Genomic DNA, 138,913 nt, shown 5'->3' on the forward strand with positions numbered 1-138,913 from the left:
TATAACCAAGGAAGATTTATTTTATCAATTTTTTACCTTTTCGATTAATTTTTTTCCTATAAATTAACTCTGCTGTTAAATTCCCAAAAATCGCACAATTGGCACAAATTGTTTGGGGCCCCCAACACGACGAGGCCCTAGGCGACCGCCTACTCCGCCTACCGTTTGATCCGCCGCTGAGTCTGAAGAGTGCTTGTATTAGTTTGAAATAAAAAAAACTTGCATTGGAAGTTGGGAAACACTCCAACGAATCAAATAATGTCTTTAAAAATATATTCTGTAAAGGATATAATAATTTAGTACTTTAAAAACCCTGGTACCGCTATACAAAGAATTCAGAGTGTTCTGATGTTACCATCACTCATGAATGGTACTCATCCTTTGTAACGAGATTGAAAATCGCAATAACAGAACTAAGCTACTCCTGTCACCTGCAGCACTACGTAAATATGTCCCGAAAGACGTAAAATAATGAACAAACTAATCATATACGCTATTGTCTTTTATATTTATTTGTTTATTATTCATAAAGCATACTGTCTGTTTGTAGAATGGTCACCACCCACCGCACAATCTCCACAAGACGCTGCAACAAGAAATGCTTTGGCCAGGTTTCCGGGTGGAGGTTAGATTGTTTTTCCCATCCTGCACACATAAATATAGGTTTATTTCTTTAACGTTTGCTGATGACGAAAACCGTCAAGGTGTTTTCTCGTGGTGCAGCTGGTTTTGGCTGTGCAAACAGTGCACCGCACAAAAGACACGTCCCCCCCCCCCCCCCCCCCCCGGGTTTTGTTGGTGCTTCGTTTTTTGGCATTAGGCAACACACAAACATCACACATAACGAGTCCCGAGTCCGGGGTTTGGCCAGGCCAGCTGCCACCGCTCTCCGGGCAGCCGAAATCGCCAAACTAGCGCAAAAGGGCAGCAATGAAAACGTGTACGAAAGCAATAAATTACTCCACACCACGGCCGAGCCATGGTGCATTATTCAGCACCCAAAAACCCCGGGCAGGCTACCAGCAAACCGGCTGCTTCGAGAACTGAAGAAGAATCCAAATCCCCAACAGATATTTAGGCGACCTCCGTAGACGATGATCGAACCGTCCCGGAAAACGGAAACGGATGGCACAGTGGAAGGAAGGAAGGCAGGAGCCGAGTAGCGCATTCTAGCGAAACATAAACAACACTCATTCAGTGCAGAATGCCGGCACCGGTGGCCTTGAAAGCTTGGAGCAAAACTAATTCTCAAGCAATAAATAGACATTGTTATGATGCATCATGGCATCAAGTAGTTGGCTATTGTTTGCCCGCTCGGCGATCCTGTTGCCTGCATTGCCCCACTACTTCCTTCGCCGGTAGCGTCATATGGTGTCTTTGCTCCGATTATTGCAACCATAACTCCCGCTTTCCCATTTCACTTTGGCGCACACAGCTAAGCGCTGCAAGTGCACCAGGATGCTGGTGCTTTCCGCTTGATCGTCGGTGTCATGTGTCTTTCGGTAAACTTTCTTCGCTCAAGCAGTTCAACTTCCTCCAAAGTTTGTCTTGATGCAGTTGGAACAATCAACTTATTGTGCTACAGTTTGTTTGTAGTTATCGATCGACAATGAAGCAAAAATGTCGAACCAAACTATCGGTTGGTTGACGAGTGTGAAAAAGCCGAGACAGTAACGTAGTAAACTCAGGTACTTCATAACTATAACACAATAACCAAGCTTACGGTTCGATTACTTACAAGCACGGTTGGCAAGAAAGCACGCCTCTATTACTGCCCAACTTGTGGCAGTTTTACATCCCAAGATTCACAACCAAACCGATAAACAAAACATTATTTACACCAAGGGTTTGGGCTCGTTACAGGTGAGCCCGCAGCGGGATGTAACCAGAAGCCCGAAAAAACCGCCATCGGGCAGCCTGATGTTGACATGAACGGATTGCCCGATGGCAGCCTAAATGAGCTGTCCGACGGTGACCTGAACGAGCTGCCCGGTTCCGACGCATAGGACCCGTTAATCCGATGATAGTCCGATGGTTATCCGATGATAATCCGATGGTTATCCGATGGTTATCCGATAGTAGTCCGATGGTTATCCGATAAAAGTCCGATTGTTATCCGTAGATAGTCCGATAGTTATTCGAAGGTTGTCCGATGGTTATCCGATGATAATCCGATAGTTATTCGAAGGTTTTCTGATGGTAATCCAATAATAGTTTCGATAATAATAATAGGTCCGATAGTTTTCCGATTGTTATCCAATGGTAATCCGATGATAGTCCGATAGTTATTAGATGGCATTTCGATAGTAATCCGATGATAGTCCGTTGATAGTCCGATGGTAATCCGATGATAACTCTTGCCTATATACTTTTGCATGTCTATATACTCTTGCATCGCATATACCCTTACTACTTCCCTGTTCTAGGTGTTTGGTTTCTTCAATTTGTTTTGGCCGGTCCCGTTTTTAGAATACATACATTATCTTATCATGAGTGCTAATGTCAAATTTCTAGCTATATTTTAGCTATTTTCAAAATGTCTTGCTATATTTTAGCAAATAAATTGAAGGAACAGCTTCATATATGGGTTTATAAAAACTATAATTATAAGAGACACTGAAGCTGTCAAGAACGTTCTGCGATGGACAAAGCAAACAATTTTAGCTGCATAAAATATTTCATCTGTACCAGTGTTTTAATTGTCTAACGCTACGGACGGTTCGAAGTTTAATTTTGTTTCGTTTGCCATTACCGGCACCCGGTCCCGGCAGCGGCGGCTCATTACTAAGCAGTTGAAAAGTAGTTCGAAGCTAACTATTTACGTGACGGGCATGTACAAATAGTTCCATCCCTTCATCTGCATTCCACTCATACATGCGCCCGCACAGTCGATGTGACAGGACGGCGGACGCATGGGACGGATCGTAAGCAGTAAGCTACCCTTTTAAGTCGAAATGGTCTGCTTTACATTTCCGGTGTAGCATTTTTTGTATATGTTAAGGGAATAAGTATGTAATGAGAGAGGGTGAACAAAAAAAAACCGTACAGATGAATAATGATAGGGACACTTTGGAATGGGTGTTTTTATTAGTTTTGGTTTAAAAACTTTGTCGTGTACAGCATACTGGACATAATTATTCCACTTTTAATGGAAGTGGTGGAATTAATCTTAAAAGTTGGGGTATTATTTACGAACTACGAAGGGCTTTTTATTTCAGTAAATAGTAAATTGATGAAATACTTATTCGTGCGTTGCCTTATTTATTCAATATTCTAGAATAATATCCAACAAAAGCCCATAATGTTACAGCTTCTTTTTGTAAACTAGCAAAAGCGCCCTAGTCTTCCCTGCTTTTATTATTCGCCTTCCGCATTTCGTTGCGTGTCTTGAGCAGGTCTCTTTCGCTGCTCGATCAAGACCGATAACAGGCAACGTAGCATGACGGAAAACAACAAACCCAACCCACCGGTAATCCTACACTCCGCACACGACTCTTGCTCGTAATTAGTGCAACTAAGTTTTTCACTTACGTGAGAATGTTTCATAAATAAAATAATCAACACTGCGACTATCTTCGGGGCCGGTTTCCAGAGTTTTACCGACGAGACCATGTGCACAGACGTTGCACCCGGTTGATACGGTGGATAAAGCTTAGTCGGGCTTAGTTTTTCCCTACTCTCCACAGGTAACCTTTTATTTGTTTGTGTACACTGCCGTCCCTTCGGGTTGCCACCGCCACTTGTCTCCCATGGTTTCGGATGATTTCTCGCCCGTAGAACAATTTCCAACCAAGCCCGGAGGAAAATAAAGCAAACCCCCTTTTGCCCTGTCATTGTTTCCCTTTTGTCAGTTGCCGGACCGTGGTAGCAGTTTTACTCACTGCAGCAAACGGAAGTGTTGTCGTCAGCAGCAACGACACTAGCCACAACGGTGGCAAGATCGTGTGGGACTGTGAAGTAAAAATTGCCGGGAAAAGTAGTCCTTTTTGAATCTCTTCTTCCTTCCCTGCTCACTGCGCGCCACGGCAGGCACAGTAGTGCCCGTAGAATTCCGTTTTCGTTCAGCCTCGAAACATTGCATATTGCATTCGACGACCGTCCAGGAAGATTCACTCACTCTCAGTTCGTTGGTTGCTCCGTCCATCTGTTTACACATATTTCGCTACCATTGCAGTGGCATTCCTTCCGGGTGCATGTCATCACGGTTGGGTGAGTTTCTGGGTTTTTCGAAAAAAAAACCCCCGTTTAACACTACCCAAATGGTCCGGTAATGAGTTGCGCAAAATTTCACCATTTTGCAAATGTGAAGCAGATCCGTTTGTGCACCGCTAGGTCACTTTTTTTTTCGTTTTGTTTACATGCGATATTACAATGCACCCCGTACCGACCTGAAATGCGCAATGGTGCTGTAGGCAGGAGAACTGGGCCGGAAAATATGCTTTGCTATTTTACGTAAGTGCTACTCTATATGCATTCGCAATTAGTGCAGCGTGGCACACATGTCTGGCACTATGACCGAGGCAAGGCGCCTGCATTTATGTAATGAGTGCACGAGCCATTGAAAACGAAACAGATAAGCGGTTAAGGATCTAACTCTCTTTGCTGCATATTAATGATGGTTCATATAAACACATACAATACCAGTTTGAGCTTAAATCAGCCTCTTTCAATGTAATTGCACTGGATGGACTAGAAAATCATAAAATTGAAAATTGCATACATTTAGGCGTATAAAGCCGTTTTAGTAATAATACTGCGGAGTTCACCCGGGAGAAAGGACAGCCTCAGAATAGTTAGAAGTTGATTAGTTTAAAAACTTTCAAGATAAGAAAAGTTTGTAAGATATACGACCTGTCCATTTTCACTTCATTGAAAAAAAATAATAGTTCACTATTATCTTCAAATTTTAATGACTCGATTTATTTATTGTTGTCTTTTGTATTACTCTCTTACTAACCACCCGAATTAAATTAAACGAATCTAAAATGTAACTTGCGTGAATACTTATTTGAGGCTTGCAGTTCGAAACCCCATTAGTTTCCCGTCGACACAACATTACAACATTACAACATTAGTTTCCCGTCGAATGACACCTCATTGTGGAAGGCCTTTTCAGGTTGCGATTCGATTAAATTTATCCCTCGCAGAAATGATGGAGCCAAAAATTGCACTCCAGAGCCACCGGCGCAATTACGACGTGTAGCCACGGTGCTAGGCTTGTGGTCGATATGCGCTGTACGGTGGGTAGTAACTACCTATCGTTTGAAGAGTGCCACTGCTGTAAACTACGGACCGATATAGCGTTATGCAAGATTTATTATAACCAGCAGCAAATGGCTATTATGCATAAACCATTTTGCCTCGTAAAGCAACCCCCGGAAGCGATTGCGTTCGATGAGCTTTATGGTGTGTTCCACTTACCGATGGCAAGTAATTATGGAAGATACCCACTTGAAACTAACTAATTGTTCGCTTTGTCTACACTAATTAAAGACAACCAGGTGGATGAAGTTTTGTACGCCTTAACGTGATCTCAGAGTTACTTATTATCCCCTTTTGAAAGATCGCATACTGATGCACTTATAATTTCGTTACTTGGAGCTTTTATGCATGAATGTATGAATATAAGTTCGCTTCGCATGTTCCTATGTGCTCACATATGGTCTTATCTTCCCCAAAAAGAAAAAAACTCCACATCTAGCACACAGTTCCTAGCTCTTTCGCCCTGTACCCGTTACAACATTAGCATCATCATGCGCCGGATGAAATCCCTCAAGAATACGCAACAACAGCACGCGAGAAACTTTTTAATAATGCAAACAAACTAAGTCGAACGCTAAACAGCAGCTATCCTATTTCGCATCTCGTGGCTGTTTCGCTGCAATTGGCAGGCTGCAACACAGGCATACATGCATCCTTTATCCACGCGCGTGTGTGCGTTTGTGTGTTTCAGCGTGCACTGTGCACGGTATTCTGTTTCCGCACTGGTTTGGTGAAACTTAATCCATAATCATCTAGTATTAACATGGCCCAGGCATCTTGTCATGCAAGATGTATCAAAACGGTTCCACCTTAATTCCTTCACGTAACTTGCTCCACGTCGTACGCAACCGGAAAACATTAAGCAGCAACACAAAATAACCATCGGTCCCATTGATGCATGAACCTTTCCGGTAAATTGTCATAAATCTTTAAACACGATGCTGTTTTCCCGTTTTGCCTTCCAGCATGCGACCTGTTCCAACCCATTAAATGGGCGTTTTTTTCCTGCCTCCTTTTGGGATGGTTAACCCTATCCGGTTTTAACCGCCCATTTAAAGTGTAATGAAGTAAACCGGCACACTTTTGGGACAGGTGCCAGAAATGCGGGGAGATAGAAATAAGCCTGGAAGGAATGTGACATCTTTGTGTGCAACAGATCCCTCCCCCGAAAACTGTGGCCCAGTTACCTGCCTCACCGTTAGTTACAGTAAACGGGACGCCGAAAACTTTCCAAACTTTACCCCCATAATATCGCGCCAAAACGCGCGGGGCAGGTGTGAGGTATGGTAGAGGGCAGTGTAAACGTGAGTAGAAATTGTTCCTGCCAGTTCCCGTAAGAAAGTTTCTCAAAAACAAAACAAAAAAAACATTCTAGCGTGCTAGCTATCCCTGCAGAAACGTTGCGGCCCTATTTCACCAAGAACTCCAACATAACTCCCCCGTTTTCCGGATGATCTGATGTGAACGGTTACCGTAGCACATAAACAAACCATCGCATTCTTTTGCCTACCACTGTGTAGGTAGGTCTTGCCTCTTTTTGTAACTCTTTCGGGACTAACAAATTCAGCAACACGAAGCAACTTCCGGTGGGAACTCCGGCGGCATCCGAAGAAAAGGATACCGTCCCAACACTGGAATGCTTTCCAACTGCCCATGCGCACTGGAAAATATCCCCTTTTCACCGGTGAAGGGGTGGGAGAAATATCCTTTTCCTTTGGTATTTTCCGATTCGTGCACCGGGGTACTCACGGCGCGGCATCACAGCAGAGTTGGTAGTTTTTTATCGAACCGGCTCTTTTCGAAGCGTAGAGTGCCATTCGTGCGCTATGGATTGTGAATCACTTGATATAGAATTTCAAGTGTTAAGAAGATGCTTGAACCGAAAAACGCTTCAACTTGAAGAATGGTGAAAAACAAACACTTGTGCTAAACCTTTTTTTTTTTGTTTGTTGATTTCCTCAGTCCAATTTAGCCTTTAATCGTTAAAGTCTCTGCGGTACTATAAAGCTGCTGATCGATTTTCAGCACCTCATAAATTGCCTATACCCTGGCAAACGTAAACAAATCCATTTGCCTTACCGGGCACACGTTCGTCTCGTGCAAGTAAACAGAAAGAGACAGAGAAATGTCACACTTGTCAGTTTAGTAGGGCGCGTGGTGGAGACGCCCGGTGGTTGGTGAGATGGAGAGCCACCAGGCGTCTCCATCAAGAGTACAGCTTGGTTGTCCGAGCCGCGCCGGATACGAATGACATGCGGCGTTTTCCTATCGTACCGCACACGGACCGTCAAATACGATCCGTAAGAAGTCGCGCAGCTGATGATGCCTGGAAATCGTACTATTCCGTGCTATAAAAGGATTATGTTTCATCGTAAAAAAAACCTCACCTTCCTCCTCACACACACTTCTTTTTAGCTACCATCTACTAACACGTGGCAAACAAACACACAAGTATTGGGGAAACACATCCCGTGAGGTTTACTTTGTTGGGTTTTTCGACTGCGACTACCGGTGGACGCTCGATATCCTTTTCTTCTCCCCTCCCGTTTCCGACCATGGGGCAATTAAATGGTTTATTGTGTGTTCCCCCAGAGGAAGCTTAGATGGGGTAAAGTTGCTTTTAATGGCACACTGCTGATGTACAGGGCGGTACCTATTTAAGACGGCATTGATTAACAGCGAAATGATGATTTAAAATGTCTTAAGTATGCACAATGTGCCTCGGTTGCAATGAAGAATGTACAGAAATAACTGATATATAAATACGTATCTAAAAAAATATGAAAACGACTATATTATATAACAAGCCAGAATAAAAAATATTGTGAAATTTTGCAACAAAAAATCAAAATACTTTGCACAACAACCTCAAGCGGTCAAGAGATTATTTTTTGGCTTTGTTTGACTTTATGTTAGCTAAATAGCCGTAGCTAGATAGTCAGCCTTGCGAATGGGGAATTGGTCTAGATGGGATTTTGGACAGGTTCTGTCTTGTGAAGCCCGGTGCCGCTACCAACACAACACCGGAATCATCACCTCGAGTTTGCAATAGAACATATAGAGGTAAAAAGTGAAGTCTTCACACTTTTCGCGAGCCTTTGTCAGCTCTATGCGATTCTGTCCAAAGCTTTCTCAATTGAAACACTTGCAAAGCTTTTCGAATTAATGGATATGTCAGTTGAGAATGCATTGTTCCGTTTCAATATCATTTAAATGAGATAAATCAGGAAAATAGCATAAAAATAACTCGCAATTTATCTCCTGCACTAAGAACTCTATAACTCTGGATAAAGTCTCGAAATCTTCGCTGAAACATGGCGTCCTCTTTCGCGTATCTCGAGATCTCATTGCCCAAGTCATCAGTTACAGATTTCATGAACATAAATATCGCAAAGGTTCTTACCCGATTTTATTAGTCGGTGACGAATACATAATGCTTGACCTTCGATGCATGTGCAGACGGGTTCGATTTGAAACGTTGACGACCAGCACTAAGAATTTTATTTCTTACTCTTTAAGCACTCATAAAAAAAAAAACATCATACTGTAAAACTTAATAAAGAAGCATTGAAACAGCGAAATAAATATTTCAAAGCCAAATGGGAAGGTTTTGCTATAAAATAAAAACACACTTCAGCCTTGATTGAATCCATCCCCGCCAAAAACTTTTCTCATCGATTTTTGGCACATTAATAGTAATGCATTTTCGCGTACCAGAACTTATGCAACCGTGAACAAAAGTTTGTGCAAATGGTTAACCAAAAAATAAAAAAAAAACATCCCCCATCCCCCGGTGACTTTCTTCCAAGAAGCTGTACAAAAACTTTCCCAAATCCACAGCATTCCCTGGAGCGCGTTACGGGTTCGAACCGTACCGGTCATCATAATTGATGCAAATGATCTTTCGAAAAGTCACTTCACTCCAGAGCAGGTTTAGAGAGGAAGGGGGGGTAAGAAAGAAGTTGAGAATGAAAATCCTTTTTTCTTCCTCCTTCGGCGAGTGTGGAAAATATCAAATGACAGCAAGAAACATTCGCTAGCGAAACATTGTTGTTGGGGTTTTGCAACAATGCCCTCGGGCGTACGTACCTTCACTGACTCTTACCTTCAAACATTCGCCATTTCTTACGATTTTGAAAACAATTGACGTAACCAACGGTAAGGAACTGTGAGAAGATGGAACTTTTTGCCCAATATCCACGCCCGTGGACATGGCGCTTTTGGGGGGTGGGGGAGGAATGGAGACAAATTTCATTATTCGGTTCGACCTGCCAAGGTACGAATCTGCGAATGCAAAGTAGTGACCCTTTTTGTTTCGCATCGCATCCACCTCCAACAGCAAAAACAGGCAGAGATAGAGAGAGAGAGAGAGAGAGAGTGCGGGTGGCCTACAAACTTCTCCAGCACTCTCAATTCCCATGTGCTCCGGCACACTCACAGCCAGCCGGCGAAAGCAAACAAAAGATGTCCACCGGTGCAAAAATCGGGAAAACAAAGTGACGCCATAACAAAAACGAGGTTTCGAGTGGTGAAACAGACTGGAAGACGCTGGGTGTTGTACGAACGAAATGTACGAATAAATGATTCTCCCTCGCACAGTGTGCATAGTTCCTGGTGTTGGCGTGGTTTTCCTGGCGTGGAAACGGGGTGTGGAAAATTTAAATTTATATTGTGAAACTTTTATGAAGTAGTAATAAAGATAAGAAAACAAACTAAGGCACTTGCGCGGTACGTGGACGAAAGAGTTCCTGCCCGGATGGCCGACGGTTCTTCAATCCCTGTTGTGTTGTTGTGTGGGTGGGTTTTGCGAACCAGAAGATACGACAGGAAAAAAGGGGAAGGAAGGGAAGGAAACACAATCCACCCTCTCACCCACTGCACGACCAGAAACTGCACATCGTTTCGAACTACTGGATGTTCTGCCATCGTGCAAGGGAAGGAAAGCATTATTTCGTAGTGTCTTTCATGGCGCACTCGTGCCATCAGGCAAGAAGTAAGGTCAAAGCTAATAAGAATCTCGATTCCGCTAGGGAATGACACTATTACGCACTTCCAGAACTGGAATATAAAAGTTGACGGAGCTGTAACAAACGGGGTAGTACAAGCTAGAGTTATTGGTCGTTTATTTTAACAGTCCACTTCGGGACTCCTGGACGCAATCCCTGATTGTTTCTGCAGCGTATTGCAAAATAGGCTACTAATAATATTTCCCTTACACACCGACAGAGCTTAACTACGTTTTCTGGTACTACGCACTTAAACCTTCATCTCTAGCCAGCGTGCCGGATTGCTGATGGTCATCGTGTCGACCGCCTTAATGTCGATGCCTCGCAGCGAGAACCTCATCAGTACATTGTTCAGGATGTGACTGTAGCCATGTCCACCGAATGAGGTCTGCAAAGAATATCACACCAGGTTACCAGCAAGATCATCATTCCGTCGATCCAACTACTCACCAGCCGATGTTTGGTGTGAATGTCGTGTGCCATCAGAATACGCTCCGTATATCCCTCGCGGATTAGACGCACAATTTTCTGGATGCGCTGCTCATCCGACTGCATGTACGATTCCGGATTCAACTGATAGTACGAACACTCCGTACCGAACAGATCGAACTGCAGGTACGTGCCCAGCTTGGCAAACTCCAGCAAATCTTCATCCTCAAACAACGTCCTATCCAGGTGCGACATAACGCACTTGGACGCGTTGCCACCCGCTTCCAGATAGAGACGCACAATCTCGTACGGTGCGTCCCGTTCCCGTCCCGGGTGGAACGAAACACCACACCCAATAGCGGTCTGCACTTCCGCCGTTGCTTGTATCGCGTTGCGCTCGAAATGGGTAATCGGCCAACCGCTACCAACCTCACCGATGAAGCCACACTTTACCGGTTCGTCCAGCCCGGACACTTCGACCCCAAACAGAAGCTCCTTCGTGTACAGGTCCGTCATCTGCTCCACGCTCATACCGTGCGTTGCTTCGTCCTGCATCGCGTGAATGTAATGACCCGTGCCGGCGATCACGTGCACATTCGCTTCGGTCGATACTTGGTGCATCAGCTTCAGATTGCGCCCAAGCCCGTGCGACGTATTCTCAACGATTGCACCACCACCAAACTTTTTGTACGCGGTCACATCTTTCGCCACCGCCTGATGCGTATCGAAATCTTCAAAGTTTATGTTGTACCGGCTACCGTACGGGTACTGCTTCACGTAGCCGACATTCTCCAGCGTAATTCGCTTGCTGACGTACTCCTCCACCGCATCTGGTGGGGCCGAGTACATCTTATCGAAGTTGAGCGAAAAATGCTCATGCGTTAGGGTGTACCCCAGCTGCGCCGGATCCACCGGGCCTCGCACTACGTAAACAGAAACAGAAACAGAAAAGATAAACAATCATAATGAATTCGTGCTGCAATCATTTGCATTCGGTATTAATTTCCTTCCTCCTTCCATCGCTTACCTGTTTGTACCTTCAGCATGATGTTGAGTTAGTGTTCGATGGCCCTAAACCTGTTGCTAATGCACCCTTACTTTTCGTTTTACTGCTGGAAGACTATTTTAATACTGCTCGAGACGTGATCGCAGACGAACTGTTTTATATTCATCCCACCTCACGCGACACGATAATTGACCCCACTGCTGCGCTGGAACGAACACTTGTGAACCAAGCTGTGATGCGTTCGTTATCTGTCGCGCGCGCCTTATCTACGCGACTTTAGAGTCGGCTTTGGCCGTGTGTCTGTTTGGGGGGAGATTGAAAGATGAAAACAAACTCAAATGATTGTTGTTTTATTTGTTTATCTTTTAAATTTTTGTATAAAATCTTTTTTTTCTCTGATTTTAAGCAAGAAATTCATAATGATGTCTTGTTGGAGTTGTTTGCCGTGATCGACGATCGTTCATAACTGACCCAGATTTTGGGAACGCTAGACATACGCTTTACTCGTGCGGCGAGTTCTATTTTGGATGGATAATCCGATTCACATGTTCCTTTTTTAATAAGTATCCGATAAACAGCTAAAAAAATTGTTTATCAACGGAAGTCAAGCTTCTGCGCTTTGTCACGCAAGGAAAAGAACCAAGGTCTTCTCTTTTTCGACGAGAATGCCCAGGTTCGTTATCTCGTTTTGAAGCCGGCAAGAAGTAAACAACAATATCGTTGAGAAATATAGAACAAGGAAGATATCAACACATTTGAGGACCAATTTTCAACGTTAATCTCTTGTTCTTCAAAGGTGATCACACAATTTCGTCAAAATGATCATTTCAGAACTGAATTTTGATTTAGAATGATTAGTGTTTGAAGGAGTTAGAGTTAAGTACCTCAACATCGTTTATAAAGTATTACTAATAGTGACACGATAGAGACGGAACTTTGATTAGAAATGTGCATCCAAAACTATGCACACAATTCAAAAATTATTGTAATCATCACTCCATAACTAGAGATTGAAGTGAGCACATTCCTACCCCTAACAAAATGGTAAACAACCCGTTTGTCAAAGTCAGCTGTTTCGGCAGTTTCACACAACCACAACGCAATCCACCAACAAAACTTCTCCACAATGCCGAAAAATTACGATGCTGAGAAAAACAATCCATGTTTGAAAGTAAGTTCTAGCAACAGTACAAAATCTTTCCAATAGAATAGCTTTTCTTTTTCTCTACTTTTAGGAGCAGGAACTGTCGTACAAATGCCTCAGCAAGAACAACTTTGATCACGGCAAATGCGAGCTGTATTATGCAAACTACAACAATTGCAAAGAGTTTTGGGTATGTAGCAACGGGGAGTAGCGGATATTGGCATCACCGTAACTTACCACACCTTGTAAATTTTAGAATAAAGTCCGTGCCGATCGGCGAGCGAACGGAATCTTTCCGTACCTTCCAGATGTGCCTGACCGGGAAAGCATTAAAGCCGAGTATATGAAAACTAAACCTATATGAAAAACTATCACACTGGATGGATTGAGATGTTAGAATTTGTTTTCTTTTGCTGTTAGGATGTAGAGAATAAAAATTAAAACTATTATCCCACAAAATACACGCTGTTTTTACGCACACACACTGTTGTGGTGGAAATGAAACACGTTGTGACGTTTCGTTCTACATTTGTTTGGCTTCAGCTCAGAACTACTGCAACTCTGCTCATGATTGTTTTGCAACATATGTGAAACTTATTTTAAGGAATTCAAGCACAAATTGTTAATTTAACAAAGCAGAGAACATTTTAAAAATAACAGACGGTGCATGCTTTAACTTTATTTAAAATGCCACCTAGGAAAATGATCATATGCCGGGAGATGTAAACAAACAACTGTCACTGAACGTCCGACCAGTGCAATTGCAGTTCGATGCGTACACACAATTTCAGTTCAAAACCATGGCCAAGAACAGCAAGAGCGGTTCACCGAGGATCTGCGTACTGTGCCAAAATCGATCCTCAATAACGGACACACAAACGGACGATGCGTTCGAGCGCATTACGTATCATAAATTTCCGGCCAATCCGCAACGGTTCGATCGGTGGCTAGAGCTCTGTGGCCTTTCCAAAGAAAGCATGCCCACGATAGCGTACAAATTCATTTGCAGCAATCACTTCGCACCGGAATGCTTCGAGCGTGATCTACGTGCGGAACTTCTGTACGGCACGAGACGTATGGCACTGAAGAAGGACGCGTTGCCAACGATTCGAACCCCAACACAGCAGTTAAAGCGAAAGCTAAACACACAGTCTAGCGAAGAGGAAGATCGTCAGAAGCGCAAAGAGCAGGTGGATCAACTATTGAACGGTCAAATACCGGTGACGGAAGCGATTGTGAATCCGATTCGAAAGCGTGCCGGTGAGGAATCGTCATACTTTGCACGGGAACCTGTAGAACAAAATCTGTCCAAGAACACTCTGTCACACATGAGTCAATCAGAAATGGTGCAACTGATCGAAAATCTGCAACAAGAAACCACGAATCAACAAATACACATAGCAAAGCTGCAACGTACGATCGATAGTAAGACTGAAAAGATCAACTTTGCCAAAGCGGAAATTGTAAACACAGCGATTTCGTTGCAAGAGCTCAAAGATCACGAAAATCGTCATGTGAATGAACGAATCACAGAGATATTGTCTGGCCGGTTTGGTGAAGGCCAGCTGGCCACGATTATGGCCGGTCCGCTTGATCAAACGGAGCCTTCACTGCTTCAAGTGCTGTGGACTGAAAATGAGCTAGTTCAAGCGCTCAGGTTAAGGTGCGTCAGTAAGGAGGCGTACGAATTGATGCGCAAAGAGCTACGCTATCCGCTTCCGGGTGCTTCACAAATCGAGCGATGGATACACAGCGTTTATCTGGAAACGGGACACAATGCAACAGCTATGCGCATCTTGCAGCTTCACGGATTTGCGTTAAAAGACATCGAACGTATCTGCACACTTTACCTGACTCGTATCAACATCCCCGTTCGGTACCATTACGATTGCAAGCGTGATCAAATTTATGGACCAAAAGCTCAATTACACTGCCTTACCGTGCAAGGAATATTTGCCTCGTGGCAACAGATCGTTCACACTGAATTCGATCTCGACGTTAGCAAAGTGTTGGTGGAAAAAATTATCAGCGATCTGCATGAAATCAGTTACACGGTGGTGGCATTAACGACCGACTGTGATCGTGAAACGGCAGACATGTGGCGCTCATGGAACGTTAGCAATGAACAGCACTACATACAACACCCGATAACGGGTCATTCGATTTATGTGTACGCTTGTCCGGATCGAACGCTGGTCGCCATTCATCGGTCACTGATTGAAGATGGATTCCTAATGCAGGAAAACAATCTTCCGATTACCCGAGCTGCTTTGATGCCATTTCTCAATATGAGACAGTTTTGTGAGAATGGAGAGCCCAGTAGCACCCTCTACGACAGATATCTTAGTAAAAGGGTACGATCACACAGAGGCTTAGTAGATGTCACTGTTTAATAATTCATCTTTCGATTTTAGGTACTGCCAGCTATATCGTACGATGCAACTCTTTCGCGGAAATTTATTTCTTCCACAACGACAAACACTTTGAGAATGCTTGCGAATGACGAAGAAGATGACGACGGAGTGCTCTCTACTTTGATTACATTGATCGATCTATTCGTCGACTGGTACGAACTATGCACCGCGCCTAGCTATTCGATGGAAGATCCTGCAGTTAAGCAGGAACCACTTATCACCAACCTACCTTACGGAGTGTGTGAAGATGAGCAGAACATTGTGCTGGATGGAATGTACGATGTGATGGAAACAATACGCTGTTTAAATGCGGACAATGATTTCCTTCCTCCAGCCGTGCTCATGTCCATCAACTCGATGCGCAAGTTGTTAGCCGATTTAAAGACCCACTATCCTGAGCAAATTAAAGACTTACCAATGATACGCCTTAGTGCAATACCGTTGAACGAAACGTTTCGGAACTTGCAACTGGTACTACAACAAGATTCACACACATCAAAAGTACGGTCAGTAAATGATGTTCTTTTCCATCTCTGTGAGACGGTTGTCTCCATGGGATCAAACTCATATGCCACAAACATACTGCTACAACAGGGAGGTTTTTCGGACGGATTGTCCCTTAAAAATCTACGTCGACAAGATGATCCCATCGATTCAGATATTCGCGATGTAACCGAGTCTAATGCTTGTAACTTTCTTGCACAGTTCATCGTAGCTCGATTGGGTCATAGGTACGAATATCTCGGCGATCAGCCGGTCACCATTGAGCACAATAACGACCAGTACGTCATCAAACCTTTCGATAGGGAAAATTTTTCCAGCATTACACCTTCGACGGTGTGGGCGGAACAAGCAAAGACGTTTGAATCGTACCTGCGTAATACGATACAGGATAAAAAACCAGAATTGGCTAAATCATTGGTTGATTTCATTGCTTTTCGCTATCCCCACCTAGGGCGAGATTTGGTGGAGCTGTACGTACGGAAACGTATAGCGATTAAGCTAAAAAACCTTAACTCCATGCTGGATGCTGCAAAAGCGCAAAAGAGCAGCTAATAAACCGTAACACAGTGATCTATTTTGAACTAATTATTTACTTACTTATCTGACGTTCTATATGTCGTCGTCTGCTGATCAAATACCCCGGCGACGACTTCAAAGATGCGATTACCAATCTGTACAGAATCAGATCATAAACTGGAAACTTTATTGCTTTAGAAAACCAAAACCTTTGGAATGGGAACGATATTCATTATGCCGTTCTGTTCAGTAGTATTTGAAAGTTTTCCGTCACCAGATAATCGTCACCAAAGATTATTACGAGATTCACCTCAAATTCTGAAAAGGAGAGAAAGAGTGTTGCAAATTAGTATACTTCATCTTGCAACCACTCCATTGCTTTGCATCTTACCAACTTTAAAATTCTTTGTAATCAACGTGGGACAGGTGAATAGCCTTGGCAGTGTCATATAGATCGGTATCGCTACCTTCGGGCACACATTGCCGTCCGCAATCTGAATATTCTGGATCTCGGTTGCGTCACGCGAATAACCCTCGGCACAGCCGCACGTTTCCACCCGCACCAGCTGTATTTCGATCGACTTGATGGCAACCTCCGTATGATGCACCGTAACGCTTCCGGTGAATGGTTTCGTCACGCAACAGTCGGTCGAATCGAGCGTACCGGAAATCAAAAACCGTGGAATGGAGATCCGTTCCTTTGCCGTTTTCTGCAGCGTATCGGGGCTGATCGAGAATTGTACCTCCTTCGCTGGATGTTCCACTACCGGCCGGTACTGTATGATGAACTGTTGCGTTTTCTGAACACTTTTCGCCAGAAAACTTCGCTTAATGTCGCAACGCAGCATGTACGTTATGTTTACGAACACACCGTGATACGTTTCGTACAGCGTTTTCGGCTCTTTCGGACAGATGAGAGGAAATTCGAAAGGAAATTCGCTCGGCCCGATGGGCAGCTTGCCGGACGGAGCCAGATCGCAGTGCTGATTCAGCAGAGAGATCGGTTTGACACTGTTGTACAATGCCTCAAAGATGCCCACATTCTTATTGCTGATCTGAAGGTTCACCGAACCTTCCAGTGCGAGCGAAATACCGTCATGCTTCGTTTCCGATCCACACACGATCTGAATCACTCCCGAAACCGTTTCCTGCGATTAGAGATAAGGCAAACACACGTTATTGGGTCTTGGCCCATGACCATGGTGTCCTACGTACCCCTTCATAGTAAACTTTGTTCGCTCGGCGAAGCTTTATTTCTACTGTAATTGACATCTCGTTTACCTGCGCAGCAATTGGGAAGATTGTAACCTGTTCAACGCCCAAAATCCATGTCCTAAAAAGAAACACGCACAATCCTTTGCACTGATAAAAGATCCAGCAATTTTTTGCCAAACGAACAAAAACAAAACATTCGTTGACAGACCGGCGGATCGCGTTTCATACAGATCAAGGTGTGCCTTTGTTTACATGGAAACTCCAAGGTGCATACAGGATTTTGGTTTGCTACGCTCTTTTTATTTTAAAAAACCCAATTCGCTTCATTCACTCGAGATAATACGCAAGTTAGGATTCCACTCCTCAAGCGTAGCTACCATTAGCTTCCACAAAATGTCCTTTTCAGGATCATCTATGAGTAGCACCTTCAAGCTGGGCAAACGATATAAGCAATTGAGCCCACGATGAGTGATGGCTGTTCCGCGTAAATTGAGCTTCTCCAGCGAAGGTAACGTATTGCCGGAGATCCGATCAAGATACCAATCGTTGAAGAGTGTTACATTCTCAAACGATAGGTGCTTCAAGCGCAGCAGCTTCTGAATGTTTTCCATGCCCTCGTAAAATAAGGTCATTCCATCGCAGCGTACCTCCTCCAACACCATACCGGGCACATGATGCCGGGGAAGATCGTACTCGTCATCTTCGTCTTTTTTAACCCATTTGGTGCTCCCACGAAACCTAGCAAGAAACAAAACATCCGGATCAGATACCCCTTGTGTTCCCTCCAATGTTACACAACAGTGTCACCACATAAGCGTTACCTCACGGATCCTCCTCGATGTACGATGAAGTGAGCGGTCGCTATATCATCTCCCAGTGTGGCATGGCGTTCGGGCAGGAACTTTTGCATTTGTGCCTCAACGGCTGTGCGCCTCTTTTGCCACCATTCCAGAATCGCACTCGGCGAAAGGTCGACAGGTTGCTGCATCTTTTCCACCAGCTCGGAATTGCGGTTCTCTGAAGCAAACAGCTTGAATACACTGTAAAAGGTATCCGGCCGCTCCGAGTACGGTGTACGCCACTGGAGACGTCGTTTATCATCCTGCATACGTTGTTCAATATCCGGATCAAGATCGATTTTCGGTCCGACCGGTGTGATATCTGTTGATGAGCCTTTGTGGACATTCGCACGGTTTAACGCTACCGGAAGCTTACTCGTATGCCTGACTAGCTTGTACATTGCTTTGTGCAATAATTCGCTTGAATAAATAACTTATTTTACCGACTCAAAAGCGCGTTCCACTGTGGCTCACAGGATCGATTGTTTACCTTTCCGTTTCACAAATCAGCCCAAGTGGTATAGCAGCGCTTGCGGCCTTTTGACAGTACTTTTCTGAAATTTGACAGTTTGGCAGTGTCCATGCGTCATCGGATGCATCGCTGGGAAAGTAGCAGCGCTTTGTGTTGTGAAACTAATTTTGTTTTATTTCAAGAAAATCATGAGTGATGCCGAACAAAGTGAAGATGGACAAGTGATGAGTGGCGTAGAGCTGAGCCCTTCTGACGACGAGGAAACGACGGATTCGCTAGACATCAAGCCACCGCAGGCGAGCAGCGCCTACTATGGTATGAGCAAGCGCAAGGACAAGAAAGCAAAGGACCGGCGTCACGCCAAGGAACAGCAGCACCTGCGACATCACATGATGACGGAACGGGAAAGTGACCGCGATCGGGAGCGTGGTGACCGGCGGGCTGACAGAGGCAGCAACCGCATGGAACGCGAGCAATACTACCGCGAACGGGAGCGAGAACATCCGGCAAGTGGCCGTGAACAGCATCGACACTCGGGTCAGGGGTCTTCATCACGCACCGGCGGTAGCAGTGGAAGAGATCGAAGTGGCGGCAGCAGAGACACCAGCAATCGAGAGAAACATCATTCGTCCCGGTACGAAATGAATCCATTCTACGGTGAGTTGCGTGAAACGTATCACAGCAAGCGGGAACGCGATCGTGACCGAGAACGGGAACACCGCGTCGAACGGTCCGAACGCGACAGAGAACGGGAACGTGAGTACAGCGAAAAGCAACGACGGACGGCAGAAGAGAAAGCAACCGATCCGGAGAAAATTATGGAAGATTTACGGACCCGGCTGTTGCACAAAAAGAATCGACGCGATTCAAAGCGCGGCGATGGTCGGGAACGGGAGCATCGCGAGGTGCACCAGGAGCCTGAAATGCACCCGGAAGAAGCGGAATATTACGCAGAGAAGCGAGAACATCGTCGGCGGGAACAGCATCCGCATCGAAGACACCGTGAGGAGGAGGATGGAAATGATGTGCGCGAGCGAGAGCGTGACCGGGCACGACACCATGGGGAACGTAGGCGTGCTGCGGAGGTGGTGGAAATTCTCGAGAGCCCGGAACATCATCATTATCAGCATCATCACCACAATCCGGCACAGCAACCACAGCAACCATCAAACGTACCCCGAACGGCGGAAGAAAAAGAACAGGACGAACGTCGTGCGAAGCTGTTGGAAGCGGACCGTGAGATGCTCCGTAGAAAGGAACTAGCGAGGGAAGAGCTGGAGGCGCGACGATTGCGCAAGGAAGAGGAACGCGGTAGGGGAAGTGAATCCGAATCACACTCGGAAGAAGAGTCTGACGAGGATGAGGATGAGGATGGTGATGTGGAAGAGGAAGAACATCCGTACGAAGACGATGATGTCGAGATGGTGGCGGGTGATGAGCGTGCCGAAGATAGACGTACTACCGGCAAGAGGAGTGCAAAGCGAAGAGGCGATCGAGGACGCGAGCGAACGCGGCACAGACATCGACGTGGTTCTTCGCAATCGCCCACGAGCTCATCACACGATTCGGCGGATTCTGATGCCCGTGAGGAGGATGAAGAACATCCCCCAGAGAGTCCTCTGTCAGTGGGCGATCTTGCGAAATCGGATCGTCGAAATTCAGATTCCTATCGTGACAGCCAGTCGCGCTCTATAACTAACTCTCGTGGTGGTTCGGAATCGGGATCCAGAAGTCGCTCGCGAAGTCCTCGCAGGCATCGCCGCCACGAAGCACGCGATAGCCGCAGCTCAAGGAGCAGTCGTAGCCACTCGAGAGAACCAGAGGCGAAGAAGCACCCCGGGGAAGGTGATGATAATGGGAATGATGAGAGAAAACCGTCCGGGGATGGAGAAAAGGCATCGGCCGATGTTACGCAGGAAGTTGAGGTCAAAGATACGCTACCACCATACTTTCCCGGTATACAGGGTTGCCGATCGGTGGAAGAATTCCTTTGTCTCAACCGCATCGAGGAAGGCACCTATGGCGTGGTGTATCGAGCAAGGGACAAGCGCACGGAGGAGATAGTGGCCCTGAAGCGACTGAAGATGGAAAAAGAAAAGGAAGGCTTTCCAATTACGTCGCTCAGAGAAATAAACACGCTACTGAAGGGACAGCACCCGAACATTGTGACCGTGCGCGAAATCGTGGTCGGCAGCAACATGGACAAAATCTTCATCGTGATGGATTACGTCGAGCACGATCTGAAATCGCTGATGGAAACGATGAAACACAAAAAGCAGGTGTTCCTACCGGGCGAGGTCAAGTGTCTCACCCAGCAATTGCTACGAGCTGTGGCCCATCTGCACGATAACTGGATCCTGCATCGAGATCTTAAAACGTCCAACTTGCTGCTGTCGCACAAAGGAATTCTAAAGGTGGGCGATTTTGGCCTCGCGCGTGAGTACGGCTCACCGCTCAAACCATACACCTCGATCGTCGTAACGCTCTGGTACCGGGCACCGGAGCTTCTGCTTTGCTGCAAAGAGTATTCCACACCCATCGACATCTGGTCGGTGGGTTGCATCTTTGCCGAGTTTCTCTCGATGGCGGCACTGTTCCCGGGCAAAACGGAGATCGATCAGTTGAACCGCATCTTTAAGGATCTCGGTACACCGAACGAAAAAATATGGCCCGGTTACAATGAGCTGCCGGCGGTGCAGAAAATGACATTCACCGAGTATCCGGTGTCGAATTTGCGCAAAAAATTCTCCCACCTTACCAGCGAGCTGGGGATTTCGCTTCTCCAAGGTTTGCTTACGTTCGATCCGAAGCAACGGCTAACGGCCGAGGTAGCACTGCAGCACAATTACTTCAAGGAGCTACCGCTACCGATCGATCCGGCCATGTTTCCGACCTGGCCGGCAAAGAGCGAACTCGGGCTGAAGAAGGCGCTCGCTTCCAGCCCGAAACCACCGAGCGGTGGAGGGGAGTTCAAGAAGCTGGTAAGTCGTTGGTACAGCGTTTGTGCCACTTCTACCTACCTCATGTTAATGCAATGTTGTTTCCCCATTTTAGGGCGATGATGCAGTGCCAGATAATGCAGGCTTCCATCTCGGAGGTACAACGTACGCCGAAGCCCGGCAACTTGCCATGGGTCCCGGGTTTAGCTTAAAGTTCTGAGGGCACGAGTTGTCATCCGGGTTTGGGTTGAAGTAGCGTGACGCTACTCGTACCGACCCCGGTTGACTGTTTTACGTTGCTTCTATTCCATTCTTAAGCGTATGTAGTACATGCATTGATTTGGAAGGACAATTAGGATGTAGACGTTATTCTAAGCGTTTAAACGATATGAAATAAAAGTTATATATGTCGTGTATAGAAAAACAGGACTAACAGTGTGATCCACAGTTTGAGGAAGCTTCCATAGCGGCGACCTGTAGCGACGGTTGATACAAAATTCTAGGATGGACATGGACATGACACATGGAAGTAATCTATAGCTGGCGAACCTTAGCTACGGATGCGCAATATTGAACAAGTATGTGTGGAAGAATAATGGAGGCGAAAAGGATCTATTAAATCGAAAATCGCGAGAAATCACCGAGAAATCATGAAAGACTGCATTGAGAGGATGTAATGGCGTCAGAAAGGCCGGGAATACGAGATTGGTTGAATTCGTCATTGTGACCAAAAGACTAGAAGCAACACTCCAGTTAAAGAAATTCTATTGAAACTAAAACTACCTAGAATGATCAATCTAACTGATCTGATCCTTAGAGCTTTAGCTAGTTCAGCCAGTAACCAATAAATTCCTGAAACATAGTTCTAATGTGCATGAAGTCCTTATTCGCCAAACGATCATTGAACTCCTAACAAAAAATGATTAACACAAATGAGAACTCGTAACAGAAGTAGGCTATAAAACGAGTTCTTTATGTTTCCGTTTCGTTCTTTATTCGAGAAGATAAAAAAAAGAACTCATCCCAGACAACAACAATAAATACAGAACGTTTTAAGTGGTCAAATTTTAATTACCGTCCATTCGCACGTAGTATGGATATTTTCTCACGCAAATTACGCATTCTTAGCTGATAATAAAAACACCGATATGGCAACAAACCATGTCCATGACATTGAATGAAAAAAGGTACATAAAAAAAGCGACTCCGCTATTTTTTATCAGGGCGCAAAGCAAGGCCATCACGGGTCCAAAACGGTGCACAACCAACCACGAAGGAAGTAAACCGGTTTGTACGCATTTTACGATTACGTTACCCCCCACCACACACCGCACAACGGGGATGATGCATCCGCCTGCTAGGAGGTTCATTCATGCCAACGATGACCGTATTTTATCAGTCATAAGCTTATCTCGTCCGCGGGCACATTGGAACAGGTGGTCGCTTCTTTTGATGGAAAGGTTATCAAAAAGAAAGACCTCAACACATTCAAATGGCTAATCATGGGGCGCTAATTACCAGCCATTGGTCTCCCTTGCTCATCGCGAGTCTAATTGTTCTTTTGATTCGAATTGTAGAAAGTATCATGGGACAATTTAATTACTTGCGATAAGTTGCCTATGGGCGGAGCACGCTACCTTTGCTCGTCTCGTTTGCGAACTGGGAAAAACGAACGGGCAGTACTTACTAATTGAGCTGTTTGGTCATTTAGAACTCAAGTGCTTGCGGGTCGCGAACAGTTACAGGCCGTGTGCTAATGACAAAATTGACCCAGTACACATAATGAAGTGGCACTGGTGTTGTGTTTGCATATTCCAATAGAATGCAAATAAGCGCGCGTGCCGTACGACCGCACACGACAAAACGGAAGCAGCACGCAGCGAACACTAACTGATACTCGTCGAGGCGGCAATCTAATATGATAATAAAATAAGACTAATCGAAAACGAACACGGCATCGATTCGGGCAGAAAGAATCTACTACCTACGAGAGAGATGGTGTGCTTCTTGAACTTAACCCGAACTTTCTGCAACTAAAAATTGATAACGCTTATCGGCGGGTGGGAATGTGGTTATCAACGAGAAAACGTGACCCACAACACATTACGCTGGTTTCTTATCGCGGCTGAGAAAATGAACAAATTTCACCCATGGACGTGTTGTTGAAGGCAGTGGCGCTAAGAATGCAATAAATTCGACAAGACAAGCAGGACATAATAATCAAATTTCGGGCGGCATAATTAACAATTAACACTGAATGTTCTACAAAAAAAATCAATACTTTATTATTCCATTTTATTGCTCTCAGCTCATCATCATCATAGGGGGGGATTATTTAATTCGTATGATATTTTTACCTTCTAAACAATTTCTGTTCGTTTTCACAGCTTTTTTATGTATTATTCTCGCCCCCTACGGGAGGAGGGGCTTCTGTTTTAATTTAGCCTGGAAAATGGTTTTCTACGTGGCTTAATATGATATAAACGAGCAGTTTTGTTCCACATTAAATTAAATTGTTTTTACTGAGCTCCATTCTTTTTAAAAGATGTGTATGGGTGTGTGTGTGTACGTTGCTATCACGCGGGAAAATTGTCAACCGTCTCTCAAAAAAGATTCTTTAGTGTAAACTGATGGGGCCCGGCCCCACTGAGCAGTGTGTGACACGATACAATTATTGGGAAGAGACTCTTCTGGCTAGCCCAATGGCGCCCCCCTCCGGTTCCCGGTTTAGTTGACCGCATTGAAATATTCCTTCGATTTGGTCGGATCGGCAACCATCGTTTTGCTGCCGGGTTTCCAGTTGGCCGGGCACACCTCACCGTGGGTGTCGGTGAACTGGAACGCTTCCACCAGGCGTAGCGTCTCGTCAACACTACGACCGACCGGCAGATCGTTGACCGTCACCTGGCGCAGATTGCCCTTACCGTCGATGATGAACAGACCGCGGAATGGGACGCCCGACTCTTCCTGCAGCACACCATAATCACGGGCGATCTTCATCGATTTGTCCGCCAGCAGTGGAATGCCCAGCTCGCCCAATCCACCCTGTTTGCGCGGCGTATTGATCCAGGCCAGATGCGCAAAGTGGCTGTCGGTCGAGCAGGCGATCACCTCGCACTGTTTCGCACGGAATTCTTCCACGCGATCCGAAAAGGCGATGATCTCCGTCGGGCAGACGAACGTAAAGTCGAGCGGATAGAAGAACAGCACCACATATTTGCCCTTGTAGTCGGACAGGCTGATCTCTTTGAACTGTCCGTTCACGACAGCGGTTCCCTGGAAGGCGGGCGCAGGTTTCTGTAGCTCCGGAACTGGCATGATGATTTCAGTACTAAAGGACGGCGAAAAATAAAAGAATAATCTTAACGTATTGTCTCAATTTACATCAAAGCTTTGTGTATTCTTATGTGAACAAGCAGTAAAACAATGACGCATACAGCGGGCAAAATTCCCATCTCTAAATTTCTACGCTCTCTTCGTGTAGAACCGGTTATGAGTAATGCTTGCTTTTGCCGGTAGTTGCGTAATGCCAAAGCCTCCTATTGTGTGCCGTTTCCAGAGTGACGGAATGGAAAAGTAGGCACAGCGAGATCTAAAGCTAAAATCCCCAAACTTGCGCTCTATGCAGACCCTGCACGAAGCAACCAGCGATGGTGGTCGCTTGTATGTTGGCCCTTGGGCTTGAATTCTCTTTTTCTCGCCCCAATCTTCTTGTACCATCAATCAACGAAAGCACGAAGATAATTGCCGGTCGAAATTGAAGCACACTCTACGCAATCGAACGATACTTTCACTTTTGTACGAGAACCTTCCACACGACGCCTCTGGCCCCGGCTGTTTCAAGTGTCCGTCCACCATCTACAAAAGCAGTCAATCATTACCGCGCTGCCACGGGTAGGAATGAAATGAACGGAAAAAACATGGCGTTGCGCGACACGATCAGAGATCATGATGGGTGCCCCTTCGCCTATGGCGAAAAGCGCGCTGGAAGGGTTGGTTACAATACCTTCTCTACCTCATCTAATCTTCCGCGAGACAACCCGCAACGATTACAACAACTTCCTTCCATCCAACATCCATAGTTTCTAGCAACGCATGGGACGCGGATGTCGATTACGAGGGTTTAACCCCGTAAGAGCTGTGAGTGGAGGTCTCAAGTGGAGTGGAAAGCGAATGATTCAAACTAATGCGGATTGCCGTCACACTGCCGCGTTATCGAGCGTATAGAAAATGCTAGAAACGGGGCAGGCTAGAGCTGGTTGCTAGAGCGTCGCAAAAAGGCACAATTGTCATAGAAACCGAATGCCAAACCCAAGGGAAAAAATCTCCATTCGCTCACATTCCCAGAAACAATAGCGAAGGTATTTCGATGGAAAATCGATTGAATTCCGGTGCTGCCGGGTTGAAGACTGAATGTAAAAAAAAGCCCAGTACAACATCATTTTTCTTCGGCCTGAAATTTGGCGTCGGTCCAAAGGAAACGGGTGAATTCAACGCAATGGCGTACGGAGCGTAAGATAAAATACGGATATTGTAATTAAAATACCAATTACAGTCCAATTTGCTGTACCTAAACTTGATAAGCTTGGGTAAAATCCAATTACACAACTATTTCATCATCTCTCGCAAATCGTTAACTAGTCAGGCATGTTCCTGCATTTCCAGCAGTTCCCGTTTCATTTAACCCGTGCGCATAATTACCTGTAGACACAAATCGTGGAAACTCTGGGAAAGCGGTACACACAAATTGCTTGGTAAGGTTTTCCTGCACCAAAATGCCGGCAACACAACACACACACGCACAGTGAAATTCACGGAAACACGGAGCGTAGCAACAATGCTTGCGTTCAGTTCGACCGGGGTTTTCCTTCTGAGTAAAAAATCTTACCGGAACTATTTTTTCGCGTGCGTGATAGTGTTGGGAAGATTGGGATTCGGAAGATTCGAAGATCCGATCTCTTGAAGGATTTGATCGAATCGAGTCCCAAATGACGGATTCTAAAAGGAATTGATCAGATTGGGATTTTGCTGGAGAATTTCTAGGAGTTTTGTATGCAGAATTCTATTTTTAAATTGAAAAATAAAAACATCGTTACATGTAAGGATTATAAATATTTATTTTCTTAGAATTTTACTGTGATTCTCGAAATAAACGCATAAAAATAAATTTAAAATGGGCTTCGTATCGCGGAGATTTGAATTCGATCTCCTAATAACCGATTTTTTAGAGAAAACTCGAGATACGCGGATATCCAATATACGCGGATTTCTCTGGAACGCATTATCCGCGTATCTGGGGTATAGACTGTAATCCTCCCGTATACCAGGAGTGTACATTATTTTGTTAAAAGAATTTTGCTTAAAAAAATTATATTCGACCCTTCCCCCTCCTCGTCGTATTCCGCGCAATATTTCAACGAATAGAGATTCGGGATTCGAATCCCTAGTAGGATTCGAATCCCTACAAAGGTTCTATCATCACACCACTAGTGCGTGAGCTGTCAAACCTTGCCAAGGTATATATAGGCATCAAATTGTACGTTATGATTTGTTTTGTTGTCTTTATTTAAAAATTTACTTGAACGCAAATAATAAAGTGAAATTACACATTTTCGTGATTGAAATCTGCGCCAGCGATTCTTTAAAATTATACAAATATTTGTTATTAACTGCAGCAAATCGCTAGTAGGCATTGCACCATGAAAAGCCAATCCAAACATCGAATAGAGAAAAACTACGATAAACAAATCTATACGGCTTCCCATCTTTGGGGAGGATAATTTATGCATTTACCACCCACGCCTACAGGTGCAATTCCTCACAAATGATCAGCAAACAACGCATGTCGTAGCGACAAAAAAATACTACGTTGTTATTCCATTTGCATTCCACCGTCCGCTGGAATACGCTGGTCACCGAAAGCTGGTCAGTTCTACACGATTCACCGATCGCAACGGACGCAAAGTTTCGCTCATCGTCACTGATTTCGCATTCATCTACAATGGCACCGAAGGTTCCATCTGTCCGGCTCAACAATGGCCTTGAGATGCCCGTTCTGGGGCTTGGCACTTACATGGTAAGAGGCAGCTAAATAGATAACGGCTGTAATCAATAGTGGAAGCTGAGTTGTATTGCAAATCATGTAATAAAATTTCTTATCTTCCTCCAGGCGACGGAAGAGGAGGGAATCGAAGCGGTAAAGATGGCAATAGACGAGGGTTATCGCCATATCGACACGGCATACTTCTATCAAAACGAAAACCAAGTCGGCCAAGCGGTACGGTCAATAATCGCCGAAGGAATCATCAAGCGCGAAGATGTGTTCATCGTAACGAAGGTTCGTGCGGGATGAATTGGTGCTGAGGAAATATAATGAAATAACCGCGCTATTAATTTTGCTTGGCTAGGTATGGAACACCTTCCATGCACCGGAACATGTGGAAGAGGCGTGTCAAAAATCGCTTGAAAATCTCGGTCTGGATTACATCGATCTGTACCTTGTCCATTGGCCAACGGGATGGAAGTTTTCGGGCTGGACGGCGGACGATATGCTGCCGATGAATGCGAACGGCAAAACGATCGATTCCGATGTGGATTATCTCGATACGTGGAAAGCGATGGAAAAGTTGGCCAGGTCGGGCAAGGTGAAGAGCATCGGTGTATCGAATTTCAACAGCGAGCAGCTGACGCGTCTGCTGGCCAACTGTGAGATCAAACCGGTAACTAATCAGGTGGAATGTAATCCGGGCATTAATCAGCGCAAGTTGATTGAATTCTGTCGCCAGCATGATATCGTCATTACGGCGTACAGTCCGCTGGGAAGACCGAACATGACCGACCCGGTGGTGGGCACCGGGAACATACCGAAGCACGCGCTGGACGACCCACGGGTGGTGGCAATCGCGAAGAAACATGGTAAAAGCCCCGGTCAGGTTGTGCTTCGCTATTTGGTCGAGCTTGGCACGCTGCCGATTCCGAAATCGTCCAAGCTGGAACGCATCAGGCAAAACATCGACATCTTTGACTTTAAGTTGTCCGCGGATGAGATAAAGCTGATGGATGGGTTCAACACCGGTGGCCGTACGGTACCGTTTAATTTCAGCAGCGAGCACAAGTACTTCCCGTTCAAGCTGGAGTTCTAAGCGAAAGCCGGAACTGATTTGTGTTTCCCCCTTTTAGCAGTGATCTACCTTTTGTTTGTCCGTTTTACTCACTTTTCCTTCCCACATTTCCTCCATATCGTATGCTCTACCCACGAAACCGGATCCGGAGGTCACCGCAAATCGTTTGCAAATAAATGTTACTGCACCGATAACTGTGTGTGCGTGTGCCATGCGATGCAGCGTAAAGATAGTGTGGTGTTTTGTTTAACTGATGGCGGCATAAACCGACAATCATCATCAAATGTGCATCCGATGCGATGTAATGCTGGGGACAATCATTAAGGGAGGTTAGAAGGGCTTGAAGGGTACACATATCAGTGTTTGTTTTGCTTTTAAATGGCACCACTTTTTTACTAGCGATAATTAAAAACTCAATTATCAATCAAAGCAACCCGTAAAGCTTCCGCGATGCTATTTCAGCACGTTCTGCTTGTTGAGGAAAGCTCTCTTTAAGTAGCGGTTCAAAAGCAGATCATTTTACGCCGCGTATTTTCTTCATGGTCATTTATGGCTTTAGAAAACATGTACAGCGAAGTGAAACGAATAGATGTAACGGTTGGGTTGTGGCGGAAACAATTTTCTTTGTCCCGATTATGCGAGAATGTTAACTAATGTATATTTTTATCAGTGTTACGTTGGGTGCAACAAAACTCCCAATTTTATTTTCCCATCAATTTTGTTTATATTTATTTAAAAAAAAAACTATACTGAAAGCCATTTATCTCCACCAATTTAGACTTAATTTATCCAACAATTCTACAATTACCAATTCTATATTGAATGGGTCATGTTCCAAGCCACCTATTTAACCGACTTTTTTTCCAACAGTTACTAAAATTCTATATTGAACGGATAGTACTGGTGGGATTTGAGCGGTAAGAATGGAATTGTGCGAGCCGAATGAAAAGATGCAAGATACTCAACTTCTTCAGCACTCAGCTTAAAATCGCACACATCAATATTCTGCCGCATGCGTTCATCGTTGGTTGAGTAAGGAATTGGAATGGTTCCAATGTCGAGCTGAAAGTGAAGAAATTAACCATTAATTTAACTGCAGTTTATTGTGGAACCTGTTGCTTCCCTTACCAAATATCGTAGAATAACCTGTCCGCCCGATTTACCATACTTCCGGCCTATTTCCACCACCTTTGGATCGTCCAGAGCGTTACGGTTGCCGTAAGTCGTACGGTGAGGTCTTCCCATCGGTCCGTACGCAGTGACAATTATATCACGCTCCTTACAAAAAGCAATCAATTTCCGCTGATCGTAGCCCGGATTCACTTCCACCTGATTGATAACCGGCTTCACGGTGGCAACCTCAAGGATGCGTTTGATTTGCTCGCTGTTGAAATTCGATAGTCCAATGCTGCGCACCTTCCCGGAAGTGACCAGCCGTTCCATTGCCTGCCACGTTTCCACATAGTCAATGTCGGAGAAGCGCATGTTCCCATCGGCATCTTGCGGTTGCATATCACCATACTCGTACCCGGCAAACTGTAAACCCATCGGTGAGTGCATCAGGAACAGATCGATATACCCCAGGTCAAGCATTTCGTACGAACGCCGGAAAGCTTCCTCGACGTGTTGCGGATCGTGGAATGTGTTCCACAGTTTGGTCGTCACGAAGATGTCTTCCCGCCGGACGACTCCTTCTGCTATCTTCTCCCGTACCGCTTGTCCGATTTCGACCTCATTCTCGTACAGAAACGCAGTGTCGATGTGCCGGTAACCGATGTCGATCGCTTTCTTTACCAACTCCACACACTGTCCCTTTTGGGCCTGTAAAATAATAGGTGGATAAGTCCTCCAGCTACACACGGGGGTATACTTACGTCCGCAGCCTTATTACCAAGTATGTCCCATAACCGAGGACCGGTATTCCGTATCCATTGCTGAGGCGAACCGTCGGCACTTGTTTTGACATTGTGATTGAGCGTACAAAATCAGCTGATTTCTTTCTTTCCTAGTGCAATACACAACCGGCATATCGAATCCCCCTAGAGGTTGAAGTAGTTTTTATTCTGTAATTATATTTGATGATTTTATTTTACGAAGTCTAGTTAATAATTTTGAAGATTCATTTACTAGTCAAGATTGGACTGAATAAAATGTTTGAAAAATTATTAATGTGTTAAAACTGTTATACAAACGTAATCAATTGCAATCTTATCGGACTAGTCAAACGTCATCGAGAAATATTGAAAGCCCATCATAAACATTTATTGTTTGAGTGAGTAAATGTTTGCCTTTGAAGAGTATCTAGAATTGCTGATAAAGGTTTATTTCCGCCCCATTTTCACAATCCCAACAAGTGTTGCGTGTGTGTGTTTTATTCCTTTCCAAAGCTGGAACACTTTGGAATTAAAATTCCGCATCAAATGGATAGAATGGATGTGCTGCTGCGGATTCGACTTTCACCAGCCGCTGTCCAGTGTGAAGACCGTCCAGCGTGAGCACCTCTTCCGGTGTGAGTGCAAAATCGAAAATGTCCAAATTCTGCCGTATACGTTCCGGGTTACCCGACTTTGGGATTGGCACCGTGCCGATATCCACCAGGTAGCGCAGCAGCACCTGGGCCGGTGTCTTGTTGTACCGTTCCGCGATCGTAACCACACGCTCATCGTCGAACGCATGTTTGTGATCTTCCTGACCGAGTGTGGCACCCGGTCTGACGAGCGGACTGTACGCAGTGACAACGACCTCACGATCTTTGCAGAATTTGATCAACTTTTTCTGGTTGAGCCGCACGTGACACTCGACCTGATTGGTCACCGGTTTGACCGTCCCATTCTCGATTACCCGGCGCAACTGTTCACTGTTGAAGTTGGACACACCCAGGCTACGGACGCGCCCGGTATCGAGCAGCTTTTCCATGGCGTTCCAGGTCGTCATGTAGTCAACTGCGGTAAGTACGGTTTCACCGTTCGAGTCGACCATGGCACCGAGCGGAGTATGCATAAGGTAAAGATCCACATAGTCCAGATTGAGTTTGGTCATGGAGGTGTCGAACGCTTCACGGACCTGTGCCGGTTCGTGCGAGGTGTTCCAGAGCTAAAATTGAAATGGGCTTCAGTAATCTGCTCCAAATTGTTCACTTACCACTCACCTTAGTAGTAATGAAGATGTCCTCACGCTTAATCGTCCCATCCTCGATCTTTTCCCGCACGGCTTGGCCAACTTCGGTTTCATTTTGATACAACGAGGCAGTATCGATGTGCCGATAGCCTGCGTCAATTGCCGACTTCACCGCATCGATACAGCTCTGTCCTCTCAGCTAGAGAAAAGAGGAGTAACACATGACTTACAACTCTAGAAGCTTTTTTAATTTGTCTACACGTCACTTACATTGTAGGTCCCCAGCCCAAGCACTGGCATTTTTTGCCCATTATTAAGGGTCACAAGGGTAGCGGTCACAACCATCGTTCTATTCTAATGTTTCACTATGTCGCCCGACAAACTAAAGGCGGGCCATGTGAAGCAGATTAATTTATACTGGGAGGTTCACGTTGAAGTTGTGGGACCCGAAACTTAACCACAATACATCCGCAGCGCTCGAACAGTCCGAATGATACGTACTGCGGTTTGGCTGCAGGGGATGTATTATCAGCATGAATAGGCATAATCACACGGGAACGCAATCTGAAGATTTTTCTGGAGGTTTGCCAAGTGCATGCATGTGGATTCGCTGCTTCTTGTTTGCATCGGTCTGTTTGTTAGTGCGGACATACTAATTAAGGCTGGCTTTGCCCGTGGATTACTTATCGTTCAGCTACACTGTGTTATATTTAACACAATTCAAGGGCTTGTTCGCAAAAATGCAATACTAAACGATCGTTGTTCATATACGTAGCGTATTTTATTGATATATTTTTGATTGAGAACAATCGCAACCTGTTTGTAGTTATTGGCGGAATGCTACACCCTCTATTCTTCCTTCTCGAACGGATGATGCGGATGTCCGAATGCGCTCGTTTCCGGACAGATGCGCCCGTTGCGTTCCAATCCGGCCAACAGCTTCATATCGCCCTCGTCCAGCTGAAAGCCAAACACATCGAAGTTCGACGCAATTCGTTCCTTCGTGACCGACTTCGGAATAACGACGTGGCCTAGCTGGATCTGGTAGCGGATCAAAATTTGTGCCGTAGTTTTGCCATACTTTTTGGCCAGCTGACCGACCGTTGCGTCATCCATCAGTACCGGATCGTCCACCTTAACCCAGGGTCGTGCTGGAGAACCGAGTGGACTGTACGCCGTTACGATGATACCGTGTGCGGCACAGTAGGCAGTAATTTTCGATTGATGCAGATAGGGATGGCACTCGATTTGGTTCGTTGCCGGTGCGATCCGTGCAATGTCGAGGACACGCTGCATCTGTTTGGTATTGAAATTGGAAAGCCCAATGTTTCGCACCAAACCGCCATCGACGAGCTTCTCCATCTCGGGCCAGGTATCGACGTAATCGGCATCGGAAAAAATGAACGTCTTACCATCCGGTCCCATTGGGAATAGTTCTAGTCCTTCCTTGTAGCCCACCGGCCAGTGAATCAGATACATATCGAGATAGTCTAGCTTAAGGTTTTTCAGCGTGGTCCTACAGGCACCCTCGACCAGATCCGGTCGATGGAAAGTATTCCACAGTTTGCTGGTGATGAAGAGGTCTTCCCTGTTGGACAGAAAGGATTACAATAATTGTCTAAGCAAGAAGAAACCATATACAAACCTTTTCACGACTCCTTCAGCAATTTTGGCCGCGATTCCCTCACCGACCTCATGCTCGTTTTGGTAGACATGAGCACAATCGATGTGGCGGTAGCCGATGTCGATGGCATCCTTTACGGCCTGCGCAACCTGTCCGGGAGGGGACTGTAAGCACACAAAAGCACACACACAAATATAACTCGTTTTCAATGTCTCTGGCCGTACACCTGCAGCGCAATATGCTTACGTTCCAGGTGCCCAGTCCGAACATGGGGATGCTGTTGCCATTCTTGAAGATGGCATTCGGAACAACGGTGCAAGCCATTTTACTTATCAGCAATCGGCAAACAAAAAGTCAATTCTATTAAGATGTGTCTCTGTTAAAAAAAAAAACAAGAGACTACTTGATAATCACGGAAAGTATGGCTGAGGTGCGCGCTGGTTGAACACAAACTGAACCGCTACGCAAAGAAGAGCATGCGTGTATGTTCGTTTTATATAAATAGTCATTCGACGGAGAGGATAAGATTAGGAGAGAATAGGAAATTTGCACCACCATTTACCGGTATATTGATTAGAGAAGATTGCTCTCGCGTAGAACGTAAAATGCTCTTTGGTAAATAACGTTTTCTATGTGTCGATTGATGCTTCCTTTATTTATATTATTTATATAGTTATATATTGTTCCTCTTGTATTTTCCGAATTTAATGTGCATGCTTTTATTTCCATTGCAGTACAATTTCCATTAATTCTGGTTCCTTCAATTTATGCTGATGAAATGAAATTCTTGCAAATCTTGTGTCATCCACGCGATTGACGCAGTCACACTGAGTGATGGAAACAATGTTTCCACGTGGTGTTCGACCGCGGTTTAAATTATTTACGTTAAAACGGTTATAACACGATTGTCTGCTTTCGTGCATTGATCGTTCTTGCTTCAACTTTAATGTGACAAGCGCTCCAGAATGTCGGGCTTATCATTAAGCGAAATTGAGGAGCAGTTTAATCGAATCAGTTTTATAGGAATTCTCACAGGGTAACCCAAAGGGTTTTTGTAAAATTGAAAGTATTCATAGATTTGTAGTTACTTTCCCTGGGGAATTTGGTGAAGCAGATCGCCTCAAAGATAACCCATCATCGAATCAACAGGTGGACATGATTTCTATAGGCCTACCTGATCGTTACAAACAAGTTATCCAGTTGTTTGATATTGGGCATTACTTTTGTTAAATGTTGATGCCACATAGACGCCTCCAGGTCTTTATTCTTTAGGTCTTCTCTTAATGTTGGTATTTTTGCCTTTCCTTTCATTCATGTACTTCTTCTCAAACAAATACATGTCATCGAAACATGTGCGTCGAAACTTACTGCACCTGAATGACGGTAGATAAGATTTAAAAATTAGAAAATTAGAAACAATTAGATATTCTTATTTCACAACGATTGAAACATAACACGTTGTGCATCGTCGCATGATATAATGATGATCGTCGTTGACTTATCTCTAGCAACGAGCGTTGATCACTGTTGTCTTATCGGAAATGGTAAAAGCAACGATAATAACTCCATTCCCACACCCTTCGATAACGTTCAACATCTATTTTTTATGATACTTCTTCAAACCTTCAGAGCTGAAAATCGTTGGACCTTCATTTGAACGTCCCACGAATATGAATAATCTAAGTAGGAATTTATGATTGAACAAAGGAAAAGATACAGCAAAGTTGTATTTTTAATTTTATTGCATGACGTCTCGACTTCTGAAACGATGACGTCTCTCTCCTGTATTTCCTTTCTAGTTTGCTTCTAGACGCAGCTACGCACAATTTACGCAAAACATGTGTACGTTTGAGCGTTGTTTTATGCGTGCGCGCGCGCTTGTATGTGTTTGTGTCTATCGTAGCGGAACCGAAATTATTGATTCCACAGTTGACAGTCCGCAAGCTAACCGGTTGAACGCAGCGCAACATACACAAAATCATTTAATCGCACTCACGCAAACCAAACCAGCGAGCTGCGAACGGATAGATGACCCTGTGTGTGTCTTGTTGGCGAACGCGCTAAGGGCCTCATTATCTCTTGCCCGTGAGATAAGCATTGTACTGTATAAAACTCGCGTCCAACTTTGCCGGGTGTTTCAATTGTCGTTCGGTGCTGACGCGTGTAGCAGCTTCGTTATTTGTGCGAGTTGGAAAATTGTTTCCGCTGTTCATCAGTTTTATATAGAGTGAAGCGGAAAGCAGCAACATGGCATCGAAGGTTCCATTTGTGACGCTCAACAACGGGCAGAAGATGCCCATGCTCGGTCTGGGAACTTGGGGCGTAAGTATTGTAATTCGATTGTGTGTCCTCCCACACGACTGCGGTTGCCTCGATGTACATAATTACATAACTCAAACAGTTCCAACCGGTGCTCACAATCAATGAAACTCTGTTCAAGACCTTTGTTGACATGCAATGCAATCGATTCGATTGTTCAATTATTTAATGAAATGCAACTCATTCCATGTTGCTTACCTTTCTGGTGCTCTGTTCATCCCCACCGTCCGCATCTCCGTGAAGGGTTTGAATAGCGAGGTTTTCAAAGGGTAGGTCATGTAGTGGAACATTCCGTGACTTTGCAAATGTCGAGTGTGCAAACCGGAGATACCAAGCCATAGATTATTATTTCTCAGTTCACTTTGATTGCTCGCTAAACAACACAACGTTCGCGGGCTAGCGCAAGGGTGGGTAAACGTAAATACCGGATGCACCAATACCAAAGCATACTCCGACCGGCATTCGTCGTTAACCCTTAAGGGTGCAAGATATTAAATATTCGAAACACTCCAAGAACGGTTTTATTCATAACTCCATTTTTATCTTTTTTTTTCAGTCGCCTCCCGGTGAGGTTGCTCAGGCAGTGAAGGATGCCATCGATATCGGTTACCGACATATCGACTGTGCCCACGTTTACCAGAATGAACATGAGGTTGGCGAGGGTGTGAAGGCCAAAATTGACGAGGGAGTCATAAAGCGTGAGGACCTCTTCATTACCAGCAAACTGTGGAACACTTTCCACCGGCCTGAGCTGGTCGAGGGTGCCTGTCGTACCACGCTGAAGAACCTCGGCCTGGAGTATATCGATCTGTACCTGATTCACTGGCCGATGGGTTACCGCGAGGGTGCCGAACTGTTCCCACAGGATGCGAACGGCAAAACGGCTTACTCGGATGTGGATTACGTCGATACGTACAAAGCGATGGAGAAACTGGTTGGGCTCGGTTTGGTGAAAAGCATCGGCATTTCCAACTGCAACTCGAAGCAGGTGGAACGCGTGCTGGCTGTGGCAACCATTAAGCCGGTTACCAACCAGGTCGAATGCCATCCGTACCTGACGCAGAGCAAACTGTCCCCGTTCTGTACCGAGCGCGGTATGGTAATAACGGCGTACAGTCCGCTCGGCTCACCGAACCGTCCCTGGGCCAAGCCGGACGATCCGCAGCTGATGGAGGATCCGAAGATAGTGGAGCTGGCGAAAAAGTACAACAAAACGCCTGCCCAGGTCCTTATCCGCTACCAGATTCAGCGTGGACACGTGGTGATTCCCAAGTCGGTGAACAAGTCACGCATCGCGTCCAACTTTGAGGTGTTTGATTTCGAGTTGACGAAGGATGATGTGGCATTGATCGATTCGTTCGACTGCAATGGACGCTTGGTGCCGATCACGAGGTGAGTAAAATAGAAATGGCATTTATAACATTTAAAACAAACACAAGTGCACATAATGACATAATGAACTTCAAGTAAAGATGTTTGAATCTCTTAAATGTTTCTTATCAGCACGCAGCTGCGAGTAGGGTTATCTTGAAATGGAAAATGTCCATCCAATTATGCGCGATTAATCGGCAATTTAGTTTCATTTCGTTACTCGCCATTTTGCGTTTAATTGTGCTTTGATAATGCGTTTGATCGTTGACCTTCTTACTACTACAATTTTCTCTTTTTTTCACCCCTTGTAGTGCTGCTGGACATCCTTATCATCCGTTCGAGAACGACGAGTTTTAATTTGTCCGTTTATGTGAGTTTGAATTTTGTGAATTGCTTTAATAAATCATATACAAAGCGCGTATTTGTGGGATGTAAGTGTTAAATTAAACAAAAAAAAAACACAACAACATATTTTGAAAGGATAAATATCACTTTTTAATTAAATTTCGGGTTATAAGTGACGTAACAAACTCAGTCAGTTTATTTCTTTAATTTATTTGAACTTTTCGTTTATTAATGCTACTCAATTACGTTGATCCGACCTTGCCCTGGACAGTCCCAAAGGAGACATGAAAAAAACATGCAGACAAGTAAATACCTATATGTACAGTACCGGAAAGAGCGAAAATAATAAATTAAGATAGTAATAATAATAATAATAATAATTAAGCAATTACTAGTAGCGGTTTGCTTGGGTCAAGCTAAGATCAAACGTAAGAAGGTATCAATAGCGATATCTTCCCCGTTCCTATACTACCACCAGGGTTTCAAGTCGGACTGGACTGGTGGAGTCGCCGTTTTCTTGCTGTTAATTGACTGATATCGAATAAGCAGCAAATAGAGAGCAAAAAGCGACCGCACAACTATGTCCATCCGACTCGAACAAAATAATTATGGAGTGTTTCTTACGCTGGCTAGGCTAACAACAAGTTAAGATATGTTCAATCTTCAAAAAGATAATACATTTCCGCATGGAACTAGAGATAAAGTGTACGCACCGTACATAGGGAACATTGTAAACGGTTATAAATCCAATCATCTCCCATTAGTCTAGCCCTTCGGCGGAGGTTCCTTCCGGCAGATGGGCTACGGATACCTCCGGAACAGATGGAACCGTCTGCAAACTATCTCCAACGCTTTCGGTTTCGAGGTCCGTGGACGCTGGATATGGTTTGGCAAATACGGGCGGTAGTTCTATCGCAACCGGAGAAGAATCTTCGGAAATTTCCACCACCACGCTTTCAAGGTTACTGGTGTCCTTCTCTGCGTCATCGGTAATGACAATTCTTGGTGCTGAAGATGCACGCGGACGTTGGGCGATTGGTTCGGTTACGTTTTCGATCGGTACCACAGTTATCGACTTCACGAATTCGGTTGACATGCCTTCCGGCAACTGTAGGACGCCTTGCTGTGCGTCGTCTAGGTCATTTTCTTCAATAATTGTCGGAGTTGTCGAATGTATCAGACGATCTTCGGTTTGAATCGCAGACTCGGGCACATCCACCACTGTTACCGTACCTTCCTGTTCTTCCTCATCCGTAATCTGTTCTTCGTTCTGCACGTTCGATTGCTCCACAGCTGTATCCACACTCGCTTCCGGCTCGACCATCTGTGCCGCTTCCTCCTCCTCTTCACGCAGTATGTCGGCTTCATTCTCCTCGTAAATCACCTCACACTGTGTCCGGTGTACCATGGGTGGTATCACTTGTGAGGAAGGAACGATCACTTCCTCGGGCACCTCTGACGCTAACTCCACGTACTCGATCTCGCCATCTTCGCGGCGTTCCTCTACTAATGGTGTTTGAACATTTTGTTCCGGTTCCATCGGAGGCATTTGTGGCCGTCCTTTTTTCTGCTGCTGCTGTTTGTTAGGTTGAAGTTGCTGCTGCTGCTGCTGCTGTTGTTGCCTGTTGTTACCTGGCTGCTGCTGTTGCGGATTCATCTGCTGCTTTTGCTGCCTTCCTCGGTTTGGTTTCGAGCGCCTTGGCGTTTGTGGTGGATGCTGGTCGTGCTGCATTTGTTGCAATTGCATCTCCCGCAGACTTTCGGTCAGCAGACGTAGATCACGCTCCTGCGACTCGATCACAATCTTCAACTCTTCGATCTGTTGCAAGTCTTCCATACGTGACTCTCGTCGTTCGTAGCGTAGACGCATCTCTTCGAAACTGAAAACATGGATGTACGTAGGAAAGATTGATGTAAAAATTGATATATTGATGCGATTTGCTATATCTGTTCGGTACTATTTCTTCAGCAAACTAGTCAACGAAGAAGTCAACGTTTAACGCAACTCTGTGTAATATGTAAGATCTGTAAGACTTGTCTATAATGAGCCGTGCAAGAGATATGTCGAACAAAAGTGAATGATACAGAGAATGAAGTATGAATCGTAAGTATATGATACTATGTACACATAAAATGGACTAATGGATGATATCTCGCTTTGTTTCAGCTCGATCGTGCGGTATGAAACAAATAATGAGGCCGAAAAAGAAAACTAAAACACAATGTACGACAACCACTACTGGGGCAAAACAACTTACAGACTCGTTAGGCAGCGGCACTTTTTATGGAGCGTTTGAATTTCTTGCGCGTTCTTCGTGTCCCGCGATTCCAGACTTAGCACGACGAAGCTATGCTCTTCCTGCAGATCCTTCAGCTGCCGCTGATGGCTGGTCGTGAGTTCTCTGTTGGGATGGATGGGTTTTCGATACGATTTTTTTTGGGTTTTTTTTCGATTGAGTGAATGACGGACAGTGCAAATTTTGAAAAAGAACGGAAACGAACAAACAGAGTCATGGTGGGCAATTTGAAGTTTTTTGTATGTTGTATGTTCGAAAACCGTTAAGAGGATGCGGTACAAGGAGTAATTCGATCGGTGTTTAATAGAAGAATGTATGTAGAAAACAGATGAACGCAATTAATTATGGATGCAATAGAATGGCTATGGAAGGATCGTGTCGATGCGTTGAATAAACAGCGCACAAAATATTCTATCGTCTCAGTAATGTTTCAACGTTCGATTATTTATTGGTAAATGGATTCACACTGTAACAGCCGCATTTGCGTTAACAAAATGGCGCAAACAGCTCAACGCTGTGCTAGGGTTCGTACAACAGTTCGTAAACAGAGACTCACAAAAACAGAAAGGTAAATGCTAATTCATTAACAGGGCAGTGTTGAGAGGCGGAAACGCAACGTATGGAAAGTTGGTGTGAAAAATTGCAACCGTTGTGATAAATGCCAATAGATTGTGTGCAGTATTTTTGCATTGTTTTGGAAGGATAGCACATTGTTTGGAAAATCAAATTCAAATTTGTGATGTGCATTCTGGTAATGCAGAGTAGCCTGATAGTTTGCTGGCAGTTGAACTAACGTCTCAAACACAAACACTTTAATGGTGAACAATCATTCGTAGCTGACAGTAGATAATCAGCCCAAACGTAAGCAGTAGCACAGCTGATGTCAACGGTAAGGAATGTGTCTGCTGGTAGAATACCATCGAGGGTAACAACGGATACGCTCCTTTAACCAATTGCACAAGCAGCAGAATTAGCTGTATCAGTGGATTGCGTGCAGCACTGTGCATGGGCTCCTGCTTTTCGGCATTAGCTGGATACGAAGTACCAGCAGAACTGAACGGTTTCAGAGCATTTTTTTTGAAAGGAAAAAGTACAAATGTTTTGTAACGCATTTTAGCCATCGTTTATTACCGAAACAAAAAAAAAACGTAAGCAGTTGGAAAGAATGCGGTAAGAAAATTAAGGGTAAAAAAGAGAAAGAAAAGAAAGAGAGAAAATAGAAAACAAATACATTATCACAATGATGAATGCAGTCGGAAAGATAAGATGAGTTGCACACATCGGGGTCACCGAGTCACGAGATAACACGAGGAAACTGTGACGGCGTGAACAATTGGTAAGGAGAAGAGTATAAGGAACACGATTTGTACCAACGAGACCAATTCACTACAAGTATGAGAATGAACACAAAAAGTTATGATACGAATTAAGAAAAAAAACATCCAAAATATCTAATTTCTATTTTCTCTCATTTTTCATTTGTTATTGTAAAGCTGTCATCTTCCTTCGAAACCGCCACAAAGGAATACTGCTCGGAAGAAAACGTTCGTTTTTGTTTTTGCCTTTTTTAGCCGGTAATCAACGATGATTAAAAGATGTACTTTTTTCTTGCACAACATGATTAAGTGGAATGATTGTTGAATTTGTTAAAAAAAAACCGTTGGTTAGTGAGAAAGTACGATAAATTTTTAAACAGTTTCATCGATCCACAGTTGCGTGTGTGGTGTTGATGTACGATTGATCAGTACTAAGCATGGCGACAAGATACTACAAAAGCGACATCTGTTGGATAACGAAGCAAACACACGATCACAACACACAACATGTACAACGCAAGGATCTTGGATTGTCTGAGTCTTGGCATCAGAAGTCTGGGTGTGAAGATCGCCTAATCTTACCTGACTTTGTTCTCAGCATCTTCAAGTCTGTTTCTGTTTCGACCATCCATCAGATGCAACGCTTCTTCCTTCTCTGCAACGAGTGCTTTCCATTGTTTTTCTAAAAAGGTACAAACCATCATCAGTAGACGACAAGGATCTCGAAGAATTTTGATACGTACCTAGCTCCTTTTTGTGTGCAGTTTTCATCAACTCCGTCGTGTCGGATATCTCCCGTGCGAACTCTTCCTGTACCTGCTGAATTCTATCACTGAACTGCTGTTCCAACTCTTGCTTTTCCTGCTCAAACTGTAGCTTGAGGTTTTCTGAAAAGACGACATCCAATAAGGAGGTAGATCTTAAGCGGAGATTATAAAGCAATCAAGACAGTTGTCTTCACCTACCAATGATTTCATCCTTCGTGGATATTTCTTTAGCCAGTTTGCGCTCGTGTTCTCGCTCGGCACGTTCTACGTACATCCGCGACTGAAGCATCTTTTGGTCGGCATCGGATTGTGCGTTTGACATCGTCTTCTTCTGCTGCTCCAGCTTCGCTTTTAGTGTTTCGATCTGGTAAAAGTTTGCAGAAAGATTGAGTATAGACGAAAATTCTAAGCAGAACTTCTCGTGCGCCATCTTGGATTACCTCAGTTTTAAGTTGCTTCTCGCGCTCGTTAAACCGGTGGCTCATGGCTTCCGTTTCTGCCAGTGCTTCGCGTCGAAGCTTCTCGAGGGCAGAGGTGCGCTCCTCCATGTGCGTTTGTTCCAGCTCCACCTTCAGGCGGTTCATCTCGTGCAGTAGCCGATCTTCCCATTGCATTGCAATTTCGCCCCGTGCAATCTCTATCCGGTTCAGGGCTTCTCGCTCCTTTTCGCACAGTTGGCTGGAATGGACAACGAATGGATTGTACTACAGCGATGACGTCCTACTACCTCGTTCTACTTACTATTCACACCGGTTTTTAATCTGCTGCACCTTGACCATCTCCTCTTCAAGCTTGTTGTATGCCGTTTCCAGTTCCGCCTTCAAACTTTCCACCTGTCGCGTCATGCTGACGAGTGACTCCTTCTGATCGTAGGTTAGTCCGCGCAGCTGTTCCACCTCCGCCTCGTACGACTTCAAATGGAGTACCTCGTCCGTTCGTTTGCGGGTCAACTCTTCCAGCCGGGTCACCTGCTCCAGTGCCTGCTTACGCTCCTTCTCGACCGTTTCCATCTTTTCCTTGCACGTCTTCTGCATGTTACGGATCGTAAACTCACAGTCCTTCATCAGATCTTCCTCGCGCGCATTGTTCACGTCCCGCAACTGCTCGAACGTTTGCTTCCATTTCGCCTCCACCTGGGCCCGCTCGCGTACCGACTCCTCCAGCGCTTCGCGCATTATCTTCTGCTCCTCGGTACGCTCGTCCAGCAGCTTCTGACGTTCCTCCTTCAGCCGGTCCACCTCGGATTTGGCATCGATCAGCTGGCTGTTCAGGTCGTGCGCTAACTTCCGCACCTCCGCCAGCTTTTCGGTGAGCTCCAAATGTTCTATTTCCAAATTTTGATACTTGAGATTAAGTTCATCCTCCCGGTCGGAGGCCTTCAGTCTTATCGTTTCCATCTCGGTCTGTTGCGTCGTTAGCCGGGCCCGTATTCCATCGCATTCCTTTAGGGCGGCCACCAATTCCGCCTGCAAACCTGTGGGAGCAGAAGAGAACCCGAACTTGTGAGATAGGGCTGGGTTAAGCAAATTTGATGAGGATACCTTCTTTAGGGGAATTTTTAATATTTTTAGAACTGCTGGAACCCATGCTTTTAATGGTGGAAAGTTACGGCGAAACAATATATCTAAGCCTACTGGCACACAAAGCTCTACTATTTCTTTTCTTTTCATGAAACTCATAGGCTACTACTTGGTCAGATGTAAACAGCGTATCAGGTCTATGTAATCTATGATCACTAAAATAAAAGTTTCAAGATTACTACGTCTTTGAGTAATTGCTTTCCACGTACTAGATACGCTTTACTACTACCAACTAGTGAAGATCATCTTCCATTTGGCATTGATCAAATCTACGACGCTAAAACTCTTCAGCTGTAGTTTATCTTCTTTGGGAGATAGTCCAACCTGAAGCCGGGTCATGAACCTGTAACGGTGACATCGATCCGCCAACCAGTGTTCTTTTCCCACCTTCATTCGTTCTTGTCTGTCAGCCTTAATTTAGTGAAAGAACTACCAGGAGCACAGAAGAGAAAAAAAAACAACAAATCCCTGCAAGAATCTTTTCCACAACCTCACAAGGTCAGCAGGAAGTCTTTGTTAGTGCTTCTGCTGGTGGCGTACCCGTTCAGTCTCGCTGTGGCTGTGTTTATTTCGCCCCAAAATAGCAATGTGTAGTAGCTCTTGCGGGTAAAACCCGTACCACAGGACTGTGTGTGATAATGCTGTTCGTCTTTGTCTAACCGTCATTTAGCGTCGGAAAAGTCGGTAGCATGCGCATCCACGCTACAGTGTGTTTGCGTCGCACCAAATGGGTGTGATGACGCGCGCGCGTTTCGCTTGTAAAATCATTCAACCTATTTGATAGAACCGAATGTTGTTTTTCTTTTCCTTTTTTTGTTGGAGAGGTCTTGGTCGATAAACACACGACCAAGCGTAACGAATCGTTCGGTATGTCCCAAACAATTTCCGACTTCCGACTGAGGCTAAGTAAATAGCCGCGATGCGTTTGACATCTGTCCTGGGGTTTATTGGTTGGGTCGTGTGACAGTTGTATTTTTTTGTTTATGCGAAGAATACCGTTCCTACATCTTCCCACGCTTCGCTGCGGACTTTATATATATTTATGCGTGACCGCATCATCGCACGCGTTTGCTCATCAATTTAAATTTGCCAGCCAGTGCCGTCAGGTGGATGTTTCGGCTGGTTTGCTTTGCAAAACTTACGTTCCACGTTGTACTCCTTGAGCAGCGCATCTCGCTCGACCGCATCGAGCTTCTGCTGCAGTTCGTAGACCTTAACGTTCGCTTCCTTGACCCGCTTTTCGGCTTCCTCGAGCTTGGCACTGTACCGGGATTCCTGGTTGACCAGATCCTTCCTAGAATAGCGATCGAATGAAAGAACTTGGTATTACTAGCCGCTCTTACTTAACAGCAATTTTAACAGAAAGTTTGTAATAATAAATCAACCGTCACGCGCTCGCTTTGATCTCGTCGACTGATTGACCACACTGCGGATCATGGCGAGGAATGTTGGCAAGTGAAAATAAATCGATACACGACGCTCATCGGCGTAAAACTGTGCGCCGAGTGTATCAACAAAAAGCATCTCATCTTTCACTTTTGCCACACTGCGGCAATACACCATTCCTTTCACAGTTACGTTTTACAACCCCGAGTCGATTAACATATTTCGATAATTTTCATTCACAATTTCATTCGCCGCGTGTCGAGGATATCGGCTCGGGCAACACCGCGTGAGTAAGGGCGGGTTCGAAGAGCTAGCCAATGATGATGATCCTTACTTTGGCAGACAGTTTGACGGCACCGTGTCGACTGGTTAGTATCCGATTCCGAGCAACTGACGGTCCGACACAAAAAAAAAACACAGCCTCAGATTCTTTCTTAAGTGCTGTCACTTATAAACGCAGGAAGAAGTTTTTAAAGTGCGCTTGCCGTCGCAAACGTTCGCTTACCTTGCGATCCACTTATGAACCAGCTGAAGGTAGGGTCGGGTTATTTTTAGTGAAGCTCTTAAACGATCGCCTGAAGGCCCGCGCACGGTGGATGATGAGATTTTTGAGTCCCTTTTAGCGGCAGGAAGCGATCTGCGCGACTAATTGCAAAATGGGGTTTACGGTGAATTTTTATCGGCCAACCATTTTCCATCGAAGCAGCTTCGGTACAAAGAGCGGCTTTTATGGGTGATGGAAGCGTGTCAGAAATGCATCAGCGGCTTATATTCTGCGCACTGCGATAAGTGGGTCACAGTGTGGGCTGATTGGTAAACACACTTTAAACCCGTTCTAGGTTATGGTTTGTGTTTAAGAAAAAAACAACGACTCTTTCAATTGGTGAGCTAGATACGATGTACCTTATTTATGTTTTCTACATGGGTCCACTACTAGCCATTCAAATGGTGCAATGAATTGCGTATGTTAATAATTAGGAGTAGCTAGATCGTGTCTCTCATTAAGCTTCATGACTCATCCGCCAAGGATTGACAGCTGGCGGGAAAGTGAACACTGCTGGGAGGTGTGTGAACGTGCCGAGAGAAAGGCTCCCACGCTCCCAACTGACGTCAATCGAACGAGATGCGATGTGCCGGAAATGAGTCAGTTTTGTTCTGGGGTTTTCATCACATTGTACAAAATGTGCGAGGGATACGTACATCTTGCATATAAACAATTTCCGTTATTGTCTTTTTCACCTGGGAGCTAGGGAGCATAATTTTGAAGTAAGTTGAATAATGCGTTCCAAAAAGGTAGCTCAATTTATCATTGGTAATACTTATTTAAGCTTCTGTGAATATAAATTATTGCATAGAAATTGCATATACATAATTTAATTCGATGTATTTCAACATCCGACGATCTAACCTCTGTCTTTTCCCAAAATTTGCACTACTGGCCTATTCTCTCTTGGCGCTCTTCGGGTAATTCATATGAAGCTTCTATTATGAAACATTTCAGAGATTCATGTATCTAATTCTAAAGAATAACGCGAAAGAAAAGATCCAAAAAGTAAAGGGAAACCAAAGAAAGAAAGGAATCAAAAGTAACCAAGAAGAACGAAAATAATGAAACGGAGCGAAAAGAAACAAAAGAAACGAAAGAAAGGAAATGGAAAAGAAATGAAAGCAACAAAAATAAGGAAGTAAATCAAAAGTAAAAAGTAAAAATTCAAAGTAAGAAGTAAAAAAGTATCAAACTAACGAAAATAACGAAAAGGAACGAAAGTATCGAAAAAACGAAAGGAGCGAAAGAAAGTACATGAATGAAAAAACGAAAGGAACGAAAGGAATGAAAGCAACAATAATAACTATAGAAATGAAATGGGAAACGAATGAAACTAACGAAAAGGAACGAAAGGAACGAAAATGAACGAAAAATCGAAAAGTGTCGATTTCGTTCCCAGATTATCAGTCATAAAACTACATTTTCCATTCTAGTTCACAACCAATGACCCGATCCCTAATTCTATCACTTTCTGTACAGCAAATTAATCAACTACTTAATCTCACTCTGTCACAAGTAAAAGATGACATAGAATACCCAACAAGGCATTCACCATCTGTGGAATACACCATGAACCAGATACGACAAAACCAGCTGCGTCGCAAAACGTGGCGCGCCCCAACGCAAAACAATTCAGGTGCGAGTCAGGGTAAAGGATAAATCTTTACAGATGGCCGTTCCGAAATTCGCAATTCACTCCCAAGAGACATTGCGATAAATATTTACTTGTTGATGAATTCTGATCGAATAGCGTCATAGGGAATACTGGTTCGCGGTGCGCCATTATGTTTAACGATCGTGCAACGCACAACACGCCGTGCGAGCGTGAAGCTACATTAATCTAAAGTCCACACACACAGAAAAGGGGAAACAAGGAATTACGCGGGTAAGGATATTTACATTTCACTGTTGAGCTTCTCAACGGTGCTGAAGGAGGTCGGTGGTAGGACGGTGGAAAATCCGAGCGGCTCAATGTTGGACGGTTGCACCACATCCGGCAGGCTGGCAACACTGTCCTCGATCAGGACACCCGTCTGCAGCTGCCCACCGTCCATCTTGGGTTCATTCTGCGTCTCACCATCCAGGGCTCCGACGCTGGTGGTGAGTTTCTCCGGGTTCGCTTCCTCCGACGCACTGTGATCGTATTGAAACTCGATATAATTATTGCCCGGTTCACCCGCGATACCGTACGATTTGACGGGGTTGCTGTTATTACTCTCACTAAATGCAGTACGATTGCCACCGTATGTGCGTGTGTCTGGTGCGATGGTGATCACCTGTCCGGACCGTTCCTCACTGTCACTGTCCACGTCACTACTGTCGACACTGGTCACTTCCACATCGTCACTACCGTTCTGCGTCAGCTTGAAGCTGACCTGCTTCTTTTGCGGACTTTCCCGCTGGCACTGGTTCCGGTGCACGTCCGGTTCGGCAAGCTTAAGCACCAGACTAGCGCGGATCGGTTCCGGTGTGCCGGTGGCGCTGGAATCACCTTGAGCAACCGCCCCGGACGACACCGGTGACAGTGTTTCCTTTGCCTCGTAGAAGACATCCCGATCGTCGCTAGTATCGTCCCCAGCAGCATCCTGCACGATGACGACGGTTGTGGTGGTACCGCCACCACCGTGACGTGCTGCTGCCGCCTCTAGATCAAGCACCGGAAGAACCGAACCCGAGCGCGGGTTGGTGCGCGGCGGCGGCAATGGTGGTGACGTTGACTTAGACCTCGCTATCGTTGGGGTTCGTTGTTCGCTACCGGCACGGCTTGGCTGTTGGCCCATTTCCTGGATGGTTGGTGTTGGTCGCTCGGGCACTAACTCTTCTACTCGAGCGCTGTTCCTGCTGGTGACATCCGTCACCTCCGATATGTTAAGGTTCGCGACCGGTTTACTACTGTCAGCGGTCAGCAGGATCGTCTGTTCCGACGGACCGAGGGCACGATCCGGTACACACACCGGCACTGTTGCCGCTGTAGTGGTGCACTGTGCCCCGGCCGATGCAGGCTCGTGGTGTTCGTGTCGATCGCTGTTGGTAGTGGGCGAAATATTTTTGATATTTAATAACTGCCGTTCCGCGCTGACGTTGTTGGCAACGTTCGGTGCGGTAGTATTCGTGCCGGGTGTCGCACTCGGTGCGCATGCGTTCGGCGATACTAGCGCCACGCCGACGTCGTCATTGGTGTGTGTCTTCGCTAACGGTTCGTCCGTTCGGGTTGGTGTGTCACCATCGGATATGGTGACGTCGCCGTTCGGTAGGTTGGACACGGTTTCCCCATTCCCCGGGTGCCGCTCCACGATCGTCTCCCTAACCTTGATCGGTTCGACGGTAACGATGTTGATCGTGTTGGTGCGATTGGACAGGTGGTGGGCATCCTGACCTCCGCTGGAATCACCCTTCGGCAGGGATAGCTTGAGCGCATTCTGTTGCTGTTGTTGCTTCGCGTGTTGTTGATTCTGTTGCTGCTGCTGCTGTTGCTGATAACGGCGTCGATTTTTCCCTTTCGCCATTGCACTTTCACTCTGTGGCGCGTACGGATTCGAACTGGTCGCGTTGGGTTGCGTTTCCCGTGCTGCCCGGTCCGCGCTGTCATCGATCGGGCTGGTCGAAGTTTCGCGACTACCGCCGTAACGGTCGGGGATCGCCCGCTGGGAGGATTCGTTTCGGTGCGGATCGTACGACGCGACCGAACCGTGCTGGTACGTAGAACCACTCGAACTAACATCGATGCCGATCGTGCCCGTTGCTGCGCGCGTTAGGGTTTCCCGCACCGCGTCCCCATCGCTTCCCGCACCGTCCGGTGCAACCCACTTCGAGGGCAACAATTGTCGTTGCCCCATGGTTGCCCCTTCCCCAGACACCAAGGGTGCCAAAATTCCGCTTCCCATCGCCGGCGGCCGGACGGTGGCCGGGTGTGTTGGTAGTTGTGGTTGCGTTGGGCTATTTTTAGCGCCGTTTTCCTCGTCGCCAGCATGACTTCTTGGCGCACGGTTACCACCGGTTTGGACGCAACCGGTCTGCAACACATTTGCGCTTGCGTACGCATCAGACGCAACCTTCGCACACGGCTCGGCGGGCGGCCGCACGTCTTCGGAAGCAGTTTTTACCGAACCCCCGCTGGGGCCACCTTCCTCCGTTGGTTGCTGGTGCGCTTCAGGTGGCAGTTGCAGTTTATCGTGTTTTTGTTTTCCTTTCTGTGACTTTGAACGTTTGAAGAAGCTAAACATTGTCGGAAGGGGTGTTGGAACACCAAACAAATCGTTCTGCAACTTTTTTATCAAAGTAATTACTTCTTTTAGCGTTGCTTTTGTTCACTTGCACACTTTTACTGGAAATTCTTCTATAGGAATCTTTTCACACTGTTGCTCCTTAATGATTCACGATCACCTTCCTATCTGCAGCAAAAGCGTACGACTGTCACCGGAACAGAAACTGAAAGATACTACCGTTGGACGAACGTCACTTCAACACTTCATCGTAATGTACGTGCGACACAACCGGCACGTCACGCATAACGATGGGAAAATCCACACTTTTTTTTCTTTTTGGCTGCGTACTTTTAGTATTTTTTTCCCCCTATCGTGTTTTATTGCTTATTTTTGCTCATTTTCTTACTGACGCAACAATGTCGGTCGGTTTTGCTAGACGTGAAACGTGAAGCGTATTTTTCGCTTCGCTTTAGTTATTTTTTTTCTCCTTCTTAAGCTTCTGTCATTCATGAGCAACCATGCGTCTCCATTGCGTAGCACGAACACCGCCCCTTTAATCCTGCAACCCGTCAGCAACCATCAACACACACTCACGAAACGAGCTGGGCAGGAAAGATCAATCCTCCGCAGTTCGGCGAATCAATCCATCAGCGTAAATGGACGAAGGGTTGTTTGGCGGTTCCCGGAAGATAAATAACGAAACTCATCTCTTTAAGCCGCCGTGGAAGTGGGATCGGTTTTCGTCCGTCATTAGTGTATGGAACGTCATGCCGTGATAGAATTTGGTTTGTGGCAAAGGGGGCTTATTAGTGGACAGTCAACACCAAAAAATAAAAAGCAAGAAAACGAAACATTTTCTACGGCGAAACATGCAACGGAGATGCTTAGAGAGATCGCTTGATGTCACGTCAAACAATTCATCTTGAAATGGGTTTCCTGTTGTGTAAACGTAAAAGAGGTGAGTATTGTTTGCAATATAGTCACTTTTGATGTACGCATACTAATGACTTTCATGCTACACTTTGTTTATACCAAAAAATGTAAACAATTGAGGCAACAATGTTGTTTTGAGCACAGCTGTAATGCAACCATCAGATACTTTTTTGCTTAAACTAAAATTGAAATTGTTCTCTACGATTCGCGATGTACTCGGATGCTTTTAAAAGTGATGATGAAGCAAGATCTTAATCCACAGTACGCAGCCAGTTCAGTGTCGTGAGCGACCATGCGCCTCCATTGCGTTTCGGTACCGTTTGCAACTCCGGATACTTCGGTAAGTGTTACCCTTGAACTAATTTCCGAACGATGTTTAATCTGCTTAGGGGATTAACAGCATCGGAGGGTTTTCTAAAATAGCCTTGTCCTTCGCTGGCTGTCATCACATCAGCGCTCACTTTCAACCGAGAGTCCTTGACAATCGCCCGAGTACTTTGGTGTGCGCTGTAATTCGTGTTAATTAAACCATTACATGTTTTTTGTACGCTGCTGCCTTGCCCTCGATGCTGCAGTTTGCCACCAAAGTTCCAGGGCAGAGGGACGCGCGGGAAAAAGCATTCCCCCCGCCCCGGGTTCGCAAGGACATCCACCTGCAAGCAACTAGTGGTTCACTTCCGACGCATCAAGAACGCCGCAACGCATCGCTTATCCGGAACAAGAACTCGCGAAATTGGGCCTGTCGATGGCGTTAAACCAAGGGAATCGCATGCGTTGCGTGTTTATTTACTTTTTAACCCCAACCTATTTGTGGCCGGCTAAAGCTACCGATGACGAGAGAGAGAGAGAAAAAAAACATGCCTGTGGCAATAAACAAACAAAACGATACGCTATCTACCATTGAGATGTGTGAAAAATCGAGGGAAAGGGGGGCCACAGGGGAACATGAAATGCCGTTCGCTAGTTTCCGAATAGAATCGTTTGTTTATCGCATCTGCCACCGGGTTACCATGGGTGGGTTAGATACGGGGAAGGGGATAAAACTAAATTTAGTCCTATCGCTGCGAGATCCACCAAAGACCACCGATCGAGCGGATTTAGACCCGCCGGACTGGCGTTGATGTTGTTTGGGTAGAAATGATTGGCATACGAGTCGATAGTCGCACTTTTATTTGCTCCCCGATCGAATCAATCAACAATTGAAGCAGGAAATCGTTACCATTAAAGCAACACTGCAAATCATTGATCAAACATGTCGGTTGATTTGCTGTTTTATTTAGAAAAAAATAACCAGTTAGTGTTCACGAAAAAAAACGTCAGATACGTTCAGATATATTGAATACATTTCTTTGTTTCTAATAATTAGATATACGGAAAAAATGGTTTGAGTGATTTGCAATATTGGATTTATTCATCATACTAACGAATTTTAACTTTAAATCGGGACGGGAAAGATCGCTCTTGTTCTTCATTTATGCCGAGGTATTCCACATTTTGACAGTGGAATTCTTAGATTCTGTGCTTTCCTATAACGCTTCATGATTATGATGTCACAAAATATTAGGTTCTAGGACTGTCAACTACAAGCCATAAGTCCATTATTAGAAAATCCTTTGTTTTATAATCAAACTTCACTTAGTTTGCCTCCATAAATATGAATGATACTTTGGGGAAACGAGGAATAATTACCTAAATTTGCCAGCAGTACATTTCCTTTTCTTAAATAATGCAAAGCCAAATAGAAAGAAAACTACATTGGATGATTTACAAACTGTTTATGGAAATTTTCAATCAAGGAAAATTGAATTGACTTATGAGGTGCAATTCTATTAATACACTTTAATATATACAGTATATTATGTTGGTTGGGAATAATACCAGCCTGACATGAATCATATAAAATAAGCATGTGATGAAACATGTCAGGACCAAGACATTATTATTACGACCAAAAACATAAAATTATGAAAGTGTATTTCTAACTCATAATTCAACAACTTCTAAAACTAAACATCTATTTTTTTTAATTAAAAATTAAATTCCTCCATTTTGTTTTTTTTTTAATTTCCCCTTTACGCAAGATCCGCTTAGTCAAGAGCAGTTAATCCTGCGATCCCTACGCAAGATACGGCGAAAATAGCACACGTCTCAGGAGAGCACTCAACTGCTGGTCGGGCAGTTTGCAATGGGCCGAATCTCAGATAGCGCAGCGCAACACTTCAACCGGTGGTGCAGTTACAAAATTAGTGCGTCTAAACATAGCGGACACGGATTTCGAACAGGTCCGCCTGCCCTGCCGTAACGTTGCGGGTACCTCGGAGCAAAGCAATCGATCAGGACCATCACCGATCATGGGAACGGCCCAGTTGCACTCAACGGACAACAAACATCGTCCCGGTGATGTCCGTCACGCAGAAGTACCGATTGTCAAATGAATCATCTTCGAACCTACCCGAACCGGACCGTCACTCATCATGTTCGGTTGTTTTTTTTTCCTGTGGTTGTGGCGAACGTATCGTGCGGCTGAAGATTTTTCTGTCAAGAACGAGTATTTTCTTACAACTGCTCGGTTCAACGATAGGAAAAAATAACAACCGGCAAATAACAGGATGTGGTTAAGTAAAAAATGTATCCAAACGCACAGGGAATGAATTGTGCAATGGTCGTATTTTCCACTGAAAGCGATCGTTACTCAACGGGTATTAAAATGCGTTTGAATGTTTTTGTCTGCCACATTTAATTACCTCCTTCAACTTGAGGAAGTAAAAAGGGCATAAAACTATAAACTATAAACTAACAGAAAAATTCGTTCCTCAATGGAGGCGCATGGTGCTGCATAATTCAACCAAACAAATAATAATTTACCGCACGATTCTCTCCCAAGCGGAGTGATGTTGTAATGGTTTGTAATTTTTTTATGACAAATTTAATTATCCTTCAAAATGCGGATAGGAAAAGAGCATAAAATAAAATAAAACTCAAAAAATAATTATTCCTCAATGGAGACGCATGGTGCTTCACAAGTGAATCGTTCGAAACATAAGCTACCACACGTTTATGTACGCTCATCGGTTCGCACTTGTTGAGCGTTTGTGTCGTATTTATATAATCGTAAAGTTTCCCACCGTTTACTCTACCGCTTAAGTAAAACCATAACGCCAATCGGGCAGTAATAATTAGCTTGCAAAGAAGAAATCAACCCACTAAATCGCACACAGTACAAGGTGTAGGATGTGTTTTGGGCGCGTGCCAGCAGTAGTATGGTAGAAATATGGGACACACTGGCATGATGTTTGCACCAGAAGGTGAATATCTGCTTAAATTTAATGCGTTAAGGATGGGATGTCTAAATAGCATCAACCAGACGATTGTCACCGGTAAGTCTCGGTTGCTTCTATTCCCCTTTCTTCATAGTAAATTAAAATAAAAAAAACCCCTTTCGTAAGCAACCAGCGCACGAGACGGGACCAAGCATATATATGTCACATTTGCTTGCGATCAGATGGTTTAGAAATTGTTTTTTTTACAGTGGAGCGTTTTACACGATCACGTTTCCTAATCGGTGTTGTCTCATTATTTGCTTCACATCGCAAGAGTTACACACACTGGCGTCTAATACACACGTTTATGTCACACAATCGTCCCACCGGAAGTGAGCAGAACAAAATGTCCGTCCTGTACAGTACGCGACACAAGCACATGAATCGAATATTTCCCCTTTGGGAACGGGTATGAGATAGATCCGCCGACGGTCGACTGTCACTACCGACTGACTGTGCTCGCACCGGACCGGGTCTTCCGAAGGCCACCAAGTGCAAGTGCGTACGCAGTCAAACCATCCCTTCCCCCACGGGTCCCACGGTTGTTTCCAACGATTTCTCCAAAAAGGATCTCTCCCCCACCCCCTCATCGGTGTGTGTGTGTGTATCTCCGCTGACGTTTGTTTTGCCCCGAAACCATTTTCCGGGCGCCCCCGGTAACGGTTGCAGATTTTCTCAATCCCATGTGTTTTGGCCGAAAAGGTGGTGCGGTGCAGAGGTGAAGGTGGTGAAGTTTTTACTGCTCCATTGCAATCCGCAAAACCCCCTTTCGAGCAACACTCCCAAGGTTTTGAAGTGGTTTAGTGAAGTTTTGCGGAGGAGTTTTGTTTTCCTTTGGTTTAGGGTGTGCCAATATGTTGAGATCGGGCGGGTGTTTTTTTGTTGTTGTGTGGGTTAGAGTTACCCCAAACGAAGGGAAGCTGCTGCAAAGGGGGCTGAACTGTGGTAATGGGTGACATATGGTTTTACTAGCTATGGGATTTTATATTTTGAAAATCACCACATATTCAACATGCCGCCGGGTTCGTGCGCCGGATCGCTGTTCCGAGGGGATTTCGGTTAGATCATTCAACCAGGGTTCATAATGTTTTCCTTGCTCGCGTTTTCCTTTTCGTACTATTTTATCCATTCATTCACAGCAAAGGAAGATACGTTTGACGTCAATATAATTATTGCCACCGTCGCAAACGCTCGCGTCATTTCGATCGCGATCGAGTTTTCGTACACAAACACACCCACAAAAACCACACACCGGAAGAGCGTGTGGGCGATCCCGAAAGACGATGATCTTCGATCTTCACTGGTAATGATTATAATAATAAAAATAAATCTCCTTGCCAGCCGATCGCAAGATGTTTCGGTGCGCGCAGCGAGACTGCGAAACGGCACGATCGTTTTCCAATGATCAGCGAATGTCGCTATAAATTTCCCTCTAATGGCTGAACTTGGATCTTCCTTGTCAGCGCGTTCGTGGTTTATCGTTCGCGAACGTAGCTCTCCCCAAAGTTTGGTCGTCTAAATGGCGTTGCTAACTGGAAGTTATTGTTCTCGAGATAGTTTCACCTTTTTTGACTGCCATTTGGTTTCCATTTTTCCATTTCTTTTCAGTTCGTTCAAGGTTAGGCTATAATGTTGGAGAGCTAAATTGCCCAAAACCTTCGCCAATCGCTGAACACACATTCCAGCCAAACTGGTAGACTTTTCAGCATTTTTGCATTGCTGGAAATAGAAATCTGCAAACCATTCACCGTCTGGCTCAAGTGAGTGCAAATATTTTCGCTCAAGTGGCGTCTGGATTGGATGGATTTTTTTTTGTTGGTTTCACCCCTATCCATTTCAACCTGATGTGCCAGATGGTTGTGGGACCGTGATCGTGGTGATCGCATTGCATGTTTATAGCATCATATGAAACCGATTCAAAAATTCCATCGACACACCCAAAGTACTGCTTGGTGAACGATTTTCGATGACGTTAAATAAATTGGAGAGATGAAGACCTGTTTCCATGCGGTGCAGTGCTATTGCTGTTCCCGAGTACAGTTCGGAAAATAATTGTATGATTATTATATTAATTATTTAAGTTTAAATCGAAGAAATGCAAAAGATGTAAAATGGAGATGTGTAGATTTGAAATAAAATTAGTTTAGACCGCAAAATGAGAGACCCTAGATGTCTTCCGAATATCGCAAAGCAAGGTGCAATTCTTGGAATAAAGATATACAGGCAGTCCCCGAGATACGCTATTATAGCGAACCGCTATAACCCGGGAAAAATCCGCGTAACTCGAATTTCCGCGTAAGTCGAATCGTGGTGCAATTTCGTTTATACCTCAAAGTCACAGAGTCGACTTCCTTCTCTGCATTGGATTTATGCAACGGATCAGGCGATTTTTAGAAAGGTTACATTAAAATAAGCTAAAAACAAATGTTTTATGTGACATAAAAGATATTTTCGACCAATTTTTCACCATTTTGCTTAAATTTTGTGCTATAAACTAGCTCAGCTGTCAAATTTCGCGTATGTCAAAAAACCGCGTATCTCCGAATCCGCGTATAAGAGGATCCGCGTATCTCGGGGACTGCCTGTATATCGATATATCTAAACCTACGACATCAGATATGTTCTTATGTAGCAGAAGTCAAAGATCGTGGGCAAAATGATCTCATAGATCATCATGAGAGCTTCCATGAGGTTGGAATTAGTGGTTAAAAGATGGAGAAACATCTGAACAAGCTAGACATTGCTGTATGAAAGTGTCAATCTATATGCTGAAAGTGCCTTAAATACGCATTTGTATACAGCTCACTGTCATGCTCCTAATAGATGTATTGGTATAGGTATATATTTACCCAAAGTCTCTCAATATCCCTGTCTTAAAGCTGTAATTTTCTCCAAATCTCAAATGATGAGAATTCTCCAATAAATTTGAGGCCATGGAAGAGTTGACCCTCTATTCCTTCTATTCGCAAATAAATTAGTAATCTTATAGTTATGTTACGAACTGTACAACAAATATGTGTGATTTATTATTCCTTAAAAGCAAAAACAAAAAGCTCTCGCCCTGCAATTCGGTTGCAATCCATCAACAGTTTACCGATGAATGAATTTAAACATCATTGGTACGCTATATTTTTTTTCATTTGTTGCTGACAAGACACGCTGCAGACAGCACTAAACCGCCCTGGCTTTCCCGGACGGTGTGCCGGTGATGAATTAGATGGTTAAATATTTCGCTAAATCAAAACAACGAATTCTACCGTCTGCACCAACCAACATACACTGATCGTGCTTGAGAAACGGGGGAAGAGCGTTCAAAGAAAAAGTTTGCCAAATGGACTACGATCTGCGAGAGAAATGTGAATTTATTTTCGTTAGCAGTACGCCCGAATGCGTGTGCTCGGTGAGCCAGTGACAGCACACCACAGGTTCAGTGTGCAGGTGACATGGGAGGTGGATGGTTTTTTTCTTCTTGGATTTCATTTCTATTACCTTTCGAAACGCGTCACAACCGCTGAAAGGAAACGGTTGGTGTGTGTGGCCATTGGGAAGAAGGAAAAGCAACGTGAGAGTTTGTCGAAAGATTTGTCTACAACACTGTGGCAGAACGCGTGTAGAAGAGAACATTGCTGTTGAAAAAAACGCGGCTTCTCAGATGACGTTTTTGCCGAACTGTGTCATTAGTCAAAAAGGGTGACTTTTTAATGATAAATTATTTAAAAAAAATTATTATAATAAAATAATGATAAATTAAAGATAAAAATAAAAGATGCAAAGACACAAATTAAATATTACAAAAATCAATTCCCAATCATTTTTATAAGCACAATATGATATTGTGTATGTTATTATTTTTTTAAAACAATTTTTATAAAAACTAACTATTTTTACTTAATTGTTACGTGTATCTAGTAACTTACCAGTAGTGGAAAAAATTGTTCAGCGCACTGTTCTGCACGCTCAGCGGATCGGTTATGCTCAGGTTGGCAAAGAGGTCCGACGCGGGCGCCTCGTCAGCGATCCCACTGTCATCCTCCGTGTCGCTCGTATCATTTTCGCCCTCCTCCTCATCATCATCATCCCCATCGCCACCGTCATCGTTGTTGTTGTTGTGCGGTCGCCGCTGGTGTTGTTCTTCACCCTGCTCGTCGTTGTCTTCCGGCAAGTGTGCCAGGAAGCGTGGAATTTGTGGGTTGAAAAAGTTCATCCTAAACACCTATTCACTGTACGCTACGCGGTGTTGAAACGGGGCACACACATCTACCCTAAACGGCTTAGTGAAGGTATAGGAGGAGGTGATCACGGTGTGCAAAGGTGCACTTTTTTCGATCGCTTTACACTTTCCAACACAATTCGCGTTCGCTTTTGGCGGTATTTGAATATGTACGCGTGCCGATGATATAACGAAGCACTGTGTGCGAATTCACTTTGATAAACGCGCAAAACGCCCCCTAAAACGCTTACAAGGGGGTAGTTTTTCCCTCCCCTCTTATGTTGGCAGGTTTCTCTTACGCAATCGTGATCACTTTAAGGTGGAACTGGTTAACACACGTGTGGGTTTGTTCGACTGCATCTTACAGAGTGTCACCCTTCGATGAGCTCAATAAATCAGTTAAACTTTCTAGTGCGAATTTGCAGAACCACAATCACAACACATTCTGTGAACGATTAATAAAAACATACCTCGATTAAATTAATAGTTTGGCCTGCGTTTGCACCAAAACACTTATCACACAATGACCACACAAAGCTTACATCGGTCGGAAGCAACATTTGCGAATTGCTGTTCGTTCGGCGGTGTACTGATTGGCTAACCCCAAAAACTGGCACCGGATCGCGGACGACTGCTCCGACAGTCGTTGTGTTCGCTAAGGAGCGGCGTTGAAAGGCACCAAAATATGAATCCCTGCAAGCGGTACACAACGAATTGCGCACCAGTCCGCCAGAAGCGCGTATGCGCAACCCTTAAGGATCGAGACGACCATCAAACGCGTTGGGTCAAGCGCACGTCAAACCGCCTGTTCAAAAAAAAAAAACCCGCCGAAATGGAAATAGAAGCGAAAAAATAGAACCTTCCACGTGAGATGGGATGCGAGGAGAGAAAAGAAAAAGAGAATAAACCAATATAATACTTTCAGGCGTGCGACAAAATAGGCAACCCACCGCTGGACGGATGGACGTTTTGTCAATCAGCGGTTGTTTTGGTCGCTTTGTAGTGTGCGTGTTGGGCTAACCTTGGAGCCTGCAAGAAGCTGCTTGGGGCGTGGGAAAAAACACACACACACAACGTTACATGATCCACGTCTGAGGTGGCCGGAAATTTGTCATCGTCCATTGCGGATTGATTTGAAGCGGTCATTTAGCGAAGTGCAGGATCGTTTAAAATTAGACGAGATGCTTTTTTGCTTCCTTTCGTCTTCAAGTTCAAGACCCCCCCCCATGATTAGGCTGGGGATGGTGCCGTGGGAAAATGAAAATATACACTGCGAGCGGCACAAGAAGTAATCAAAACCAGGAACTAGCAGATATGGCCGAGTGTGTGACAGTGAAATTGAGAGTTATGGGTGTATTCTTATGTGGCACTTCCGACGACAGGTTTACTATTTATGAGTTATGATCTCAGCACCGCTCATCTGTGTGGCGCTTGGTTTGGTAAATGATGCCACTTAGTATTAATTACTACCCCGGAGGTGTTAAAGATGGATGCTGACGAACTGCGTGACATCAACAGGTTGTGGTTGCGATGGGGAAGAATTAAGTTCCTGAGAAAAGTTCTCATGAACTCTTAAAAATGTTTTATTTTAATTTGTTTTATATTATAATCTTATTTTTTAATCACTATAATTAAGATAAATGTTGCAATATTGACCAGTTTGATACATAATTTACTTTATATTAACACTTTAAATTATTAAAAATTGCATAATTTTACAACCAACATAATTATAAAATAAAAATTGAATAAGAAATAATATTGAATATCGAATAAATATAAATTATATAAATAACGCAATTTCCCGAGTTAAGCGAAAACTCAAAAACATGTTACATTAAAATATTATAAACATAATTTTTGGTAAAAGCTTTAGAGTAAGTAAACGTAAAAGTATCAGTTATCAATTTGCTTAATAACGTGCAGAGAAGAAATCGATCCCTGAATACTAAATATAAACGATATTATAAAGGGAATTATATATTATTAGGAAATTAGAAAGTTACGCGAACTTCTCTGCACATAAATATCTGCAAACATAAATATAGGAAACGAATTAAATTCGCTACTCGCACATCGGTACGGTTAGTATTGAACGCATTTTTCTGAACCTATCTCATCATTTTCAAACACCAACACGAGCAATGAATGGAATTTTGGTGGCGTGTAATCGTTTCTTAAAACACTAAACAGCGACCCGAAGAATGTATCGTTCGCCACGATCACGTTCATGAGCACATTCCCATTCGAAAAGGATGGGTGGTGGAGGTGTATTGATATTGCTAATTGGAATATTATTCATCCACCCTTAGCTTTCGATTGTTGATGTTATTGTTACCGTCAGTTACAGATGACGAAGAACAGTCGGAATGGGTACGTTTGCATACTCTCAAATAGCTCATTGTTTGATCTGTTTAATCCATTGTTTTTGTGTTATTATTCTGAGTAGTGTAATTAACTAAATACCAATTCCGTGCTACATGTTATAAGGAGTTTTTTTTTAAATAATTATTCCTCAGCGAGGCATACCTCGTTAAAGAGATTTTTGGCACACAGTTAGGAGGAACCCATCCATTAATCTTATAATTTGTGTAGCTAACTGTGATTTATCTCACGTCACTTCCTTTACCACACATCGTTAAGCGATTTCAACGGTTGGCAACGCTTGCTGAGATTGTTTTTTGTGTTAGTGGTGCACACATTGTCGTACGTAATATTTGTATCGGGAGTTGATTTAGATTTTTTGGTAGGAAATTAATTAATTATTTAACACAGTGTGTACCATAACTATACGTACCTATATGATATCTCTATAAAAAAATTGTCTGATACATACAAATACAGAAAATTTTCCCCATACTGAGCGATAGATTGGAATGTAAAAATAGTGATATAAACAAAACTCGAAGGATTTTATCTCATTTCGAAGGAAACATTTAGCCGTTGGTCAGACATGATATGCTTATATGCTGCCCAGATCACTTTAATCAGAGAACCTGCTGATGAACTTGTGACGATGGCCACAAATGTAGAATTGGAAAATAAAAACAATGCCATTTAAAAACTTCAAAGAACTCGCGGAGTTACTAATGCCCCGGAAGAAGTTTCATACTGCAGAAGATTATCAAAAAAATCCTCAATAAAACAAAGACGTTCCAAAGGGTGGAACCACTCTCTTTATAGTACAATTTGCGTCCGTGATATGGTCCCCTTTACAACAGATTAAAATTGATTTCTTGGAGTCTATCCAAAGAAAATTCAGTAGAATTATGTTCTACAGACTATCTTGATCTAATGGAGTAGTCTTAAGTTATTGAGGCAGTAGCTGCGAGATGAATTGTTTTATATAAAAAAAAAACAAACAACAATGCAGTTATTAAATATTTGAGTGTTCACCTCATTTAGTAACAATTCTTATTCATTCCTTCACTAACACTCCATCGTAATCAAATTCTTCCAAAATCACTTTAATCTATTCACACCTTTCGAGTTCGTGCACCTTTTTCCGCTTAAACTTACCGCCACTTTACAACGAAAAAAAAAACGCAAAATCATGATTATGTCTAACGATTAAAACCGCAACAAATCCGAACGTTGGAATGCTCTCAATTAAACGGCCACAGTTCACCACACACACACACACACACACAAAAGCCCTCATCAATCACATTCGATTTGATTGCAACACATCATTCCATTCCCTCGCAATTTGTCACAGGATTGCGCACTTGCGAGCCACTTGCACCCACGAAAAAATTCATTCCATTCCCGTACGCGCGGACACAGACACGGAAGCGGTTGAAGGTCACGGAAAATCAACCTACCGTAGCAGAAGTACATCGCACTAGTATCGCACCAGTGGCATCTCATAAGTGAGACGACCATTAGGCGAATGCCATTACCGGTTGCTGTCGGCTTGCATAAAGAGTGAGCAGAGCTTGAATTACCAACGCAAGAGGCGGTTTCACGATCACGGCTGCAGTCTTTGTTTTGCAGCGAATCAAAAACTTTCGTTTACTTTCGCAACCGGCAGCAGAAGATGCGCCCCAAAACTTGTGCGATCGCGAGCCGGCACCATCGGGCAATTTGTGTGCCGAAAATGGCTTTCCGCATTGTGTTTGTTTGCACTTGCCCCGCGAATAAGACGAAGCGGGCGGCATGTTAGGGCGAAGGAAAATGAAAATAATGAACGACTTAGAAACAGAAACTCCGATGCTACTGTTCACACCGGTTTTTGCTAGGTAGATCGACATTAAGCGGTGGGGAAGTAGGAAAATCGGCACGAAACGAACATTTTCACCTAGAAAATGGGAACATTTGGCAAGAGTTTGGCAACGGTAAACGCTCGTAACATTCGTGGCATACTCGCATCTTGAAACCTTCACATTTTCAAAATTTATGTTTTTTTAAAGTTAAACTGTTTCTAAATGTAATACATTTTTAAAAGCAATTTTATTAAAATACTGATAAAAACATCTCTCAGTGGATTAATTCACAGTTCACGGTAGCGACAACTACCAAGCGCCCACTGTGCTGCCGTTGCAGGGCTCACCGGTGACGTCAATCGGATGTTGCAGGGCTCACGCCGCAACACGCAGGGTGAAGCGTACGAAAAATAAAACACCATGCAGCCCGAGGCCGGCAAATGTGGCCCAGAGCGAGAATACGAACCGTGTGCCAGCGCCGCTCGTCAGCAGCTTGGCCACGTTCAGATGCGGATGCGGTTTGCCGATGGCGGCGTTGAATTCGTTCACCTCGCACGCGTAACAGTACCCGATCGTAACGTTCGTACGCTGCCAGTCGATCCAATCGACCTGATCGCCCACATCCTTGCACAGCACGTACTCGCGCAGGATGACATCGGTCGGTATGTGCACGTTGTTCACACCGACGATCACGATGCCCGAGTTTTGGGCTTCGTTGTGCAGGATCTTGTAGTACAGCATCGGGGCCGGTGCGCGCCGCCGTCCCTCGGTCGGCTCAAAGTCTAGCCAGATCTCCCGGTAATCTCCATTGCCGTCCGCCAGCTTCTGCACACCGTACGTACCACTGTACACGGTGAGCTCCATGTCCCGCTCGCCGACAAAGTCGCGTATCGAAGCCTCAACGCGCTCCCAGTTGACACCGTTAAAGTTTTGCCACTGTGGGGCCGCGTTCAGGAACCAGAAGGTGGCGTTCTGCTCCGTGCCGTAGATAAAGTCTACCCGTGCGGCGATGTGTCCGCGGGCCATGTAGATACCGTTGTTGGTGTTCTGGACCAGTTCATCCGCTCTGGACTGGGAGTTGAGTATCGTAGCGATCGTTTCCCGTTGCGTGTTCACGGTGTACAGCGTATTGATGTTGACTCCCGCATAGTACGCACCCTGGTGCCAGGAGGGCCGTGGATTGCCGGACTGATAGCCACCGTTGGCACGGTTCATGCGATGGCGCACGTAGTGCGTATGGTAAAGCAGCTCATCGTAACACACATCGAACACATTGACCCAGCGGTTTGCCGACAGCTCAAAGCCCACATTCACAATCACCGACCCGTTGAAGCAGCGTTCCTGGGTGTTCCGGGCCGAGCTTGACCAGTAGGATGTGCAGGCGAAGTCCTGCATGCGGTGCGTTTGCCCATCGTAACTAAAAGTATCGTCTAACACACACTCAATAGTGATGGACCGTTTCTCGGGGAACAGCTTAAAGCCCTCCTGACACACCAACTCCACCGGAGCACCCGCGGGGAAAAGAACCTGTCTCGTCTCATCCTGAGGGTGCCAGAATTTCTCCGACCCAGGAATCAGTATGAGAGGTTGATGAGGAGAGGGCAACGCAGCTAACGGAACGGTACATCCACCAGCTGTGTGAGATAAGAAACGATGAATGTCCAGAATATCTGGAATGAATTTCTCCGGATGAGTTTCTTACACTGGAAAACATCTTCCGCTTTGGGGACATCACGAGCAACTGCAGCGTGAAGGTGACTCACTACAACCAGACACGATATGGTAAGCACTTGGCCCAACATATTGTTACCGTACGACTCTCGGGTATCAAATGAACTGATCGAATGCATTCCTTGCCGAACTTAAATCCATGTCCGAGGTGGAATAGACGACAGATAATCTGCTTATCGTCCCGATAAGCTCTCGGGCATTGTGTCTACGTTCGATACCTTCTTGACAATCGAAGAACAATTCCAATTCCAAAACGTACTGCAGGACAGTAAATGAAAGATAAGAAATGGGTTTTGATCGAGCATCTTTAGGTATATTCTGCGCCCAATACAATAAGTCATTCAGCATGGCAAGATAAAGCGGAATCGATACCAATCCCCTAGATCAGCAGGCTCGCTACGTTCAGCTGTGGCAGATGGCCAGTCACGCGGTTAAACTCATTCACCTCGCAAGCGTACGAATAGCCAAGAGCAATATTTTCCCGCTCCCAGTTGATCCATCCGATGCGGTCGCTTACGTCCGTGCAGAAGATGTAGTCCCGGCGGATCTCCTCCAGCGAGATGTGCACATTGTTCACACCGATCAGCACAATGCCCGAGTTTTGGGCTTCGTTGTGCAGGATCTTGTAGTACACCTTCGGCGCACGTACCCGCGACCGTCCGTTGGGGTCAAAGTTTAGGAAGATCTCGCGATGATCTCCATTGCCGTTGGCCTGCGTTTGCACACCGTACGTTCCACCGTACACGCGGACACGGATGTTGCGCGACGCTACGAACGTTTTGGCCGCCGCCTCGATACGCTCCCAATTGCCGGCGTTGAAGTTTTGCCACTGTGGCGCCGCGTTCAGGAACCAGAAGGTGGCGTTCTGCTGCGTGCCGTAGATAAAGTCCGCCCGTGCCGCAATGTGCCCGCGGGCCATGAAGATACCGTTGTCCGTGCCTTGCACCAGCTCGTCCGCTCGTGCCTGCGAGTTCAGGATGGTCGCAATGGTCGCACGCTGCGTGTTGACCGTGTAGAGCCCGTTGATGTTAACGCCCGTGTAGAAGTCACCCTGGTACCAGCCCGGACGGGGTACGCCCTGCTGGAATCCGGCATTCGCCGGGGTAAACTCGTGTATCAGATAGTGATTGTCGAACGTCACCTCGTCGTGGCAAACGTCCAAGATTTTTGGGAAGCGTGGGCCCACGTTAAAGCCAATCTCCACTATTCTGGCACCGTTGAAGCACTGCTGACTGGTACGGCGCGCCGTGCTCAGCCAGTTCTCCGTGCATGCAAAGTCCCGGAACGCAATCATCTGACTGTCGTAGTTGAACTGATCGTTGATGACGCAGGTGATCGTGATGGTGGACTTGCCCGGGAACAGGGCAAATCCATCCTGACAAGCGAGTTCCAGTGTTTCGCCAGCGTTCAGCTCGAGCAGACCATTGCTGGTGCTAGGATAGCGAAACTGATCCGTGCCTGGAATCAGAATCAGAGGCTGTGGACGAGGAAGATCTCCAGTGGTGCGGACCGAGCAAGCGGTTGCTATGGAGATGATAGACCAAAACATTGAGGTTAGCTCATCAGCAATTGGAAAATCTTCAAGATATCTTACCGAAATTCCCGATTTCCGGCACCTCTACCGGAATCTCGTGCCGGATATCGCGACCCTCCCCGAGCGATCCAATCGCACAGATCGTTACCAAACAGAGCAACCACTTCATATTGCTACGTTTACCTTGCCGAAAGTGCATTAAGCAGTACTTTAGCATGGGCATTTTATAGCCACCGTGGTTGGTAAGTCCTCACAAACCACACCCCCCTTGGGGGTGGATGTATTGTTTTGGGTGATAAGCAACCGAACAGAAGCACCTGTTCCAGCATTGGGTCGTGTCAGATTGTGACGCAAAGCTCGAGGTGAGTTTATCTTGGTGCGACGACCAAAACCCCAAGATTGTAAGCTGCGTTCATAAACATTGGATGATTTTGGAGTTAATCCTCCACGTACCCAATAGGGAAGCTGAAACAAAATCTAGTACTGAAACATACACAGACAGACAACACTGCTTGGAGGGGGGATTGAGGGTCTTGTTGAAGATTTGCAATGATAAGAAGTACAGAACCGTTACAATCGACATGATTATCTTATCTTATCCGGTTTCTGCTCGAAATAGTCGTAGCAAGTGTACCAGATTTGTGAGTGGCTGTCAAGATTCCTTCACTTCCTTCCCGGTGCCTCGTTTGCCAGTCATTAATTGGATTGTATTCGACCAGCCTTAACTCAGGGATTAGTGTCTTATCGCTGGAATGTGAATCAGAATTAATGGAGCAATCACCTATAAAAACCCCCGACAGCACCGTCATTAATTTGTCCAATCGGTTTGGCAAAAGTATGAAGTTCGTTCCAGTCTCTGGAGTGTTGTTGCTCTTGGTGGTGCAGGCAGCATGGGCTCGAGATATACCTCTGGCTCGAGATCTCCCGGAGGATGCTCCGTTGGATGTGTCGGAGTACGTCGGGTTTGGTGAGTAGTCTCCGGAGTGTTTGTTTCCGGGCAAAAGTGACCGCTTATGATATTCCGTTTCAGCCACCGGGTGCTCCGTTGCACTGAACGGTGATCTGCCACAGCCTCAGCCACTTTTCCTGATCCCGGGTACGGAGCAGTTCCGGTATCCAGCGACGTCCAGTGGAATTCTGACGTTGGACGCCGGTGAGCAGCTGGAACTGGCCTGTGCGGCCGGTTTCGACCTGTACCCCGAGCAAACCTCCATCCTGGTGACGTGCGTGATCGGCGATCAGTTCAACTACGAGAGCAAAATGTACACGTTTAGCGATTTTTCGTGCACGGCCAATTGGCGCAGTGTGGCACGCCGCACGGCAAGACGTTGCTACAACGATGCGACGATCGTCGAGATTGGGTTCGAGTTGGGTGCACGGTTTCCGAAGATACTGGACGTTTGCCATGACGAGGTGACGTTGGACAATCACTATCTGGTGCACGAGTTTACCCCGGCGAACGCGGGCTTCCAATCGGGTGTTCCACGGCCTGGTTGGATACAGGGGAACTTCTACACGGGCGTACCGGTCAACACACTGTACACGGTCAACATGCAGCGGGAAACGATCGCGACTATCCTGAGCTCGCAGTCGCGCGCTGACGAGCTGGTGCAAACGACAAACAACGGCATCTACATGGCCCGCGGGCACATTGCGGCACGGGCTGATTTCGTGTATGCGACACAGCAGAACGCCACCTTCTGGTTCCTGAACGCTGCGCCACAGTGGCAAAACTTCAACGCCGGCAATTGGGAGCGTATCGAGGCCTCGGTCAAAACGTTCGTTGCGTCTCGCAACATTCGTGTCCGCGTGTACGGTGGAACGTACGGTGTCCAAACGCAGGCTGACGGTAATGCAGATCACCACGAGATCTTCCTGGACTTTGATGGTAATGGCAGGACTCGGCTTAGAGCACCGAAGGTGTACTACAAGATCCTGCACAACGAAGCCCAAAACTCGGGCATTGTGCTGATCGGTGTGAACAATGTGCACATCTCGCTGGAGGAGATCCGCCGCGACTACATCTTCTGCACGGACGTAAGCAGCGGTATCACGTGGATCAATTGGGACCGGGAAAACCTGTCCAGAGGCTATTCGTACGCCTGCGAGGTGAATGAGTTTAACCGCGTGACTGGCCATCTGCCACAGCTAAACGTTGCGAGCCTGCTGATATGAGAAGCAGGAAGAAACAATCAGTAGAAAAATGGCAATCTGTGCTAGTCTGATGTACTTAACGACCACCACGGTGGTATTAAAGCAAGCCGATAAAAGCCCTTTTGACGCAGCAGAGTCATTCTCATTCACTTAGGTACCTTTCGAAGGTATATCTTCACTACCTTTATTGCTTATCAGAGTACATTTGGTGAAGGAAACACCAGTGTACTCCCACTCTCAGTTTCACGCTGCTGATACGAAGAAGCACATGACTTGCACGCGATTCCACCGCGATGGTGTGATAAGCGGGAAAGCATTGTTTAAACCAAGTATTACTAATCCAAAACAACCGATAGTAGCCAGCCGCTACAAGCTTGAACAAGTGTTTTCATTGACATTTTGTGTGATACTACATTCTTATAATGGATTTTAAGTAATTTATAGTGAACGATATTTTTCATTTCTTTCTTAGAACATGTTGTTGGATTTGATTGCAGATAAGGTATTATCATTGTTCATTGCACTTCCTCTATGCAAGTTATTTTAGAGGTCAGTAGAGCGAAACGAATTCCCTCTTTTGTGGACATTTTCCTGGATGTTCTCGACTCACAAAAAAGGAGACAAAACGCATGCGGAGAACTATGGAGGAACTACCTCATTGTGTACATGTTCGAAAGTGTTTGAGATCATTGTTCATCGAGGACTTCTCAACTCCTGCAAAGATATCATTAGCACGCGCCAGCATGGTTTTCCTCTCGAAGATCTGTGACAACCAACCTCGAGAGTGCCAAGTTGATGCGGTGTGTAAGGACCTCAAAGCTGCATTCGATCTGGTGAACATCAGCATCCTTCTAGCCAAGCTATTAAGGCTGGGCGTGTTTCCTTAGCTGATGTAAAAACCCGCAGTTACTCCGTTCAGGTTGGTGAGGTTTGCTCCATATCATTGAGTTCTTTTGGAGTACCTAAAGGCAGCATCTTCGGTCCTTTGCTATTCTCCATCCTCTTCAACATTGTAACTGTTGTGATCCCCGAGAGTACTTGTCTACTATATGCTGATGACTTGCGGATAGTTTTGTCCACCAAGACTAAAACTGACTGTGATACCCTTAAAAAAATATGTGATAACTTCTCCGATTGGTTTAATTTAAATGACCTCAGAATCTCTATCGAAAAGTGTTGCGTGTTGAGCTAGAATAGAAAGGACTATCCTCTAATGCACAAATACATTACAAATACGACGAAAAAGGGATGTAAATGAAACTGTCTGTGTTGAGGTGGAAAACAGTTTTCCCGTTTTTCACTGCGCGTTTGAATTCACCCCAAGCTGTGTAATGCGCATTGCATACTTTACGGCGCAAATACATTTTCAACCCCTGCATAGCAAACTACAGTGCGTCACAATTTGAAGGCGTGATTGTTTTCAAATTTCTTTTTCGAACAAATTTAACACTTTTTAAAGCTTGATAAACTTTCTCTTTTTTTACTTTTAGGAGCGAAATTTAATACAATTAAATAAAAAATAAAACAAGAAACTAATACTATTTAATTTAGTCCAGTACAAATTACATAAGAAAAACTCTTCAGCACATCTTTGTTATTTCTACTATACCATTTTTCTATTATTTCATATTATTTCTTTTTATTAAAACCTTTCGGCAAATATTTTAAGCTTAGCACAAGCGTACTTTCCTTACCATCCTGTGGCGCATTTTCTTTTTGCGTAACCGTAACGTTCCAACGTGCTAGGTTGTTGCTCTCGCATCCTGACCAACCTCACCAAGGGAAACCAAACGGCAGTAACCTCACGGTCTACTTGCAATGTATTCGGTTGGGAATAAAATTAAAAAAATCCAAACGTTACCACTGATAGATGAACATTGGTGGGCCAAACTGCTTGCTTTTGATATTATTTTTAAAATGTTTTTCGTGTCCGTTGTCACCGAGGAGAAAAAAACATTCCGCTTTGCATCACCTATCACAAAAATGCACTTGGTACTTGGTAAGATCGAATGCATTCTTTTAGTTGAAACAATTGAAATTTTCGCACTATGGGATAAAGAGGAAATGAATGGACAAATTAAGGCACCGCTCTTTTGCTACATGTTTTTTTTACTACTAAATCTTTGTGATTATTAATGTTCACTATTTTTGAGCTACTGCTTCAAGCTTTTAGCTTAAGAAATGGATATTAAATATTACTTTTTTATAGAAGTTCTTTGAATGATTAAAGAATGATTACAGCACAGTACTGTATTTGCATAGCAGCAGACATCAAACACTGTACTTGGTATACTAAAGTTTGTTAAAAAATGAAGTTATTTAAGTTACGAGTGGTGTTTATCTTTTGTTTCTCTAACACAAAGAACGAATTAAACGCATTGAACTAGCAAACACAACCACAGCGCAACTGTTGCTTCGATTTGGTTTGTGCTGGTAATTGTGAGACAACGTGTGGTGCACGTTTCTATGACAGAGGCCCAGCGAATGCCGCGAAACCGCGTTCATTCGATTGTTTCCTTTCGCCCCGAGCGCAAGTGTGCACCGTCCGCTGAGCCGAGTGTGAGCGCCCAAGACGCTGCCGTGCGCGCCCTTCGCTCTGTACGCGGACGCCTGCCCCGGTTATCGTTTGTTTCCTTGCCGTGTGTGCTGGTGTGATTTGAATTGCTGTTGGTTCTTCTTGACCGATGTGACATCGTCCGTACTATCTCTAGTGTCTCTGCGCTCGAAGTGGTGCCCGGTGCTGGCAAAGTGTGCGTTATCGGTACCACCCGTCCGTGGTTTTCGGGGGGATGCTTTTCGACCATTTTCAACAACCCACTGGCTGTCCGTCCCGTAGATGTGTGTGGCCTTGAACGGCTCGCCTCCGTTTGCCTTAGTGTCAGCCGGGGGACGCTCGCGGCTATTCCGTTGTTGCTAAGGTGAGATGTGAAATACATAATGCTACCGTACCGAAAGATGCTTCTCACTGGTAACGAAAAAAGGGACAAATGTTCCCGCAACATAAAGCATCACGCGCGGCACGTGGTCGTTGCGTGAATGGTGCGCAAAAGTTGCGTACAAGCGAGTGAGCCGCGTGGCCGCCCGATGTGTGTGCGGCTGTAATTGCGTTTTTTCGTTCGTGTGTTCGAACAGCTGTGGAACAAAAGACGGCGCGACAGTGCCACCCCAAATAAATGGCAGTTGTGTTTGTTGCGTTTGCCCGTGCCCGTCCGTTTGTGTTTGTTGCACAAACGGTTCGTTGTTCGGCCGTGTATGTGTGTGTGTGTGTGTGTGACCAGTTCCCCAAAACGGTGAACTCGTTCGGTGTCGTTTGAACGAGCGCGAGAAAATCACATCAACCAATTCCAACCCCAAAACACACCAACAACAAATAATGCGAACCACCCCCCACCCACAAGAAGCAACATACGAAGAAGAACGGGTGGAGCAACATTAGCGTAAGGAGAAGGGAAGCGGTCAAACATAAAAATATCGAAACGCACTGCGATTCCCCGGTTACACCCGCTCAAAACGTGCGTTGGTGGTTGGCAAACGGCGATCGGGTCTATTCGAGGAAAAATGAGGGATTAGTTTGAAGTTTTTCGCCCGTCAACCAACTAGCCGTCACAAACTGGCGCCAAGCAATGGGCCCAATTGTGCCCCGAAGCCACCCGAAACGTTGAGTTTCGGACGTGCGGTTTGCTCAGAATGACCTCTGCCATTCTACTACGACTGCGTCTGTGTGCGCGCGCGACCGATCGGCCATATTGCCCGTGCTGCTTGTGATCGTTGTTTGATGGGATGAAGATCTGCCTTCAAGGTGAACAATTACGGACGATGGGTGACGGTGATTATTTATATGTTTCCCTTTCAGATTTGCCACCTTTCGGTACATAATTCCGACACTTCCCGCCAGAGTGTTTAAGTGTCATCCATCGTCGGGGGTTTTTTTTTTTTCGTTGAGCCAACGTGTGTGGCTGTGGAAGTGTTTCAATTGGTTTTGATTATTTTTTAATGACCCGGCAATAAACATGCTGGCTTTGTTTGACGTCGTTATTATGGATTTTTTTCCTCTCAAAGTAATAGACCTCACATCCAAGCTGCGTGTAGGCATCGAACTTCAAGCTCAATTCAAATATTCTGACTACAACAATCGTCTACAAGTGGCGGGTTCGGTCGACTTGCGAGATGAAGACATCATATTTATTTTATTTCCACTTACATAACCTCAAAAAAGGCACAAAATCTTCAATAGGAAGAGTGAAAAAGAGCGAGAATCCTAACCTCAATTGCCAACAGCAACAAACGGCACCAAACAAACCCACGTATCCGGCACCATCCATCGGGACAACCAGGCGCATCACGGCGGCTTACCTGTCCACAGTCAGCACCAAACAAAATGGCGTCGAAACTACTAGGCAAATTCTATAATTAGCCCCGCCATAGTTTCCATCTAGGACAGTTAATTTTCTTCCGTAAGCGGGCCGGTGCCATCGCGTCGGTTAGCACGTTATTGCCGATTAGTGTTACAGTGCCGAACAAAAGACGCTTGTGCACGCTTTGCTCTAGTTTCGCTATGTGTCGCTGTGGATTATCTTACAGCGGCGATATATCAACTCTTTTTTTCCTTCCTGGCAGCTCCGTTTTACGGTTCATGCTAGGGGCATCTACCAACCGTCATCATTACTACCCCTTGCTACTGATAAGCCGGTTCTATCGTCTAGTGTGCTGTGGCCTTTTCCTGCCCGGCACGGTTTTCGCGAATCGCTGTGAAACTGTCACCGGGTCGACGTCCAGTCTGCCACCGTGGATACACGGCTTGGTATTTAATTTTATTTTTGCACAGGTGGTCATTGAACTCGACGTTATTTTCACTGCAGCAAGTGAAATATTTCATCTACATTGTCAGGATCCCTCGTGATATATTCTTGCCCTACAACACGGTCAACCTAGAGTCGTTCTAACCACAATGAATAGAAGTGCCTAGTTGCTGCTCAATGAATCCAACGACCTCGTGGACACACTGCGGTGCCTTATCGTTTCGGCCAGGTCGCGGATGTCAGCCTCACTATCAGTCTGCGTTGCTCCGGGTCATCGGTGTGGTTGTACAAGCTTGACCTGGTGCTTTGGCCGGAATCAAGCCGCCGTTCAAAAGTGGCAAGATAACAAGTGTGAAAAGCCCATCTGGTACAGCGTTGGCAAAAATAATGATAATAAAAAAAAATGCCGATTACTTCAAGCGGCATGTGGCGCAACTACGTCAGCCAGACTTTTGGCGAGGCCCCACCACACAGGCAATCATTTATCGCGCAGTGCGATGCTGTCATTAATTAGTAGCGTTAGCGAAAATAATCGCCTAATTGCATCGCCAAATGATAGCGAAGAGCGAGAGCGATACAAACTGCGATAGATGACAAGCCAGTTTTGAGGATCTGATGGGAAGAAGGGAAAAAAAAGGTGCATAAATTAAGGACAAAAGTAGCAGCAATCAGATAAAGTAGGCCGATTTGGTTGAGAGATGAGATACAGCTGAGTTACAGGCCGTGGGGTTTAAATGCATCTTGTACGATTCGTAAACAACCCAGTATGAAGTTTTGCACGCGGGAATCGCCTTAAACTCGCACGACAAGCAGCTGGAAAATCGTTGTTATCTGTAACCACTCATTAGCTCGGGCTGGGGCCCGAGTATTGCAACCGGACACATGTTTCTGTCCCAACACCTATCATTAAACCCCGTTCCCAAGCAGTATCTCTTTGTTCCCGGTGTAACGAAAAAGAAAGTCTCATGCTAGTTCCCGTCCTTTTGTGTTTTTGCTTTTTCTCCCATTAAAACACACCCCGTTCGATATCATCCCGAACTACTGCATGTCATGTTATGTGCAAATTGTAATCGATATAAGCAATTACTGGCTTTTTAATTTATAATACGAGTTTGAGCATCAAAAAATCGCATCGATCAATTCGTATTACAATCGGAAGGAACTCGTAGTTGTACTCGATACGTCTAATGTATTAGCTTCACTCCATCGGCAAGCAGAACATGGAATAATATATTCTATATGCAAATGTGATCTCTTCAGAAGTATCTCCCTAACTCCAGCGGAACTAGAGGCACGCCGCATTTTATTGATGATCATCAGCACCGTGGCGTTGGGGCCAAGCTGCTCCACCATAGGCGGAATAAGTTATGCAAATTAAAGACGTGTGAAGCATGGTGGAAGGGGAGGGGCACATACGAGTGGGATACCGTGTTTCAAGTTTCTACGATCTCTATGGGGACCGGTTCCGGAACGTGACCACAAACGTCACAATGGTACGCGGTGCCGGGTCAGCGAACAAGACGCTTTGACTGCGAGTCACTTGAGCTGCGGGTTTGATTTGTGTGTCTCACATAGACTAATAGCCAACCGGCTGATAAGATGTGCGGCGTCCCAGAGAGTTGTATTGTTTCTTGGTGGACGAATTCGATGAAGTAATGGCGAACGCGCGGAAATGATGGTGGAACGCGACTCCCCAACTGATAAGCCGGACGATGAAGAGAGGGCCCGATACATCAAGATTGTTTCACTCCGACAAATAACAACCCCTGATGAGTCTTCCCGAGTGAGTGTCGGAGGTTTTGTTTGCTTAGTGCAGTAAGAACAATATTTGCTCACTGCAGGATCGGTTTCCTGGTTGATAAAGCGCTAGGGATTTGGGGGATTCCACCATGGAACTTGCAGCTTGAGCGTTCTGCAATCATTTGCTGAATGAATCTGTGTGCAAAAAAGCTAGAACTGACATAATTATGCAGTCACGTTTGCTGATAAGCATTGGTTTCGGTCAAGAGTCTAGACACAAAGAAGGTGCTTAATGACGCGAGGTTTGTCGTTATTCCGTGATGACTTCAATTGTTTAGATTGGCTAAATGCTTCAAGAAATATGAGACCTAAACAAAACGCCCCAGTTTCTTCAGCTATGACAGAGTTCCGACAAACACTGATCTAGATAACACGAGTCTCACAATACCCAAACAGTGGACCTTGGACTTTGATTGCACTTGTCGCACTTAGCGTGAAACTTTAATGCCTTTCGTGGTTCACTATTGCGGACGGAGGCAACAAATGGAGGCAGACAAACAAATTGCAACACACGAACACGGAGACCTCTTTTCGCTTTTGAATCGATCAAAAACCACACGCAACTGCACGTTTTCGTTTCCTCGTTCGATAGGTTTGCAATCGATCGCGAATGCAATCGCCTGACGTTGGAAGCATCCAGCAAAAACCGACGAAAAATGTCGAAGGTCACCGTTTCGCGTAGGTCAGTACAGCACCAGCATTGCACATCATAATCAGAATCATGGCAGGCTTAGCAGCAGGGTGAAATAAAGAATCATGGCACACCGCGATTGCAACTTCCATGACCGTGCACCCGATGAGTCAAGTTCGCCGAAGCATGACAAAAGGGGGGCCCTTTTCAACCCTTCGCCTCGATTGCGATACATGATGTGGCGCGCGTGTTTCGTTGGGAGAAAACGCGAAAATCCAAAACAACATCCTCCACCGAATGGCATTCGATAACAGGCAGGCTCAACAAAAGGAAGCTCACTGGGTTGGTGGTAACTACGACACGACCCGGCAAAACACAACCACAGCGGCTTATTATTAAATCGAACAACTTGCTACTTGTGCGGTACCAGTGGGTTTTAGTTTGTTCGTGATGTTTTGTACAGGGCGGAAATAAATGGCTTACCAGCAAAAATGTTGCTGCGTCCGACAGCGTCCGATCGGTAGTTTTGTGCAGCCCTGCTCGCGCGTTGTGTGCCTTGTCGGTTCGCGTTAATTGTGTGCCACATGGGCACAAGGTGACCTGCTGGTGATTGACCAGGTGGAACGGTACAGACGGTTATACCGTTTATCAGACCGAACAAAGCCCGCCACTGGTGAGGGCGTCGTGTCGTTGCGATTCCATAATTTCTATAGCCTTCAGGCAGGTTGTCTACCAAACGGAAGCTTTATCTTCCTAGTGTCAGCTGATCTAAACACCAGAACAGGTACAGTGACTTTGTGGGATCCTATGTCAATAAAGCCCTGAAGCCTTCTGTCGAAGGAGAATAAAAAAGAACAACAACAGGAGTACATCACTTGAAAGGGAAGGAGATGGCTACCTGTATTTCAACTAGACTACTGTTTGGTGAATATGATTTAAATTCAAGAATCTGAATGACTCTCTGAATCAATGACTCTGAATCTCTGTTCAGAATTTCAGGTTTCAATTCTGTGAAGAATTTCCTTGATATCTTCAAAGACTCAAGATTTTTGAATAACTTGAAATGATCTCAGTTAGTGTCAAAAATTAAAGGAGTTGCATACATCTTAAATACTTAGGCATTCTTGAAACTTCGAAGTTTCATACATCAAAAAACTTCACGGTTCCTCAGAGATTCTTCAAGTCTTAGACACTAACAGTTAACTCGTGATTCGAATGACTCTTCTCAGAATGTTCATGCGTATGACCCTCCGCAGAAATGTAGTAAACAAAACACTAATCTAGACTTAGACCAGAAATGAATTACACACCCACCTGATCATCATGTCGTCAGGCGGACACTGCTAATGTCAACAATTATTGAGAAAGTGTTAAACGATTACGTCGCCGTCGACAAAACAACCAACATTATTAGCTCACTTCCTCAACACAGTCAGATATGGTTGATGATTGTGGAGATGCTTTAGTATAGATTAACCTACTTCTGTGTAGGGTTATCACCCATCAGATCAGCAATTGATACTATATATTGACGTGTACCAGTGCTTACATGCACGTGATGTTACAGATTGTACCTACAAACAAGATCACTCAACTGCATCCGAATACGTCACAAGAGTTTGCTGATCTTAAGTGTGATCATTGCAGCGCCTCGTCGCTACATTCCCAATTGAACTACGCAAAAACAACACCCACCAACTAACCGTCTTCTTCATACATTGCAGATAAATCAGCGTCAATCAAGCCAAACGAGAGCCGCACCATCAAACCAGTAGCTCTGCACAGTACTTATTCTCCCACACAAGAGGTGCCGACGATGCCCCATTAAGGTGGCCAGGAAAAGCCGACTTCCCTCGCAAGTGGTGTAAATTGAAGTAACCTTTTTCCTCGCAAAGTGCCACACAGGCGGGTGAGCCTTGAGCCACACGCAAAGCAACGAAAGTGCCCCGGTGTTCGGGGGAAAGGGGGCCGGTTTCACTTCACACGGTGACCTCTCACCCTCACGAGCGCGCGTTGCATGGATTCGGAAACGGCAACGTCCAGCAGTGCGTCGGTGGTGAGCTACTGTCTCTTTGCGACCGACGCCGGCAACAGCTCGCATAGGACCCGGTCCGGCAGCATTACAATGATGGACGGTATGAGCATGTGGTCACCGATGGATACGAGTTGCATCGGGGACGGTACGGATCACCGTGCCGATCATGGCGGTGATTACTACAACGAGAACAAAGTTACCGTGAACTTCTGTGCGAATGCCATAACGGCCGACAGCGTCGAACAGCTGGTGGTGAAGGAATCGGACTGCCAGATGCAGCTAATGACGAAGCCAACGGAGGTGGCGGTGGTGGTCGAGTAAGTAGAACCCATGGAGCAGGTGTGTGTCATCTCACACAGTGTACTCACTCATCATGCAGAAGTTCGTTCGTTGTTATCTATCGAGAAGTAAACATAGTCATTTGGCAAACATCCCAACAGTTCATCAAGTGGTAGCGCTTGTTTCATCCTCCTGAGCCACGTTAGTCCTCTGATTCATATCTACTATTTACATTTGATGCTGACTGTTATCAGTCGGCGAGCTTCCACCGATAACACTGTACGCACCGCTAGTCAACGTGTATGTTCCTGAGGTTTTTTCGTTCTCACGGAATCAACACGCGCAGATAAAAAGCTCCACACAAAGTCTTACAGCGAAATCAAAGCAGAGGGAATAATCTGGCCGGCTTATGTCCGAACCGTATTGGATCGCGATTAAGTGATTGCCATGAGGGGACAGCGTGTGAACCCAGCATTATAGCGATAAAAACGACAAAGAGACCTTAGTAACAGGCGGGTTCCGTTTTTTGTGGCTTATCGAATCGAATCTACATTCCAAATGGAGATTTCGATGGAATAGTGCTAGGTGTACCCGGTTGGGTCGCCATTAGAGGCAGGTTCATGAAGGCAGGGTCACATTTTCACCACTGGTTTAGATTGACAGCATCGCTAATGGTACACACACAATGGTCACATTCTGCTCTATCTTTAGCACACCGAACAACCGTGTCCGGATGGCGCTGGGTGTCCTGATCCGTCTGATGCTTCCGCTTACGCATGGTGTCGCACGTGGCTGGAAAGGGCTTCGTGGTCTCAGCGTGCTGGCACTGCTCCGGAAGGTTCGCGAAAGCCACGGCCTTTTGACCACACTGTTCGCCGTGGCGGCAAACACCGTTTCGATGAGTCTCTCCTCGGTTCAAGGTAGGTGTATCCACATGACAACAAGGAACAGACAAAAATCAACAACAGGTCTTTGAAAGTAGGGGGAGCATTGCAAGACATTCGTCTGAAAATGTGACCGGCTCGTCTAAAAAGGGACATAAATAAGTTAAAACCCCTTTCGAATCGACATGAGTAAAAGTGTTTGTTACTATATTGGCCAGGTAACACGTGCTAAGGGGAAAGTGATCACGAGGTTCTACGTGCTGTTTAGATGCAGTACGGGGGATTCAAAAGCTAAGTGCTTACAGGTCATGTTTTGCTGCTACTTCCGACACCGTGTCGGATAAATATATATATAGACAGGCAGCGAGTCAATAACCCTTGCTAATAACAACAACCAGCTGGGTACGATCTGTTTACAGACGGCTGTAGTGATGATTGAGTTTAGTAGAATTATTACATTCTATCAACAGGTGAGCCATGTATCATCTGTTGGCAAACGTCCCAAAAATGTCTTCGAAGATATACAAGTCTACTAATGTGGGTAATTCTTAGCAGTGTTGGGAATCGCTAAGTACTGAAGAATGTTAGCGATAGTATCATCTAGAAATGTTGAAGTTAAGGTGGTGATCAACCGTACATAAGGGATAGCAGTAAGTAATAGTAGACAACACATGAGAAAGCTCTTCAAACTATTGCTAATAATATAACGCAGTTCAGAACTACAAGGGAATGTAATTTACCACTTCAAAACACTTGCAGCCACTTCAAGACGCACGGTCTCTTAAACGTTTTCCCCACTAGTTCGTTATCTTATCACAAATTAAAGTCAAATTCCTTGCACTTCGCCAAAGTTACGTTTCCCGAATCGATACCAGTTTATATAAACGTGTTTAATACTTCGGTGCAGTTTGACCGGAACGTTCGAACGGCATCGTAATCATCCGTCTTAGCGTGCGGCTTTCCGTTGGGCGCGGGTCGCATTGATTGCGTAGCGCCCCTCGAATCAATACCAGCCAATAGTTGGGATAAAAATAATTTCCAATCCAATTAGCTTCCCGCCCGACGAGCCAGCGTTCGTAGGGCAGGATCGTGTGCGAATTTCTGGGCGCTGGTTTTCTTTGCGAGCTCTCGACCATTCGCGTTCGTACCGTTGATCGGTTATGGTTCTGTTCTCGACGATGACGGTGGTTTCGCTCGGCGGTGTGGACGATGCGTGGGCATCGTTCGATACCATCGGCGGCCAGCAACTGTCATCCTGCCTTACCTGGATTCTGTTCCTCGTTCTAGTGGCGCACCGGATCGATCCGCTCCTGCGGGTGATCAAGCTGCGGAAGGATTCCACCACATCGCCAACGCTCGCCATCAAAGCGGGTGGAATCCCGGAGGCACCAGCCGTACCCAGCGCGCAGCTAGCGACGGTACGTGTACCACGCCATCTACCGGACCGGTGTGTCGATTTGGTGGTGCTCGCGGAACCACCGCCGGGCGTACCGATCCGTGCGGATATAGTGCTCATACACGGACTGCACGGTTCGCTCGTCAACACCTGGAAGCAGGGCCTGTGGAATAGTGAGGGCCGTCTGGTGAACTTCGAGCGACCACCGAAGCCACCGCTAAGGCCACCGAAAAGGCAACGCCACTCACGGGCAAACTTGTTCGCTCCACCACACGTATCGAAGCGGCCCAAGTACGATTGCTCCAACGCGGATGGACTGGAGCAGCACCACAGCTACATCGAACCGAACAGCCCGTTCGACGAGTCTCGGTCCACTTCGTACGAGTTTGCTCACCGGCGCTATACGTACGAATGTGGAGAACCGGACGAGGTACACTTTGCGGACGATGTAGAGTACAGCTTTCCCACCTTCCGGTTGCGCATTGAACAGGAGCCTGGTCAGAAGACATCCACCATCGATGAGGGAACGCCAACGGCTGCTGCTGGTGGGAAGCGGAAGCTGCCGAAACCCACGAAGGATGCAAATTGGTCGCCGTGTTGGCCGGGTGATTGGCTCCCGCTGGATTGTCCGGGGGTGCGTGTGATCGCCGTCAACTATACCACCGATCCGTACCTTTGGCGACCGGTTTGGATCACTAAAAGGAATCGGTAAGAGTCAAGACACTCACCAAGCAGCAGTGTGAATATCCCCAATATCTGATCTTCCAAACTTCTTCTCTGATTGCAGATCTAGTCTGGTTGATCGTGCTCGGGAAATGAGTGATCTACTGATAGCCAAAGGTGTTGGCCGAGGTCATCCGATCGTTTGGGTTGGTCACTCGAAAGGTGGCATCTTCATCAAGCAGATCCTGGTGGATGCGTGGGAAAGTGGTCGTCCAGCGGCAGAACCGCTGTGGCGTTCCTCGCGCGGCACTTTCTTCTATTCCGTACCGCACCGGGGATCACCACTGGCGGACTTCAATTTGCCACTGTTGCGCCAATCGGTGGAATTGCTGGAAATACAGAAAAGTGAGTACAGAGAGACGAGATCTTCCTTGGTGCAGTTGGATGGTTACTCAATGCGTTGTCTTTTTTCAGATTGTTCCAGTATTCTGGAGCTGCACAGTCGCTTCGTAGCCCTGTACCACAGTGGCCAGTTGAAGATAGACGTGTTTAGCTTCGTCGAAACGGCCTTGACGCTCATGTCCGTACTGTACCTGCGCATAGTCGGGATTGATTCTGCTGGTAGGTAGTGGGGTAAACTAGTGTATTGTGTCTAATGAATCTTTTGAAAGAGAGTCATTCTCATGAATCTTTAGCGAGGAGTCATTTAAATCAGAAAGACTCATGAATCCTTAGATCATGTCCCTTGGAAGCCTTAGGCGAAATGGTATTTGGGTCTAATTATTACAGGCCAGATAGAGATTCAGATTCTTTTATTGAGTTCTAATGCACACTAATAACTCAAGAATCTTACTCTTCCACCAGATCCCGGCATCGGTGAAGTCTGTGGAGTGCATCTGGACCATCGGGAAATATGCAAACCCCGCAGCCGCAACTGCATCCTCTACACCGAGTTGGTCAAAATGATTAACCGTGTGAGTTGAAGCCAAAGACAACGTGATATGGGAGACCAGTACAGCAAAGCGAGCAGTCTGCTATGTACATAACAACTAGACAGTGTAAGATCGTGAATAATGCTACAGTCGTACCGGAGATGGAAACAGGCAGGCGGGAGAGCCGCTTTGTGAAAGCGGTTCAATATTTGTTTTAAAATATGTTTCCACTTTAACGCGTTTGCTACAAACGACCAGTCCAGTTACCATAAGAAGCGTACAACAAGTAACGGTGGACGGTAATGTACGCTAGCTTCAAAAATGGCCACTGAACTACCACCGAGCGGTTAAGACAACTTACTGGTAGACACGATAGTGTACGATTCGAGATTAGATGGCTCAACGGGCGCAGTTTTACATATTTGTTTAAGCAATATTTTTCGTTATGTTCTTACGTTAAGCATGTTTGTTCCGTTTTGTCTTATGTGACATTATTTTAAGCACGCAAAGTCTAACTTTCTCGCCATCGGAACGTTGCAGTTGGAGCGAAACAACGCAACAACGGGCAACAGTTTCACAATTCACAACCCCGTACGGACATGTGTTTAGCTTCCCTCAAAGTTATGTTGTGATGCTGGCCAAGCTGGCGCGAAGAAAATTTCAAGTAAAGGGAATACTACTACTTTGTGATAATCGGTGAAGAAGAAGCAGTATAGTGTAGCTTCCGGAGTGCGCTTTTGTAGTGCGTTTCTAGTGATATGGGGACACACTTCTCACGTAATAAATATTCGATCGATGGATCTGCATTCCACGATTAGCGATAAAATAGAATGCTTGTTCGTTTCGTTTTCTCCGAAAATAAACGTGTATGAGCTCTCACATCATCTTGTTGAATGTTAAATAAGGATTTACTTTAAAGGTTGAATATCCTAACAGCTAAGCTTGAACATATTTCAACAACAGTAACATTTGCTTAAATTTGTTCAGTTTCATTTTATTATTAAATACTTTCTCGGTGTAAATATGCTTCGTAACAGTTCCATAAACTATGCAGAAACAATAAATAAATAACGGAACTACAAAATGTGTTTCGCGCTAGGTCTAAATTACACAAACATTAAATAACTTTTAAAAAAGATCACTTCTTTACATCGAAACAAATGCGATGTCGTTGTCAACGGTTGAACGGAGTTTTGTGGTAACTTCAGCTTTGGAACCAATTCAGATAAACACATTCATCAACTGTTCAAACTGTTTCAGCTGTGTGTACAGTACCGACAGGGCGGACGATGATGAACTGCTGCTCTTCTTGGTACCGTGGAAAATATGCTGTTGCTGCTGGTGTGCGATGGTTGTAGCTTCCTTGGCTGCCGGTATCTTCGCACTATCCACCCCATTGTGGCGCATCGCATCCTGGATGGCACCGACCAGCCGCTGGTAAAGGAACGATTGCCGGCAGATGGGTTTGCTGAGATTCAGATGGTCCTCGCTGGTGAGATAGAAATCGCCCGCATCGATACGGGCGGAGCTTTCCGGCACGACGTGAATGGCAAGCTTGAACGAGGTAAGCACGGTTGGTCGACCCTCGCAGAGGGTGATGATTTCAGGCTTGCGTGGTCCCAACCCGTCGACCGCCCGCAGGAACGTTTTGTTTAGATGCAACAGCTGGGTGGAATTTTCTTCCAGCTCCTGAACCTCTACCGAGGGCCAAACCAGGGCCGATGTGTGCTGCTTTAGCTTGGCCACGCCACTGCCCCGATGGGGCGTACCGAGAAACATGACGACGCGCGAATTCTCGGCAAGGCGGCGCACCTTGGGATTGGGACTCTCCAGTGCCTGCACCATGATGCTCTTGATCAGCAGACCGCCCATCGAATGGCCGACCCAGATGATGGGCCGATCCTGCCCTACGTCCGAGGTTGCCAGCTTTTCCAGAAATTCTGCCGCACGCTTCTGCAGCTTGCCGTCGTACTTCTCGCACGGACAGCCTGTCGCGGACCACTGCGAGAGGGAGGAATCGTAGTCGAGCCCCAGCACGCGTATGCTCGGGAAGTCTTTCGGAAGCCACTCCATTGGCCAGCAGAACGATCGCTGACCGGATTCGAGTGGTTCCTGTAGCCAACTTTCTCCCGACACGCTGCATGCCGTTCCGTCAGCGGTTGCCGAGGGTTTGCCTGCCCGGACGTCCTCATCCGCCTTCAGTGGCACATCCGGATAGACCACGGTCCAGTCCGAGCCGAGTGGTTCTTCCTGTTGCAGTGCTTCAATTAGCTCTTTGGTATCGGTGTCACTGATCGATGCATCGCGCGGTACGGCTGTGGTTGATTCCTGGAACGTAAGCAGTTCATCTCTGTACGGTGCAATGCCCTCTGGAAAGGGAAAGTAAAGGAAGACACATTAAACAATTGCTCAAGATCACACAGTTGACAGGCAACCCCAGTTTGAATTTGACTACCATCTCGCAAGATGAAATATTTCCAGTATATTCGGAGGGGATTTTCGTGAATATGTGCAGTTCAAGCTCAATTTTCGATCAAGCACATTTACAAAACGTCCATTTCTTTTTACGAAAGTGTTCAGCAAGCGAGTATATGATATTAAGGACTAGTAATGTAAAACACACAACAATGAACGAACGATAGGAAAAAAAAGAAAGGAAGAGCGTAGCACAGTTCGCTTACGCTTACCTTCGGCTTCCACGGCGTCTTCCTCAAAGGAGGATTTTTTGGCGGACCAACTTTTGTACCAGCGGGCGGAAGCAGCCGAGCCTCTCCGTTCGTGGTCCGTGGTTGTGTTTGTCCATTTCGCGCGGGTCAATGGTAAATCGTCCAATGGTGGTTGCAGTGCAATGTCGGTGGTGGAGGGAGACGATGTGGACACTAAATGAACGTCTTTATGTTTCTTACCTAGTAGACTGGCGGCCTGCGGTTTGAGATCCTTCTGACGCCAGGTGACAAATACTCCACCTAATAAAATGAAGAAAGAAAACAATAAATTGTGAGTGATTTTTGTTTATACAATCTTCTAACAAACGGAAGGACCTGCTGCCTACCTAATAATCCGTGGATGAACACCACGTCGACGGCTGGTTTGGCTTGCTGGCGACCGCGCGGATGCAATGGATACACTTTCGGCGCGTACCGGAAACCGTTCGGATCGTCCTGATCGAGGTTTTCCAGCGTCAGATCGGCCGTTACCTGCATACGCATGTCCACGTCTCGCTTCCACCGTGCCAGTATGCCGATCCATCCGCTGGCATAGAACTCGTAACCCAAACCTTCGCACGCGGACAAGTTCCCCACGAGCCTGCTTATGAGCAGCTTCATGTCGATATCACCACGGAACAACTTCTCCGCTTCGAGCAGCATCAGCAACCCACCGGAATTGACTATTTGCCGGCAGTGCTCTCTCCCTTCCGGTCCGACCAGCCCGGTCAGGTGTATCAGTGCGCTGAGCGACTGTTTAAGCTGGTCGTACTCGAACCGGGAAGGAGACATCTGGTACGTCACCTCATCACCGTCCGGTTCGCGAATGTGTGCGGAACTGCCGAATGTTTGCTCCAGCGCATAGGCGGCACATTTGTGCGGTGACAAAAGCTCTAGCAGTGATTTCATATCGACCAGCACCTCGCGCATCTCCTTCTCGACGCCATACTGACGCGGTGGCAGGAACCATCGGGTGTCACAGTTCGACCGAGCTAGTGAGATCGCTGTCCGGTAATCGCACAGCTGAGCCAGATGCTGAAAGTCCCAATCTGATCAAAAAGATTCGAAAAATTAGTGAGTGACCCAAGAAAGCCGATATATTGACGATTGCTAACCTTTTAAATGATCGATCTGTGCAAGCTGATGGATGGCCTTTAGACGCTCGGCTTGATCGCCCTGCTGGGCGATCCGGAGCAACCTCCAGGCGACGGAATGCTTCAGCGCTTTCCACCATTTCTCGAATGGCTGTACGACGATGTTCAGCAGCCGGTGCTGATTCTCCGCATCGAGAGCACGCTCGCGCAGCGACTGCCGGTAGATATGATGCTTGATGTAGATGTAGTCCGGTCGCTTCCGGTCAATGTCTAGCACACGTGTGTCGACCAACGAGGAAAGGGCTGCGTACGTCCGGTATGCTTCATAGCTCAATACTCCCAACCTAAAAATAGATCGATCGAGGGGCACACATTTAGCAATAGGGCCAGACCACAGTCGCCTCGTCACATCTCGTCGTAAACAATAACAACGTGCGCGCCAAACATGGGTGGGGTGGGGGGAAAATGCGCAACTCTAACTCTGATACGCAATTCGTACATTCCGCGCTTATGTAGTCGGCGCCTGCTCAAGGACACGTTTATGGTGGCGTGATATGTCTCTCTGGGGGGTGTGTCTTAGGTGCTAGCGAACTTGAAAAACAGCAGAGATACTTACAGTGACGCTACGCCACAGCCAGAAAACAATTTGGTACACTTTTTGTACTCGATTTGCATTTTCTATTGCTTCGGCCTGTTTATCACAATAATTTGTCCACCGGTTTTGCACTATTCTCGTCCACACCCGTCCACGTTTTAACTGTGTGTAAATTTTTGTTATCACTATCTTTTTAGTAAACTTATGATTTGATTTTCCTTTTCTACGTCGCTGTCGTTTTCAACGTCTGTGGCACAGTGCGATGCTCTCGCCTACTGTGCTTCGGTTGCACAAATCCACTCCGTGCTCAGGGCGCGTACTAAATTAAGCATACACCACCACCACTCGGCACCAATAAAATGGGAAAAGGCACTGGCTGTAACTGCTGGCAGGGGTTACACTCGTTCACTGACACGTCGTTTGTTGCAATATTCACAAAAAAAACGTTTGCTTAAAATCACACCAACTTGTTATCCGTTGCTTGAAATAGTTCTGCCGTGTCTCTTTTGCCTGTTTATAGTCTGTTCACTTTAAAGTCTGTAGTTGGGGGCACGACCTCACTGGCTAGTGGGATGCCTTGGTGCTTCGCGTATATCTGTTCTGTTTGCTGGTGAGTCTGAGACTAAATTTCTAGCGCCTGGGATGGTCCTACTTAACGACTTCGCGATGTCGTCAACAACATCCGATAATAACAACAACATCACGCCATACGATTAGACACACACATGCATGCGGGCCGCTCTACGTAAATAACACTCCCCAAACAACAGCAAGTGAATTTGTGAATCATGTACGGATTACCGTCAACACCGTTTGAAGGAAAATACAAACGCGAACGTAAACATCAACAGCAATACGATAAACCAATCTTCTAAGTGTTTTCATCAGGAAAATAATCGACTGGACTATTTAAAAACTATTACCAAACGAAATTGAAACCCACTAGCAGCCAAAAGCTAACTTTCATGGAGACACACAATGCGGAGAGAATTTCGAAGAAAAGAGAATGGATGAAAGAGAGAGCAAAACAAAACAGAGCAAGTACGAATTTAGGCGAAAGCAATTCGAGAGAGTTTTCGTATGGTTCTCATTTTCAAGCAAATTCGAAAATGCACAGTGAGCTAATCATTCGGTTTGAATTTTAAATAAGTGAGCAATTTGAATCATTGGGAAATTATTGTTGTTCAATCTAGAGTTTTTGAAGCCTTGGTTCTCTGGCAGGTTTAAAGATCGTGCGTTTAATAAAATGACGTGGGGCGCTCATCTCCAGCTGATCAGATCTCATGTTTTCCAAAATTTGAATGATACTCTCTGATCCTGCAGGGCTGTGGCGATACAGTCAAATACAGAAAAGACGTAGAGCAAAGAACAACTAAAGACGTCTTGCAACAAAACTGATATCACCGACACTCGCACGATGGCATAACCATCGATATCAAATATGACTCAAACCCTCGAACACATGGAAAACAGATGGAAATACGGCCGAATATAGCCATAACGAGGTGCCTTTTCAAGGTTTGAAGAAGGAAATGGGTCCTAGCTAATGTGAGTTTTGTCACAGCTTAAATTATCATTAATTATTAGGGAGTATGCACAGTGATGACAGAACGTATCTCACAACAACCCGGGAATGCCGATCGTGGACTTGAAGATATATTTTGGGTCTTTTCTTAACGGCTTATTTTAATGTATATTACTTCGAACGCCACTTGACAGTAATTTCGAATAATTCGAAAATGCATCTCAGTTTCGAGCATCGCGGTCTCTCTTCGGCCAACTTCGGCTCTTGCGTTTATTCCTACGATTCCCGAGTTGAGTTCTACACATCGCATTCAGTGCAGACAAGGCACGAAAATAAGGTCTTTTTCGGTCAGAGGGTGAGAATTTTTTACTTCAGTGCGGTGAAACGAATAAAAAACGCAATAACAAGTGTTCTAATGTGGGGATAGTGGAAAACCCCGCATGATAAAGTGCGAATAGAAGGTTTAAAACAGTGGGGGAATGGTGAAAATTACACCATTGCACACCTACGGGGCGTTTTGATGAGCAAGGTGGATATTGTGCTCGCTCTTATGGAGCGGAATAAAACATTCGGTACGGACACGAATGAATCGCTTCTCAGGACTGCGTTTTACTGAAAATTGTTGGGAAATTGGACGGCGCATACAACTGCTTAAATGAACCGAAAGTATAAAGCAGCAAAGTTAAAAATTTGCACAGTTTTCTCTTGCGATTGCGGTGGTGTGTGTGTGTGTGTTGAATTTCCTGTACAGCATATTTTTCTGTGCCTGCGAACCCGTGTGCGTACAATCGGTTGAAATGGGGTACCGTTTGTTTTCCCCCACTCTGGTGTATTTCTGCTTGCAGATTCCAAAAGTCTAGTGCGTTTGCGGTCGTGTGTGTGCGTGCGGTGTCTACTGCTACGAAGCAAGTGCGTGAAAGAGCGAAAGAGAAAGGGAGAGAGAGCGAATACGGGTGTGCTGAGAGCGAAAATGAATGAATGAGTTCGATCGCACATCTTGCGCTTGTGGTGGCGCGTACACACATATGCGGCGGGGATAATGGGTGGAATGCATTCGCATAGTAGTAGTGTAACGTCAGCCAGGCAAACAAACAACGTCGTCGTCAACTATTGCGTTTGCACGGGATGACGGAATAGAAACTACTGCGACGCAGACAAGTGGTGTGTAGCGTTGCCGTCTTCGTGGCAAAATGTTTACGACAAATAGGAATTAAAAGCGTACGTGTGGGGACTGGATGGAGTGTAAATGTTTTTGTTGGTTTTCTACGGTTTAAGCAATACGAAAGTGTGTTTAAAACAGTGAACAGAAGTCACAGGATCGGAATTGGTGGCTTCTTTGGTGTGTTCGATCGATTAAACAACCCGCATAGAAGGGTTTATGAGTTTTCCCCTGCTTTCGTCCATCGTATTGGTTCTATTGTGTTGTGGTGATGTGAAATAAAGGCACTTAGTGCAAACAATGTGAATTCAAATTTATCTAAAGTTAAAACCCTTTCTTTTATGGTGGTCCTTCCGACAACATGATTTAGTATTTGTTTCTCGTTGAAAAATCAAATTAAAAACCCTGATATATGACCACCCGGGGTAAAAGATTAGAAATTTACTACTCAAGCAGTTCGTGAATGCAATTCTTCCTCGGTGCATTATTATTCGCCTTCGCACCCGACCGGTTCCACCTTGTCGGTTGCGCTGTTCGGGAGGTTATCAAGTTGCCCTTAAAAGGTGGATCGTCTTTCATGAATGAAATTAAATTCCCCACATCCGCTCATCCATCCATCGCGTCCTTATCGCTACGGTGCGCTCATCTCGGTTCATCGCATTCGCTTTCTCAACTAGCTATAATGCAGGGGTTTTTGGTACGAATCTATGTGCATACATATTGATAAAGGCTTATTACCACCATAAAAGGTGTGTGCGCGTTTGTTTGTTATTGGTTTATTAGTGGCTCACAGAAAGCAAAGAAAAAAACCTCTCCTTCCGGTGCACTGATAATTAATCGAGCCAAAATTCTTCGCTATCTTTCGCAGCATTATCTCCCAAGAAAGGGAAGAAAAATAACTTCATCCAGTGGAAGCATTTGTGCTGGTGTCGGTGTTGTGCATTGTGCTTTTGCTGCGTGCAATTGCTAGAAACGGAGAATGATGTAGAAAGTGAATTAAATATAGTGTCTGTGTGGTTCGTGAGTTGTGCAAGAAGCAAGAACGAAACGAACGAAACGAAACTAACATAGAAGAAAAAAAACTCCTGAAACGGAAGTGGTATTGTAAAATATTTAAATTATTGGGTCGTCCTCAGTTGCTCCGTAAAAAGACTGCCTTGGAAACAGCAATCGGACCGAGCACAGCAATTTGGAAAGCATCTTCAAAAGAAGTAGTTGAATTGAAAGGTAAGTTGCGATAAGTTGTGTTTGAGAAAAAGATTTTTTCACACGTCAGTAAGGATAAATTTGCACCTAGAATCGTATGGTTTAGGGTAAGGTTATACAGAATTCAGAACAAGGTGTTACTGTCCGTAGTCTTAGATTTCCAGGATTCAGATCTCCAGGAGTTTGCTCTGCGGGACTCAGATCTCCAGGATTTGGATGTACAGGACTAAGATTTCAAGATCCGAATTCTTCGGGAGTCAGATCTCCAGGTCTCTGATCTCACGGTCTCTGATCTCACGGTCTCAGATCTTCTGGTCTAATATCTTCAGGACTTAAATCTCCAGGATTCAGAACTCCAGGTCTCTGATCTCACGGTCTCAGATCTTCTGGTCTAATATCGTCAGGACTTAAATCTCCAGGATTCAGAACTCCAGGTCTATGATCTCCAGTACTTAAATCTCCAGAACTCAGATCTCCAGGTTTCAGATCTCCAGGTCTCTGATCTCACGGTCTCAGATCTTCTGGTCTAATATCTTCAAGACATAAATCTCCAGGATTCAGAACACCAGGTCTCTGATCTCCAGGTTTCAGATCTCTCAGACTCTGATCTTCAGGTCTCAAATTTCCAAGTCTCGTAATCTCCAACAAATGTATTTGAATATTTCATATGTTAATGTGAAATTCGTACCAGATATTCCTGAAAAATTAAGCGAAATTGTAAATTTACACTAAACCATACTGTCGACTCTTAGCATACAATCTTTGACAATAAAACTGCACTCGGAAACAGACCAAGTAAATAGCCAAAAAAGAGAGAAGGAGAGTTGTTTATGACTAAAATGTGTTGTTGTTGATCGTTTGATTGGAGAATTTCCATTTAATAGGGCATTTTGAACGCCCCAAAGCAACAAACATCAACAGAAAAAGCGGACGATAAAACCGTAACGATACAATAACAAAACATCAACCTTGGCATCCAGCCTAGATTCATCCAACCTTCGGTGCTTAATTTGTTGGCAACGGGTTGGTCAACAACACTCTCTTCTGCCCTGCCACGATGGCAATTCACGTTCAAACGACCATATCGACCATATCGTTTGTGGTATTTTTGTTATGCTTCTATTTTAAAATCTATTCGTATTGTCCACTGCAACCGAACTTCCGGTGCATCGAGCAGCACAATAGTGGGTTTGGTGTAACAACACAGAGACAAACAACCAAACATGTAAATAGCACAATGTATTATCCATCACAAACACAAAACAAACACATCGGGACTCCCTCGAAGGAGGGGGTGTATCGAGAAGGAAGGGCCGCATTGAGTCGGCAGCTGTGGGGCGTTTTATTTCGCAAACATTTGCCTACAACCGAGGGAAACTGCTGCCACTGTCATTGTTATTTGCTTCTCGGTGCGGTTTTTGTTTTGTGTGTTGCTATTGCTATGTGCGCTTCCTGTCTCGGCGGCGGGCTTCGTGTATCTATTTTCGTACGACACGAACACAAGGAATTCGTAGCGCAGAGATCGAAAAAAAATACCTCACTCCCTCGGAAACCGATTCCGATTTTGCATTGCACATCGCGTGCAGAGGCTGCACTGAGACCGTTGAATGTGTGAAACATCAACATCATCAGCGTCCCTGGGATGGAAATTCATTCACCAGTATTCAACGGCCCGCAATCCACCCGCAGCTGTCAAACGGCCATGATCCCCATCGGTGGACCTCGACTGATGAATGACGCTGACGTAACGCTGGCTCCGCTCACCGCTCCGTCCAGCACCCGAACGTACCTCTCACCTCAGAGGGGAGATCTATCAACGAGGTCGTCTTCCACGTTTGTTTTGATGAGGGTGTTGCGATCTAGCGCCGATAGATTAACGATGATTAAAAGAAAACATGTTTTCCCAATCCCAATCCCCAACACTGTGGCCGCCCCATGAATGGGGTTTTGGTTTCGTGCCAACGTGCCCTCCCCCAGTGGGGGTGGGGACTGTTTTCGATTACAGGCGAGTCGATCAACTGTTTCCATCACCGCAGATCTTTCCATTGCACAGCAACGTTAATTGTACGGATTTTGTTTTTCGCTCCACCGTGTGGGGAGCCTCCCGTTGGAAAAAGCTTTCATTCAATTTGGAAAGCTAATAGGGTGGAGGATCTTCCGATGAAAAATGGTTTGCCCCAGGTTGGTCGTGACTTCCTGATGCACATGGGGGCCGCATGTATTACTGGGTACTTTTGTTTTCTTGCATCCGGCTGTTAGATAATGCACCCTCTACTGCCTTAGCAATTGTGCACTTTCATCGGAATGGGAAAATTTTGCGTCGATTTTCCAACTTTTTTTTTGTAATTGAATTTGTTTATAATTGAATTATTGAAGTTAATTAATTATTATACGTTTTGTTAGTGTATATCTTTTTTTAAGAGGTTTGAAAGTGGTTTAGAAGCACAAAAAATAGATCATATTCGCGAACTTTTAAAGAGATTTCTCAAAGAGATAATTGCCTCAGTTATTGGGAATTATTAAATCATCCGGAAAAGGACACTAAAACTGGTTGCGATAGGTTTAAGTAAAAGAATTTTTTACGCACCAGATAGGTTGGCTAGAATTGTAAGGCCTAGGGCAATGTTATACCGAATGCCGAGCAAGGTTTCAGATCTCCAGGACTTTGCTCTGCGGGACTCAGATCTGCTGGATTTCGATGTGCAGGACTCAGATCTCGAAGTCCGTTTTCTTCAGGCCTCAGATCTCCAGGTCTCAGATCTCACGGTCTCAGATCTTCAGGTCTGATATCTTGAGGACTTCAATCTCCAGGATTCAGAACTCCAGGTCTCTGATCTCTAAGACTTAAACCTCCAGGGTTTAGATCACCAGGTCTCAGAACTTTAAGGTTCAGTATTCCAGGTCTCTGATCTCCTCGACTTATAAACCTCGGCTTATAAACCTCCAAGATGCAGATCTCACGATTTCAACTCTTTATATCTGATCATTAGTATCAGATATTCCTGAAAAATTAAGCGAAATTGTACACTAAACCGTACTGTCGACTCATAGCGTACAATCTTTGACAATAAAACTGCACTCGGAAACAGATCAAGGAATCATCCGGACACTAAAACTGGAACGCCATAAAAACATTGTAGTTTTCAGTACCCATGGACATTAATATTAATCTAATTGAATTCCAATATCTTAACCTTGTTATAAAACAAGGTACTTTACACAAGTACTTTATGAGTTTGATTAAAAAGTAATAATAAAGTGCTTATTTAAAATTGGAACCGTGACTGTTCACTCAATATCTCTCAGTTTTTTGTCTTTCAAATAAAAATTGATCATTTTGAATGAAGAAGATCTCGTCAAGTACGGAAAATTTGTTGAAAGACTATGCATTTAACATTGTGTTATTAACTTGTTTTTAAAAAGATATTCTAGAATTTGGAGGATTTTTTTCAAACATGGGGACATAATATTTAAGCCTTACATGTGTTGAATATAATTCTTTTAAACTTTAAGAAAGATGATTAAAAGGTTGAGACAGTCAAGTATAACACTAAATATAAATCCAAAATCTGAGCAGTCTCGCACAATGTATGCATTCTGACGCATCTCAGTCGATCTCGGCCTTTGTTTCCCCTTTGCGGCCGCAAGCAATGTTGTTTGGCTTCCAGCAAGCAGGTTAAGGCTGGTCAAAATAATCTTATCTTGTCTCTGTCCCTTGCTATTGCTCACCGCCGGGGAATGTTTCTGTGGGTGTGTAGCGTGGCATGTAATGCGTGGCATCGTTTACGCTTAAATGGCTTCAATTTTTGCGGTAAGTTGTGACTCATCGGGGATTACTCAAAAAGCACAACTTTGACGTCCGGTTTTTTGGTAAAATTTTCTCTCCTATAAGCAACACCCGGTTTGTGGGAACCGTACTCATTATGCAAGAGAAACTGGGCAACGGCACGCACTGTTTTTCCGCCACGAGAAGATGAATGGACGGAAGTGTGTAGTGCGGTTTTGTGGCCAACTTCCTGCAGATGCAACAGTCTGACCAAATCGGATGCCAACACTGTGTGGAGCTCATTTGTTAACGATCTCTCGTCTGTTGCGTTGCTTTTTTTGCATTGACGACACAGGAAATGACGGAATTGAACCGAGCGAATGGTGAAACCTTACTATTGTGCTGCTTGATTTCGGCTTGATCTTGCCTTGTAGTTGTTGAGACCGGAGAGATACGAGAATAATGAACTGCCGTGTGTGTGCTGTTTTGGGAGGAAACAGTAAGGAAGGAAGTCGTTTGGTGATTTAAGTGACTTTGACGGACTTTTTGCCAATTTTTGCAAAAAGGTAGAGATAGAAAAACCGTTGAAGATTTTCTGCTCATTAATTCGCATCATTACGATGCACAAAAGGTTTGACGGTTTTGTTATCAAATTAATTTTTGGGTGTTTGCTTTGCTTTGCAGTGCACCAAAGTGTGTACCAAAGTGAAGCGAGTGCCAAACCTATTGCTGCACACAAGAATGACTCATGTTTAACGTCCATCAGCGCAACATGTGATCATGTGATGACGTTTACGTTACGGCCGGAAATTGCGCCAAACATTGTTTGACGTGTGTGTCTGTATGTGTGTGTGTGTGTCAAGGGTGCACGACTGTCTTTTTTCCCATTATTGTTATTGGAACCGATACTGTCCCGCGCACAATGTCCGTGCGCTTTCCAAACTATCTTGCGGATGCGGTGCTTGTTTACCATCGATCGATTGATATTCGACCCAACCCGGTCACACACAAGCCCATCTCAACAAAATGCTACCGCTGTACAATGGCTGTTGCCCATCCATCATTTCGGTGGCCGCAGAAGGTTGTGTTTCTCGATTTCGGGTTGTAATGAGTGTGACGCTGATATAGCTTCATTATGATGATGGACAGCCGCTCCCGGGCAATTAGCGCGCAAAGAATAGTAACACACCAGTCGGTGGTGTGTGATGTCACATTTTGCTAGCAATCTATTCGAGGCGACTGCTGTAAATATTTGGCTGCGGTTCGGTTTTCCTTTAGCCCCCGGGCTCGGTTTTGGGTCCACGCTCGCTAATGTGTACGTGAGCGATCGTGGACGCGGGGTGTTAATTAATAAATGGCAAAATTTGCCTAAATTTCATCTGAATTATCTTCTTTGCTGATTTTTTCTTGAGTCTTTTTTCAATTATAGTTGAAAAAGATGGAGTAAACTAATCAAAATTAGTATAAACATTTAATTGGGTTGAGTTGATTAGTTTCCAGCCATAAATTTGATAACGTCCGACAGCTTTCGCCTATGGCTGCGTCCGTATAAAAAAAAACCCGGAAGTACCTCACCGAATGCCCCAACAGAAACTCAAAAGTTCCCCAAAAATTGCCTTCCAACAACAGATCGATTCAGACAGCGAGAGATAGAATTCGTCGGAACGGCGGAACGGAAGTGACACAACACCACATTTGTCGGATGTCGGGATGATAAATGGCCATAGGGCTGTGGTCGGTCGTTTTGTTGTGCTCTGATTTGATTAGGGCGTTTTGGCGAAGCACTGATGAAAGTAAGTGGCCCACACTACTGCACACGTGGTGTGTGTGTGTGTGTGGGGCCGCGTCAAGCGTCAAAACAAACCGGAGACGGAAACGCACCCCCTCTAATAATGCCCCAGCCCTGGTCTAGACGGTTTTGTTGCAAAAGATGTCTATTATGGTTTTTCAGTTGGGTGATTAACTCTTCCCTAGGCAAATGACGCTTTTCTCGCAAGAAAAAGTCTCTCCTACGTGCGAGGGTTAGAATTGTTCCGGTGGGCGAAACACTGTTAAGCTGTCTCTGGTGTTTTTGTGGCAAGTTGCAAGTCTGTTTAGCTTAATCTTCCCACACTATGGGAGATTTGTTTTGTGATTTGGGTTCAAAAGCTCGCCCTACTCCGTAAAGCTCTCTGGAGAGATATGGTGGGTAGTGCTGTGTTGGAAGTACGAAGTACTGGGCGCATTGAGAAGAAGACTTTTATTTATGCGTTCAGACAAGCTATTTGTCCATTAAACGGAAACGCCTTCACCATCCTCCGTCATCTGCTCCCTTTAGAATTGGGTGAAGTACGCGCCTTGCACAACCCACTTACACATAACCTCGTTAGGTCTCTATGGCAGTTTCCTTCCCCCAGGTACGATTGAAAACTTAATTTTCTTTTAGGACAGACAAGACAAACAACAACGGTCGGTGTGTGTACAGCATATTTGCAATGCAACGTCTACAGCTGGGTACACGCCCTCACGCAGCTTTCCCGATGGCTTATCTAGCGAGGTTGTTCCACGAACAAAAAAAGGGTTTACATAGATTCCACGCGTTTTTGTGCCGCACGGAATTCCTGGAAGATAAGGAATCAGTTTCACAGTTTTTCGCAAAAAAAACGAGAGTCTCAACAACAACGACCAAATAAAACGCTGAACGAAACGTAAAACGCGTTGACACACGTCACCGTTGCGTTATCGCAAGGTATCTCCCCGCGTGTGTTATTGTGGTAAGAAATAACGACGGTTCTCCAATATCTTATCGCTCGTCGTCCAGAATTTCCCCCGAAAGAGGGGATGTGGCCGTAACGACGTGATATTGGAATGGGGTTTGTGTAACCGGAACTTCGAACTTCCACTGTTTAAGTATGTACGTACATCGCTTTTTTTGGACATAAATTGGACATTTCCTGGAGTTGTGTTCAAAGTTGACAACATTCAATCGAAAAAAGGCAAAATAGAAGGTCAGGACACACTCTTCATGTGGTGTTCTTCTTCTGACAGCCGATAGTAGAGACCTGATAGAGTGGAATATATATATGCTACTTCCGTTCGTTGGAGAGATGTCTTCACTGATGATGCAGAATATCACTGATTGGGAGCTTCCTTCTGGGTTGGGAGCAACCTCCAACCGTGTCTGGGCCATTAATCGGCTTGTTCTCGCCATTCTTGTCTACATCAATTTGCCGCTATGAACTTGGCGAAGGTGATGGCGTGATTGGGCCTGTAAGATGAAACTGCATCAACGGGCTCTATTCTAAGTCCATCCACTGTCTGTAACTGAGAGACAAACAAATTTTTTATCAGATTCGCTATTCTTCCTTTGTGTCATTAGCTCGGGAGTTGGCTAAACCAAGCATAAGAACAGAGCATCTCAAATTGCCATGCTTGATTGTGGTATGTCTTGAGGATATTCGTTGCTGATCTTCAGACTAGACGTAGAGCTGGCAACAGTCCGTTAAATCCGTGGCCCAGAAATCCGTTCGTTCGATCAATGCGTAAACTAACCGTGAGCCTTTCGGGAAGGGAAAGGATGCATGGTGAGTCATCCGAAAAGGTTCGCAGTCTACAACACCCTTGCTATTCAGAAATGTTTACGCTTCAGGCGCACGGGAACCTTGTACTATTATGGCTGCTTCCTAGAGACTGCTTTGGTTGAATTGTTGTGCCCGTTGTTCGCGTTTCCCTTTTCGATGCGCAAGCTGTCGTCCTTCGGTGGAGGTACGGTGTGGTTCCAGTGCGCGATCCCTGTGGAAGCACTTCGGAGAAGCGGTTTGCTCGTCACACACCAGCTGAAAGCGAACCTGATCGAGCGTAAATGCCGCGTGTGGTGACCGGCTTCTTCCTCCCTGGAAAGCGACGTGAAGGATCACAGGTCCCTTAGGAGGCTTCCTGGAAGCGGTGAAGAGTCCCGGGTCTTTTAAAGTGGGTAGCATGTTATCCGACCATCAATCCTTGCAATAAAACAGAGCAACAACCAAGGGGAAGGAGCGCACCAGTACACGCAATGTGGAATGTTGGTTGAAAACGGAACGCAAGAGTCCTTCGTGTATGGGGTATGCGAGACGACCCGGTGTGTCTGTGGAGGTGCTGACACATGTCCGTCTGGGACATCTGCGTACCATGCGAGCCGCAGGTAAACCTTCCCGGGCGCACAACAAACAGGCCGAATCGACCATGGCAAAGCGACAAGCTGTATTTATATGTCACGTTTACTGCAGCCCATATATGGAACGGTAACGAGAGGCTAACCTTTTTGGACAAAAAAAAAGGAACAGAAATAAGGGAAGGGAAAAAGTGAAATGTAAAACAGGATTATAAAGGGAAGCTGGGGTAAGCGAGAAGCCCACGTCAGACAAAAGGTTGATTTTGAAGAATTCTGAGCAATAAATTTGCCTACCTGTGGTGGTGGTGTGGATCGGAAAACGGTAGGACTGAAATTACCAGCTGTTATATGAATTAGATGCAGAGAATGAAGCTGAAGGACAAATGGGTCCGTCCGGGACGGCAGAAGAAAGTCCAACGAGAGAGAGGGAGATTGATTGCAGGGATGATTTGAATAAGGAGGATTGGAATTCTGGAAAGGATGTCCACAGAAGGAAATGGGCACAAAGGGGATGCGATGGCATCGGACGGAAGCGACATTACTTTACCTGGGTAATTAGACCTGTTTAGTAAGCTTTCATGTAACCATGTGCCAGGTGACTCGACTTGATTACTTGCCTTTCCCTATCGATCCTTAAGGCAAATAGATTTGTTAATTACATGCTTGAGCGATAGTGCGCGTAATCGGTTGAACGGAAACGAATGATTAAGCGTTGTATGCTGCATGTGGTTCGATATCGTTTCCAAGGAGTTTTTTTCGATCGACGGGAACCCCCCTTTCTGGAGGGCCAAACAAAAATACTGGCCTTATCTCACTGCATGATCGGTCGTTTTCCTGTCAACAAAACACGTAATCGCGTTGGGCTTTATTGGATGCTTATTTTTGACGCTTTGGGTAAGTGCATTTTTAGAAAATGTTGTTTACCCACAAGGTCGAGAACGATAAGATAAGGTTATGCTGATACAATTACGGATATAAGATGGGGAGGTAATGGATATACATTTGGGGTTTTTAGGGATACACGGATTCCAGATTCCAGATTCTGGAAAACAACAAGTTTATCACTTTTGAGAGGTCTTAGGGTAGGTCTCTGATAGTAATATCATAAATAAGGTTAGGATTTGTCAGATACAGGAGAGCCATTTAGTTGTCTACGAATATTGGAAGTTCCTCGTAGAACTTATTGGAAGTTCGTAGAATTCGTAGAACACGTAGTACATAATTTATGTTTTCAGATCTCTAGTGGCTTACGGGGCGCTTGTCGGTATGTCCGCAAAGCTAGTATTTTCGTTAAAGCAAATTCCAAAGAAAAGAAGTCGTTTATGACAACTAACAGACGCACTCGTGACGTGTGGCCATCATATCCCGCATAAGGGTTTCTTTTGATGGTGCGTTGCGTTGCGTTGCGATGCCGATGTTGAAAGCTCTGACGCAATATGCCCTTGCGTGTGTCATGTCAGTGTGTCGGCTCGGACATCCCTTTTGCGTCTTGATGAGCAGCTCCGCAGTCCAAGGTTTCATGGTGATATATTACCATACAAATAGAATTTCGGGGCCGGCAAATGTTTATCCCGAACTTCACGCTTTCCTTTGTGGTTTTTTATTGTAAACTCGTTATGTTTTTACATAAAAACATGATTGTTTGGTGTAAAAGTGCATTCTGTGCAACCGAGATGAATATCTTTGCATGCACAAACCTCTGGTTTCGTCGTGGTCGTTGTTTTTGTGCCACTTTTGCTGTAGTTTTCTTGAGGGGGTTTAGGGACTCCACACACACACATTCACACGAAGATGTCAATCTGCTGACCGGTTTTCGGTGGATCGAATGGTGGTGGCGTTGTTGTACGCTGATGGGGCTGAAGGTATCACGCGTTGCTATTCCACCCCGAGAGCCTGCTCCATGGTTGGTGTGTTTGACCAGTTCCAAGTTCCAACCGAGGGTGCAACATCGAAGAAGGTAAAGGAAGTGCCGCTTACGCATTGTGGTATGAGTGGACGAAAGACTGGTTTTTCGATTCACCGGAATCGTCGTCGGAGCGCATGAAGGGTTTTGAAGATGCACGATGCTTCTCCGTTCGGGTGAGTGGAGAATTGTTACTAGCCTACGGTTAGTGAGCGAGCCGTGTGTATGATGAAGACCACCGAAATGGAGTTGAAAAATACACACACAAACACATACCGCAAGCGATGATGGATTCCGTTGCCTTCCGGATGACGTTTAATGGCCATTGGCCTCTGTCTGGGGTGGAGGGCATGGTGCAATCGTGTATCGTATCCAGCTGCAAGTCCACAAGAGGCAGAGGAGATCGGTTACACTCTCACACCCTGTTTTGAGGGTTGATTAAAAGTTGGAGATGTAGAGAAATCAACCAGAGAAGGAAAAGAAACACAGTTCACGAAGGAGAAGAGCAAAGGAAAATATAAACCAGAACTTTAATCAAACAAAATACTCCGAATTTCCGAAGAAGAGGAGAACGAACCGCGTGAATGAATTCGAAGAAATACGCTCTCCCATGTGCCCCGTCTGGAGGTTGCGTAGTCTTGCGTCTTCTTCCGGTGGTTCTTCGCAGCTTCACGCCGCGGGGGGGAGTTGGAATTGCCAGGTGAAGGTGGAATTGGTTACGACGGTACGGTTTGGTGGTTCATCAACATCAACCCCCCTGGGGCGCACGCCTTCCGCGTTGGTTTCCAGTTGGATGGGTCCATCGCGCGGGTTCTCGTGGTATTTTTCTTCTGTTTCGTTTCCAGCTACTGTCAGAGAGTTAGGTCGTTTCGGTCGGTGTTGCACCTTGTACAGAGTGTTCCTTTCTTCGTTTGGGCTTATGCCCTCTCGCTTTGGATGGGTGGTAGTGTTGTGTGTGCGATGAGCCACCACCACGCGCGCAACCCTTGGCAGAACAACCCCTGGTGCGGAAGAAGCGTACGCATGTGGTATTTGTCCTGTGGAAAGTTTGATGCACTCCGCACTTCGACAGTTCTTTGGTTTGGTGCATGTGTGCATATCGTACACTGGTTGCAACGAGTGCGCGCTACCCAAGCGACAGGTGTTCGACACACAGCCGCCGGGCGGTGAGCTTACGCTTTTGGGGTAATGGAAAGTTATAATTGGTTTCCCGAGTGCATACCTGCATTGTTTTCCTTCCCATGTTTGAAGCGTATAGTGTGTAGCATGTGGTGAGTTCCATAATGAAAGGAGATTTCCCGCAATTTAGATGCACACAGCGGCTTATCATCTGCAGAGAGCAACCGTATTGAGCTTGTGCAATGCACATGAAGGATTCCAATAACCTTCGCAATCATGAAACATGATACACAGCAGGAACAATAAACTATTAATATAGACGGGGGCCGCCGGTGTACTGCACACGCTTCCAAATGCGTTTCACGACTGACAATGATTCCTTAATTTCCTTCCCCTTCAGTCGAAACCTTCCACCACCACGTCTGTCTGCACTTGACTGACTGATCGATGCATGTTTCCGTGAAGTGTGTGTGTGTGGAGAAGCACCCGTAGAATGGGTAATGAAATTCAATTAAATGCAAATCACCCTATAACTTCATCCACCGTTGATTGAACGTTGGGTGGACGGGTGCATTAAACCTTTTTAAATGCAATTGCGCTTTGCTGGGCCTGCTCTCAAGAGCGGAGCCATTGGACGGCACAGTCAATGGGTGTGTGCATTTTAATGGAATAACTTTTTAGCTCCGTCAACTAACGCGACAGGGAGAAGGAAGGAGTTCGTGTTGGAATGGGGAACAAAAATGTTGGAAAAGCCCCAAAACAATGACCCGGGTGTATCTTCGGGAGTGTGATGAACTGCTTTTGATGGTACATCAATTTTCCGCCAGATGGCATCCTAAGCGCATATTCTGATATGAGCTATTGCGCCGCTGTATGCCACCATGGGTATTGTATTGAGCATTTTTATAATCTCTTTTTCTTCGTTTCTATCAATAGAGCCTTAAAATTCCAGAGATCCTGGTTTTGTAAGATCCTGGTGTGTGTTATCGCGTACTCAAAGGTTCGTTCGTGAGGGAATTCACCAATATGCTATGGAAAACAATGACCCGGGTGTATCTTCGGGAGTGTGATGAACTGCTTTTGATGGTACATCAATTTTCCGCCAGATGGCATCCTAAGCGCATATTCTGATATGAGCTATTGCGCCGCTGTATTGTCACCATGGGTAATAATGTTCATATATTGAGCATTTTTATAATCTCTTTTTCTTCGTTTCTATCATTAGAGCCTTAAAATTCAAGAGATCCTGGTTTTGCAAGATCCTGGTGTGTGTTTTCGCGAACTCAAAGGTTCGTTCGTGAGGGAATTCACCAATAACTATGGCTTATCGATTGTTTTTACATTTTATTCTCCACCATCAAACGAATTCTAGCGAAGAATCTCCACTAACGTATGGTTATGCAGCCACGCACGGTCACGAGTTCCAGAGAAATTTGAACTAACAATTTTCTCATTTCCAATACATTTCTAGAAAAGTGCACAAAGCACAGCACCCTCCGGTAGCACCTAGTTCCAGGTCAGTCTGTTTCGCATGGAAGTTAGTCGATTGAATCATTTTAGTCACATGACAGAGGAACGTTCTGTGTCGCCAATTCACTCTAACCCCTTTGCACTCTCGGGCGATCGGACGATGATTTGCATATGAGAAATGGTTTCGAATCGAAGTTTTTTTTCCATTGAAATGATTATATCATATCCTTTCGAATCTTCTTGGAACGTACCGCAGCAAACGCGTGTACATTGCCATCATTGGATTCTGATTTGTTTGACTTGCTTTTAGTTCTGCCGGCGCACCACACGGTATCAGAACGAATGGGTGGGAAATGGTAGAAAATTAAACTCCTTTCCAATGATACGTGTCGGGGAAAAATGGACTCGGATTACCATCCTTCCATTCGCTAGTGCCTGATAGTTATTTGATACTACCCTGACTCCCCTCATACACACACACATTAGTGAGAGAGTGCCCTGCGAGTGTCTTCGATAACCAATTCTATTGCCGTTTCGTGGAACTAATGCTGGGGTTGTATCGCTCCCCATTATGTTGCGTTGGTAACAGCAGCACCCTCCTGCAGCACCCCGGGGAAAGAAAGTATCACCACCCGGTTAGGTTTCCATCCCGCGCATAGTGTGGAACACCAAAACTGTTCGTTACGGGGCACAACATTTTCGCTATTCCGTCACCAAACCTGGTTTCTCGCAATTGCGGTTATTTATTGGCTCGAGGTTCAATTTCGGTGTAACTTTTCCACGAAACCCAGTGGTATATGAACCCCGTTTGCTACTACTGCGTGTAAGTACCACACGGTGCAACCGGGGTATCCAATTAGAATTTCGCAGAACTGTGTCACCCCGGCATGGAATGAAATTTATGTTCGGCTAGTGCTAAGGTTGTTTTTTAAAAAAAAGGGGTGAAAACGGAGCCAATTCCATCCCAAAAAACGGTGTGCAAAGTTGGAACCGGTGCGTAAATGTGGTGCTAGAATTTGGAAATGTTTTTACACCAAAAACCTCCCCAACAACTGCTGGTGTTGTGGAGGAGTTGTGTCGTCCATCCTCTCCCCGTGTGTGGGTGCTGCTGTCAACAATTTGCGATGCGATGCTAGCAAACCATTTGGTCTGAGGTCTGAGGTCATATCATTGCACGATAATTTGCCGTCTGAATGATGTCTGATTGTCGTCATCGTGCTCCGATGGGTATTCGAAGAAAATTAAACATATGAATGTACGTCCGCCCCGTGTCCTGGTGCGCTATCGTTTGCCTTCATTCCGTGTTGTTCAAAACCCGACGATCGCGCGCACGAAAGGACATTAAAATATCGGACCTCCGGATTGTTGTTTGCTGGTGGTGAATATTTGAGCAGCTCGAAATTCTAAGAAATGCTTTTAATTATGTGTACCCATGGAGCTCATTGACGTTTCGCTTTTATTCAGAATGAATGATTTTTGTAGAGAGGGGTTTGTATTTTTGTTTTTTTTTTGCTACACCACAAGGGTTTGATAACTGATTGACTATCATAAATATTATTAATGACCCGGGCTGTGTGGGATGTGATTGCGGCGTGCTTTTCTGAACAAATCAGGGTATTTTCTTTTTTGTGGTAAAATTTTTCATTTACTGCTAATATCATTCAGGTCTCTGACTACTACTTACAGGTTAGGAGGCTGATTGTGTTGTTTATTTTGGCAATTTTTGCAAACCCGTATTGCACAAACAGTGAAAAAAAAGGTTCGTCGGCATTATCAATTACTCAGTTCTCTGCTCTTAATTTAATTATGAATTGTACTTCAAAGAAAAGTTACTGCCGTTGTAAATCCCCTGCCTACTAGGAATGGAAAATTTCGCAAAAATTGTTGATACAAAGAATGGGACGGGCACGCACTTTTCATTTGGAGGAAACATTCCAAAAAGCGTGCCCAACATAATGTGTTGCGTACAATCGTGTATTCCTTCATGCGAAAACCACACACTCTCGTGGCAACAATACGCAAAGGTTAAATCGCGAAAAAAGGATTCGCTTGTTAAGGCGCCCTTTGTGTGCAAGCTTACCTGGAAGCGGATGTGTGTTTGGTTGAGAATTCGGTGAATTCACGTGTTTTTTTTTTGGTTATGATTGTGTTATAATAATTTTCTCCGAATTCATATCACCATGGAACATATCTGTGGCTTTTTGATGATTTGGAAACAATTATGAATTTCTCACACAATTGTAAAACTCCTCGGTCAATTTCGGAAGCCAATCTTATTAATGTTTCGTATCGCAACAATTCGCAGAATTAAGTTTGAACAGTTTTTCCTAATATTGTGTCCGCTGATTATCACAAAATAATTGTAAAGTAGCAAGGGTGGTTTGGTTAACAGCGCCGATGATGCCTTAGGGCTCATCGAGGGTTTTCCAAGAAAGTAGTTCGTAAGAAATTATTAGGAAATTTAAACACATCCCCTACATCAATCGTTGTCGGGAGGCGCGCGTCCCATGAATCTCGACACCGCTCCAAACAAATTCATTCGAAATTGGTACCGATGATGGAACGGCAGCTCCGTTGCTCTCGCAATAATGGTGGTGGTCAACAGTATAATCGGAACCCCCCATCTCAACCCCATCCCGCTCCACAATTTTTGATGCTCAAAAGCGTGTGTGTGGACACGCGAAAAAGACGTTGAAACCATTCCAGGAATTTAAGATCGCGTAATGTCGACGTCACTAAACAACCTCGGCCAAGCTCTACCGAGACCCCTTCGACATCCGACGTTGCGCGCAACGATTTGTTTGTTTTTCATCGTTGCGGTGCGTGATTTCTACACATGTCGATGATGGGTCCGGCGGTAATTTGAAGGCAATTTCGGACAACAATTTGTTCACGGATCGGATCGATTCGACATACTGATAAGGTTGCCGAATGAAGTGATTACTTTGGAGCGAGTGGGGTTGAAACATATCTAAACCGTGATTGGACATTTTTCAGTCGTTGTAATACATTTTTTATGGAAAGATCATAAGTAAGGAGTAGATAATTTTATAGTTTTTTGAACTAAAAAAAATACATCTATTTCTTTTTTTCTTACCTTTTCTTAATTGCATTTGCTTTTGTGTTTTTGTTCTAAAAAACAGTTTTAATAAAAGTTTAATTTTGTTACAACAAGCCTCTTTAAATATTTTTGTTTCTCGTCAACGTTAAAAGTATGAAAAAATGTGTCACCGTTGCTGCTTTTAATTTGAATCGTTGTTTTTTTCGTGTTGTACAAATCCCAAGAAAAAAACATTTCTGTTTTTAGATTTTGTGATGTTGCCAAAAACGTTACACTACTGCTCGATTCAAGGTTGACGTTCAATGTGGAAAATATTTGCAAAGCTTCAATGCCGAAGTATAAAAAAAACGCAAATCGTCATGCAAAAAAAGTAAATAAGTTGTGTGTATGTGTTTTTTTTCTTTTATTTTATTTTCCTTTATATTTATTTTCACAGAATCAGTCTCACGTTTTGCGGGTGAGATTTGCCGAGGGAAACGAAACCCTCCCGCTCGCTCCCCTGTTTTCCCTTTCTTCCTTCCCCTGGAATGCGTAACACAAACTTCAATGGAAAAGTTTCGTTTCTCATTGCAAAACAAAGCTAAAAGCACTTTATTTCGGGGCCCCAAAAGATTTGGCCCAGCGCACGATGAGGTCAATTGATTCATTCGCTCGATTTTGTACTTCAGTTAGAAAAGCTGTGTGGAGCTAACAAACAAACGAAAAAAGCACAATACAACGAACAAAATGCTTTCATGCTGAACCGATGGACTTTGCTTAAAATCAACTCGGTGTTTTTTTTTTGTTTTGTTTTGGTCGGAATTCTGTGCAACTTCGATCCAATGCGGCTCCAGTTCCGGGAAAGCTTTTGTGGGGAAGATGATTTTTCTTTCGGCCGCGTAACACTTAATTCCACGAAGGTGTGCATCGGAAAACATCCCACGGCAAAGAGTGTGTTTTGCTTGGCTACCAAAACTAGCACAGCGTTATACCCCGAAAGTTACTTTGGGCCTGTTGTGGGGAAAAATCCTGGAAAAATATGGAAATGGAAAAAAACCTGGTCGATGATGGTGGCTAAAAGTTCGATGCAATAGCGCCTGACGGTGGGCGATCGATCCTTGATGTCAAATGTAAAAGAAAATTAAAACTGACGACCCAAAGACAGCAATCGCTGGATGTTGGGTCACGGAAAAAATGTAGATAAATGTAGTAAATTACCTTTATGAATACAATTGACAGTTGACGGTTGTACTTTTGACAGCTGACGTTGGCGCTGAGTTGACAGTTTGTGTAATTTTGTACGTGGACTTCAATGTCTTATTTGCCAAATTTTAAATTTTCCTCAGAAAAACATGTTATTTTACTTTTATAAAAATTATTTTTAATAAAATTTTACGCCAACTGTTTTAATACAAACGTAGAAATATGAATTTTCGAAACAAAGTATTCTATCCCTCAATATAAACGATTTTATAAAGGGATTTTGACTTACGCGAATTATTCACGTTACTTGGAAAACGACTGTATTCTGAATATCAAAAACACTCTGACGAAGCGAAAATTCCATCGAACTCGCTTGTTTACATATTGAGCGTTTCCTGGAAGGTTTCATGGCCCCAGACGTGGTAGTTTCGCGGGACGCTTGTAGTGCGCAAAAGGTACGCGTCGGAGTTGTTTGAAAACCTGTGAATTATTATCTTAAAATTCAAGTCAGCTATTGACCCATGAATATTTACTCTCAATTGTAACTGTTCACACCTGCCACAGTTGTTTGTGTGCGCAACGCTTTCGATGGTAGACGCGATCTCGCGGTCTGTGCTTTTTGTTTTTTGTACAGTTCTCAGGAAATTGTGGGGTTTTCCCCCTTTCTTTTTCGATTATGCGAATTTCATCATATTTTTCTTATGAATATGAACTGTTCTGCGGACTTACGGTGAATATTTTCTTCTCTCGGTTATATTACAACATCCATGATGAACATAATAACATAACATGATGAAATAGAATAATATCATGTCATGATTGACCACAAGGACCTAGAAGGCGTCCTAGTCCTTTTTTTAATTTTAAATGAAGCCAATAAAAAGTAATTGTGCTGACTGTTGTGTCAAGTGCACAAAATTCTCGCCAAAACCATAAACAATATTCTCTACCGTTAACGTTGTGCAATCAAAGCAACCACGACGGTTAGAGTTGGCACGGTGTGTGGACGATCGGTTTATACTGTTGGTCCATTTTCGGAATGGCCGTGAGAGCCCCTCGGGCTAACACGGACGTTAGCAGGTCACCAAATTGCTGGTGATGCGCGTTATATGTCACGTGTGTGAATTTCGGATCATTCTGAACTGATGTAACCACCAAACGTCATCTCCTCTGACAGGTTGGCTCATAACCGCGAGGATTAGTGCGTCTGGTCGTGCGCGTGTGGTGGTGGTCAAACGCGACGTGTGTAGGTTGTTTATGAAAACCACACACATTGCTGGCTGTGTGTGGGGGGGTCTTATTTGTTTACACGGTGCGCGAGTTGAGCTAGAGAGCCAACTAACATTTTGGTAGCAGTCGGCGGGGACCAATTGCACATTTACCGTGCAACAGTTAGAAAATGTTCTGAAACAAGAAAAGAGTGTGTGTGAGAGAGAGTAAGGGAGCACCTAACAGTTTGTTAATGGTGCGATTTTTCATCATCATCGATCGATATAAATCCCCGATACAGTCCTTCAGGTTGACCTCCTTACACGCGCACGCTGTTACCTCCAAAAGTAGGTTACTTCGGAGTGGGTGTGTGGCGATTTTAGAACATGTGTATAGAATTCCTGGAGAACCTGACTCTCTAATGTACAGCATGGCGGGCGACTCCGTCTACCCAAGGATATTGGGGACGGTGACGGTCCCCAGATGTAGTTAATTCAATTCCAGTACGCATTCAATTCCGTTGGGATTGCATCTACTTTATCACTATTTTACATCACAAATTTGCCTTGTCTCTCGCACTAGTCTCTCTCGAGTTTGCTACCAGGAGGTCGTCCCGCATTGAGGTGGCCGGGGTGGCGACTTTCAAAAAAACAAACGCTCGGTAAAAAAGGTGTGTTTTGGTTGAATTATGGAACAGAAAGTTTAAAAAAATCAAAGCAGCTTCTTGCGCATGTTTCTAAACTCTCAACCCCGACCCAATTTGGGTTATTTGGTTTTGGTTGTTTTTTTTTCGTTTATGGACATCACCACGTTCTAAGGAAAATAGTGCTCAGGGTCACTTTCCGTGTTGTGAAGAATTCAAGCCGAGCTGAGCAGTGTGTGTATAATGTGTGTTTCGCTGCCAAGGATAAATGGTTCACAAGGTGTGTGAAAGATAACGATAGGGCTAAAAGAGCACGTGTAGAAATCGAATTCCGATGGCATAGTTTGGCGTGATAAGTGTTTATTCGCTACCTTGGATGTCTAAGCATCACATGGCGGCGAGAAAATGGGTTTACATAATTTGAATGTTATTGGAAGGTTAATTGTTATTGGTTATAGGTTTCTTGTGAAGGAGAGCACCAAATTGTAGGAATAATAGAACAAGATTAGAAATATATATTTCGCAGGAACTTTACATTCATTGACCTTGAACTTTGCCGCCCACCCCGACATGACATGGGGCTAGGCAACCCACATAGCATAGAAATAAATTTCGGAAGAAAACTAATAAACGTTTAATCTCTTCCAGGGAACCAAACATCATACCAAACAGCCGAGAACTCTCGTTGCTTTCCGGCTAATCGAACCTCCCGCGTGTGTGCGGTCGGCGAAACAGGCAGCACATCACGGCAGCATAACAGCCCCACCTAATCGAACCGGATAGACCGGAGGAGGAGGTGTCTAGACCGCGGAGTGTGTAGAAAGTAGCGACTGCGCAGTATCGCAGTAAGATAAACAGCCTGGTGACGGAGAAGAAGGGGGAAGGTTTCAACAGCGAACACAAGCGTGTGTGCGCGTCGCCGAATAAAGTAACACACCGCGCGGCGTTACCAGTCATCATCATCATCATTCCCGACCGTCGCAAAGTTCGTGTCACCGCGTGTACCAAATGCGTACGATTGTGCAGCAGCAGCAGCGTGTACGTCGCAGACATCGTCAGTCGTAGACGAACGATCGGATCGGACACTCATGGGGGGCAAACATAGTCGCCTCCAGCGAGAGCAGAAGCATCAGCAACGGAAGCAAAAGAAGGAGCAATACGGTTCCAACCACCGTGTCGAACAGCAGGAAGAAGCGGGTGGCAGTGGCAGCACTGGTGGTGACGGTAAATTAAGTGACAACTCACAACTGGTCGTGACGGCTGTGCACCACCACCACCTGGTGCCGGTAGAATCGGTTACGGTGCGCGACAACAACAGCAGCCCGAGCGTTCCGGGGCATGGTGGTGTGGTCGATGTTGCGTTTGAGTCGGCGCTAAACGTAACTGAACGTGACGTCGTGCGTGTGGGACGTGTGCCGGAGTGCAACGCGGCGGCGACCCGGGAGGAAGAGGAAGACAACGCAAAAAGCTCCGTTACCATTACGATTTGCATGCTGAAAATGGAACCGAATGAGACCGGTGCGGAGGAGGCAGAGGCTATCGCAGCGACGGGCGATTCCGTGCGGACCGTTGCTGAACAAGATGAGGGTAGTGCTGGACCTGCAGAGGACGTCATCGCACACGATTCACTTTCCCGGCGTCAGTGTGCATGCCTTGAGAATGGTAATTTTGGGTGCTCAGTTGATGGACCGACGGCAGACAGTGGCGAAACAGTGATGCGGTGTAGCTGCAGTGCGAACACCACAGGAGCGAACGATAATCGGTTGAACAATAATGAGTCGCCGACAAATCTGCCGACACCTTCGACGATATCGTCGACTCCCGCCGCAATGGTGCCCGCTGGCGTATCGGCGATGTCTTCCAACGCTGCGAACCCAAACGCGGTACCGGTACCGCCTGCGGTATCGTTCATGATCGGTGGGCACGATCCCGCCACCATCAGTCATCTGTTGCACCGGTTGCGACACTTGCACCACCATCACCACCATCTGCACCATCACCACCACCATCATCATCTGATGCATCTGCACCACCTACATCATCACCATCCGGTGACGGGCGGTGTCACAGATTTGCCGCCAGATGTCGCGCACAGCAATACAATGGATTGGAGACAGCAGCACGCGCAACATCAGTGGATCCCCGCTGCGATGGTTGGCTCTAGCAATGGTGCGATAGTACGCCCTGCCGAGGTTCCTCCTGGTGGATCATCTGTGGGACCGGCCACCGCCGCCAGCCCACACTTTATGGACATCGATATTGATCTGAAGGATAAACTCGAGGGTTTGAGGTTGGGCCCGGCCCCAACGTCAGCGACAGGACAGCGGCCGAGTAGCAATAACAATGTGACGGAGGAAAGCGGTGAACATCCGTACAGTGTTGGTGAATGTCCGACGTGCTGTGCCATGGCAATGGCAGCCAATGCATCTGGTTCGCTGGGCGGTTTATTGAGCGGTAGCGGCGGACTCGGTGGTGCATCGAGTTCGGTGGCGAACGGAACGAGCATCTACAATGGAAATGTTGGCGAGGTGGAGGAGAAGATTCTCAACACTAGCAACCAACCGTCGGTGACACCTCCTTCGCTAACCGGTGGCGAAAAAGTGCCAGAACTGAGCGCTCCCGTGGTGACTTCACTGGCGATGGATAACAGTCCGAGCGGTACCGGTGTCTCCCCTTCGTCTGATCAGATTTCAACCGAACCGGACAACACTGAAGGTAGGAGGTGGTGTTATGAAAAAAGGGCGGGAAATTGTGTGATCGGCTTTGCCTTAGCCGTTTGTTCGGTAGAATTCACCTTCGATCGTGGGAAGTTATTTTGTATGGTCATGCGCTGTACCGAAGGCATCTCAGTATCGTGTCCACTGGGTTGAGTTACGCTTCCACACGCTCGGGCATCTTGCTGCGAGTCATTAAACGGTGGAGAGTCATGGTGTGAAGCAGGTGAGGGTTTCATACTGGTTCTGTTCTCTATCGCCCATTTATGGAATCGCCTGGCATTGCTGGGACTGCGGCGCGCTGCCACAATAATGCCGGTTTGTGGTGCCCCTGATATGGAATGTAGAAACGATTTTGTGTGCCTTATTTCGCAACAATAATATGTATTTACAATCGTGTGCGATTAAATTATTTGTATTTAATCTCATGGTTGCCTGCTTACTTCAGAAGTTGTCCGCCTAGAACGGTTCTTCACCCATGTAGATTGGTTGGGAAATATGGGTCATAAAATTGGACTATTTTGCGATGCTCGAGCTTTACGCGATTCTGCTCGGTGTGTGGTACAAAAATAAGGCCATAGGATCAAGTGAGATTATTCTTAAATTTAATGGCATCACGTCTACCATTTGAGTGAGTTGTTTTTTTTTGTCTAGACTCTGCTCTTTTTTGAAGATCAAGGTTGTTGATGCACAAAGTGTGGTTTGCCAAGTATGAATACTTTGTGCAATTAGTGGAATTTTATATAGACAATGCTTTGCATCCCTGCACGGAGTATAAACTCTCTGAAACAATTTTTTCCTTTTCCACGAACCATGGTAGTTGCATAAGGATGTAAATATTGATCGACGGCACTTTGTAGTGAATGTTGCCACAAACAGCCTTTGAAGTTCCCTCTCGTTAATAGTTAATGGCAGAGCGATCCAGAGGAAAGTTAAGTATCAGTTATACTACACCCCCCCATGTTCTTCTCTCCGAGGCTCCCCGTCACCGTTACCGATTTTATTGCAGAAACGATATTTTCATAAAACATCGCTGTCCTCGGCAGCTGACATACAGAGCCCCCGAGATGCACCGGCAGCGGGCGGCGGCGTGGTCGTATAAAACACCGAAGCGTGTGGCATTGTAGCGTTTCGCTGTGGGCGCTTATAAGGTTGTGCGAATGGCGTTGAAAATTTCCGGAAGTGCCGGTACACTTTGATCGTGGCACTGCAAGAATGGAAAATTGTGAATTCAATTACGAACAATCTGCGCTCGCTCGGGTCGTGTACGCCTCAGTTTTGTTTTACTGTGTACCCTTACTTACCGTCTGTTCTATCTCTCGGGAGTATGAAGCTGGCCGTGTTGGCGAGCATGAAGGTTGCTTCTTTTTTTCTCCCCCCTGGGAAAGAAATTTTCCATTCCAGTGTTTCCGATGAATTTCCGTGGTTGTTTGAAGCGTCGTCTTTTCCATTCCGGCGATGACTCCCACACGCCGCAACACCACACCAAGAGCAAAGGAGGGTTTCGTAACGATAGCCCACAGCGGAGCAGTGCTCGTCTTCGTTCCGGGAAAAGTGTTTGCGATAAAATGGGAAAATTGGATATTACTACCTGACTGCACTGTTTGAATATTGCAGGCGAATGTGGGTGAGTCTGCACACGGTGATGCATTTCATTCGTGTTCCATCTTTGCACGGCTGTCCTATTAGTATGCAAAACAACACACCCGAAGCGCACAGTGCTTTGCCATTAGACTTACCTCAAGGGAGTTGTTTACGGGTATATGTACGCCATCACCAATACCATCGTTTAATATTGTTCGATGGGACAGTGGCTGTCCTAGTTAGTGGGATGGCAATATCCTGAACGATTTCGTCCTATTTCGCTCGGCAGAGCAAGATGAATGATGAAGATGGAAGTGGAGCAGACCGCCGAACAGCATTGATTTTACATCACCTAACACCGTTCGATGAAGTGTGTGTTTGCTGTCAGAATCCGATTGCGTTTGGGTGTGTTTTGATTATACTGCTGCATTATAAATGTCATCTGTTAGACGTCGTGACAACTGCGGAGATAACAGCACAACACAATTGGTAACTAAGGAGGAGTAATCTGCATTTTTGACGTGGGTTTTTGACGTTGGTTGCTAGATGATGAATGTGACAGTACGCCAAATTCGTTGCAATTTGTTGGCGAATTTTAGAAACCCAACGATGAGTAGGCCACGTCAGAAGCACAACATTTTATATCTGTTCCAATAACCACCTTAAACCCAAGCACACACGTGCACAGCGTAGTTGCACCTCGCTTCTGATCAGAAGTTTTCACCGAATCTGTTTTCCACACGCTTAACCACTCCATCTCCGGCACGGGGATTATACGTCAAGAAAGGAAATTGGCTTTCGGGTTCGCCGAACATGGATAATGTATCGGTAGTGTGTGTGTGTGCGGTGCGCTAAGATTTTTCCCATGAGTTGACTCACACGAGTTTTGCTGTACGAAAACATCCCATGCATGCGCAAGTTTGGATGAGCGTTCGTCGGATATTTCGCCCCAAGACTGACAGATGTTGGAGTTCGTGGAAGTGGAGTAAGCACTTCCAAACGGAACACAATGTTCACGATGTCGTACATGTTTGCTTGCGTTTGCGGTATGCAATCTCCACACCCATGTAGGGGTGAGGTGAAGCATTCCGGAGGGTTCGATAGCTGCGAGGTCTTCCCCGGAACTGGCCAGAAATGTGAGTCAATTCCAGGAAGGTGTTGCGTTATCAGCCCACGACCGTGCCAAGTACACCGCCCAGAGTTCTCCTTTTCCCTCTTTGCCAACGACAACTTGACAGACGACACGCTGGTCGGCTGCGCTGGAGTGCTGTACTCGTTCTCCCAGGTATTCGGCTTCCTGGACACTCGGTGCTTTGGAAAGCTTGTGTGTCCCGCGCAAAAACAAACCGGTGTGGAGTTTCTTCTTTCAATTTTTGCCCCAGTAGCATAGGTAACGGGGTATTTTCGTCACTAGATAACGGTGCAATATGTTTCGCTACGTAACAATGGTGTCAACGGTGGTGGTCAATAAGGTCAAGGGGACATTACCGGTGGGTGTCGGAATTCCAGCCTAGTTCCAAGTACTGTGTATGTGGAGATGGGATTGTTAGTTTGTATCGTTTTTAAACATGTTTGAGGTAGTTTGATAACAGTAACACTGTTTTTATTTTTTGATAACTGACACACCTTCGGGGGGGAGCTGGGTCCCACTTCTATTCCATTTACGTAACGAATCGTGTCCAACGCAATTTCCTCACATCTTCATGCTTTGCATGACGTCTGTGTTATCATGGGAAAAAAGGAAGACCTCAACGTTTGATTGAATTAAATCTTTCAATATGATAATTGAAGACGGTTCATAAATTAGACGCGCCCGGTCTATCCGGTCACTTCATCACTTTAGCTCCCATTTGTCTCGCCAAGCATCCCCGGAACCCGGTTAATACTTCTAATGCATGTGAGGGTTTTCGAAAGAAGTGTGTGTATTTTTTTTTCTTTTTGGGAGGGGGGGAACATCTTTGTCCAGCTTTGTCCGAGTTCTCAAGAAATTGTGAACCTCAATTGCTTAAATCGTTTCCGTTTTGCCGCTGATAGAATTGCTGCGTATGCGATGTTGTGTGTTTACCTTCTTATCACTTGGTTGCGTGCCGTTTTTTAGAAATGTTGAAGAGAGCGCACTGCGGTGCGTCGTGAGTGCGTGGTTGGTAGTAACATATTTGTCTCCGTATTTCCTCCAAGCTTTGCAGTTTAGTATTTGGAGGAGGGAATTTCATTCATTGCGCTTTCAATGTTTATGAATGAATCTAGCAAACGCTAAGTGGGTGTGGTAGGATGTCCCATCGATAGTAAAGCCCCCGAGGGAGTCCGGTTTTGGGGAGCTGTATCATTATTTTTGGACCCCGCACACCATCGACACCATTGTGACTAAGGGGTTTTTACGAGAACCTTACGGGCTACCTTGCGAGGAATTGTGATAAGGCTGATAACACAAAAATAGCGCACTGATAGTGAAGTTACACGAGATGGCGTAATGGTATTACGTGTAGTATGCTTTATCGTCATTAGATCTGTTTACTCTTACCTTATTCATGTTTGTCAAACGTATGGGGCAATGGAGATATAACATGGAAATTCCGGTTAGTATTGCCTGTTAAACTAATGGTGAATCATGATTAAAATACCTGCGAGTTAGACATGCTTAGAGTATTTTATGAATCATCACTGAAAAGAATTCTGATACAAACAAATTAGAAGGTACTCGTGGATGTCCACGTCTCAAGAAATGGTCTAATCATCTATAGTGTTTGTCTAATAGTTTTGTGATGTTTAAATGACTACTCCTTGAGTAGCTTTAAAATGTGTGTTTAATATTCATCATTAAATGCCTAAAATATCAGTATCTTATGACGGTGGTAGACATACAACTAATGACTAACGTCTATCTATTACAGGAATTTAAAATTTTCTCGGAAAGTTAAAGCATAGGTTGAGATCATATCGCACGTAGAATTGCGAGAACAGTGTTGCCATCTTATCACTAATCAATCATGTGTCAAACATGTCTCATTTGTGGAATATGGCAGTGAGTTCCAGAGGGGAGGTACGTCTATCAACATCACACCACACGTGGTTAGCGTGGTTTGTGGAAGAATAAACATATTCCCATACCTCTCGTGTTTCGCTGTAGGAATGTTGGGATGTTTGCTAGCAATTCGCACAAAATTTGGTCCAGAATGTTCGGGACTGCAATGTCACCGTCTCTGACGCTCGGCGGTTAACCCACTGCTTCAAATGTTTGTTAAGACGGGATGAATATTGCATCATTTCTCGGTACTACGGGTTGATGATAGAAGGATGATGTCGTCATCTGATCTCAGCGAATCAGGGTGCCAAGTGAGGGATGTCTTTGGAGCTCCTGGGAACTTCCGTTTGTGTGGAGTGGTGGATGGAAGGAGATTGGCACGAGAAAATAGCAATAGTCAGCAATGTCCCAGTTGCAGTTGTGGTAGGTATTTTGGTGATAAGACAGCTTAATACCAGCGTGTGAGAATAGCCAACGAGGGATTGTTGCAAAGGAAGCTAGATTAGAGCTATTGGAAGCTATTGGTATTTAGAAGCGTTTGTGATGTATATTAATTTATGTTTATTGAAGATTACAAATCCTAACGCTCGGCAAAGGATGCCGCGAGGGGGGAGAACCGAGGGCGAAAGATCCGATCGAGCGTTGCAGCGTGATACACATGCGGCAGAAAATGGCACAGCGGTAATAGAACCCTCGCGCGCTGATGTAAACAAGCTGCAGCTGCGCGTAACGCCGAGAATCATCGAACACAGCAGGATCGTTCCTGTTCGTTCGCGGTTAGTCACAGACAATTTTCGATGCCGATGAATGGAGCCCGTTGTTGGGTTGCGTTCACTCCTCGCGAGCAGTTTTTTTGGTCGCTTCGCGGCTCGAAACACTGTAGCAAGTGTTGTGTGCGATCGCATCTGCAACACAGTGACAAAACTTTGCAGGGGACAATCTCTCCGGGAACTTCGGTGTGGTGGCGAAGATCACGACGCGGCAACCAGGCAATACTGTACTGATAACTCATGTTGCCTTTCCTGCTCTGTTCGCATCAATCGCCGGGAGGGCTGCTGTCAGGGTGACATAGAGCCATGGAGTGTACTCTAGCACGGGTCACTCTGCTGTTAGTCGAATCACACACGACGACGACGACCCGGCCCTGAAGGAAGTCACCCGCCGTAGCGCGGGGTTTGTTCTCCCTCGCCTGCAGCAAAACAGTATCGTCGCGCTCGCAATCATTTCTACCAGCAGTGACTTGGAACCCACAAAAACCCTACCTCTCTCGCCCCTTGGCCAGAAAGGAATCATCTGTAGGGGAGGGCCCGCGATTTTACGATTCAGCGATTCGCGCCGGTTGTGTCGCTGGGTTTCGGGTCGGTTGTGTATTTTTTTTCGTTCTACCGCCGTCCGCGCTCCATTGAGAGTGCACGATCATCAAGCTCAGATCATCTATCTGGGCCCCGCACGGCAGGGACAGGACCGGAGGGTTCCCTCGGTTCTCTCAGCATGCGTCACCGCGCTCGCGCGCACACACACGTACGACACTACCGCCCTCCCCGTGCGTTGAGTTCGACTCTTGGGCCCGGCCCGGCACCCCGGCTCATCAGTCGTCGGGCGTTTGTTTGCGTGTGGTACTACAGTATCAGTGAAGATTGCTCGCCGAATTAATGCAGTTCTTCTACGACGGTGCAGGGTGACAGTTGCGCTTTAGGAATCGAAGCACCGAGATCGGTGATCGTGCTGTGTTAGTGTGATTGCGATTGGCGTCAATTAAAAGACAATTTCGTGAACTATTGAAGGTGTTTGCGACTGAGTGCATTCAAGACATTGTGTATTTAACCTTGTGTCCTGGACATCTTCATCTGCAGATGTTATCGTGATGGCACATAAAAGATTTTTGAAGATATTGTGGCCCTTCCAGGACTGTAGATCAACAGCTTCCGAAGGTTAGTTACGAGTTGTCACAGTTGCGTGCATTTAAAATTGGCTAGAATCAATCCCTAGAGGTGTCCAAGGTGTAGTCTTCTTATAAAAGTGTTATTAAGTGGTAAATTAATGATAATTTATCAAACTTTATTACGCCATGCCTCTATAACATAGGAGAGAAGGTTCTATTATCCGGGCTCCCTAACCGGGTATCAATTGCAATTAGGCAATTAAGGGTCGAAGTCAAGGAACTACCATCGGGGTCTGATGGTTAATTTGAATGCTGGAAAATAGGAAGAGAGAGCGAGAGAAGAAGTGATCTCGTTCATGCTTTTAGTGATGTCTAAGACAAATGGTCGGATTATTGGTCATCCAATTAGTAGTAAGAATTGGGATGCCTAGCAGGGCAGCGTGTGAAGGGGGTAGATCATGGGAACTTTGCGTTAATTGCCGTGGAATGTTTGCGAGGAAGCTGAATACTTTCACTGCTACTCCGAGAGAGATTAGTCGAAGGAGGTTGGAGTGCGAACTTACGCGTTATGCCATGAGTCATTGGGTATCAGTGGTTCCCTGAAGTGGAATTCTCCGTTCGGTGTGTCTATGATATGCTACAGGCGACTCGGATTTCATTTGTATGTACCTGGTAATATGCAGGTGATTCATGCTGTTTCCATTGTTCGATGAGCCATGGGAAACCCTTGTTGTTTGAGTGTCAAGGGTTGGAAGGAGACGGAAGTTTCGTGTTTGAGCCTCGCCTTCCTCTCGACTTCCGATAGACGTTGTAAAACTTTCGGCTGCAAAACTGATTCTAATCCGGAGATATTTCTGTGAAGTCAGGAAGAAAACTATCAATTTCAAGGGAATCTGCATTACTTTACATAAATAGTTTAGGGGATTAGTAGCCCGGTAGCTGGTATTATCTTCTTTGTTCCGAATTCTGTAAGTTAGTGAAGTTAGTGAATTTATGCAAATATTTAGAACTTGTGGGAAGTTTAGAGTAATCAACCTCTCCTGAAGCTGGTTGCCAATTGCTGGGCATCATTCTTGATAGAAAGTTGGGCATATTTTTTTCCAATAAAGCCTCACTGTTTGCCATCTGCCTCAGCGCACAGCCCTCAATTCTAGGACGAGTGGTGCTTTTGCATACATTTATTACGTCATCCAGCGGCAGAACGTGACACGTTAAACCAACGCTGATCTTCAAAGGGAAAAGCAGCTTCGGGGAAAACAGCTTTCCGTCTTAATTTCTCCGCAATCACCTTTCGCTCGCAAATCCCCGTAACGATCTGTCAAAATATATTGATAGAGGTTGAGAAGTGATGCGCGAAGAGCGGCAGACCTTTCGCGCTGGCAGGCGATTACTTTAGTTTACAAATCTGTTTGATTTCGTACGTGTTGCCAACTACACGACATGGACGGAGAAGGAGGTTGGGTGGTGATGGTGGTGACTGTGTTGTTTCGTAGAAACGATGAATGGTTATAGTATGGCTTAGCCCCCTCTTCAAAGGGACACGTGGGCGCGCCGGGCACACGGTAATGGTTTGTTTATTTTTATTTGATTTCAAGATTTCTTACGATACGATACACGGTGATCTTGGTGAAAGTTCCATGAATTTTCGTCAAACATTTCTGCAAAATTGAAACATCACGGGCACGGACAAACGAATTTATTGATGTTGATTTGTGATGATCGTGTTCCAAAAGCGACCGGTGGCCGTGTTTTTTTGTTTTCGTCGCAGTGATGAAGAAGTGAAGACATCAATTGGAGTTTGACGAGCTGTTTACAAGCGAAAAGGAATAGAAGTACAAAGAAAATGGAACTGTTTTTTTCCAAATAGGTGTTGATAACACATAAAATACAGAACAGAGTCCGGCGGATGTGAGTTACCAAAAACCCACTCCTATCCATATAAAGCGTCCGACGTCTTAATGAGCCGCTAATTTCGCTTTCCTGTTATGGTCCGAATTGTTGGCTGCACTTCGTGTGTTTTTAACGCCATAACTTCAGTGTGCAAAAAGTGCAAAGATGATCCAAAATTTCCTTCTTCTTCGGACCGTGCCAAATTGGATGATGTTGTTGCAGGATCATTAATTTTGTTATGTTTTTTTTTTCCTTTGTTATTAGTAGCAGATTAATATTGTTGGTGTGCAACCGCGGGGCCCTGGTAGAGAGACAGGAAAATATGAACTCTTGTTGACTCTTGCTGGAGTGGATTAATGTCGCCCAATGTCGCGCGACTCAAATGTTTTAATTTGTGCTTCGTGCGTAATGTTTCTATTAGCAGCTGCCGATTCGTGGTTATGTGGTCACAGTACGAAGAGGAGAATGTGGATAAAGGGAAAGGAGATTTAGTTGAAGTTTCTTTCCCCAATCAGTCTTCAACTACTCAGCTTCACGCTAAAGATTGTGCAGAGTTCTTTGCCGTAAGAGGTCTTGTGCATGTTAGGAGACTTCCAGTCTTGTTTACTGTAGACCACCATCACATCTTTCCATGAATTGAATTCCGTATGTAAATAAGTGTAATAATAATATAGACTTCAATAACCTCAAAAGACGATCGTTTCTTTCGCCGCTTTCGCATAGATTGCAAGAGTGTCCCCTCCTAAAGGGACTATCTCCGGTCGCAACTCCCGGAACCTTTAAGAACTCTCGAAACACGCACCGGCACACAGGGACGGAAGGTTGAAGACAATTAAATTAAAAAAAAAGAAATGCCCTCGCACAATCGCCCAGTAACCTCGACCCCCTGGTGGGGTCCATCGGCCATAATTTGTCCCGCCGGTCCATTATCGCAGTTTGCTTCCAAATTTCTGGGCCCACCCTGAAGGAGTACATGTTTACTTGTTGTGCCACGGCAATACAGTTGTGCAATAATAATTGGTGTGCAACATTGGAATTGGAAGCTGTGTGCGGGGAGGGCCTATCGGTGTAGCGCAAATCGTACCTAAAGCGGGGCGATTCGAACTAGAGATGAGAATAATCACTCTTTACAATGATTTGAATCAGAGTCAAAGAGTGGGTTTAAAGATTTGAAACCTTTACTCACTCTTTTGAGATTCATTAAAAAGTATTGCAGTGCATTAATGATTTTACCACTCTTTTGCGTGCATACTCACTCTCTGTGCCGACTAGAATCTCACTCAGGAGTGAGTAAAACTGTTTTATCACTCTTTAGATTATAATCACTCTGTGAGAGTGAGTAAAAGAGTAGTATAACTCTTTTAAGATTGTAAACACTAGTGATGAAACCTTTTCTCACTCTTTTGCGATTCATTATAGAGCATTGCAGTGCATTAATTATTTTACCACTCTTTTGCGTGTATACTCACTCTCACTCTCTGTGCCGACTAGAAACTCACTCAGGAGTGAGTAAAACTGTTTTATCACTCTTTCGATTATAATCACTCTGTAAGAGTGAGTAAAAGAGTAGTATAACTCTTTTAAGATTGTAAACACTAGTGATGAAACCTTTTCTCACTCTTTTGCGATTCATTAAAGAGCATTGCAGTGCATTAATGATTTTACCACTCTTTTGCGTGTATACTCACTCTCACTCTCTGTGCCGACTAGAAACTCACTCACGAGTGAGTAAAACTGTTTTATCACTCTTTATAACTTAACTGAGTTTTATAACTTAACTGTTTAACTGTTTTATGACTCCTTTTGGATTGAAATAATTCTGTAGGTGTGATACATTATTATTTATTCATTTTTAATATACTTACAGCATTATTTGAATCCACAAAGAGTGATAAAACACTTTTACTCACTCCTATTCACTGATTTGAATCCAAAATGAATTATAAAACACTGTCACTCTCTTTTACACTCTTCCTGTTTTACTCAACACAATTTAACAAGAGAAACAGCACATTACAATCTCAAAAGAGTGATAATACTCTTTTACTCACTCTTATAGAGTGATTATAATCCAAAGAGTAATAAAACTCTTTTACTCACTCCTGAATGAGTTTCTAGTCGGCACTGAGAGTGAGAGTGAGTATAAACGCAAAAGAGTTGTTATAGGAGTCATAAAAACTCCTAGTGCTGATTTATACTCATTCACCCTCTCGAAGGTTTCAACTCACTCACTCACTCTTACTCAGTGCGCACATCTCTAATTCGAACCATTGCTGTGTTGGCTCCATTTGTGTCGGTTCAGTGCCGAGATGGGAGTGAGCCCCCCATTATTGTCAGACGTTGAGGGGGTTTTGGGCGACATCGAAAAGCGTCTTTCGGAAAGGTTACAGCTGGAGCGAACCTCGGTGGTGCACATCTTTCATGGGCAACTCCACAGTACTCCGAGGAGTTCGAGTGAGCAAAACAGGTCACTTGGTCGAACGAACGAAGGAAAGCGCATATGGCCCTGGTAGGGCAACGAACGTTTTGCAGCTGTTGTGCCGCTTTTGTGTGTGTACAATAATGCGAACAGGAATTGCCACCGGAATTTCGTCCGCCCGTGGCGCGCAGCTGTGCGATAAGCGGCACGAGATACGTCATCGAACCGAACATAATATTGTTGCATGTACGACGACTTGTCGCAACATGTTTCACCGTGACTGGACTCGGACTGGTTTATGCTCGACTTTCGTGCACCGATGATGAATGAATGAGAACGAGCGATGTGGTGCATGGAGGATGTGAAGGGAGGATCTTTCTATGCTTTATGGCAAATGATGACCCCGTTGGAATTCTGCGTAAACCGGTAAACGTCCCGTCGACGCCTTTTGATGTAAATTTATGCGGATGCTTCATGGAAGGTCGTTCGGTGTTCGTTGGGAAAATCTAAACGCATACCGATAGAAAGAGAGAAGGGATGAAGGGATCCTCGGATACTCGGAAGGCGAACACTGCCGTTAAACTAGGATCAAACGGCTAACGAGCGAGCGAGCGGTATCATCGGCCATTGCGGCACATCTTGTTCACAACGTTTGATTGTGCCCGGGACAGTGTTTACATTGCATCCCTTTCACGGAAGAAAATCAGAAAATCCTCAAATTAGCAAAGGGCCAAGAGGAGCATGTTTAGGGTTTTGGGAGGCGCGTGGACATGAACACGAGGAGACGCATTTTAATGTCCAGGAAGGGACAGCAGCAAATGAATGATCTCTCGGACGCATCCAGAGAGAGCAGTCGCCGGCGCAAGCTAACGAGCATGCAAATCAAGTGCCGGAAGGATGGGAAGGATTGTTGTCCCGTGGATCTGTCCCTGGAGCAGCTACCCCTTTCTATACCCCCCCTCAATTGCTATCCATTCTTGGTAAATTGAATTTTGTACCTTTGGTGCAAACTTACACTAGCATTGCACACCTACCTTTGCCCCAAAAAAAAAAAGGATAACCGTCCGAAGAAACCATTAAGCCATGTCGGAAAGGATAACAAACTGTCCGTTTGGGGGTGAAACTCTTATGTGACAACTGACCACCACCACCGACCCGGGGAAAATCCTTTGTGTAACCCGGTTCGAGCGAAAAGGGCAATGGTTGGGAAGCATCTCCGTTTCGTGGCAATTGTTTGTTGGTAGATTAGTTTTACTTCCGCGTATTCGGTTCGGTTTGTAAATTGTGTGTGTTTTTTGTTTTATTCCGTTTTCCGTACATGCGCATGATGCCCCCCGCATGCGTTGCGTTTAGCCCTCGCAGAGGGGGTTAGTTTTCACCCCAACAAACCCCAACATCGGTTGATTGAATTTTGGGGCAACTTTTTAAAAGTGCTGTACGGTAGATTCCTCATCAGAGAATCTTCTTGTTTCGCTTAATCTGGCAAATGCTTTGCATAAACTCCAGCTGCTCGTAGTTCGTCGGTTAATTTCCACCGCTCTCCGAGTGCTATTTCCTGCTTTTGGTTTGCTCGGGGCCCTCCCGTTGGAACTTTTGAACCTGCACGAAAGTTGTCTGTTTTATCGTGTTTTTTTTTTGTTAATTGCAAGCTTACCTTTCAGGTTTTCATTTCTAAGAATGTCAAAAAAGCAGTTCCATCGGTGGCCGCCTAACCTTCTAGGAATGTGGGGTCACCCCCTTATAGCACTTCCGATGGATATGCGCTTGTTTGCGGTTATTTTTTTTTTACAACAACTTGTTTTGTTAATTTGCGTAACAACAAAAAGGAATCTCCGCGCTGATTGATACTTGCAACTTGGTGTATCCGCCATGCTGCTGGGAATGGGTAGTTCCGTCGAGTTTTTTCCCCTCCAGGAAGCAGAAGAATTGATAGCATTTTTGGTGGTTTAATGAGCTTTTTTGTTTTACCTTAGCTTTGGGATCCATTTTTGGGCTGCGGGTGCGAATTTATTTGTTTATTTTGTTGGACAAAAAAACATCTATTTCCAACTAATTCCTATTGTTCGATAAAAAAACGGATCCTTAATAGAGCCAATTCATGCTTACAATGTGTCACTTTGAACCGTTTTGTTTTTGTTGAAGGTTAAACAAAACAAGAACGTATCCTTTAGAAACCGTGTCCCTATCTAGATACGCCGTTCAGTCACTCATGTTTCACACACCCATATTCAGTGTCGATCACATCCACCAGATGCAGGCCTACACGCGCAGACGAAGATCCTTTTTTAGGCCCGCTCCCTTCCGCCCTGCGGCGATGTCCAGCATCATCCCATTGAGAAGGATAAGCGCACGAAGAGCCGAACACTAAACCCAGAAGGGATCCGAGCGGTGATGAGTTTTTGTTCCGGGATGTGTTTGTTGGAGCGTCCCTTTGAGCGTCGTTTGCGCTTGGGCCGAGCTTCCTGGAAGTGCTTCCAACTTAATAAGATTCCACCCGACCGTTACGCTCTCATGTTTCGCTTACACTCAGGCGCAGGCGGTACATGAGTGCTCTCTCGCTTTCGCTCTCTATCTGTAAAGCGGTACGTGCGTCGAAATTGTGCGTGGTCCTTGCTGCTACCACTGTGCCTTTGCAAAAAACCACCTCCGCAGGCGTGTGCGTTTATACTCTTACTCTCCAAACATCTCCTATATGTATCGTTCGCTCTCTATTTTATCTTTCCATCTCTCTCTCTTTCTCTCACACACAGCTGGATCATCTTCGGTGGCAACCTCATCTGCCGTTGGTAGAACGGTACCCAGCACTGGGAAGGATGCTGTACGGACCGTAGCGTTGGAGGACAATTCCTCGAAACCGACAGCAGCAGCAGCAACAGCCAGTACAGCCTCGCCGAGTTCAGCAAACACGACCAGTGACAGTCCGCCAGCAACCACGGTCGCGGCTGGTAGCGTTGTGCCGCCATCGTCCCCAGCCGATACGAAAACAATCGGACCAGCCGCAACGGCATCAAGTGTTGTAACGTCCTGCTGCAGCCGGAAGTCTTCATCGTCCACCCTGTTCGGTTCCTTATCGTTTGCCGGTCGTCGATCGCGCTCGTCTAACGCACGCACCGGAAGTTGTTGTGCCACTGCAGCGGGTGACGGTGTATCGCCAGCAGCCGCAATCACCACTCCCGAACAGCAGCAGCAGCAGCGATCCCGCATCTCGTGGATACCGGGCAGTGGGCAGAAGCAACAGCGCACCGGCGGGGCCAAGAATGGCCGCACTGATACGGCCACAGCCGTCACCAGCCCCGGCAGTGCCAAATCGAAAAAGTCCAACTGGCCCTTCTCACTAAAATCATCCAGTGGATCTTCATCGCAATCGCGTGCAGGCACGACGGGAACGGCACAGGCAGCTGCACACAACAAACAGACGACCAAAGCAACCACCCCGGGAGCGGGTTCCGCATCGAACGGTTGTGCCAGCACCAGCACGGCAATGGCCGCGGATATGAGCAACAGTATTGTGTCGTCGGCCGTAGCAAACGGTGGCTCATCCCTTCGCGGTAGCTCGCTGATAAGTTCGGCTAAGCTTTTGAAAGGTGAAACGGATCAGGTAAGCGGGTTTTTGGGGGGACGTTGCCTATCACAAAACCCAGTGTGTAAACAGGCGTTCCGGGCGTGTGCTTTAGTTCATTGGAAGTGCTTTGTCTAACATGTTACGTATTGTGTTGCTTTGTGTCCCACAGGATGATTCGTGCGTGTGTACGGCTTATCGGAAGGTGAGCGAATCGCCTCCACCACCTTCATCGCCAGTGCCACCGGTTGCGGCGTCGGCCGGACCATCCAGGGTAGCTAGCCCGAGACCGGCCGAATCGGTCGAATGGTTGGAGGAAGCTATACACGGCTCTGGACTGTTGCCGCTGAATCTCCACATGCTCAGTTCGCTCCGATCGGGTAACGCGGGTACAGCCGCACAATCGATGGCCGGTGTATCGGCACCGATGATTTCGCTCAGCCCAGAACCGATACCTGCCTCGATGCTCGCTAACCATCACCATCACCATCATCACGCGATGACTGCCGCGGCGCTCGTTGCCGACCATCATCCGACGTTCTTCTTCTCTGCCGCCGCGTCCGGTGGTTCGAACCATCACGCCCATCACGGACCGGTGGGGCCCGGTGTTGGCGGATCATCAGCAGCAGCCGGCCAGCTATTCGGTACACCCGCCAACGATGTGATACTGCTGTCGGATTCACCCGTCCTGTTTGATCTCACCAGGTACGGCGTGCGAAGGGATTAAGCTTGCGAAATAATCTGTGTTCGCGCGTGTGGTTGTTGTTTGTAAAACTGTATCGGTGAAGATTTTCCCCGAACCGAAGTAGTTATGCGTGGTCGGTGTAGAGTGTTTCCGAGAAAATTCCACTTCAACTAAACAATCGGGGTACAGGCGAAACTTGCTCGTGAACGCATGCTATTTTAATCGGTTGTAATCAAAGCGAAATGTTTTGCACTGTTCCTATGCAACCGTTGTACATTCATTACCATCCCCGATGGAACGCCTAATGAAGTGTGAATGGACATTATCTGCACCTCTTCAGCAATATTTGTAGTTCTCGGAAGGATGGTAGCATTTCTCCTAACAAAAGCGCACGCTTATGTGCTTCGTAATGGGAAGATAATTGAATATTGAACCCTTCAGGTGTTGAAGAGTAGGATTATCGTTTGATTACAATGAATCAAAAGCTCGACTGTCCAATATTCGAAGAATTCCAGTTTTCATACCACAGTATCCTCGTACAGGAGAACACTAGCTTTCCACATGATCGACTCTTCAGTTCATTTCATCTTCAAGTGCACAATTTAATACGATTTTCTTCTCGCTTTTCCTTCCAGCGATGACTTCTCGGTGGAGGATTGTGATGAACGGGCCCGGATCCAGCGGGAGCTGGAAATCCGCGAAGGAGTGGACGCACCGCCCAACTTCCATCCGCGCCGTCTAATGTCCGGCGGAACGATTGCGTCCGGTCCGGCCGCAAACCATCCGATAGCGTTCATCTATTCGCGCGACCTGATGCAGCGGGGTCTGCTGATGGCGAACAAGCTGATACAGCCGCTGGATGCGGCCGGCCGTTGTACGGCCGGGCGTGACGGTTTCGGCCGGTTGCGCATCCATTCGCAGGTCGACTTCATACACTGTCTCGTGCCGGATCTACAGAAAATCACCAGCTGCAGCTTCTACTGGGGCAAGATGGATCGGTACGAGGCGGAACGATTGCTCGAGGGCAAACCGGAGGGCACGTTCCTGTTGCGCGATTCGGCGCAGGAAGAGTTTCTGTTTTCCGTATCCTTCCGGAAGTACAATCGGTCGTTGCACGCTCGGATCGAGCAGTTTAATCACAAGTTTAGGTAAGTATCAAGCGGGCAAGAGCGTAACACCGGTACTCGTGACACTAATGCAACGTTTTATCACTCTTTATTTATCACAGCTTTGACTCTCGCGATCCGGGTGTATTTACGGCCTCAACGGTAACAGGGCTGCTGGAACACTACAAGGATCCGTCCTGTGTGATGTTTTTCGAACCGATGCTAACGTTCCCGCTGAATCGCAACTTTAGCTTCAGCCTGCAGCAACTGTGCCGGGCGGTGATCGTAAGCAACACGACGTACGATGGCATCAATGAGCTGACGCTACCAAAGTCTCTTAAGTCATACCTGAAGGAGTATCACTATCGGCAGCGGGTCCGCTTCCGGCCAATGGATGAGCATCTCTACTCCAACGCGTAGCTGCCCGATGACGATGGGTACGATCGTGATTCGGATGATGACGACGATGACGTTGATGATGGTGCCCGTAGCAGAAGGGAATGCAACAACGAGGCACTTATACTCGAAGCATCCGGTGGTAGATATAAACCCGACGTAGCATTGCTATTGAGAGGCTTGCTTAAAGGCGCTGGCATTCATCATTGCTGCTACGCGATACATCCTGCTAATGAAGTTTTAGCAACTGCACGAAACATTGGCAATGGAACGATGCCAACCGTCGTTAAACGGCATTGTAAAATGGCGAAAAACCAATCGATGGGCTACAAGTGGCGTAAGCGGCTTCATCTTCGTGGTGGTGGTGGTGTGTTCCGGGCTCGATCGCAACCATCGACGTCGGTATCGCCGTCGTGCTCGTCATCGTCCCACTGGATGATTGTACTAAAGTGGTTCCTTAAGCGCCAGCAAAGAATAATGTCCCATACCCATCCCAAACAATGAACGGTAGTGTGGCATTGCTCTTGTTTGCCTTGGTGCGTTATGTTTTTTTTGTATATTTCTAGATCAGATCAGTGTTTGTGTTGCGGTGGACAACATATTTTTTCTCATTCAAACCTTAAAAAGCACAATAGCTATAGTGTGAACGATTCTGTCGAAAAATGGTACACACCATCATACCCCCAGTGTCGGTACATCCCCTAGCTGCGTTCAGTAGCTTTAAATTAACACCCCCCGCACTTATTTGAGTGAGTTTCAATGGCACTTCGTCGTAGGTGTGTTAGTAAATTATTTGCATTTCCATTCCATCCCTTTTCCTTCTGCAAAACAACAAAACAGAGAAGCATTATTCTTGTTAGTTAACCACGTTAGGGAAAGCAATTAACAACCCACTACAACAAATCCCTCTGCGTACGTTGAACAGTGCGATTGTAAAGTAGCGTTCGGGAAGGAGAGGTTTGAAAAAAAAAACAACCACCAGAATCAGTATTTCAGTAGAGCAATGCGTGAATAACCGTATAGCGATCCAGTTTGAAGAGTGTACTGTCCTGCCAATCCCCGTATTCTTCCTTTCTTAGAGCAAATTGTATTGTTTGTTTATAGCGTTAGAGCGATTGTATGGGTGGTAGAAGAACAGAAGCAAGAGGAGAAAAACAACCACAAACACAACCATATGCGTATTTATTACAGTAGCAATTATGGAAGGATTTTACACGATTAAGGACAAACCGGGAAAGGACAGTTAATATTATAGAGACACATCTGCATATCTCGCAAAACGAGAGAAGGAGAGCAGCTGGGAGTGACGATTCGTTATTCCTTATTTACTTACGTTAATACTTCTAGCCAGATTGTACATGAATTGTTTTTTGGATTAGTTTAATACTTAGTTGTTGCTTTCGGCTCGCAATGGCCGGAAGAGTTTAGTTTAAATTGAATATAAAACACAGTGAGGAGATCAAAAGTGTTGTGCATGTGTTGCGGTTTTGGTTTGAACCGATCGTTCAGCCATACGTGTGAGCTTATAGAACTGAACAAAGAAAAAAAAAAACGCTCGCGCGTGTACGATATGGAAAGAAAATGAAAACCAATTGCTGCAACGTATGGAAAAAAAACGCGCACAATATATGAACTTTTAACACTCATATTCAATGGAAAATCTAAACAAATGTCTATAAAAGGGAAAACCCCGACGTAAAACAAAAACGAACAATCTCTACCAGTAGATATGGTATAGGCAATCTTAATCGTTGTTCTAAACCTGTAATAGATGATTTACACTGGTGTGTGTGTGTGTGTCCTGTGTGTCCTGTGTGTATGTGGAGTAACAGTGTGGCCAATGAAGAGAAAGACGGAGAGAGAGAGGCCTTCTGAAGTCACTCGAAGTGACACTGGGATGTGGTTAACGAATGGTGGGGACAAACGGCTAACCTAGCCACACTAAACATGATGGTCTAAACACGAGTCTGAATCAAACTTTAACAGTAGTGCTGTGCGTTTATATTTTGGTTGGATAACGAAGGGAAAAAAAGGAAAAGGAAGCTGCTACAAGAAAGTGTCTAAATTATGGATTCTTACAGCTGTAGATAATGTTCGTTTTTTGGCTTTAAAATTGTACAATGTGTACAAGGAAGCAGAAAGAGGAGGGTGAAAAAGGTGGACACCGCGATGTGGAAAGCAATCAAATTTTAAGCAGGGGTAATTACGAGTAAGCAAGTTAGAAGCAAGAGGTAGTAAATATTATTAGTATGCGCTAATCGCAAACGATACAGTGCGGATGCAGCAGCTGCAGTACTCAGACTAGATTACTATCAGTAATATACTATTTTTATTATTGTGTATTCTTAATAACATTATTGGCATCAAGAATTACTACTAGCGTTAAATTGGATTCTGTCTGAACAGAACAAAATAAAAAAGGAAGATATAATTAAAAGTTGAAGTGGGTATTATTTGTATCCGTTGTTAGTGTGAAAGAGAAACAAGTGTCCCTGCGGCCTGCGGTTCGGTGGGCTCCCTGTAGATCGTGCATTCATTCGGATGATGTCCCGACTCGTGTCGAATCATTTCGCTTTGGATGGAAATCTACAGCGTATTAATCTGGCAACGTCAAAGGTATGTGGCTGCGGTGTAGGGTTTCACGATGTGGACAACCTTCTCTGTGGTCCTGCGTGGAGTTTGACCGACCCCCCGCCAGACCTTCCTTGTTGGATGCGGCCAATACTCCAATACGAGGACATTTTGGGGTGTAGGGACCTCAAGTTTATGAGGCTCATTTAGTGCTTTGCGCGAGATAACGGACTTATCCTTTGATTCCTATCCTTAATTTCCATTGTTCCCATATCCCTTCTTAGTCAATCCTTTATATTTTGTTGTCTCTCTGGATAATTGTTTTATGTAGTGCCATTTTCAAGCCGATGAGGAAACAGATGCCTTCAAGGATAACGCCAAAACCACTAAAAGGTAGGCAGACTTATAGATGTATGCTTGTAGTCCTTCTAAATCATTTGTTGTTTGTTTTGTTTCAGTTCCGTCAAGGCTCTGCCAATGTCCAACACAGAAGGGATATACGCCAACAACCAAAAAAACCGAGTAAGCCCGGGATAAGGCAACTTGCAAGGAGGAAATGCCTTGTAAAATTGTACACCACTCAACACTGCGGTGTCGATAATACGGCGAAAGCTGTCATAATGGAAAACATTGAAAATAATTGATGCAATTAGCATGTCCGTCGTGTTTTGCAATAGTTTACCAAGGAAATTTCTTGGTCGTTTGTGATGGACTTTGTCTACGGCTGCCCCCATCCGTGGAGGGCGGATTAAGCTTTAGTGTTTTTTTTCTTTCTTGCCGGTTAAGAAGCAAGCTGCCGTTGTTTGTTTCACAGAAAGCAAAACTCGTTCTGAGCACACGACGGCCACCATTTTGCCACCGTTCGCAAAGGCATTTTTTTCTATAAACTTCCACCAACTTGAAATATATTGTGCAACGAATTCCAAGGAAGGTAATTGGATCCATTCCTGGAACGAAATTCGAACGATAGGCGAACATTGTTGATGCGCCCAAGCGTAGCGTGGAAAGGCTTTCCATAAAGTAAAACGCCGTTTAATTATAATAATCTGGGTCAAAACAAAAGAACATCACCGGATTCGAGTGAAACTGGAACCGCATTTCCCGGTATGGTGTGTGTGTGGCGTATTATCGCTGAAGTTTTTTTGTCAGGCCGGGTTGGACGAGTTGCGAGAATGTATCGATCGATAGATGTAATACAATTTAACATTTGGCAGCATTTGTTATGCGCTGTGGCATGTTGCAGAATGTTTGTAGTAAAAGGTTTCCTCGGAAAAAAAAGCGGCAAGAAGTTGAAGGTACTGGAATACTGAGAAATGTGAGAATAACGAATCATCCTTTCAAAGTAAACGAATTACGCGTTGAACGTTGTTTACCATATGGTAATTTGTTTAAGTGTTTATTATTCTTATTTATCTGCATTTATTTGATTTATAAAATTAAAAGCAATACCGCATTTATGGTGGCAATTGTATAACAGCCTGGCAACAGGTTGTTGTTATAATGAATGCGGAAAGCCTACATTTGGGCGCTTTAAAACAAATCACCTTCAATGCGATGCTGTACACGCTCGATCGGATGGATATGGGTTTTATTTAAAAAGAACGGCCAGATCGTATTGCTAATTTATGTGTTTGTATATTAGTAGAATTACAATCGTATGAAGATAAATTTTTGTTATCAAAAATGAATCACCTACGAATTTTGTACAATATCTACTAAGCAACTATCGACAAAGACAAATAACGCCAGCAACATTGTTGGTCGTTTTTTTTGCTTTCTCTTCTCGTTTCCGGTTGTGCAGAAGACACGCGAATCATCACCGACGCGCGTCACCGTCTTTAAAGCGATCAACCAAAAGCCGTGATGGATTGTTTTGAGTACGTCAAAGCAAAAATAGGGTCGCTCGGACACCTCATTAGCTGTATGAGTCAGTTCCGAAACAAGTGTTTCGTACGCGCACTGGGAAAACAAATAATGGCTTAGGCATTTCGTGGGAGTTTTTTTTTTTAAATCATCTGTTGAATATTTTATTTGGTTCAGTTTGTTAAAGCTGAACGTGGTTGATTAAAGTTTGCTAAACTAACTTTAACAAAGCTTGTTGTTTGACGACAATTTTGCTTTTCATTTGAAGTTAATTTCCACCAACCAGTTGACCACAGTTTTGCACCGAAGTTTAGGAAAAATATAAAATACTGTTTCGGTCGAAACGGCCTCAATTATTTTTTCCGATGGCAGATGGTAAATTGAGAGCGTAAATCCAACGAAAAGAAGCGACAGAGAAGGGTGAATATTTACAAACATAAAACCAACCGGCTTCCTCCTTGCTTCCACGCAGAGCGAAATAAACGATCGTACAAATTTATCGACAGCCAGATGCGGCGAAAAGACAACCGCTCGATGATGGAAAAGGTTGTAGTAGATTAGGAAAATTACTTCCTAAGCATCTCATGGGTCCCTATGGTGTGAATTTAATCTCAAAAACAAAACAAATTTAATTTTGTTCATCCCACTTTCTTAACACAGTGTCGATTAAACTGTTATTAAATTATGTTTCCACGTGTAAGACGGAACGCTGCTTGATTGATGATGGCAGGGTGTTTTCCTTGGTGTTGGTGGGGAACAGTGTGGCCCCGGTAGCTGGAAACCTAACGCCGGCTAAGCAGATCGATTACTAATCGCGTGTTGTTTTCGATGAATATTTGCCATCTTCTTAGCACGTGGCACACACACGCTTCAGCGTAACGCACCTTCATCTCGGTGCAATTAATTCGTTAAGCGCGGAGGATCGGAGGCCAATTTATGCATCAACAGGTGTTTGCGTGCGCCATAACACTGTTGTTGTGCGTTGATGATGGGGCCGTTCGCGGGTTGATATTTGTTGAAATTATGCCATCCGTTCGGGGTTTCGGTGCAGTCCGAAGCGCAACGATGGCGCAGGATGATTTATGGTGTGATATGGCCCAAGGGGGTGCAATGAGGGTGGGTGCAATTGGGTGGTGGTAGATGAAAACCCAAATTCTAAGAAACCGAGGTGGACTTTTTGGCGTGCATAATTGTCACAGCTGGATGGAAGAGGAGTGACTGTGCGTGCGCTTGAACAGGTGCGTGGTCGTTGTTTGGGTTGGCCTGAAAGTAACTGAGTGTGTTTTTGTGGATTATTTACCAAATCAATGGGTTTTTGTGGTAAATCGCATGAGAATTCTGTATTCTGAGCTCCAGAACTCATCGAAATCCTGTGGTAATTCACCATTTATAAGTTTAAGAATAATTATTAATGACTCATAACATACTGCTCTGTTCTACTGACATCACACCTACTGTGAAACTGTAGACTAGAGCCTTGAACACTCAATAGACGAGCAGAAATCAAATTAAAACCGAGTGAGCGAGTTGTACAAAAGAATCTTTCCTAACAACTTTAGGGTTTTTACGACCTTAATTCCATTACAAGCTTTTAGCTACTTGGGCGATGACTCTGTAGCGACCAGGACGCCATCTGGCGCAAACAGGCGTAACAGGAGAAAAAGATCCTTGGGAATTAGGAGACAGGGCAAGAGATAGAATTAGAATAGGACAGCTAGGGGTGCACGTTGCACCAGGATATAAAAGCGTTGGCGAGCTTAATCTCGCTTCTCTGCTCTGCAACGTCCAGCACGTCACTACGTTCGATATCCACTACGCACCGCGTGTGCTCGCCGAAGAGAAAATAAAAGTTAACAAAGAAAAGTGATCATCACCTCGATACCTAAGATTAAACGTGCAGATCATCGCCCGAAGCTAAAACTCTATTCAATGTCTACGGCGGAGATACTGATGAAGTTCAGCTTTGCATCCAAGATGATCTTCAAGCATTTAATCAAAAAGAGTTAAACTCACTTCAGTTCGAGAGCTCAGCTCTTTCATCCTGGATGATCTCCAGATATTTAATCAATGAGAGTTAAACTCTCCAACAACTCTTCATGAAAAAGTCTCTTGAATAAGTAATTTATAGTTAAAATCAAAGAATTACAGATTAAAAACTATTAAGATACATTGTAGAGAATGACCAAACTTTCTCACGAACCTTATAGCATTCACGCGCTGGAACGGCGTACGGTCTTTCAGTTGCAACGGCGTGCCAACTATCAACTTCAACATTGAACGATGCCCCTCTATTCCCTTTCGCTTTCCAGTCATTCCGTGCAAATCTCGACAGATGACAGATGGCACTCGACTGACATTAATTAAGCTGCTAGAACAGTTGCCCCCCAAACCCACCCGCTGTTTCGGATGTTTTCCCTGTCTACAAAACTGCACGTTCGTACAAATATTCGTTCGATTGCCTGCATGGGGAGCTGCACTTCACTTGCACAGTTTTAGCGCCAGGTGTTGTGCGAATGTTCGATGAATCCAACTCGGCCAACCCTTCACGGGCAGGAAGGAAATGTCAATTTTCCAACCCGCACTACCGGGTACGAGGAAATTTTTGGACTGAGTTTCGGGAATGGTGGACGTTGAGTAATGGTTTCTAATTGAGCATCTCGAATTTGACGGATGGCACGTTTCGTGCGAAACTTCGTCCGCGTCCGATCGTTTCAAAGGATGCTTGGATGGTTTTAATTGCAGCTGTCGGCTGGATGGAGGAAGCGAGGTGGCTGATTTGATGCAACATTGGAGTTAGAGTGGGAAATAAAATAAATATTGGTTTCAATACTGTTGCAGCGTAAATGCAACATGTTTAATGATTAGTTGCGTGCTACAGCCAGGCGTACGCGACCAGGCGCCTCCATTGCAAAGCGCGACACACAAAGTGGGTATTATTCCAATGTTAATGGTGTCTCCACTCTTGTTTTCCCCTTTACAAAACAATCTCCCATTTCACCCCCCGAAAAGACAATTCTACTGTCTAGAACTTCGGTCAGACAGATACATCCACCCTACGAAACGAGATGCTCGCCTGGGAAATGTTATTGTTAGATTTACTGCGAGTATTGTTAGGAAATGTGGTCTTTTCTCAGAACTAATGTGTGTGTGTGTGTGTGTGTGTGTGTGTTGCTGTCGTTGCCGTGGGGAATCAGCGCATTATTGAGCGGCTTTTCTTCATGCCCGATACGCGGCATAATGCTCTCTTGCTCCGTCCGTGCGGTCACGTGCGGTTTGTTTTCCTCCCTCCCGCTTCGGTTTGTGAGGATGTGGGGAGCGACCGATCTAGGTTGCGGTTGCTCCCCGCGTAACTGATAAATCTTCGGCGGGTGCACCATCTCTTTCGGTGGCCACCACCTTCGCAAGCGAGAAGTCGTTCTCGTTTGCACCCATGGAAAGATATGGATAGGATGGACGGACGATCGGCTTAGCTAACGCTAGCCGAGCACGTTGGTGAATTTACTAACCGACGGGTGCCGCGGTCGGGCCGGCTCAATCAGACAGATGGCTTCTGTACTAAGCTAATCTACAACTATATCAATGTTTGAATTTTTGTTATACCCTTAATCAAAAGAGAATTCGATTTCCTTGACAAGGGTAGTTGTTGGTGTACACGAACGAAAGCAACGATTAATCGCGTGCGAAGTGTTGCAATGTTTGCTACCGTGTGACGGTAGTATACGAAAGTAAGTGCAGTAAGTGCACATTCTAATGGGAAAACAAATACGCAAGCATACAGTTGGCAGATATAAATTAATCACGCGTACCAGCGGAGCATTCAGTCGCATGACACAATGTTGTTGCAGGGAGAAATCTCTGCCCAACGCTACATTGCAAACTGTCATGCCACACGTCATAAGGGGGCCATTTCACGCAATTGGACCCCTTCCCTTCGGTTTCGGTTGTGATGAGCGCATAAAATATAACGTGCGATGGCAAATTTTATGGCCCATTGTGGATTTTTCATATTTATCCACTGGCGGCTCATAAATATTGTAGTTAGTGGTGGCGTTTGCATGCGGTTTTTTTTGTTGCGTGTGTTGTGATTGTCTGAAACAGCAGTAAGAAGTATTAAAAAAAGGCACCAAGGGTGGTCCATCGGATCTCCTCTTTTTGTACTCCTCAAAACGATTTATGCACCCAATTTGTGGTGTATAATTAGCGTTGTTCTTATGTAAGCTTGAGGCACACAGTTGAAAATGATTTTAGTGTCTTTTTCATGTCGTGTTTTCTTTATGATTTTTATATAAATTATTCATTATTGGGCACTAAACACTACCATGCGATACTGAAAAGTGCACAAAAAAAACGAAAAATTAAAAGTGAAAGCCATCCTACCGGAAAGAATGCCAACTAATATAGCTGTCATTATTGCTGCACCTTCTTAACGACAGAGCGACAAATATGCATCCGCAGCCAGCCTGCCAAATGCAGTCAACTCTTCCCTTACCCACCATGCCAGTCGGGCACTAGGGAGAATACCACTCAACACTAGCTGTGAACATTCGCATGAGCAAATTCTTCCGCCACCAAGATTTGTCAATTGTCCAAATTCCTGGCGTCGCGAAGAATATAGCCACACGGGTTGGCCCGATGCCAAATGCATATGCCTCCGACACTGCCTATTAGTGTGATGCGATGATGTTTTGTACTAAAGTACAACCACAGAACACTGGGTAAAGCGAACAGCAGTCGAACAACAGGTAAAGCACGCATTGCTGGTCTTACAAACGGTTTAATGGTCGAAGAGAACGAAACGAAATGTGTGTTTCCTTGCCGCTTATTCTTCTGTAAGCGTCTTTAAAATCTGTTTCTATCTGCTAATAACGAAGATGTAGAAGGAAAATGTCTTGGCGCCTAGAAGACAGCACGATGAGAACGGTTTGCGTAAAAAAAATGCGTAACGAAAGAGAGGAAAAAAAGAAATCAAAACCTGACGGCTGTTCGGGCGCGCTATTTATTAATGTTTTCCAAAAACACAAACGACATAATCAAGCGTCGTCAGGACGGGCCACATCTGTGGCGTTTTGGTTGTTTTTCGTTCGGTTCTCTTGCCATGTTGCTGCTCCCGCCGCCGCCGGGCTAGCGCACATCATCGATCATCGTTTTACGGGTGACGGAAACATCACGGAGAGCGGTGCGTGTACGACGGGTACAATGTTGCACCGATCGGATGATACAAGGCGAATGATTCGTGTAGCGGAACCGATGGACGGGACCGAAATGCTTTACAAAGTGTTACAACATTGAGCATTAGCAGTAGATTTGAGTGAGTGAAAAAGAGGAAATATTTCACTTTATCTTTTTTTTTTGTTGGCGAGTTGAGGAGATATTTGTCACAAATATAATGGAATATTTGTAATCAATTTGATGGGTGGGAAAATAAAACTTTTGATTAAAAAAGAACAAGGCACTTTACAGGGTTGTTCTATAAGTGTAACTTTCAATAATTAAAAGTATTAAAAAGTTACGCTACAATTTGTTTGAATTATTCCAAACTAAATTTGTGAAGAGCATTTACAACAATTATCTTCGAGTGTTTGCCCTTTTTGCTTCAAACTTTTCGGAAGCATTGACAAATTGTCCTAGGTTTTGAGCGTTATCTTTTTGTATTCGTTCAGCTTGGACAACATGTGTCAGACCAAATGACAGCAATCCAATTTGAGCAGCTTGTAGACCATAAAGTTTTGTCTGCAAAGTTGGTTGAACTTCCTGAAGTTAAAACTGAAGCCAATATCAGTACAGAATAAATTCATAGTTCATACTAAAGGATGGAAATAGTACTTAAATAAATCGTTTCTATTCCTATATTCGATCTCTTTTTCTCAATCGTCGGGGTCCTAGGAATATCTAGTCTAAATAACACTTTCAAAACATTTTAATGGTTAATATTCATAATGGTATAGTTCAAAAGTTGAATTTACAATTAAGCAATTTATTACTTATAAAACATCACGTAACTCATCATAAAATGATTTTGATTCTTATACTCGCGTTTTGCAAATAAATACTCAGCAATTCTCGAAAACCTGAGCAGTAATTAATTTTATATCTTTAGTTTATGGAAATGTTAAATAAATTACTTAAGTTGTTGTAATGTTGTAAGCTAAATATTGAGAACATTTTTAGTCAAACATAAATTTTCCTCATCTTTTAATGTCCACTATTTTATTCTAATAAGCAGTGTTCGTAGTACGGCTAGGTAAAAATTAGACAATTATTACAGTATTATTAGAGAGTTGGGGTGGCGCGATGGTGTGTTGGTAGCAGCGCCGGTCTTCACACGACAGGACAGGTTCAAAATCCCATGCGGACCAATCCCCCATAAGCAGGAGTGACTTTTCGTCTATGGGTAAATAAAGTCAAAGTAGGCCAGCAATGGCAGGCCTAGATCTCTTGACGCTGTTGTGTCGATAGAGAAGATTAGAGTGTGAATATGCTGTTTTGCCATTTTCTGAGAGCATATCTTCCATTACATTGCTATTAATTTTATAAAGCAATAAATAAAGTGGTAAGGAAAATAAATTAAGCTTCTTTTCCTGTACCAATAAGATGAGCGTAGATAAAGCAATACGGCCTAGCCGTCTCTGAATAAATAAAAAAAAAAAAAAAAAGATGAGCGTAGCTGATCGCCTACTTTTCATGGTACAGATCTTTGTCCACTTTTGGCAACACTGCTTAATAGTTACGTTCCAACCTTGTCCCATTTCTATCGGCCCCTGGCTTGAAAGCCACACATCAAACACAGTCAAATGTCGACCAACTATTGACATGTTTTCTTTTCCACTTTTCCGCTTTGCCGAGCAAAACGAGGTGTGATTTGACGTTGGATGTTTGTTTCTGCCCCCAAACCACACGAGCACACGTGTGTAGCGACCGTAGCGAACGTGTGTAGTAAATGCGATGTTAATTATCACACCTCGTCCGTCATCGATCGGTGCTGACACGCAACGGGTCTATACGAGGAAAAGCCCCGAGAACGTCACCACACTGACAGACATTCGATAATGCTGCCCCGGGGTGGAAATGGTCGGACCGATCGCAAAACCCTTGAAAGGTTGGATATTTACGTTCTTGTGAGTCGGCATGCGAGCTGGGGCATTTTTCCTCCGAATATTACAACCCAGGAAATTCAAACCACTCGGCGCTCTGAAGATCTGAAGATGAGTT

At 45.1% G+C, this 138,913-nt stretch overlaps 17 protein-coding genes across 19 annotated transcripts; 8 read left to right on the top strand and 9 right to left on the bottom strand.

Moving 5' to 3' along the window:
* Positions 1–10,401: 10,401 nt before the first annotated feature.
* LOC128297563 (phosphotriesterase-related protein) lies at positions 10,402–11,912 on the bottom strand. The gene is made up of 3 exons (XM_053033232.1): positions 11,725–11,912; positions 10,719–11,620; positions 10,402–10,656 (listed from the first exon to the last, which is right to left on the bottom strand). Exons 1-3 carry the CDS (start codon positions 11,741–11,743, stop codon positions 10,519–10,521), a joined length of 1,059 nt encoding a protein of 352 aa, XP_052889192.1. The 5' UTR covers positions 11,744–11,912; the 3' UTR covers positions 10,402–10,518.
* An 884-nt stretch (positions 11,913–12,796) lies between these two features.
* Positions 12,797–13,345, top strand: LOC128298393 (coiled-coil-helix-coiled-coil-helix domain-containing protein 7). The gene is made up of 3 exons (XM_053034143.1): positions 12,797–12,874; positions 12,939–13,037; positions 13,104–13,345. Exons 1-3 carry the CDS (start codon positions 12,830–12,832, stop codon positions 13,209–13,211), a joined length of 252 nt encoding a protein of 83 aa, XP_052890103.1. The 5' UTR covers positions 12,797–12,829; the 3' UTR covers positions 13,212–13,345.
* A 212-nt stretch (positions 13,346–13,557) lies between these two features.
* On the top strand, positions 13,558–16,324 carry LOC128300162 (uncharacterized). The gene is made up of 2 exons (XM_053036135.1): positions 13,558–15,201; positions 15,262–16,324. Exons 1-2 carry the CDS (start codon positions 13,558–13,560, stop codon positions 16,315–16,317), a joined length of 2,700 nt encoding a protein of 899 aa, XP_052892095.1. The 3' UTR covers positions 16,318–16,324.
* Positions 16,325–16,439: 115 nt separating this feature from the next.
* Positions 16,440–17,663, bottom strand: LOC128297696 (vacuolar protein sorting-associated protein 26C). The gene is made up of 3 exons (XM_053033383.1): positions 17,497–17,663; positions 16,673–17,429; positions 16,440–16,599 (listed from the first exon to the last, which is right to left on the bottom strand). Exons 1-3 carry the CDS (start codon positions 17,551–17,553, stop codon positions 16,514–16,516), a joined length of 900 nt encoding a protein of 299 aa, XP_052889343.1. The 5' UTR covers positions 17,554–17,663; the 3' UTR covers positions 16,440–16,513.
* A 153-nt stretch (positions 17,664–17,816) lies between these two features.
* LOC128297892 (distal membrane-arm assembly complex protein 2) lies at positions 17,817–18,825 on the bottom strand. Its single transcript, XM_053033606.1, has 2 exons — positions 18,318–18,825; positions 17,817–18,234 (listed from the first exon to the last, which is right to left on the bottom strand). Exons 1-2 carry the CDS (start codon positions 18,734–18,736, stop codon positions 17,820–17,822), a joined length of 834 nt encoding a protein of 277 aa, XP_052889566.1. The 5' UTR covers positions 18,737–18,825; the 3' UTR covers positions 17,817–17,819.
* Positions 18,826–18,974: 149 nt separating this feature from the next.
* On the top strand, positions 18,975–22,249 carry LOC128308425 (serine/threonine-protein kinase PITSLRE). The gene is made up of 2 exons (XM_053045491.1): positions 18,975–21,788; positions 21,862–22,249. Exons 1-2 carry the CDS (start codon positions 18,996–18,998, stop codon positions 21,964–21,966), a joined length of 2,898 nt encoding a protein of 965 aa, XP_052901451.1. The 5' UTR covers positions 18,975–18,995; the 3' UTR covers positions 21,967–22,249.
* A 1,757-nt stretch (positions 22,250–24,006) lies between these two features.
* Positions 24,007–26,607, bottom strand: LOC128299177 (peroxiredoxin 1). Its single transcript, XM_053035051.1, has 2 exons — positions 26,448–26,607; positions 24,007–25,077 (listed from the first exon to the last, which is right to left on the bottom strand). The coding sequence occupies exon 2, from the start codon at positions 25,062–25,064 to the stop codon at positions 24,474–24,476; it is 591 nt and encodes a 196-aa protein (XP_052891011.1). The 5' UTR covers positions 25,065–25,077; positions 26,448–26,607; the 3' UTR covers positions 24,007–24,473.
* Positions 26,608–27,668: 1,061 nt separating this feature from the next.
* On the top strand, positions 27,669–29,082 carry LOC128299176 (1,5-anhydro-D-fructose reductase-like). Of its 2 annotated transcripts, none has more exons than XM_053035049.1 (3): positions 27,669–27,822; positions 27,916–28,083; positions 28,154–29,082. In XM_053035049.1, the coding sequence occupies exons 1-3, from the start codon at positions 27,748–27,750 to the stop codon at positions 28,886–28,888; spliced, it is 978 nt and encodes a 325-aa protein (XP_052891009.1). In that variant the 5' UTR covers positions 27,669–27,747; the 3' UTR covers positions 28,889–29,082. The 2 variants fall into 2 exon arrangements, with proteins under 2 accessions (XP_052891009.1, XP_052891010.1); XM_053035050.1 differs by having other exon boundaries at positions 27,671–27,832; positions 27,926–28,083.
* Positions 29,083–29,572: 490 nt separating this feature from the next.
* LOC128299178 (1,5-anhydro-D-fructose reductase-like) lies at positions 29,573–30,850 on the bottom strand. Its single transcript, XM_053035052.1, has 3 exons — positions 30,759–30,850; positions 29,996–30,688; positions 29,573–29,929 (listed from the first exon to the last, which is right to left on the bottom strand). The coding sequence occupies exons 1-3, from the start codon at positions 30,831–30,833 to the stop codon at positions 29,741–29,743; spliced, it is 957 nt and encodes a 318-aa protein (XP_052891012.1). The 5' UTR covers positions 30,834–30,850; the 3' UTR covers positions 29,573–29,740.
* Positions 30,851–31,095: 245 nt separating this feature from the next.
* Positions 31,096–32,354, bottom strand: LOC128296873 (aldo-keto reductase family 1 member C18-like). Its single transcript, XM_053032389.1, has 3 exons — positions 32,255–32,354; positions 32,016–32,183; positions 31,096–31,960 (listed from the first exon to the last, which is right to left on the bottom strand). Exons 1-3 carry the CDS (start codon positions 32,327–32,329, stop codon positions 31,271–31,273), a joined length of 933 nt encoding a protein of 310 aa, XP_052888349.1. The 5' UTR covers positions 32,330–32,354; the 3' UTR covers positions 31,096–31,270.
* A 386-nt stretch (positions 32,355–32,740) lies between these two features.
* Positions 32,741–49,759, bottom strand: LOC128298162 (aldo-keto reductase family 1 member B1-like). 2 transcript variants are annotated; one of them, XM_053033903.1, is made up of 9 exons: positions 47,436–49,759; positions 44,746–44,897; positions 42,765–43,497; positions 42,464–42,701; positions 42,222–42,387; positions 42,000–42,143; positions 41,839–41,938; positions 39,902–40,045; positions 38,299–39,523 (listed from the first exon to the last, which is right to left on the bottom strand). In XM_053033903.1, the coding sequence occupies exons 1-9, from the start codon at positions 49,757–49,759 to the stop codon at positions 38,404–38,406; spliced, it is 5,121 nt and encodes a 1,706-aa protein (XP_052889863.1). In that variant the 3' UTR covers positions 38,299–38,403. The 2 variants fall into 2 exon arrangements, with proteins under 2 accessions (XP_052889864.1, XP_052889863.1); XM_053033904.1 differs by lacking the exons at positions 38,299–39,523; positions 39,902–40,045; positions 41,839–41,938; ... (4 more) ...; positions 44,746–44,897; positions 47,436–49,759 and adding exons at positions 32,741–33,572; positions 33,630–33,772; positions 33,855–33,936; positions 34,012–34,044.
* On the top strand, positions 35,671–37,759 carry LOC128298164 (aldo-keto reductase family 1 member B1-like). The gene is made up of 3 exons (XM_053033905.1): positions 35,671–35,930; positions 36,484–37,319; positions 37,610–37,759. Exons 1-3 carry the CDS (start codon positions 35,856–35,858, stop codon positions 37,653–37,655), a joined length of 957 nt encoding a protein of 318 aa, XP_052889865.1. The 5' UTR covers positions 35,671–35,855; the 3' UTR covers positions 37,656–37,759.
* Positions 49,760–62,784: 13,025 nt separating the features above from the next.
* Positions 62,785–65,843, bottom strand: LOC128300172 (uncharacterized). The gene is made up of 4 exons (XM_053036147.1): positions 65,735–65,843; positions 64,530–65,664; positions 64,112–64,245; positions 62,785–64,043 (listed from the first exon to the last, which is right to left on the bottom strand). The coding sequence occupies exons 1-4, from the start codon at positions 65,841–65,843 to the stop codon at positions 62,785–62,787; spliced, it is 2,637 nt and encodes an 878-aa protein (XP_052892107.1).
* Positions 65,844–66,511: 668 nt separating this feature from the next.
* Positions 66,512–67,849, top strand: LOC128298150 (uncharacterized). The gene is made up of 2 exons (XM_053033893.1): positions 66,512–66,641; positions 66,705–67,849. The coding sequence occupies exons 1-2, from the start codon at positions 66,512–66,514 to the stop codon at positions 67,847–67,849; spliced, it is 1,275 nt and encodes a 424-aa protein (XP_052889853.1).
* Positions 67,850–70,365: 2,516 nt separating this feature from the next.
* On the top strand, positions 70,366–82,063 carry LOC128304160 (uncharacterized). Its single transcript, XM_053041316.1, has 7 exons — positions 70,366–70,746; positions 76,783–77,410; positions 78,084–78,292; positions 79,544–80,360; positions 80,440–80,720; positions 80,790–80,936; positions 81,180–82,063. Exons 2-7 carry the CDS (start codon positions 77,076–77,078, stop codon positions 81,296–81,298), a joined length of 1,908 nt encoding a protein of 635 aa, XP_052897276.1. The 5' UTR covers positions 70,366–70,746; positions 76,783–77,075; the 3' UTR covers positions 81,299–82,063.
* Positions 82,064–82,226: 163 nt separating this feature from the next.
* On the bottom strand, positions 82,227–86,380 carry LOC128309553 (protein SERAC1). Its single transcript, XM_053045975.1, has 5 exons — positions 85,663–86,380; positions 85,068–85,390; positions 84,300–85,001; positions 83,935–84,213; positions 82,227–83,616 (listed from the first exon to the last, which is right to left on the bottom strand). Exons 1-5 carry the CDS (start codon positions 85,719–85,721, stop codon positions 82,469–82,471), a joined length of 2,511 nt encoding a protein of 836 aa, XP_052901935.1. The 5' UTR covers positions 85,722–86,380; the 3' UTR covers positions 82,227–82,468.
* A 22,721-nt stretch (positions 86,381–109,101) lies between these two features.
* LOC128309832 (midnolin homolog) lies at positions 109,102–128,288 on the top strand. The gene is made up of 5 exons (XM_053046314.1): positions 109,102–110,728; positions 124,275–125,122; positions 125,256–125,788; positions 126,404–126,916; positions 126,997–128,288. The coding sequence occupies exons 1-5, from the start codon at positions 109,102–109,104 to the stop codon at positions 127,292–127,294; spliced, it is 3,819 nt and encodes a 1,272-aa protein (XP_052902274.1). The 3' UTR covers positions 127,295–128,288.
* The last annotated feature ends 10,625 nt before the right edge of the window (positions 128,289–138,913 follow it).

The sequence above is a fragment of the Anopheles moucheti genome, chromosome 2 (assembly GCF_943734755.1).
Source record: "Anopheles moucheti chromosome 2, idAnoMoucSN_F20_07, whole genome shotgun sequence".
NCBI classification, from domain to species: domain Eukaryota; kingdom Metazoa; phylum Arthropoda; class Insecta; order Diptera; family Culicidae; genus Anopheles; species Anopheles moucheti.

Coding starts and splice junctions, on each gene's coding strand:
- LOC128297563 (XM_053033232.1), bottom strand. Junction 10,657..10,718: donor TTCACACCAAACATCGGCTG/GTGAGTAGTTGG, acceptor TATTCTTTGCAG/ACCTCATTCGGTGGACATGG.
- LOC128298393 (XM_053034143.1), top strand. CDS start 12,830: ATGCCGAAAAATTACGATGCTGAGAAAAACAATCCATGTTTGAAA. Junction 12,875..12,938: donor AAAACAATCCATGTTTGAAA/GTAAGTTCTAGC, acceptor CTCTACTTTTAG/GAGCAGGAACTGTCGTACAA. Junction 13,038..13,103: donor ACAATTGCAAAGAGTTTTGG/GTATGTAGCAAC, acceptor TGTAAATTTTAG/AATAAAGTCCGTGCCGATCG.
- LOC128300162 (XM_053036135.1), top strand. CDS start 13,558: ATGCCGGGAGATGTAAACAAACAACTGTCACTGAACGTCCGACCAGTG. Junction 15,202..15,261: donor ACAGATATCTTAGTAAAAGG/GTACGATCACAC, acceptor TTTCGATTTTAG/GTACTGCCAGCTATATCGTA.
- LOC128297696 (XM_053033383.1), bottom strand. CDS start 17,553: ATGTCAATTACAGTAGAAATAAAGCTTCGCCGAGCGAACAAAGTTTAC. Junction 17,430..17,496: donor ACAAAGTTTACTATGAAGGG/GTACGTAGGACA, acceptor CTCTAATCGCAG/GAAACGGTTTCGGGAGTGAT. Junction 16,600..16,672: donor TACAAAGAATTTTAAAGTTG/GTAAGATGCAAA, acceptor TCTCCTTTTCAG/AATTTGAGGTGAATCTCGTA.
- LOC128297892 (XM_053033606.1), bottom strand. CDS start 18,736: ATGTACAAGCTAGTCAGGCATACGAGTAAGCTTCCGGTAGCGTTAAAC. Junction 18,235..18,317: donor CATCGAGGAGGATCCGTGAG/GTAACGCTTATG, acceptor GTTTCTTGCTAG/GTTTCGTGGGAGCACCAAAT.
- LOC128308425 (XM_053045491.1), top strand. CDS start 18,996: ATGAGTGATGCCGAACAAAGTGAAGATGGACAAGTGATGAGTGGCGTA. Junction 21,789..21,861: donor GAGGGGAGTTCAAGAAGCTG/GTAAGTCGTTGG, acceptor TCCCCATTTTAG/GGCGATGATGCAGTGCCAGA.
- LOC128299177 (XM_053035051.1), bottom strand. CDS start 25,064: ATGCCAGTTCCGGAGCTACAGAAACCTGCGCCCGCCTTCCAGGGAACC.
- LOC128299176 (XM_053035049.1), top strand. CDS start 27,748: ATGGCACCGAAGGTTCCATCTGTCCGGCTCAACAATGGCCTTGAGATG. Junction 27,823..27,915: donor TGGGGCTTGGCACTTACATG/GTAAGAGGCAGC, acceptor ATCTTCCTCCAG/GCGACGGAAGAGGAGGGAAT. Junction 28,084..28,153: donor ATGTGTTCATCGTAACGAAG/GTTCGTGCGGGA, acceptor TTGCTTGGCTAG/GTATGGAACACCTTCCATGC.
- LOC128299178 (XM_053035052.1), bottom strand. CDS start 30,833: ATGTCAAAACAAGTGCCGACGGTTCGCCTCAGCAATGGATACGGAATA. Junction 30,689..30,758: donor TCGGTTATGGGACATACTTG/GTAATAAGGCTG, acceptor ATTATTTTACAG/GCCCAAAAGGGACAGTGTGT. Junction 29,930..29,995: donor AGGTTATTCTACGATATTTG/GTAAGGGAAGCA, acceptor CTTCACTTTCAG/CTCGACATTGGAACCATTCC.
- LOC128296873 (XM_053032389.1), bottom strand. CDS start 32,329: ATGGTTGTGACCGCTACCCTTGTGACCCTTAATAATGGGCAAAAAATG. Junction 32,184..32,254: donor TTGGGCTGGGGACCTACAAT/GTAAGTGACGTG, acceptor TCTTTTCTCTAG/CTGAGAGGACAGAGCTGTAT. Junction 31,961..32,015: donor ACATCTTCATTACTACTAAG/GTGAGTGGTAAG, acceptor TTTCAATTTTAG/CTCTGGAACACCTCGCACGA.
- LOC128298164 (XM_053033905.1), top strand. CDS start 35,856: ATGGCATCGAAGGTTCCATTTGTGACGCTCAACAACGGGCAGAAGATG. Junction 35,931..36,483: donor TCGGTCTGGGAACTTGGGGC/GTAAGTATTGTA, acceptor TTTTTTTTTCAG/TCGCCTCCCGGTGAGGTTGC. Junction 37,320..37,609: donor CGCTTGGTGCCGATCACGAG/GTGAGTAAAATA, acceptor CACCCCTTGTAG/TGCTGCTGGACATCCTTATC.
- LOC128298162 (XM_053033903.1), bottom strand. CDS start 49,759: ATGTTTAGCTTCTTCAAACGTTCAAAGTCACAGAAAGGAAAACAAAAA. Junction 41,939..41,999: donor TGCACACAAAAAGGAGCTAG/GTACGTATCAAA, acceptor GTACCTTTTTAG/AAAAACAATGGAAAGCACTC. Junction 39,524..39,901: donor TGCCGCTGCCTAACGAGTCT/GTAAGTTGTTTT, acceptor CCATGTTTTCAG/TTTCGAAGAGATGCGTCTAC.
- LOC128300172 (XM_053036147.1), bottom strand. CDS start 65,843: ATGAAGTGGTTGCTCTGTTTGGTAACGATCTGTGCGATTGGATCGCTC. Junction 65,665..65,734: donor GCCGGAAATCGGGAATTTCG/GTAAGATATCTT, acceptor TCATCTCCATAG/CAACCGCTTGCTCGGTCCGC. Junction 64,044..64,111: donor AGCGGAAGATGTTTTCCAGT/GTAAGAAACTCA, acceptor TATCTCACACAG/CTGGTGGATGTACCGTTCCG.
- LOC128298150 (XM_053033893.1), top strand. CDS start 66,512: ATGAAGTTCGTTCCAGTCTCTGGAGTGTTGTTGCTCTTGGTGGTGCAG. Junction 66,642..66,704: donor GTCGGAGTACGTCGGGTTTG/GTGAGTAGTCTC, acceptor ATTCCGTTTCAG/CCACCGGGTGCTCCGTTGCA.
- LOC128304160 (XM_053041316.1), top strand. CDS start 77,076: ATGGATTCGGAAACGGCAACGTCCAGCAGTGCGTCGGTGGTGAGCTAC. Junction 80,361..80,439: donor TGGATCACTAAAAGGAATCG/GTAAGAGTCAAG, acceptor CTCTGATTGCAG/ATCTAGTCTGGTTGATCGTG. Junction 80,721..80,789: donor ATTGCTGGAAATACAGAAAA/GTGAGTACAGAG, acceptor GTCTTTTTTCAG/ATTGTTCCAGTATTCTGGAG.
- LOC128309553 (XM_053045975.1), bottom strand. CDS start 85,721: ATGCAAATCGAGTACAAAAAGTGTACCAAATTGTTTTCTGGCTGTGGC. Junction 85,391..85,662: donor GGCTGTGGCGTAGCGTCACT/GTAAGTATCTCT, acceptor ATCTATTTTTAG/GTTGGGAGTATTGAGCTATG. Junction 85,002..85,067: donor ACAGATCGATCATTTAAAAG/GTTAGCAATCGT, acceptor CTTTTTGATCAG/ATTGGGACTTTCAGCATCTG.
- LOC128309832 (XM_053046314.1), top strand. CDS start 109,102: ATGGGGGGCAAACATAGTCGCCTCCAGCGAGAGCAGAAGCATCAGCAA. Junction 125,123..125,255: donor TGAAAGGTGAAACGGATCAG/GTAAGCGGGTTT, acceptor TGTGTCCCACAG/GATGATTCGTGCGTGTGTAC. Junction 126,917..126,996: donor CAGTTTAATCACAAGTTTAG/GTAAGTATCAAG, acceptor TATTTATCACAG/CTTTGACTCTCGCGATCCGG.